Here is a 144,179-nt window from a genome sequence, read left to right on the forward strand (position 1 = left end):
GTAATGAATAGTCAGTCTATTCACTTGTGGGGGAGGTCGATGCTGGAAATGGACGAGAATCATATGGTAACTTTTGTCGTGCATTCAGATGGTATTGGAGATGGCCTAGTGATAAAATATCATGATCATTTTTTGTGTTGACAGGTGCTAGTGTATGACGATAGTTTCCTTAGTAGAGCGGGAGGCTCATGGCAAGGACTTGTCACACTGGAGTCCAAGGCAAGGATGCGGCGTTGTCTCACTCATCGGGCGTTTCAACCACAAAAATGTTTGTAGAAACAATTCAAGTACTTGGCAATTGTACTCATCTCACTTACGCCCCATAAATTCATTACAATTTTTATGTAGATCATAATATACCACAAGGAATACTCGGAGGACAATGCAAAGTTCCCGCTATTTGCAATGAAAGTTATTACAAGATTGTGCGGTGGGCACCCCCTCCCACTAAACGCAGAAAGACTAATTCTAATTGAGAAACAGTTTGCTCTATGCGTATTTGGCATTGGGTATGGGTGTCAAGCACTCAGAGCCCCCTATTTCATGTCCTGCACAGCTCAGGCTCTGGCTGCAGGGGTTGAAGACCCGGAGAGCTTAGATCCATACAACAAGCGGCTGTTTCTGAGGGAAAGAAGACGCATGATGCCCGTGGGGATGCTACCATCAACAGAGGAACGAGCTCATCTATAGAGCTTGCACATCGAAGAGGTACAAAGTGAGGAAGAAGGAGGTGCATCGAAGAGGATAAAAACGACAGCCTCAGGTCCATCTTCTCCCGCTCCTGACTCGTGACCGTCACCACCTCGCATGGCGGTCCGCCGCATTTGAAGCTCCCCAGGCCATCTGTTTCTTCTCTTTGCGGATGTGTTGTAAAGACCGTGTAATCTTTGAACTCTTAAGAAGTTCCTTCTGCCTTGCTCTATGAATTAGTCGTCTATAAGTCCATTGGTGTAACTCTAATAGGCTATTGGCCTTACCTTTTTCTCCCCCATATCTAGTGTGCTTAAAATAACCTGTTCTTGCCATGTAGTGGGTTTCTTCCATGCCTTGTGTGGACCATATAGATAGTGAGCCGTATGTCTTGGCAAAATATGGACATGGTTGAACAGTATGTGCTGCATTGAAATAAAACAAAATGGTCAATAGAGTACAATTAAAATTTTATTTTGTATACGTAGAATGCCAACCCACCATGTAATGTGTGATATGTTGCTCACCCCAGCCTGTAAGGTAAGCCTTTTTTCAATCCAGCAAGGCTGCTTGAAATGATGTGAGCTTACTTTGGTCCCAAGAATGCTGCTCAACGTAGTGGAAAATTATATCTAGTGATTTCCACACGTTCGCCTTGTGATTCTGGATTGCCCCACCACTAGCATTGTCTTTAACCACTTTATGTAACTGTTTCCTTTTGTTAAACAGGTTTCTCCTTTCTTCTCTGTCTAAATCTTTGAAGCTTAACCCAAGAAACCTTCTTTCCTTCACGCTGCTTATCGATGCTTTCCTCGGTACCTTGTACCGACTTTGAGACATCTTAGGGTCCTCTTCGATTTTGACATTGCCTCCATGCAAACCAATGTCTGAGAGCACTCCCTCTAATGCTTTGATCACTCTTTTCAATTCACTCTCCGGCTTTAATGTCCATGCAAAACATATGTACAAATGAACCACCTTTTTAATTATTCGATAGAATGCATGAAGTGTACAGACGTGAACTTTACTCAGAGGAATACCAAGCACTGGTTTAAAAGTCTTATCTTGAAGATGTCTTTGGGAGATCTATTCCATTGCACACTCTCAAGAGATTGTGCATCAGCCATGCAATATAAGCATGGATTTGCCACAATTGCTCCGTGTGTTATGTTGTACATACACTTAAGAGTCTTTAAATCACCTGCCATGTGCCATTCCACTGTGTAGTCACCAAATCCTTCCACTGAAAGAACGGCTCCGTTTCTTTGTTCACTAATGATAGAAGGAATTTGGGTTTGACTAAAAACCCAATCGAGGATTTCAAAAATTTCCTTATCAACCTGCCAGTGAAAAACAAAAACACAAAATCAACATCCAAATAATCAATATTTTTGTTATCATAGAGTGAACGAAGTATACCTGAAATGATCCTAGAGTTAGAATGTTGTTTTCGGATTGTACGTTGAAGTATCGTGGATCCTCTTTCATTATTGATGGATCCAGAGCTCTGTTCATGAGGGTAATGGTGACTCTCTCCAGCTTCTTGTTCTTCAGGACCTTGCACTTTTCGAGCTTCAAAACAAACTTGAGAATCCCACCGCACTCCTCTCGACTGATGTCAAAGAAGTGAACTGCATACCTTTGCAATGCTTCAAGATCAACGAAGAGGTTGTTGTGCTCGCTAAACTAACCTCTCTGTCACCCTTGCCTAAGAACGTTGCTTCAATATGGAATGGTGACCCAAGTTTCTCAAACACCTCATCGTTTACGTGCCGGCGAGCAGCCTTTACATGTGATGGCTTTGGCAGCAATGATCCTCTCTGTAGTTTATTTTGAGACTTTTTAGCTAATGCTTTGAAGAGTTCCCTGTATCCCATCTGCGAGAAGCCACTCTCATCAACTATTGCTTGCACTTCCATTGGTTCCAGCTGGTTCTCGTTCATGAAGGAGGTAAGGAGCCTCTCTTTCAACTTACAAAATTTTTTCTGAGTTATCATCTCTTCAACTACTTCTTTTGGAACTAGACGGCTGTAATGCACTCCGGCATTGAAGCCTACACCGTTTGAGTTTGGATGCAATAAAGACCTGCCAAAAAAGCACCATACGTTATGATCATGTATACGAAAGTGTATCCATTTCTTAGTGAAGCATATTAAAGAACAAACTTCGAGTTACCTTAAAGCTCGTATTCGTTTTTTCAGGCCACCACTACCAACCTTCATGTTCTCAATGTTGCACAGATCTCGTTTTCTTTTTCAACTACCAAGCACGGTGTCTTTCTCTCGCAAACTTGTGATCTTCTTCTCAAGGCCTTGGATTGTCTCTTTGTTTGATGAAATCTTTTGAGAGCATGCTTCATTAAGTTTCTTCAGCTGCATGTTCTCCATCGCCAGGAAGTTTCTTTGCCTTTCCGCATTCAAACCTCTCATTTCCAAATGTTCGGTGTATCCCAATAGCCCATCCTTGCCATCGCCTGTGAAATGTAAGAGGTTAGTGACATTAGCAAAGGGAGGTGGCACATTTGTCGTAGGATCCTTTGGATAAAGAAACCCATCGGTCCACAAATCCAAATGACCTTCCTTGTTTGTCCTTCTAAGTTCTTTGTCTCGTTGAGATAAGAAAGACTCCCTCCTACATTTTTGCAACGGTGCGTACTCTTGCAATACATCAACATGAAGATGATGTGTGTTCTTTCTTTGGGTAAGTGTTAAAGATGAAGGGACTAAGGATTGCAAGTTCAAATTAGTGTTTTCATAAGGAAAAGAAGCGTTCTCCATTCCTAGAGTTGATAGAGAAAAAGATGGAGACTCAAAACTCATGAAATATCTCAGGTTTTGGGAGGGAAGACCATCTTCTCAAGTCTAGACTTGATAGAGTTCGTGTGTCTTATGTTTCTGGAGGGAACACTTGTAAGTTGGCATTTCAAATCATTAGTCATACGGTTAGTTGGGTTCCTGACAAGATAACGAAGGATAAGAATGATAAAGACGGCGGCTACCTACCAAAGAATGTCATTTTGGCTTTTTGTTGCGCAAAAAAGTATCACATAAAATGCACAATTTAACATTTTCATTTTCTCTCTCTAAGCCGACGTGGCACTTCTTACAGGGCCCAAAAGTGAGTCCAACTTTCTCCTAATGGCGTCGGCAAAGGATGCCCAGCCAAGAAGATTCATGCCCCGGAATCCTATCAAGAAGACTCTCCTTCCAAAACGGATTACACATATTTTCTCGAGGAAACAACGGTCATTGAACAGCTCGCAACCCAAGGTGTCAATCTCACAAGTCAAAGAGAGACCCCATCCATGCTGCACGCTTGTATAAAAGAGCTGGAAAGAAAGTTGACATGGTACGAGTCAAGATATGGGCATGTAATTGAAGAAGAGATAGGCAATGTTGTTCCAAGTGATTCATTCGGCAATTCAAAATTTTGTGTTTCTTATCTTCTAGGGGAGCCAGCCCATGATCTAAATTAATTCTCCCAAACAGTAATGAGCTCTTTTTATATCTTAAATCTCAAGATTTGTAACTAAAACCTCATTTTGGTATGTAAATCTCTATTTGTTGAAAAAAACGAACATGTCGGATGTTGTTGCAATTGTGTAAGTCTTATTCTCTCTCTCCCTCTCTCTCTCTCTCTCTCTCTCCAACAATGAGATAGAGAGAGAGAGAGAGAGAGAGAGATTGTGAAGCTAAACTTCACACAGCTTTTGAATAACAAAATTAATTGTGAATATAGTACAAAACTTTATAGCTCATCCATCCCCTCAATCACAAGCACCAAGTCATCAATTTCTTTGACATCTGACATTCCGAATCAATGTCTTCTGGATTCCATTCCATTTCATCATCAAAGTTGAGTTTATTTGCAAGTGCTTCGTGTGTTTGAAAGCGTTTGAAGATTTCTTCAATGGCACATGTGGCTAAATTTGATGGCTTATGCATAAGTCGCATGTTACGTAATGCATACACTAAGTCCGCAGCTTGTTTATGACTTAATCAATTTTGTGTTTTAGTATGCACGAAAGCAAATAAAGACCAATTTCTTTCACAACTACCACTTGAGGAGGCAACAGACAATAATCTCACAGCCACATGTTGAAGTTCCACTTTTTCTCCACCATGGTGTGCTCATCATCTTGATAGCTCTATATGTGATGGATCCCCAAACATTCCTTCTCTACTAGTATAGGCCATTTTTTGTGTGTATGCCACTTGTCCATCCACATTGACTAATAGTTGGGCACACACTTTCTTGAAATAACTGATCACTTCATTGTTTGAAGATTGTTTGTGTATCTCAAACTTGGGATCTAAGACAAACCTTGCTCCATGTACAAGAGTATGCAGTTGCTCCCATCGTCTTTTGACAAACGACATCATCATGAATTTCTCCTTTCCTACATAAGATGTACAGTCTTTTAACTTGTGAGAGGCTTCATGTATGTACCAATATACCCATCCAAATATAGAGGCTTCTTTGTCCACTAATTGTATCAGATAAGTGAAGGGCTCTATGATAGTAATAATTTTGTCTACATTTCTTCAAAAAATAGGACAGTTTACAAGTTGTAGAATTGGGAAGTAGCAGGTTCATACTTGGGATATTTATCGAGCCCAATGTCCTATCTTCTATCTGTCAATGTTTCAACAAGGGCTGCTTTAACCTACTGTAGTGTAGAGGGAACGTAATACGCTATTGCAAAACGGGTCACACAAAAGAATTGAAAATTTTTAATTGGGGACTTTGTTCTAAACAGAGCATAAGAAAATGAATGCTCTCTTATAAAATTCACCGAGTGGTTTGCATCTAGAAGAGTTTGCTTAATAAATGAACTTTTCCAAAGTCCTTCAAGAGCAGATTCAAAGTGTGAGCAACACATGGAACCCATGTAATCTCTATATACTTTGCTTCAATTGCTTTTCCAACTGCTTTGTAGTTAGATGCATTATCTGTGACAATGGCTGTCACATTTTTAGGGCCCCTATTTCTTGTTATCAAACGCTTATATACACGAGCAAGATATCCACTTAGTTTTCTCTTTCAGGGATGTGTCGATCGCTTCAAGAAAGATGGATCCTCTTGGACAAATCAACATCACATTAATCAATGATTTCTTCTGACAACTTGTCCAACCATCTAGAGAAATTGTGCATCCATACTATGGCACATAATCAAGAGTTGTGCGCCTTAAAATATTCTCTGATGTAGCTTTCACTTTATCTAAATATTTTGTATGCATCTTATTATAATCAGGTACCACAAAACCCTTCTTTGTTGTTCTCATAAAGCATCTCTGAAGGTAGGATTTTGAATGATGTTAAAAGGAATTCCACATGCATAAATGCTTGCATCCACTTAAGATGGAGTTCATGCAGCCATTGTTTATCAAATGTCTGATGCAAAGTAGAACCACTTGGTGCAAGTTCTCCTGTAATCCATGCTTCACTTTGGCTTATGCTACCAGAGCTTGCAGTGGGATTAGAGCTACAAGTCCCAACAAAGGATGAATGACACCCTCCTTGAATATAAGTACGGGTCAAGGGAGGGTTTTGATCATTCTCAAGTGTCATCTCCACGTCCCTAGCCATAGATGGAGCCATTATTTTGGGACCACCCTTTTTTTTGCTCTCAAGATGTACTCTTCTTTGCCCTTAGTGCCCACTCATGAAATTTTTCTTCAATACCTCTAGGGAGGTTTTTGCAATCTACCATATTTCCAAGAATTTTTGACACGTTCTTTTATCCTGTGTGTATTTCCGCTAAAATCATGGCAGCAAATCTTATACCTCAACTTTGATGTAGTCTTTCCACTTACCAATTCATCTATGTAGCTCCACTCATATCCTTTCACCATCTTCTTAAGATCTGCAAACTCAAACAACACTATTTACTAAATACAAATCTAAAATCAAACTCTCATACCATTTACATTACTATATTCGCTATCGTTTTTAAAAAATCAGAGATTTTCAACCTCTTTAAATTCTAAATACCAAAAATAATTGTTTTTTCAAGTGTGAGCTTTCACTCTATACCTGAATCATGATATAAAAAATCACTTAATCTAGTTCAATAACTTCCAAGTGTAAGTAAACTCTACACAAAGCAAGAGATTATTATTTAATCTACCTAAATTGCCTCCAGCGTGAGTATTACTCTACACATGTCACACAATCATTAGATAATCTAACCTAAGTTAGTTCCAAGTGTGAACATAGTTCAACACAAAGCAAGTAACTACTAATTTTAGCTATCTAACTTAAGTTACTTCTAGGTGTGAACGTAGTTCAACACAAAACAAGTAACTGCTAACTTTAACTATCATAAATCACTTCCAAGTGTGAGTTTCCTCTACAAGGCAAGCAATCACTAACCACTCTACTTAATTTACCTCTCAATGTGAGATATACTTCACACAAAGCAGGTAAATTTTAAACTCAAAATTTCATAACCTAAAAAAATTTACATTTAACTAATTTAACTTTTTACCCTAAGCTTTGATATTTTACTTAAATAGATAATTGTTACTAAATTTATAAATAGTTTTTTTACTTTTTTTATGTTTTAAAGTTCGCCTAAAGATGAGACAAGGGGAAAGAGAGCTCAAATAGAATGAGGAAAACAGTCCGTTTTCATGTATATAAATGACTATATTTTGATCAAAATTCTAAGAAATTGTACAATACGGTGTTTTTGTTGATGTGGCACCATATAATAGGTTTCGTATAAACATCCATTTAAATCATATTATATGTACACCATATAATGTACAATGCAACTTAGGATTACATAGCCTCATGTACATGGCTCTCAAAAAATAAAGTACAATGTATCAAATTTTGGTTCAAAAACTATGTCCAAATTAGGAGGGCGCCCATAAGCTGTAGTGGCAAAACATTCCCCTCTTCCTAGACAATGCACATCCTCTTGCATGTTGCATAAGATCTATCGGTAGTTCTCAAAGTGCTACTCTTCAAGGGACTTTAGTACTTTGTTGAACTTTGTTTCTCGTGCCATGATGTCTGCCTTAAAGGAGAGATCTCTGAGAAGGTTGTTGAGTAGTGTGCTTTGATAGGCCACATGTCTTGCTTGACGTTCCCTTGTCCATGGATTGAATATGTTGGAGTCCATTTCAAAGAATCCTATCATGAAAGCCTCCTCAAAGGTTTGTATGTAGTGTGATGGAAAAAACATGATTCATGCATACATCCCTATGATTTCCTAGAAGGTGCCTCTTGGAGGTCCCAGCTAATTCCATTTATGCCCTCACAAAAAACTTCCCATGAGTGCTCCACTTTGTGGATGTCGTCAAAAGCTTGTATGCATTTGATAATCATCTTTGCTATTTTGCATGTTATTTGGCATGACATATATGGTACAACTCTCAACATTGCTATTGTTCCTTGGAGGGTGTGTAGCATGTATGCTTCTGTGGGCTTGGTGTTCTATTTGGGAATGGGAAGCATTGGGTAATTCAACACCATCTTCCTTCAATTTCTCCAACATCATAGCTACTCTAGGATAGGAATAAGACAATAAGTTGGGCCGATCCTTAGATGTTGTGGTGCATTTTTGTATATGGTTTCATCTCGAGGCCGCTTTTCAAACCATCTCTTTCTCCAAAGGGTTTGGTTCTCAAGGATGAGTAAGACTTGTTCTTTGGTTACTCTGCTCCTCCTTCATAATCTCCATGGGAATTGGGCTCTAAGAAAGGAAGCAATTTCTTCTTATGCAAGAGAGATTCATGCTTCATTAATGGTCAGGATAGCATGTCATGGACAAATTTTTGATCTATTCATCTGATTGGATCATCAATAAGGCGGCAGATTCTAAGAATTTGAGCTCATAATCCATATACTCTTTATCTATGCCGTCTGTCATCTTGTCTATCCATTGCTTGAGCTCATCTTGAGCATCTACTTCTGGTTTGTCTTCATCTAGATCTTGAATACTTCCCACAGTTGAGGTACTAGGTAGGTCTTCTAGTGACATCCGTTCAACACTCGAACACTATGTGTGTGGTTTGGACTAATGGCACATGTGAAGGTACTTGAGAGGTGTCATCCAAATACAAAACTTTTGCTTTTAGTTCCACATCATGCATCTCTTTTTGTGCAGCCAAATCTTCTTGAGCCTTTGCGAGCCGTTCTTGCAGATCTTTAACTTGTTGCTCTTTTTGAGCATTGGTAGTGAGCATTCTAGTCATTAGCAGTTGCCTTTGTAGCTTTTCTTGTTCCAACTTTGCTCTGAGTTCTTTGACTTTTTTTGAATTTGTAGTAGAAGGAAAAGAAGTTGATGCTATTGCTGGCGCGGCATCTTGGTGGTGGTCAAGGAGAGTGGAAATGATATTCTTGAAAGAATCATAAGAATCACATAGTTTTGAGTACTTTTGCTCTTTTCTAGGCTCTCTTCCATTTTGTCACATTGCACTTGGAAATAACTATTTGCGTCATTTCCCTTTCAAGGTCTTTATAGATATCCTTAGAGCATCAATGATATTTGTAGTAGCATGAGAATGAGGCTGTGATGAAGCTCGATCTTCTTCATTCGCAGTGGTAGATGGTGGAGAAGGTTCTTTGAGAGATGTGGTCTCCGTAAGTTTCTTTGAAACAATTGCAGTGGTAGCCATATCTTGAGTAGACTCCTCTTGAGGTGTACCCAAGAATCTAGGATTGAATCAAGATTTGTAGTTCTTTGCCTTTTGAATTTGGCCTCTCTTTATTCAGCTTTTCACTTTAGCGCTTGATGGATTCTTTGTCTTTGTGCATGAGTCAGCTTGAGATCATCTCTCGCGGCTTAACTTCTTTCTTCTTTAAGCTTTTGCAATCTAGCATCTAATCTCGAGTCATTTGAGTCTGAGGAGGATACAACTTGCTAAGTCATCGTAGCCTTCTTCTGCTCTTCTTCCCTCTTGGCCAATCATTTTTCTTGAAGTCATTGAGCTTCCTCCTTGGATTTTTGAACCTGTGTCACTCATGTGGTACTGTAAGGGAATTCCTTCCTTCTTGATCTTTCCCTAAAGCTCTATATTTGACTCCATGGCTTTGCTATCTATGGTAGGTTCTTTTGAACTTGAGACATGTGTCTTTCTTTTGGTAGGAGTCATTGAAGCACTCCTTACATCTTGGACACTGTGCTTTGACTTGTGTAGCAAATCCAAATGTGATTCTGACTCTAGGAGATCATCGATCATGCCAAGATCTTGGTAAGCACTATGAGTTAGCATTGGTCCCCCATTCCTGTAGCTTTTGTTCTTGTCGTTTCCCTTAAGGTTGGTCTCTACCATGCTCTCCAAGATGTAGCTGCAGATGTCGCATTTGATGACACGATGCTCTGATAAGCCAGTGGCCATGACCACCAACGCCAAATGTAAGAGTGGATTTGTATATCTAGGTGGCTTCTCTACTTTAAGATGCTATGATATTAGTCACAATGGTATATCTATCTTTGCATATATCAAGTCCTTGTTTTGAGCTTGTGGCCTTGCTGCTTGTTAAACGCCTCGTCATTGTTGATCACCTTTGTCTTCAGTGATAGATTGTTGTGATTGATAGGTAAATGAAGTGCTTGGCATATTATCTCTCTTGATATTTTCACCTGCACGGTAGCTCTATCTTTATCTATAAGGGTTACCTCACCATTGTATTGGATGGTGGACATCAACTCGTGTGCTCTTTGAAATCTTGTACCCCATGGTGGCAAGTGGAAAAATCTTTCCATTGATAGCCGTTTTTTTCCTATTTGGAATTTCCATAGTGAGCTACCTCTCCCTATCAATATCACTCAAAACCTGTGGCTATCCTCACCCTTTCATTGTACATAGGCGTGTGTGAGTTAGGGGACTTTCCCCGTATCTTTTTAAAACTCTCAACTAGCTAGTCATTGGGCTAGTTGAGACCAAAAAAAAAAACGGTCCCTTTGTGTGTAAATATTTCATGGTATATAGGGCCTAAAAATAGAGATTTTTTATAATTATTTTGGTATTTATTTAAATATTTTAACCTAGGTGTGCATTATTTACCTAAGAAGGTAGCATTTGGACCAAATGAGTCCGCAAAATTTCAAAATCATCTTCTTAGTCTTAGATGTATAGGGAGCACATGGAATGCTTTTGAACAGACCATGGCTCAAAACTAATGGAGCCATACATGATTATGCCAACCATTGACAGTGCCGAGGACCATCAAAAGAATTTAGATTAAGAATGATAACACAAGAAGCTGGAAGAAAACCTTAAGACCAAAAGAGTTGTGCAAGAAATATGAAACAAAGAAGATCGAGAGAATTCTTACTTCAATGAACATATTTCTATTAATAGAAATAGACTTGAGTGATGTGCTAATGGACACGGAACAAGATGAAAGAAAAAGAAAAAATTACCTAGAGCAGTTCACTGATCTGAATGTTAGAGAGGGATCATTCAGTTTTATGGGCAACTACCAGAGCAAAGAGAGAGAGAGAGAGAGAGAGAGAGAGAGAGAGAGAGAGAGAGAGAGAGAGAGAGAGAGAGAGAGAGAGAGAGAGAGAGAGAGAGAGAGAGAGAGAGGAAATAGGTCAGGCACAATAGAGACTTACTTAGTGTGCAATGGAAAGATAAGTTAGCCCTAGAGTGATGGGCGTATATACAATGTACGGGGGGAAAAACCTCCTAGTGAGGGAAAAAAATGCCCTGGCGGTCTAAAGTGTGTTCACACACATCACTACCATACCCTATACCCCCCCCCCGGGAGTGATGCGGTGAACGAGAGATGGCTCATAGAGTAAAGGGAAGTGTCATGCCTTGAGGACATGATCAGTCAACAAAGGGGAGTAAGCCCAAAGCTTTGCGGAAAGCTTTGAAATTCTCACAAGATAATGCCTTTGTGAAAACATCTGCAAGGTTGTCCTATGTTGGCACATAATCCAAGTTGATATCTCATATTGAGAGCCTCTCCATGACATAGTGATAATGCACTTCAATGTGCTTTGTGCGAGCATGAAAAACTGGGTTCCTTGCAACTGGCAATGAACTCTGGCTGTCAGTGTAGATAGTGTTGGCAGTGTCCTGTCCAACACCCAAATCAGCCATAAGGTGTCTGAGCCATACACACTCAATCGTAGCTATGAAGAATGCCTTGTACTCAGCCTCACAAATGGAAGTGGCATAGTAGGGTGCTTCTTGCTTGCGACCACGATGTGCATGAGTTGCCAAGCATAAAACAAAAACTACTTGTGGACACTCGTGTGTCAAAACAACCAGCCCAATATGAGTTTGAAAAGGCATGCAAATCTGGCAGCAATGATCCCCATTGGGGTAAAACAAGCCAAGATGTAAAGTGCTACTCAAGTACCACAAAATCCTCTTAACAGCCTGCCAATGCTTAGACCTTGGGCTATGTATGAATCTCCTAACCTATGAGACTGCAAATTGAATATACGGCCTCGTGTTGCATACATAAATGAGGAATCCAATAGCAATTTGGTAAAGAGTGACATATGCAGGATCACCAGCATCATGAAGACTCAATTTCAAACCTGTTTCCATGGGAGTGGCAATAGGTTTGTAATCCTCAAGTCCAAACCTAGATAGTAATGTCTCTAAATAACTTTTTTGACACAAGGCAATACCACCATCATACTGCTTAATATGTATACCCAAGTAATGATGCAAGAACCCAAATCTTTCATCTTGAAAGTAGCATTTAGATCAGCCTTAAATTCAATAATATGTCTCTCATTTGGTCTAGTGATCAACAAATCATCCATGTAGAGAACCACAATGAGAAGTACATCACCCTCATGCTTTACATACAATGTGCTTTCTGTTGGACTGTTACAAAATCCTTGTTGGACCAAATGAGTGCCGGCCTTCTCATACCAAGCACGAGGAGATTGCTTCAACACATACAAAGCTTTGTTACATTTGCAAACTTTATCCTCTTGTCCTTAAAAACCGCGATGCTGCGTTACATAAACTACCTCAAATATGTCACCATTTAAGAAAGCAGTAACAATGTCTGATTGATGTACATCCCAACCAAAATGAGCTGCCAATGCACATAGAAAACGCACAGTAGTCATACAACAAGTGGGAGCAAAAGGCTTGAATTTCAACTTGTAAATCCACTTCGTACCAATGGCCTTTTTGCCAAGAGGCAAATCACATAAAGTCCATGTGTCATTTTCTATAAGTGCGTCATATTTTGATTGCATGGTAGCCATCCAATTTTTTGAATTGTGTGCTTCATCAAAAGACAGCGGTTCCTCAACATCATGTAAGCTAGACATAGCCAAAGCATAACAATCTAATGCATAAGATGCATGGCGAGAGCCTGAACGAGTGCGACCAGACAAAGGTGCATCCAATTTACTATCACGCAATGTATGCACCAGCCATTTTGGTATACCTCTAGCCTGCTCATTTTCAACCCTTTCCTCATCAAGTACATCATGTACATATACATATGCATCAGTATTAGGCTGATATGTAACATTTTCAAAAACCCCCATAGGTTGTACATTTTCCTCATTGGAATTTATATTCAAACTTCCACCACTAAAAAGAGGCAACAAAGTGTCATAAATGTCATGTGAGCTTACATTACTGTCTCTAGTACATGACATCAAGGGATGAACAAAATCTTCCACAAACACAACATCCCGTGAAACCAGAATACGCTTTGTCTATGATGATACAACCTGTAACCTTTGCTTTTGGCACTATAACCAACAAAAATACATTTTACAGCCTTATCATCCAATTTTTTGTGGTGTTTGTGGCAGCAAGCATATTCCAAACAGCCAAAAACACGCATGTGGTCAATAGAAGGCTTTATATCATGTCATGCTTCATATGGAGTCGTAGACTGCAAAGCTTTCGTAGGACACATGTTAAGTACATAAGTGGCACACATGATGGCCTCAAGCCAAGACAAATGCGGTAAAGCTTGCCTTTTGACCATACATTGTGTCATTTCCGCAAGTGACCTGTTTTTCCTCTTAGCAACACCATTTTGTTGAGGTGTATAAGGCATTGTACATTGGTGTTTTATCCCATGACTAGCCAGAAATGCATTGAATTCATGAGACATATACTCCCTCCCTCGATCGGAACAGAGGGTGTCCGTAGTACATTTCAAGACATTTTCAACCATAGCCAGAAATTGTTTGAAGCAAAGCAATACTTAGGACTTTGCTTTAAGCGGATATACCCATGCATGCCTGGAGTAATCATCAATAAATTTCACGAAGTAAAGGTAATTGTCCAAGGACGGAGTTTGCATGGACCCACAAACATCACTATGCACAATCTGCAACCTACATGTGGGCCTTGCTGAACCATCCTTTGGAAACTTAGAACGTTGCATATTACCCAAAACTAGCATCGTTGTGTAAAGGGCTTGAGTCAAAGATTATGCATGAGGAAGATGACATGGACACTTTTGCTGGTATCAAGGATATTAATGAGCAACTCATTTTTGCAAGGGAAGTCATTTCCGATAGTTCACTTGTGCAGACTGTTCTTGATGCATTGCTAGATTCTTACCAGACTTTTGCTAGTACTTGAAGACTTATGACCCAAGAAAATCTTCATGTTGTCAATTTTGATGCATTATGCACATTGGTACTGCAAGAGTCACTTTCAAGAAAGAGCAAGACTAAACAACGTGCAATTGAACAAGATTTTGTTGTTGCTCAAAGAAAAGTGGTTCTTCAGTGAGCGGAAAATCACATGTTCCTAATGCTTCTATTGGTAGCACTTCATCTAAAATTATGATGAAAAAGGTAAGAAGAAGATGCATTGCCATTATTGCAAGGCCAATGATCACTTGATTAAGTAGTGTCCTAAATTAAAGGCAAAAGAGGCTAAGAAAGAGGTTGGTTTCACTACAAGAGCAGCTATTGTAGAATCTCCTGTGAAAGGAGATTATGATGTTGATGTAGATGTAGAGTGGGAATTTAAGGTAAAATGCAATTATGATCCTTCTATCTATGATGCATGTATGTCATTTGTTGTAGATTCACATGCACATTGCCTCACATCATGACTTGTTTACCTCTCTCAAGTCTATCCCTCATGGGCATACAGTCACTTGTGCCAACAAATACCTCTTATCCAATCAGGTGAGTTGGAAAGATTGTGATGATTGCTACAAATGGCACTTCTTGATGCACTTTATGTACTTGGGATTAAAAAGAACATTTTGCCTATATTTGAGCTTGCTAGACTTGGTCTTGTTGTAAAATTTGTGGATGACAGATGTACAGTTTGTTACCATATACATGTGGTAGTGATGTGTGTTAACACACTTACGGCCGTCAGAGAATTTTTCCCCTCATTAGGAGGGTTTTTCCCCCGTTTATTGTATAAACACCCATCACTCTAGGGCTATCTTATCTTTCCAATGCACACTAAGTAATACACTCTCTGTTGTGTGCCTTAAGCTTCCTTCATCTTCTCCAAGCTGTGTGTGTTTCTTTGAAACCCTAATTCCAACAATTGGTATCAGAGCAGGTTGCATCCTCTTGGGCTTGATCGCCAGCTCCAGCACATGCCTGCTCACTCTCTTTGATTTTTGTGAGATTTGGAGAGTGTCAGCAGCAGGTCAAAAAATATTTCAAGATAGCTTAAAGAGATTGGTCTGCTCAAAATTTTCATTTGGTCTCATTTCGGGCTCTGTTTCCAGTACAAGCTGTACTGTGCAAGCTATTCCGTCATTTTGTGCAAAATTTTTGTCAATGCCGTTTTCTACATAACAGGTCCCTCAGTCAAGTCTAGGCTTGTGGTAAAGGGTTTTCTATATTTTAAAAAAAAGGTGTTGATTTTAATGAATTATTTTCTTCTTTTGTGAAAATGAATTCCATGAGACTTGTTTTAAACCTTGTGGCTACTCAAGACTGAATCTTGAATAAATGGATGTAAATACGTCATTCCCTCATGGTGACTTGGAGGAGAAGATTTATATGCTTCAACCAAAGGGGTATGAAGAAAAGGGCAAGGAAAAAATGGTATGTAGGTTGAGAAAGACCTTGTATGGTTTAAAGAAAGCATCAAGATAGTGGTACCTAAAATTTGATCGGTGGATGCTAGATCATGGATTCAAATGATGTAACTCAGATCAACAGTGTATACACGACAAATCTAGGGTATGGAAAATATATCATCTTGATGTTGTATATTGATGACATGCTAATTGCAAGTGCTAACATCCAAGATATAGAAGAGCTAAAGGAGAGTTGGCTAAGTCTTTTTCAATGAAAGATTTAGGTACTGAAAAATGATTACTGGATACAAAAATATCAATTGAAGAATACATTAACGATATCCCATTGAGGATTACATCAAGAAGGTACTAGGAAGGTTTGCAATGCAAAATATAAAACAGGTTCTACACCTTTGGTTAGTCACTTTAAACTAAACAAGGATAGGTATCCAAAGACATAAGAGGAGATAGTTTATATTTCTAAAGTTCCATATACTATAGTAGTAGGTTCTCTAATGTACGCTATGTTCTCGACAAGGCTAAATATTGCACATGTAGTGGGAGTTGTGAGTAGGTTCACAAAGAATCCAAGAAAAGAATATTGGCGAGCTATGAAATGGATATTTAGATATCTAAAGGGAAAACCACAAATGCTTTATGTTTTTCACTGACATTTGTTTGAAAGGATATGCTAATGCGGATATGGTTAGTGGAAAAGATAGTCGTAGAAGCACTACACATGCTACGTCTTCACCTTTGGATGCACATCAGTAATTTGGGCTTCAAAGTTGTAGAAAGTGGTCTCACTATCTACCTGCATGGAAGCAAAATATGTAGCTCTTACAGAGGCTAGCAAAGAGATTTTGTGGCTTTATAGATTTTTGGAGGAGCTTGGATATAAGCAATACAATTGTGTCTTGTATAGTGACAGTAAGTGTCATTCACCTTGCAAAGAACTGAACCTTTCATTCAAGAACAAAGCATATAGAAGTGAGATATCACTTCATGCATACTCTTTTGGAAGAGGGAAACAATTGGTAATTTACTAGCGTTACACTATTTCATATGTTAGACATGCCTTAATCACTATTCCTTAGAGGCTTGCTCAGAGGTTTTCTTGGCTAGTTTATTTAGGTTAGGATTCTTTGTGAAAGGTTTTTAAATTAAGAAGATACATATGGATTGACTCTTTACCAAATGAGATTATGCATGTGCATATTATATTAAGGAGGTATTTCTAGCCCTATGGGGATTGGTTTTGTATGGATGCATATATATACCTGTATTTCTTGTAGTTTCTTGGTATTATTATCAAAATTCTAATAGTAACATGATTGTGAACCATCAATCAAGACATTTATGTGCATTCAAACCCATTAAACCATTTTTTGATGGGTTTCTAGTAACAATGGGCAACAATATCGTATGTTTTTTTGTATTCAAACTTATTAAAATGGTATATCAAAGTGATAACTATTGTGAACTAGATTGTTTCATGCATGTCCGGTCTATTAGTCACATGCTCACTGAAATTCATCGCTTTAGGCAACAAGACCATAAATGCATATTCATCAGTTTTTAAGTAGTAAAGTGTAGATTCATTGGTTTAGGTAGCATGACCATAAATGTAGACCCGTCAATTTAGAAAGTATAATCATAGATTTTTTGGCTTATGAAGAACGTCCAATGGGCATTGATTTGCCAATGTAGACAAAAGCGATTACAAAATCATATTATAGTGGTTGGCCCCACCACTACTATTAGTGTGATTTTGTCAACCTGGGTATATAATGGAATTGATTCGGAATTATATTGATATTGGATTTGGATTTTGTTCATGATAATGATGATGACATTGTTTATGGATTTGGACTTGGTATTGACAAATCTTGATTATTGAATGATGAGTGTTACCAGCTGTATCCTAATACATTTGGATATGACATACTACTTATTTTTGGTGGTAAGGGATGCTAGAATATTCAGTATGTGGATGATTGAAGGGATAAGAAAAATTAATATTTTTATGCTTGTAATCTTTTATTTTGATGTTTTTTAATGAGTAATGTTAACCACCACTATTTTTGATAAGTGATGACTTGTAGATTACTAACATAGCAATTGAGCGCAATTGCTTCCTTAATGGAGAGTTATGTAATGGTATTTAATTTATGAGCAATGGTTATTCTTATACCCAAGTGGATGGTTGTAATCATTTTAAGCATTGACGTACTATCTGTAAATAAATATGTGCAAGAGGAAAATGCCCACTATTGTGTGGGGGAAGATTGTACCCAATGCTCCATGTCTCTCTTCTTCTCTACTCTCTCCTCTACCTTTGTTGTATGTGTAGCAATTCTCTCTATGAGTTTTTCATGTTGTGTGTGTGTGTGTGTGTGTGTGTGTGTGTGTGTGTGTGTGTTACCAAATAGAAGCTCTCTAGAAAACAAATAAACAAGGGAAGATGCCAAAAACAATAAAGCATAATCAACAATTCTTGAATTATGGTTGGTTAAGTGGTACAAAAGAGGATAATTTTGCAGACGACCAAACTTGGAAGGAGAAGAGGCTAAATGGATAGAATAAGGATCCCTCTATTATGCATGCCAGCATCATAGCCAACATCAAAAGAGACAGTGGAAGACAGGTGTTAAAAAAGAGATCCACGTGTTATTGATATCAATTCTAAGCATAAAGCAAATGTAATCCTTCAAGGGTGTGTGTGTGTGTGAGTGTGCAAAGTAAAACACATGAGTAGTACCTTCCATAGCCAACTTGGCGTGAATGTAAGAAAAAGGCCCAAGCAGCTGCTCCGAGAATTGTAGATTCTGAATGTCATGCAGAACTACTCTAAGGTAGTATGCCTCATGTTGCATCAAGTCAAAGAAGAACACTTTTTTTAAGGACATGGCTCCTCATGTGCAGGGTGTAGTTGAGGTGGAGCCTGATTGCAGTAGAGAAACCATTGAGTAGTGAGGGGCATATGAGCCTGCGAAGGTGGGTACTGCTACATGCATGAGGTAGTAGGGGTTTTAAGTTAATGATGGGGCTTTACACGCGGCCAAATGTGCAAATCATCTATTTTGAGTAGAGTTTCAAACAAAGGATAGGGTGGGTTTCATGGCTTAGGTAAGCTAAGAGTGCATTTAGATGTAAGGCATGGTGTAAGCAGATTATGCATGACCATCCAAAGAGCATGATTAGACTAGAGGATGTTGGAATCTTTACAAAAACATCATGCCACAATGTGGTCACAACCATACTTAATAAAAGGCTTGTGGACATTCCAGATCTGAGTAGTATAGTTAGAGTCTCTGCCCGTGGTGCTTATAAGCCCTTTTACACCAAGGAGACAACCGATAGTAGCATTACATCTTTAAGTTTCAAAGCTTCTCATAGTGAAGGGACAAGCCAGGAAGTAAGACTCAATAATGGTTGAGCAATTTAAAGCTTCCTTGTTCCTGTCATTAAGTAAGGTGAGCAATAAACTTCAGTTAAGAGGTGCCACAAGGGCCCAAGGTTTGTGATTTGCATCATCCAAGTAGACTTCCAACAGCCTAGAGGGGATATAGGGATCAATGTAAGTCTCAAAAGGTTTCTTAGCAATTTCCAGTGAAGGACTAGTGACAGAGAAATTCTAAGTATGATAGCAACTTCATGGATCATTGCGAAGTCTCTTACCATGAAAATCCATAAACTTTCTCATGATGTGGGGGAATTATCAAGCCATTTTCTGTGTGTGTGTGTGTGTGTGTGTGTGTGTGTGTGTGTGTGTGTGTGTGTGTGTGTGTGTGTGTGTAGGTTACCAAATATAAGCTCTCTAGAAAGCAAATAAACAAGGAAAGATGCCAAAAACAGTAAAGCATAATTAACAATTCTTGAATTATGGTTGGTTAAGTGGCACAAAAGAGGAGAATTTTGCAAACGACTAAACTTGGAGGAGAAGAGGCTAAATGAATAGAATAAGGATCCCTTCTATTATACATGCCATTATCACAGCCAACATCAATAGAGAGTGTTAAACAGTGGAGGACGGGAGTCAAAAAAGAGATCCATGTGCTATTGATGTCAATTCTAAGCATAAAGCAAATGTAATACTTCACGGGTGTGTGTGTGCGCGCGCAAAGTAAAACACATGAGTAGTACCCTCCATAACCGACTTGGCGTGAATGTAAGAATAAGGTCCAAGCAGCTGCTCCGAGAATTGTAGAGTCTGAATGTCATGCACAACTAGTCTAAGGTAGTACGCCTCATGTTGAACCAAGTCAGAGAAGAACACTTCTTTTAAGGCCATGGCTCCTCATGTGCAGGGTGCAGCTGGATTGCAGTAGAGAAACCACTAAGTAGTAGAGGGCATATAAGCCTACAAGGTGGGGTACTACCACATGCATGAGGTAGTGGGGGTTTTAAGTTAATGGTGTGGCTCTACACGCGGCCAGATGTGCAACTCATCTAAGTAGTGAGTAGAATTTCAAAAAAAGGATAGGGTGGGTTTTCACGGCTTAAGTAAGCTAAGGGTGCATTTAGATGTAAGGCATGGTGGGTGTGGGTGTGGGTGTGTTCTCAAGGTATGTGCAGTTGGATTTGCTATTTTATATATTATTTCATGGATTTTGCAAGGACTTTGCATATCCTTATGTAGCAGGTTTGACCAAAACAAAACAAAAGAAAAGTGTGGCTTGTGTTTAGAGAAAGGGGGTAATTTTCCAAAATTAGGGAGTCATTTTACCCCAAAAAAAAACCTAACGCCCAATTTTCTCTCTCTTTCTCTCAACTCTTGCCAATAAAATTATATGAGAAACATGAGTGCTCACACATAGTCAAGGCCATGCCCCCCATAATTACCTCCCTAAACTTAAAATAAGAGAGAGTGGTGGTTACATGTAGAGAGGGAAATTTGGTTGTGGGGGAGTGTGTGCAAAGAAATGTAAGTGATGTGTCTCATGAGGCAAACTACCCAATGTGAGCAACATCCCTATCCTTCAACCTATGAGACAATAATTGTGTGAATACAAAAGATACTAAAACCACTTTGTATCGGCTCTAGGTTGTTTCCCCAAAAAGAGTCCTCGTTTAGTACATGACTTTTCAAATAACTACCTCGATGCCTTTGTGAAAAAAAAAATCTTTTATTGATTGCAAAAATATCTTCGTTATATGTGTACTTGGATATTCACATAGGCATACAATAAGATGTAATGAGAGGTGCATACAAAAGAAAAAGCTTTTGTAAGTATTGGAGAAAATCTCATATTTTCCTAATTAATCATGGTATTGATAATAGGCATCATTTCAACTATCAACACAAGTAGTCTTTCTATATGTGGCTAATCATTATAGTATTCACTCTTCATTTGTCTTGTCACTGTTAGGTCACTTGAGTCAAAATCTTATAAAATAGGTCGAGGGTATAATATTTTTTTTAAATTGAATAAGCATGAAAAGGGCCGGTAGGTTATGTATGTAGGTATGTGATTGTATGTATGTAGTAATCTCTATGAGTATGTAATTGTATGTCCTTAGTGTGCTTCACTATATATATAAAAAGGGAATGCCACATACGAGCGGAGAGTCACTCCTATTCACGACTTGTATAAGGTAAATATGAACCTCCATCACCATCACTGTACTCTGCATAAAAGCTATTTCAATCATTGCAAGTGAGAAGAAGGATCTGCCGCTCTCTCTCTCTCTCTCTCTCTCTCTCTCTCTCTCTCTCTCTCTCTGTGTGTGTGTGTGTGTGTGTGTGTGTGTGTGTGTGTGTGTGTTTTCATGGTGATTGCGTTCTTCATCGGCAACCTCGCAAAATAACCTTCTACGTAGCTCTCGTCCCCAACCTTGCAACTAATTTGGAAGGGCCAAACTAATTAGTTGTCCTATGTGTTTGCTCCCTTCAAAGTGACACTAAAGTTTTTCATGGAGATAAGTGACCCACTATCAATGCATAAGATTGACCTACATTTCCCAAGAGGGAGAGGCAAAAGATGTGAAGAATAAGCAACACCCAAGCTTGAACCCAGAAAAAGGAAAATCTAGTGTTTGTGCTCTAGCTTCCTAAATTTTAAAACATAATGTGTAGTCTACAATATGATTTACATAGGTCCCATGCAGTCTACACATAGCTCATGCGAGGACAGATATTGTTCACTCCATTCTAATGGGATTGCTATCGCCACTACCCCCCCTATAATGGGGACTAAGGAGTACGCAAAGTTTTTGCAATGTTCACATATCTTGGACACTTCTCACGTCATTACATGTAATTCATGTAAAGTTAATATTAAGAATCAAGATGGTGCTTACATCAAATTGATGCCACTTCAGTCAAGACACCGTGGGAGTTAGTCTCGAGGCAGAAGGCAAGAAATACAAATGCTTGCACCTTGATTTGTATACCCTTGCTAATGTATTAATCTTGCTATTGGTCTACAGTGTGCCTCTCCTGTCATTTGTTTGATCAAATAATTGAAAATATACAAGCATGCATGCAATGGTCTTTTCACACAAAACCCAAACATCGTTACTTACAATTTGAGAAGCCTTAGCTAAAGCTCCTCAAGAGGAGGCCTCTCAACCTCACATAAAGATTTGAAGGACCTGACACCTGATTCCTAACAAAAGCTATAGAAGAAAACCTGGCAGTCTGATATGAAGAAGCGCTTGAGGCACTCACCAATGCAGGGAGGGATGTGTTGGGTGCATGATCTGCTGACTGCGCCGCAACCATAGCGCCGGATGTGCGCGGAGCCTGCCCAGGCTTGTTATCATTGCTCAAATCTTGTCTATGGGTGTCATCTTTGCCAGCAAAACTTGTAGTACTTGTAAAGCCTTGTGATATGTTGAAAGTTGGGCTAAACTCAGTACTCAGCGGTGGCTTGCAAGGTGGTATGGAAGGAAGAGGGCTTGTGCCAAGCATGGCATCCAGCGCATTTCGAATGCAGGGCCGCAGCTTCGGTTCCGGATGAGAACATGCTAAGGCTATGATCATCACCATCCCCATTTGAATGGGGTCGAAATTCCCTTCCAACCTCTCATCTGCTGCCTCCATGAGTTTGCCCTGACTGTGCAAATCCCACATCCAATCCACATGACGCACCGCTTCCTCGTAATGTTGTTGCACGCGCTTGTCTAATGGCTTTCTCCCCGTTGCAAGCTCCGCCAGCACCGCTCCGAACGCAAATACGTCGGATTGCTTCGTTGTCCTACCGGTCCGAAAGATCTCCAGTGCCATGTACCCTTGGGTGCCTGCCACCAGTATTGAATCATGCCCTGACATCAATGGCTGCAGCAGCCTTGAAAGCCCGAAATCTCCAAGCTTTGCATTGAAATTCTCATCCAGGAGCACATTGCTAGACTTTATATCTCTATGCAGAACAACTTGATCAACCTCCTCATGAAGATAAAGTAAAGCAGAGCCCAAACCCAGACAGATATTGAATCGCCTTGCCCAGTTGAGAGCTTCGCATTTGCGGTCGTCGTAAAGAAGGCTGTCTAAGCTCCCATTGGGCATGTAGTCATATACAAGGAAAAGCCAGCCCTTGCCTTCTCCCCATCCTTGCAGTCGGACCAAATTGCGGTGCCGTAAATCGCTTATAATGGTGAGCTCTGCTTTAAAGCCTCTGAAGGCTTCTTTCATTTCAATGGAAATGCGCTTTACAGCCACTATCTGATGCCTGCTCGAAGCATTATTCTCCACTCTTTCATCAGATTTGCACGAGCAGATGCATCCAAACGTGCTTGATCCGTCAAGCTCGTCAATTTGCAAGGTCCCTTTAAACACACATCCATATCCCCCTGATCCAAGGAGCTGTGAGTTGTGAAAGTTCTGTGTGGCTAGCTTGAGCTCCTTGTAGGAGAACTTGCGGAGCCCAAGATGGTGCGACGACAGTTCCATTTCGTCATCTGGATGCGCTAATCTTCTCTGTGAGCCTCTTTTAGAGGGTCCCATAGGTGCAAGCCAACTTCTTATGACTGACCGGCTGATAATACGACGACGGCTCTTGCGCCTCCTCCATAGCCGCCATGAGAGGAGCGCACCAACAATGACCAGACTGATTAAAATTAAGGTCATTATCAATGCAGTGACTGCGATGCCTTGAGTACTGCGGGCTGAGGGACGGATCGCGGAAGGGCCAGGACTAGGTGCTGCAGAAATGGAGCTAATGAATGCATCCAAGCCCGACGCATCAGCGGCATGGTCAAACGGGCGAATGGAAGCAATCATAGCAAGCTTGCTGATTGGGTTGATTGGCAGATTAATTGAAGGAACAGCAGCAGATTGTTCCATATGATGGGTGCCCATTAATGGTGATGGGATAAGCCTGCTGATTTTGCATTTTGCTGAGGATTGATGGCAAGAACAGAAACAAGAGGAATGTGAGAGTGGCTCCTGCTGCTGAATTGAATGAAGCTGTTGGAACTAAAACAAAGGTAAGGACTCTGGTATAGTAATAAGGATGGGATGAAGAAATCCATGGCCTTCATCAAAGCACTAATTGCTCTTACATGGCATTGAAAGATCGCATTGTTACAATTTTGTCATTGCCTGGCAAACATGCAGAAAAATCCTGGCATTGAAAGATGGCATTGTTACAATTTTGTCATTGCCTGGCAAACATGCAGAAAAATCCTTCGCCGTTCACTTTTGAAATGGCTTCCTGATGTTCCAGTTGCGTTGACAACTTGATGGAAATCATGCCCAAAATGTTGCCTCACTCCTTGGGTGTCCTTGCCTGCCCATAACGTTGACAGCATCTTTTGGTATAATGTGTGACATTTTGTGTCTCACTTTAATGGTCCGTGGGACTATTGACAATTTGACACTAGGGAAGGCAATAATGTTGAGGGTGTCAAGGGTTCCCACCCCTCTCCCACCGGATTTTAATAAGAGTGGGAATGGTGGGATAACGGCACTTAACCCGGGCACAAAGAACAGGCACCGCGCCTGATTTGTGACATGGAGGTGGGCCCTTGTTCAAAATGTAGCGTTTTTGTCCAAGTTTACTTTTTCCCTGATCCAATTTGGTATATCATGTCAATGCTTTTTCCTTGGGGACAGACAAGAAAACCCACACGAGGTTCATAACATAGCCAGTAGCCTTTAGTATCCAAGGGTTGTGGGCAAGAGGGAGAAATAAAATATCCAGCCAATGAACAACTCCAAAATTTGAGACCATTGTCAACAAGTGCTAGCTCAATTGATAGATCAAGAGCCTCTTGTGTCCAAGGTCTTGTGTTTAAACCCCCTTGCCAACTCCTGTAACATGTAGCCCTTAGGGGTTACATGTGTCCAAGGTCTTGTGTTTAAACCCCCTTGACAACTCCTGTAACATGTAGCCCTTAGGGGTTGTTCCCCAAGTCTATATGATGGGTTGGCCTACCTTATCCGGTTGGGATGCGGACGTTCAACCTCATAGAGTCACGTGTGTGAGTTGTCATTTCAAGTTGTAGGTATCTCTCTATAAAAAATTAATTAAACATTTAAGACCATAACCTCCCCATCAGGGCACAATTTGTAAAAAATTTATACATTACACAAAATCTGTTGAGACAATTAACGTATGATCACATTGCCGGAAAGTTGGGACACTTTTCGCACAGCTTTGAGTAATTATGCACCTCTAGATGGTTTGAACATAGCAGGTGTAGAAGGAAGTCTGCTTACTGAAGAAACCAATAGAAAGACAATGGACAAAGGAAAAGGAACAGCCTTAGTTGTCAGGGTAAGGACCAAATAAAAGTACAAAGGTGGAAAGAGGAATCAGTCTCGTAGCAAGTCCCGCAGTGCTAAAGGCAAGAGTGACATAGAATGCTACCATTGTGGCAAGAAGGGTCACATGAAAAGAAACTGTAGAGAATGGAAAGCAGAAAAAGACAAAGAGAAAGCTGAAGACCATGATGAGAAGAACAAGTCCTCAGTGAAGATTCAAAAAATAAATGTGACAAACACTGTTGCAGAGGATGACAGTTTAGTGTCAGGAGACATCTACTTCTTGAAGAATACAATGGACTCAGCTCTTCTTATAGCATCTGATGAAAATGCATTGAGTGACTGGATTATAGACTCAGGGGCATCACTTCATGTGTCTCCAAACAAAGAGTGGTTTACCTCTTATGTGACCACTAAAGATCATGTTCGGCTAGGCAATGGGCAGACATGTGAGATCGTAGGTGTTGGAGATGTTCAATTGAAGTTTCAGAATGGCTCTTCTTTCACGCTGAAGAATGTGAGACATGTTCCCGCAATTACAAAGAGCTTGATCAACACAAGTTTACTTGATGATGCTAGTTACGTCACCACTTTTGGACAGAACATGTGGAAGATATCCAAGGGTTCTATGACAGTAGCACATGGAGTAAAGTCTGGAGGACTTTACATGATTTATGTATCAAATGTCTCTAAAAATGTAATCAATGTAACCGAGCAGCCGAACGTTTCTTTGTGGCATAGCCGGTTAGGACATATGTCCAAGAAGAGAATGGAAATCTTGTCTCGTTCTGGTTATTTGCCTGGCTTTTCATTTAATGATTTTGAATTCTGTGAACATTGTCTGTATGGTAAGCAAACACAGCAGCCACATAAGCATAGAAGCAGTAGAAGAGATACACAGTTGGCACTTGTTCATAGTGATTTGTGTGGACCTATTCCTAACCTATCTCTAGGGGGAGCTTCTTACTTTATGACATTTATAGATGATTACTCAAGGAAAGTATGGGTTTACTTTCTCAAGCACAAGGATGAAGTGTTTAGTGTTTTCAAAACGTTTGTGACACTTGTGGAGAATCAGAGTGGCAAGAAGCTTAAATGCTTACGCACTGACAATGGTGGAGAGTATGTTTCAAAGGCCTTTCAGGACTTTTGTGAGTCAAAAGGTATAAAACGTGAACTTACTGCTTCTTACAATCCTCCTCAAAATGGTGTTGCTGAGAGGATGAATAGGACCATACAAGAGAAGGTCAGAAGTATGTTGTCTAATGCACAGCTGTCAAATGGGTTTTGGGCTGAAGCTGTATCAACAGCTGTTCATCTTGTAAATAGATCTCCTAGCAAGGTTTTGCAGAAGGATTCAGTGCCAGAGATGGTATGGTCAGGCAAAATGCCCTCATACAAGCATCTCAGAGTCTTTGGCTGTGAGGCATATACTCACGTTCCAAAGGAATTTAGGAACAAACTTGAGCCAAAGAGTAGAAAGTGCATCTTTCTAGGCTATGGTAATTCTGGTGAGATGGGGTACAGACTTTGGGATCCCGAATCCAGAAAGGTTGTCCGCAGCAATGATGTTCACTTTAATGAATCCAAATATCATTCTAAACCAGAGAGGGTTGAGGAGATTAGAAGAGTTGTCTTCCAAGAAGATGGACCTGCACGTGCAAGACAAAATGCCAAGGCTCAAGAGAAGCAAGGACAGGATAGATTGGAACCACAGGTTGTGGCTGAGCCTGAGCCACCTATTGTGCGTAGATCTGGACGTGTCACGCGACCTCCTGATAGGTTTGTTCCATATATGAACTCTGTCATGTTGATTGATTGCAATGAGCCTTCATGTTACAAGGAAGCAGTGCAAATGAAGGACTCCTGGAATTGGCAATTGGCCATGCAGTCAGAGATGACAGCTCTGCATAAAAACAAGACATGGAAGCTAGTTAAATTACCACAGGGCAAAAAGGCTCTACCTTGTAAATGGGTTTACAGGTATAAGATCACCGCTCATGATAGTCAGCCAAAGTACAAGGCATTGACTTTGATGAAGTCTTCTCCCCGGTGGTCAAGATGACCACATTGAGATGCTTTCTTGCATTGGTTGCCATATTAGATTTGGTGTTGCACCAAATGGATGTCAAGACAGCGTTCTTGCATGGTGATTTAGATGTGGAAATTTACATGCAGCAGCCAGAAGGGTTTGTTGAGAAAGGCAAGGAAGATTGGGTATGCCAGTTGTTAAAGAGTCTTTATGGCTTAAAACAATCACCGAGGGCATGGTACCATAAATTCCACAAGTTTATGCTTTCTCAAGGCTACAAACGTAGTGAGTTCGATCACTGTCTATATACAAAGAAGGCTAAGGATGGTAGTTGGCTGATCCTTATTTTGTATGTGGATGACATGTTGATTGTTGGCAAGCACTTGGAAGAAATTTTAGCTTTGAAGTCAAAGATGGCAAAATCGTTTGACATGAAAGACATGGGTGAGGCAAGTCATATACTTGGTATGCCAATTGAGAGAGACAGATCAAAGAAGTTGATTTGGTTATCTCAAACAGAGTATATTGACAAGGTTTTGCAACGTTTCAATATGGAGAAGGGAAAGGCACTGAGTGTTCCATTGCCACCATATGTGAAACTTAGCAAACAAGATTGTCATGTGTATGAGGAAGAACAGGCTGAAATGGATAAGATTCCATATGCGTCTGTAGTGGGTAGTTTGATGTATGCAATGATTGCTACTCGCCCAGACATTGCATTTGCAGTGGGAGTAGTAAGTCGATACATGTCAAACCCAGGCAAGAAACATTGGGAGGCAGTGAAAGGAATATTGAGATACCTGAAAACTACAAAGAGTATGCATATATGCTATGGGAGTCAGGAGCTAAGTGTAAAGGGTTTTACAGACTCAGATTATGCAGGTGACTTAGACAACCGAAGGTCTACGTCAGGGTATGTCTTTACATTGGCTGGTGGAGCAGTATCATGGCGTTCTAGATTACAAGATTGTGTTACTCAGTCTACTACAGAGGCTAAATATATTGCAACATCAGAGGCATGCAAAGAATCAATTTGGCTTAATCGACTAGTAACAGATTTGGGAATCAAAGAAGAGATGCCTGTGTTATATTGTGATAGTCAAAGTGCTATACAATTGGCTCGCAATCCAATTTATCACTCAAAGACAAAGCATGTGGATGTGAAGTATCATTTCATCAGGGAAATGCTCGAGGATAAGCAACTTCAGCTTGTCAAAGTTCACACCACAAAAAATCCTGCTCATCTACTTACAAAAGGACTTCCCTCAGAGAGCTTTGCGCATTTTCGCAAGCAGTTTGGTGTAGGGTAGTACATCACTTCTCTACATCTCTTGTATATTAGCTTGTATAGTAGCTTCTCTCACACTTAAAGTACCACATTGGACTTTAAGTGGGAGGTTGTTGGGGTATTAAGCCAGATGTGGTCGCCAAGGTAAGTGGGCGGGCCGCCAGGTATGTACACATATTCTTTTGTAAAAACCTAATAAGAACTCACTATGCTCTACACATTACAGTAGAGCGAGTTCACCATATCGTCGTGCTCACTATGCTCTACACATTACAGTAGAGCGAGTTCACCATATCGTCGTGCTCTTCTTCTCGCACTCTCTCTCACGTCGCACTTCCGCTCGTACTCCTTCAGCTATCATGTATCACGAATCAACAAATTCCTCTTTCTTGACAAAATCCTCATTTAACATGTGACCATGTATTTATTGCCCCTCTTTCCTAACAAGCAAAAGATTCTTTCTAGAATGGATTTTTAACATGGCTTTTGGTAATATGTTTTCTTAAATTAATTTTAGTATTAAAATCCCTCTTTCCTAACTCACTAACATGAATTGGTCTTCAATGCTCCATTTGAGCTTTTTCAAGTGGTAACATGACCCAATGATTGATGGCAACCAGCAGTCCCTCAAGCTTTTAGCCTCGGTGGTGGTGGTGGTGGTCGTGGTGGTAGGGGGGGCATCAAAGTTGAAGTGGCATGCCTATAGGGTGGATGATTACAAAGAAGAGTTGTTCAAATAATAGGCATTGAAATGGAACTAAGGAAGTAATGTTGTAGGCAAGGCACCATTGCTTAGCATAAAAGATAACTTGCAAATCTCTTGCCTACATCTCTTATGTGCATTTGCCTCTTGATTCTAAACATGTGTCAATCAACGTTCAGATGTTCTTGTTGTAGTATTTGAAGTTTGTCTGTAGGATGTGGTTTGACTAACACCTATTAATTTGTTTGTTTGAAATTTTAAATGTCGTTGCAATGCAATGCAATAAAAACTGCCTAATGTTACTTTGCATGGGATTGAATCAAAAAATTACACATTGTGAACTATGTTAGTGCAATTCCTCTCTTGGTTTTCATGTACGTGCTCAAAAGGTACATTTGTTTAAATGTTGAAAAACATGAAGCAACCAATCAATGTTTTCATTGATTTGCCAATGCAAGATCATGTCCAAAGTGTCAAGCCATTGCATACTTGTTATCCACATGTGATAGAGAAGCTACAATACCTTTATCCAAAATATGAGAGTGTGGCATCTCTAAAGTGAAATATCCTGGTAGTGTTCCTTATAATTGGATGTAGCAATAGTATTGGGTACTATTTTTGTGTCAAATTGATGATTCGTGCTTTTCAAAACCCTTGTACGATATCTTAAAAGTCAAGGTAGATATTTGTTCAACCAATCTTTAAGCCGATTAGTAGTTGTGCACAACACAAATAAACATTGCTCACCCAAAAATCATATATATGCAAACAAACACAAGAGGGTTTCATTACACTTTCCTTGACCATACCCATTCTATGAGCACCCAACACCAAATTAGCCAATTTAGAGCGATTTAATAAAAACTTAATTGGCTAATATAGATGTCTTCATTGTACCTTATAAAAAGATATATGATGGCTTTAAAAAATGGGAGAAGGTATAGACCAATTGAAAGAGAAAACAATTGCACAACATTCAACGCAATCCGATGGAACTAATTTGCTTTGAGGAATTAACATTGTTTTGTGGTATGCATTGAGATTTGACAACATTTTAAGTCATCAAATGCAAGCAAAAGATGTCTCTTAACACACTAAATAAACTCCAGATGCATAAGAAACAAGCTTTCATTACATGCATGATCTTCTTTGCAGATGCAACGAGGGTTTCAAGGATCAAAAAATTGGCACGAAAAATAAAGTGCTCATGACGACAATAAATCACGACGAAAAACTATAGGATCGTACAAATTGATATTTTACCCCAACAATCAACCCATGGCACTCGCTATAAGCACTTCTCTGCTGTATTGGAATGCATAGCATGGGATTAGCAGTGTGATGTTTAGCACATAATATCTGATAATTGTCCTGCACCAAGAATGCCGTTAAATTCAAGCATGGTTGATTTTTTATGTGCACCGTTACCCTTCAAATATTCACCTGTGAAAAAGGGGAAAAATACGCAAGATGCCCGGCAAAAAGAAACCATGAATTCAAGCACCATATGCTTTTTCTCAAAAAGTGACTCAAATGTTAGATTTGTGGAGTAACATTTTACAGTTAGAGTCAGCTAATTATTCCTTTATGTTTCCTCGAGGCTTATTACTTCATTGCCACCAAAATACATGGTTCACATTACCTTTCTTTGCTCTTGCTCAAGCACCCCATTCCAAATCAACGTGACTAAGGAAAAATGTAGAAAGGAAAGCTGCTTAATTATTTCCAGTTTAGAAAAAAATGGAATTTGAACCACTTTTGTAGAGATGATGTCAAGGTTAGGAAAATGGAAAATTGTCTGACTTTCAGGCTGTTGCTACATGCCTACTTCAAATAGCTAAGACTAGTACAATGATTTCCATGATGGAGTCCTTTGGTGCTTGCATCCAGTGCATCTTCTCGATTGGCCCCAGGTATGCAATAATGCATGCTTTGCATTACACTTGCACCTTACCTATTTGACATTTCTTGTGAGTGCCAGGTTCTCTATAATAAAATCAGAGATTGAAGAGAATTGGCTCCAGGTATGCAACAATGCAGGCTCTGCATCACACTTGTACCTCACCTCTTTGGCACTTCTCGAGGGAATTGCAAGGCTCTCTAGAATTGAATAGAATTGAAGCCCATAAATTACAAAAGCAGAGAAACTACAATACATATTCTTAGAATGGTTGGAATGGCACATGGAGTTCTTTTGGATGGTTTTTCTTCCTGATGGAAGCCATAGCAGCAGCACAACAACCCCCATGCTATTCATGGCAAGAAGAAGTCCACACTACCTTGCAGCAGAGAGCTGAATAGCTTCCTGATTAACAGTGGAATCCTCCACCCACTCTGCTAGTCTATGGGGCATGGCTTCATACTCTCGGCGCCGAATGACTTCCACCTGTTGCCATTCCTCCCATCTTTCTGCTAACCCTTCTCCACTCAACATCCTCACCACCTCCTCCATGGACGGCCTATCTTCGGGACTTCCCTGTGCGCAAAGCAGCGCCACCTGGATCATTTGCTCCACCTCTTGTGGGTTATAATCTGTCAGCTCAGGATCTACAATCATGTCCAACCTCTTCTCATGCTGTAGCTTTTTCACCTGCACCACCAACAAGTACCTTTTATCCACAATACAAATCTCCACATATTGATTACATGCAGTGACATACATGCATATGCCAAATTCATTCAGCAAATCAAACCACAAAGATTTGAGTGTTAAAGCCAAATTACATGATCCAAGAGCAAAACATCATCTTCTTCCTGAAGTCGTGACAAATCAATTGCCCTCTGCCCTGTTACAAACTCTAGAAGCATAATCCCATAGCCAAATACGTCTGTTTTCTCAGATGATTTTCCAGTCGAGAGATACTCGGGAGCTATGTGCCCCATCGTGCCACGCACCATCGTTGTCACATGCGTATTCCTCGTATCCACCAATTTGGCAAGGCCAAAGTCTCCCACTACTGCTTCATAATCAGAATTCAGCAAGACATTAGCAGCCTTTACATCCCTATGAATAATTTTTCGGCTGCACTGGTGGTGAAGATACTCCAGCCCACGAGCCGCTCCCAAAGCTATTCTTTTGCGTGTGTTCCACTCAAGTGCTGGTTCTCCATTCCTTCTGTCTGGATAGTAATAAGAAAAATGAGCATCAAGCAGGAAACCATGACCTGCTGAGTGTTAAATTGTCAAAATATAAACACCTCTTAGGCGATATGCAACACTTTTGTTTTGCATGAATGGATACACAAGAATCCTCTCAGATGGAGTAATACAAAACCCCAGCAAAAGCAGGAGATTGCGATGTACAGCAACACTTATCATCTCGACTTCTTGCAGGAAGCTTGCTTCTCCTATATCTGGACTGATGCTCAATAACCTCTTCACTGCTATCTCTGAGTTGTCATTGAGAACTCCTTTGTACACTTTGGCAAATGCTCCTTGACCTATAACATTTGACTCACTAAAATCATCTGTTGCTCTTTGTAGCTCTCTCCAGGAAAACCGCTTTAGCTGACCAAATGCTATCTTTAAATCATCCTCAGCTGCAAAATCAAGTATCATAGAGTTGGTCATAATGTACAACAAAAATTATCTTACCAGCAAAATTATAACGTATAAGTAATGCTCCAAGAATTCTTCTTTGAAAGAAAAGGCTGCCACTAAACTGCATACAAGTAAGAATGGTAGAAGGCAAGTGCAAGAATTGCTACAGAGGAGTGTAATAAATGTGCACCGAACTGATTATCATACTTAAAGCATGGATCTGTTCTTGTGTGATGAAAGCAACCAAGAATTACTTTAGTTCCACCATGAATCATTTTTATGACATTTCATTGACCACTTCAATCCCATCATGACATTCAACTTCGTCGCCTCCCCGCGCAATTCAATGGACTTGCTTTTGGAGCCATGAATCACAAAATTCACAAAACCACATTCCAAACAGGAGAAAAAACAAGTGATGAAATTACGAGGCCTGCCTATAAATGCCCAGCTACAAAAAAGTGATTATATATATAGATGACTATGAGTGTCATTTCCATGATTGAGTGTACCAATTTGAGTATGTATGTAAGATTTTGATAAAATATGAGGGGAAACTACACAGATACACCACACATAAGGATTGTTGGCGAAGCTGGAAGCTGGAAAGGTAGAGAGCTTGCCAGAGTCGAAAATCCGGATAGGTTTTTGTTTGACGAATCAAGCTGATTTATGATCTCCCTCTCTCGTATTGAGACAGGCGCTATAACAGATAGGGGACTCTCGGTTCACGTGCAACGTCTCTCTCTCTTCTCCGCATGATGGGTAGTGAGGCTACTCATACAAAGGCATGGAGGGTGGGGAAGAAGACAAGGCAATGGGGAGACTTCAAAAGGGAGAGCTTTAATCATCCGTTTCCCATCCATGGAGGCAAAGAAGGACTTCTTGAAGAAGCGTCCTACACTAAAGAAAACGGGCATATTCCTTGGAGATGACCTCACTCTCACATAGCTTGCGCATATGAGAGAGGTAATGCCAAAGATTCAAGCGGCAAGGGAGAAGGGAAAGACAGCCTTCTACAGAGATGGCCGGGTGGTGATTGTAGAGCGGCGCTCCACATGACGGTGCGAGACCCATGGGACCACACTCAAAGTTGCCACTTGGAATTGTAATGGATCTATGCGACTTGATGTGGGCACCTTTCAGGATAGTTTCACGGGAAGAGACATCCTCTTCTACTCTGAGACACATCAAGCCCCTGGGCAGTCTATGCCTCACATTAGTGGATATAGATGGGAGACTGCCTGTAGACAGGAGCCACGATCAGAGCACAGAGGGCGGGGATCAGGAGGAGTGGCAGTGTTATTCAAGGAGGAGTTGCAGCCATTGATATATATAGCCCGCAGAGATGAGCAAGCTAGGTACATGTGGGTGAGATTGAGAGCAGAGACAGACAGATATCTTTACATTGCTATTTGCTACTTCCCCCCGAGCACGTCAGTGTATGCACCACCCAGGACAGTCCCCCTTTTCTATTTTGGATGATGACATATGGGAGTTCTCTAGAGATGGTGATATCATCATTCTAGGGGATTTCAATGCTAGGACTGCCCATCATCAGACAGTATTTTATGATACTTCAGAGGAGATGCTGAGAGAGCTAGATGCTGCAAAGACAGGCCTATCCAGACTATCACAAGATGGAGAACACACTGAGTATGGACGACACTTGATAGACAAGGGGACTGCACATAGATTGGCCATCTTGAATGGCCTACAGAGATTTCCCGCTTCGGGGGGTTTTACATGCTTTCCACACAGACATGGAGCCAGCACAGTGGATCATGTCATGGCACAGCCGAGCCTCATCTCTAGTATCCAGGATCTCACGGTCGGACCCAGACCTGTTGGTGGGGCAGTGGATCATGCTCTTGTGTCGTTGACCATATCTTTTCAGTTTAGTGTAGCACACGGGCTACAGACAGCAGCCCCTACTCGCTACACCTTCACACGGGAGACGGAGTCTGTATACATAGATGGGATCTACAGACGCCTATGCACAGAGGAGCCAGGGCGACCTCTCGAGGAGCTTACTACTATATACTATATAGACACAGACACTACATGATGCAGCAGTAGAGGCATACCCACATACCCAGCCTGAGCAGAGACGCCGCTCGGGGAGCATGCCCCAGAACAGTTGGTATGATGAGGAATGCCAGGACACTAGAGCTAGACTTCAGAGGGAGGTGCTTTTGGGGGACATCACTCACACACAGTCACAGATTGACTTTCGACGCCTATTGCAACGGAAGAAGAGGGCATTTTTGGCTCGCCTAGAGCAGGATCTATATCAGATATTCTTGAGTCAGGACTCACGTGAGGCATGGCGGCTCTTTCAAGAGCACCCCCCCGCCATCACTTCTACAGAGGACTGGGGCCAGTACGCATCATCTCTGTCACAGTTCCTGAGCAGCCCCCCCTTCCCGACCCTCCCGATCCATGCCCACACACATGTGCTTTTTTCACCGCGGAGATGGTGAGGAAGGCCACTCACAAGATGAGGACTGGGAGAGCATACGATCGTGATGGCTTAGTGGCTGAGCATTTCACGCATGCCAGAAATCTACTAGCAGAGCTTCTAGCAGTTATGTTTAACCATGCCATGTGTGAGGGCTTGCCTGATACTTGGAGCCTATCTACTATTGTACGTATCTTCAAGTCGGGAGACCCTATGAAGCCTGGGAATTATCGCACTATCATGATTGGACACACATTGGCACGGTTGTACGCATCTATTCTTGAGCAGCAGCTGAGTAGATGGGCAGAGAAGGAGGGGATACGCGCAACCGAGCAGGCAGGGTTCAGGAGGGGTTTTCCTACTCTTGACCATATCTTGACACTCAGAGCCATCATTGAGGAGGGTAGATCGCGTGGGAGACAGATCTATTGTAGCTTTGTGGATTTCCGCAAAGCATTTGACACAGTGCCCAGAGCTAGATTGATGCGCAAATTACAGCAGATGGGAGTACCCACAGAGCTCATTGGGGGGGGTCATGGCATTATACAGGTCAGTAGTGGGGCACGTACGCACCTCAGAGGGTCTATCCACACCGATTCACTCCACTATTTGGGTGAAGCAGGGCTGCCCGCTCTCTCCTACTCTATTTGGTACGTATGTGGATGAGGTTTCTGACTACATTGAGAGAGATGGTGATAGAGGTGCACAGCTGGCATGGACATGGATTCCACTATTGTTATATGCTGATGTAGATTGACCAGAGCCCATGCAGCATTGGGTAGATTGGAAAGGATGTGTTCACATGTTCAGTTTCAGGAGCCTCGGACGAAGCTCTGGCTCTTTGACACTCCGGTGGCTTCTGCATTGCTTTATGGAGCTGAGATTTGGGGACCTTCATTGGATCATCACGGGAGGACAAGCTGCAGTGATGGATGGGGGGACATGGAGAAGCCTCTGGTCTCTATGATCTCGCAGCTCATTAGAGCCAAGGCTTCAGTACCACGTGCTATTGTCCGAGCAGAGCTAGCTGCCCCCCCACTAGTGGTTGAGGCGCTCACCAGATCTGTCTCCTTCATACACCACATGTGGGAACTTCCAAGAGACAGATATGCCCGCCTTGCACTCGAGTCCTCTCGACACTTAGCCATGCAGGGAGATATAGCATGCTGGGGCAAGGTTGTAAGGTACGTAGTATTCGGTACGTGTTCGGTATGTACTGTACGTTGTACCGTATGGATTGGACCATAAGGTACGTAAAATTCGTGGTATATTTTTTAAAAGCTAAAAATACAGAGAATTTCAAATTTATATACAACCTATCTAGTTTAAAAACACTGCACAATACTTCAACATAGTCACAACTTTCCAAAAACACTTAAAATCACCCCACAAGTTAAGTAACCGCTAGAATCGAGTCTAGACCACATGGCATAGTGTAAGTCAAAAGTACATAACTGAATGCTGAATCCTGATACAAAAATAACATAGTCACTCAATGAAGAGTCTGGGTGGCTCAAGCAACAAAATAAAAAGCATAAATGAGTCATGACAAATGTCCAAGTCCCAAGACCCAAAGCACTGGGCAATCACTACTACTCAAAATCATCATTAGAGGCTGATGAAGACTCAGAGAGCATGTCTCCATCTGTCAAGACATTGCCCTCATCATCATAATCGGGCTCTCTCTCCTCTGGCACAGATGCTAGGGGTGCATCACGCTCATCTGGATCATCAGCCTCTTAACTCTAGGTGTGGATGAGTCGAACAGCCTGATTGGCTCGTTTACAAGCAGGCCGAACGGGTAACTTTCCTCTGCGAATGCTCTCTCTGTGTGCAACCTCTGGATCTGCAGCAGCAATGCGAAGAGGAATACTGTAAGCTCGAGAGCGAGATCTAGTGACCCGACGATCCACGCTCTCTAGCTCCCTGTGCAACTCTCGAAGGATCTCCTCCTGCTCATCTCTAATCCGTGCATCGACCTCCTCCGCAGTAGGATCTGCCACCATCTTCAACTCTGTGGGATCCACCTACAATGACAAGACAAAACATAGTCCATGATTCAACACTGTCTTTTGATCATTGACTTGTTTTCATAAATGTGCATGTAAATCTCACCTGCTTCGGTGTCCCCAAGGCATGAAAGCTGCGCACAAACCGCATGTTAGCACGGCAATAAACCAATCTCTCTAACTGCTTGGTGCTAAGACGATTGCGGATCTTCGTGTAAATAAGAGAGTATGCACTCCAGTTGCGCTCGCATGCCCCAGCTGAGCAATCCTACAGCAATTCAAATAGCGAACACTCATGGGTCACAAGTGTCACGTGTGACAATATAGATTCATCATGCCATAAATATAAATTATAATTTAGACTTCAGTATTCACCTGAGAAAGGATGCGCAATGCAAGGTGGCACAACTTGGGAAGGCCCTGGCGTCCATAGTTCTGCCACCATGTTAAAGGAAGCTTGGTAGCTTCCTTTCTCAATGCTACGGACCGCACAAAGGTGGGTCCTAAACTGTTCATGTAGCTACTCATCTCTGAATCCAGAATCAATTGCTCATCCTCATCGTATATAATGTTCAGATATTCAGAGCGTAGTGTGAGCAATGAAGCCTCCTCAAACAATTCTTGGCTCTTGTAGAGAGGATGGAGAACTGCAGCCATCCCATGGATGGGACGACGCATGAACTGCCATCGAGTCTCTACAATAGCCAAAATATCATCACGACTGCAAACAAAATAGTCACAGTAAGTATGTGTTTTGAAAAATTATAAATAGACATGTCACATGAGGACATTAGAGCACTTTGTAGTTTGTACTTACCGATCCTGTGTCAATGAGGTACATCCAGAAATGTGTGTCTTCATCTGCATAAACAGATGATACACCAACCCAAGTGTAGAGCCCTCCGTGTCTGTGACCCGTAGTAGTACATACAATGGCTGTAGAGCCACTGCCAAGGACTGCACCTGTGTCCAGAAGGTCTCATCAAGAACCTTTCTTTGAATGTACTTGGTCGCCTCTGACTGAGCGTGGTGCATCAATCTCCACTTTGGATCCACAACTGTCTGCAACAGTGGATCTCTCAATCTGAACAGCCTCTGAAGCACCAGATGCATGTATGCAAATCTGGTCTTCGAGGGACGCACCATGTCTACTATGCTGTGGCTCCTGAAGATTGCCAAGGCCTGGTGTTTTTTGCGGAAAAAAGTGGTAAGCTTAGACGCATCAGACACTGTAGGCAGCACCCAGGGAAGTTTGCCTATGTCCTCCATGAGAAGGTCTAGGCAATGTGCAGCGCATGGTGTCCACACAATGTGCTTGAACTCAGCCTACACCATATCCCCCATGGCCTTGCAATTGGAGGCATTATCAGTGACCACCTACAATGAGTCATGACAAGATATTAAATGAAGTGTGGACATTATTACGTTGGACAATGTATGCAAAATTCAAATGTGCATGCCACATGGTCAGGAATCAGCATCTACCTGCACGACGTTCTTCTCCCCAACCTCCTTGATGGCCTGGCGAATATGTTTGAAGATGAACGCCACAGAAATGCGTTCTTCAGCTTTCCCTGCATCCACGGCTTGTAAGAAGTATGTGCCCAAGCAGGAGGAAACAAGGATATTGATAATGTGGCGCCTCCGCGTGTCACTCCACCCATCAGAAAGAATAGTGCATCCAAATTGTTGCCACCCAACCTTCACTGGAGTCAATGCTCGGTCTATGATCTCTTTTTGGTCGTCAAGCATGGTAGTGCGCATCTTTTGGTAGTCAAGACCATTCCAGGAATCTGTAGCACCAACCTGTGAAATAGCTCTCACCATCCTCTTCCATTGATCAGTCTTCAACACATTGAATGCAATGTTGCACTCTATGAGAGTCCGCGCAATCTCCATCTCTGCAACTTTCTGTCGCTCTTTTACCCATGAATCACTGTGTACACGTGATGGCAATGTGGTTTGCCTTGGGCCACGTACACCCTCAACCCCACCTGCACTTGCTGTTGAAGCACTAGCACCCTCATCCTCAGCCTGTGAAACACGAGCTCTCTTTCTACTAGTGCTGCAAATGATGGCGCTGCAGACGCAGAGCCGCCAATATCTCCAAGTAATGCATCTTGCAAGGCATCCTCTGGTGCTATTGGTGCTGCACGTGCTCCCCCTGACTGTGACGATGCAGTAGATCCTGGAGGAAAATGCTCCAAAATCAAGGCATCCCTCAATGCTTGCGGGATAGTCTCGCAACCCCCACAATGTCCAGTGGTGCCAATACCAATGAGGTGCTTCAAAACCCTGGTAATTGTACTGGTCATTTGCTCTCCGCAGTACTTGCACACCCAAGTGCGAGTCCCTGAACCTGCTTGGCCTCCTGTGTTGACAACTCTCAGGACATTGGTGTGCTCGGCCCAAAGAGGATTAGGTCGACGAGGCATGATAACTCTGCAACACAATTAACGCAAACTTCAAAGTTGAATACAAAACTTACAATCTTTCGCGAGGTCAAGACTCTAGAGTGCCTCCTTCAGGCTTGCTGACTCCAAACACAAAGGGAGGGAGGGAGGGAGAACCTTATCGGCGGCGTTCCACACTTCCTTTGTCTCTGTGCAGACACTGTGCAGACTCTTGAGACTGAGTTCTAACTTCTGCTACTCTGTAATGTGGTAATAAGATAGGTTGGCTTATAAAAAGGCTCGCCCAAAGAGTCCGACCAGGCGGATAAGCAACCGATGGCCGAATTTTTTTTTTAAAGCCATGCACGTACGGAATCGTACGGTAGGTACAGATTCCGTACGGAAGTACCGTACGGTATGGAAGGCAGCCGGACGTACGTACGGAAACAACTATGGTATGGGGAAATGACATCATGGTTTCAGGCGCATGGGTTCAGCATAGACAGATTGCCTCCCTTCGAGTACTCACTAGATGCACCCTCTCTGACTCTTACACAATCCTAGATCACCAGGCTCATCCGCCAGGACTTGACTCAGCTAGACACCAAGAGGACATGGATACAGCCAGCACAGAAGCTGGGCACGAAGATGGCTTTCTACAGAGAGCACCTCCTCCAGCTTACGGTTGATGGTTTTGTGACGAGGCCCAGATACATGGACACCCACTTGTCTCATGGGATACGATGTGCTGTTGGCCAGATACGCACATCTTCACACCAGCTGCTGCGGATCGAGACTCGGAGATACAGCGAAGTACCAACAGAGGCCAGGACATGCCCCCTGTGTGACATCGAGCCTGAGATAGAGTTGCACTACACATGCCACTCCCCGTCTACTACGAGATACGAGGCCGCTTCCATTGCTTGTTGAGAGAGGGCTTTGGACCATTCTCCAATCATGCGGTACGAGGATCAGAGATACTTGGGTTTGTTTTTGCTCGAGACACAAAGAGAGCCTGATGAGAGGAGAGGCTAGCCAGTCTTAGAGACGCATCACAGACTTCTTTAGAGCTGCCACTGGACACCCGAAGGAGTTACTACCACAGCCGAGCTAGTCGCCTCACACCAGAGGCACACTGATCGACCGAGGGACTGAGTTGGAGAGATCCAAACGCCCACGATTGCGGAGGACTACACAGCATCAACGGAGGCTGCATCAGAGGATTCGGATCACTTTGGCCCGACATGCACGACGCCGGGTCAGACCACTGACCATGGAGGAGATTGATGAGATCCGCCAGCAACCGATGCTGGATCTCTTGTGATCTAGCTATCCCAGCTAGCTGCTTAGTTCACACCTAGCAGTTTAGGATTCCATAGTATTTTATTTCGTCATTCTGCCATTTCATTTTTGTCATCTTGTTACTATCTTGTTACTATGACTTTGTATCAGATCCACCACATTGTAACTTTCTGGTCTCATAGGTCACTTTGGCCTTTTGAAGACGTTAATATAACATTTCATTTCGCGCTCTCTCTCTCTCTCTGAGCTTCTTGCAGGGATGTTCATCCTGCCTGCTACTTGGAGCTTATTTACTATTGTACCCATTTTCAAGTCAAGAGAACCTATAGGCTATGGAGCTCAAAAACTATCGCATTATCATGATTGGACACACATTGTCATGGTTGTACGCATCCATTCTCGAGCAGCAACTGAGTAGATGGGCAGAGAGGGAGGGCATACGCGCAACCGAGCAAGTAGGGTTCAAGATAGGTTTCTCTACTCTTGACCACATTCTGACACTCATAGCCATTATTGAGGAGGGCATATCACACAGGAGACGGCTCTATTGTAGCTTTGTGGATTTCCGCAAAGCATTTGACACAGTGCCCAGAGCTAGATTGATGTGCAGAATGCACGAGATGGGAATACCCACAGAGCTGATTTGGGGAATCATGGCATTATATAGGTCATTAGTGGGGCATGTACACACTCGAGAGGGGCTATCTACAATGTACATTCGTTCACTCGACTATTGGGGTGAAGCAGGGCTGCCCACTCTCTCCTACTCTATTTGGTACGTATGTAGATGGAGTTTCTGACTATATTGAGAGAGATGGTGATAGAGGGGCACAACTGGCAGGGACATGGATTCCACTAATGTTATATGCTGATGATATTGTCTTTATCTCCGACTCTCCGGAGGGGATGCAACATCACTTGAATGCATTGCATAGGTTTGCCCACAACAATGGTTTGTCTGTCAACCTTGGTAAAACCAAGGTTATGGTGTTTAACACCACCCCACAGTAGATTAGGAGAGCAGCAGCCGCATTCACATGTGGCCACGAGACTGTGGAGTATACAAATGCTTACACCTACCTTGGGGTGGTCTTTACTGGACCAACATTTTCATTGAGGAGAGCAGCAGAGACCAGATTGACCAGAGCCTATGTGAAGGGGATCGGGGAGCACCACAGACGGAGAGTGAGCGAGAGAAGGAGACACACGACACACAGATATGGGTGGGGAGACTCAAAGAGTGAGCAGCCCCCTATACACTTATGCTATGTATAAGGTATACAAGTCAGTGGGCGCCCAGACTCTGGGCGGCCGGGCAAGGCACATGCGCCTATACCCCAACAACCTCCCACTTAAAGGCGACTGTGCCTTTAAGCAAGGGAACCTAGTCTAAAGACTACAAAAGGTGAGAGAATTGAAGGGGATCGGGGAGCACCACAGACGGAGAGTGAGAGAGAGAAGGAGACACGACACACAGATATGGGTGGGGAGACTCAAAGAGTGAGCAGCCCCCTATACACTTATGCTATGTATAAGGTATACAAGTCAGTGGGCGCCCAGACTCTGGGCGGCCGGGCAAGGCACAGGCGCCTATACCCCAACAACCTCCCACTTAAAGGCAACTGTGCCTTTAAGCAAGGGAACCTAGTCTAAAGACTACAAAAGGTGAGAGAAAACCGCTCTCAACCGATGCCCACTGGCTGGCTGTGATCGTGTGCATCCGGATGTCCTGCTCCCGTGTAAGTCCATACACCACCAAACGTACCACACACGTACTGCAAGTATGTATGCAATACCTGCATATCTCCCTCGTGCACTATGCCATCATCAGTCAACAAACGACTGACAACCCCAACTGCAAATGCTCCCACTGCAGCTGCGATATCCGATCTCAAGATCAACATCTCATACATGAGACCACCGAATGCCGATGCAATGCTAGCGGGCCTTGCTAGCTCTACGGAGCATGCATCAACATATATATCCCTGGCAATAGGCATCTCTGACTGACAAGGCGTGTCAGCCACATGCATCTCCTGACTGTCCACAAAAGACGCATCAACCTGTCGTGCAACCTCAGAGCAAACCAGCTGCTCTAGGTGTCTGCTGGAAGACATATCCTGCACAACTATATTCCCATGCTCACTGTCGAGCATAGAAAGGAGTGATTGCATAATCGCTGACGTCTCAGCCTCCTCTGCAATCATTCACTGCAAACATGACCACTCAATCTGCTGTGACTCACTAGAGCTCTCATGCTCTAACTCCGTATGCATAGACTCTTGCACAACGTCCTCCTGTCGTGACTCACTAGAGCAAGATCGCTCTACCTCTCTATCCTGCATAGAAGTATCTCGCACAACTGACTCTCTGCTTTGCTCAGTCACTAGCAAAGCATGCATGTCTGACTCTGTCACCTCTCTGTGTGATTGCTCAAGTCGTGCCCCAACTGTGTGCACAACGAGCTCACTACTCTGCACTCCATGCAAAGTACACTGCAACCCACAAGCAAAAGAGACTCGCCTGCTCTCTCGCTGTCTACCTGGCTGCGTGATCACAGAGACAACACCGTCTCTCCCGTGATCCACATGCAATGGGTAACCTGTACCACTCCTGGCACCTCTCGCAATCACTAGCGAACCCAAATGCATCACAAAATCTCGCTCTCGTAGCGAAATCTGACATCCACTATCCCGTAACTGTCTGACTGAGATCAAATCCCGTCTCAGATCTGGCACATAACGCACATGACGCAGGGTAAATCTTATACCACTGGGCAAGGACAAACATACGTCTCCTGTACCCTCAATGTCATACAAAAAACCATCCGCCATGTGCACACAATCAAGTCTCCCACTAGAAAACGTGCTAAACCACTCACAATGCGACGTGACATGGAAAGTAGCATCTGAATCTAGTAACCAATGTGAAGACAATGTGCAATCCGTAGACATAAGATCATCTGAAGACAAGCTAGATGTAAATGTGACATCGCCATCACAAGCATACTCAGTAACCACCGTACTGATCTCACTAGCATTTGTCATGCCCAAATCTGCATCACACATCTGTCGCCTCCGTTGTCTCAAACGCCTGAAACATCGACGCCTAATGTGCCCTCTATGTCCACAATGCCAACATGTCAAGTCTCTATGCCGTCGAGACTTGCGTGTGGGACCAATCTCTCCCATGGACATAGAAGTGGGACTAGACTCCCCTGTAGACATGGATGTCGCATACATAGCATGTAAACTCTGCCATAAAGCATGAGTTGTAGTCTCCCTCGAGACCTGCCAGTAAACAGACTCAACGAGATGCAAACAAATCGTAGACATGGCTAACTCATCAAGATCCTGCCAATCATCATCACGCATAGAATTGGGCTTCGCCGATAAACCATGCAAGGGTTTATCCAGCCCCAAATCCGCCAATGCAACAAGCATATGTTCCTTCCAAGCAACAAAATCTACACCATCAAACTGTGTCAGACCATAACGCTGGAAGTCAAATGAAAAATCAGCCATAATACTCGCAAAACAGCAACCAACAATGAGTAGCAAATGTCAACCAAATCAGCCCTAAACTGGCTCGAATCGCATCAACAAAAGTCTGCAAATATGGCTCAAAACCTGATGCAAAGCTGCATCAATAACCGTGCAAAACCTTGCACAAAATCACAAGTCAATATGACTCAATCGCGCATAAATATATGACAAAATTTTGGCAGAGTCTCCTTTGTAACTGGAGCAAAATCTCAACAGTAAACCTCAAAGAGACAATAATATATGCCACAATGGCCAATCCGGGAATAAACTCGACCGGAATCACCTCACAAAGTCATACATATGAGCATACCCGCTCTTGCCGGAGTACCACTCAACGGCACCTCAAATGACATACATGTGAGTGATGATTGCTGCCAAAATACCTTTCAATCGATGACCAAATGTCTGCCAGATAACTATAGCAACATTTCGCAAAACCTTGCAAGATCTGTCGCTATGCGCAATGCGAAATACGGCACACAAGGGCATACACAAGTGACTCCAAACTCCAACCAAATGATGACTGAAAATCATCTGTCAATGTGGGAGTAAACTCAACCACTAAACTGTCAAAGAGTAACCTACGGATACGTAGAAGCTATGGCGAGAACCTGGATAAAATCCAACAGAGTTTCTTCTATAAATTGAGCCAAATCTCAAATAATCTCGACCACAAACAAATACACAAATCCATATATGGCATACATAAACCGCCAAGACCATGGCAACATAGCTCACTCTCGCATGAGTGGCTCTCTGGACAAATGCATATCCAAAAACCTGTGTACACCTATGAATTTGTTGGTTGCTGCAGAAAATACTCTCTGTGTGTGAGATATACCAAAAACAGTGTTTTTGGGACCCGAAAGTGCACAAATAAACCTGCTGCTGTACCTGCTGTAATTCAAAGCATAATTTCATCAAATAGACATCACCATCGCGTCCAAGCTCTGCCACAACAGCATCCAAGCACTCGAATGTCAAGCTCTCCTCCGCCGACCACTTCTCTAACGAGCTCCACTGAGCTCAAAAGCTCCTCTCACCAAGGAAGCCGCAACCGCCTCCTCGACCAAGCTTGACCACACCAAGCTCCTAAGCTCCAAAGACAATGCTCCTCAAGCTAAAATCGCTCTCCGTGAAACTCCGCGATCGAACTCCACCGTCGAGAGCGAGCGAGCTATCGCCTCGAAGCTCTCAAAGCCGTCGTGCTCTCCGCGGTCACCATAGCTCTGATACCAATTGGAGGGGATCGGAGAGCACCACAGACGGAGAGTGAACGAGAGAAGGAGACACACAACACACAGATATGGGTGGGGAGACTCAAAGAGTGAGCAGCCCCCTATACACTTATGCTATGTATAAGGTATACAAGTCAGTGGACGCCCAGACTCTGGGCGGCCGGGCAAGGCACAAGCGCCTATACCCCAACACTATGCAGCATTGGGGGGATTGGAGAGAATGTGTTCACAGATTCAGTTTCACGAGCCTCGAACGAAGCTCTGGCTTTATGACACTCTCGTGGCTTCCGCATTGCTCTATGGAGTTCAAATATGGGGGCCCTCTTTGGACCATCATGCGAGGTCGGACCGCACTAATGGATGGAGAGGCATGGAGAAGCCTCTGCTCTCTATGATCTCACGGCTTATTAAAGCCAAGGCTTCAGTACCACCACTTTTTATGGTTCTGCTGCGAGTGGCAAAACTTTTGTTCCCAGTGCTTTTGCTGGCAGCACTTCATCTGGCAATTCTGGTGATAAGGGCAAAAAGAAGATGCGTTGCCATTATTGTTAAGCTAATGATCACTTGATCAAGCAGTGTCCTAAGTTGAAGACCAAAGAGGCTAAGAAGAAAGAGGGTTGTTCCAATGCAAATGCTGGTTCCACTACAAATGCAGCCATTGTTAAGTCTTCTGTGAAATGAGACTGTGGTGCTGATGTTGATGCAGAATGGGCTTTTAGTGCAGAGTGAACTTACAATCCAATTGTCCATGATGCATGCATCTCAATTGCTGCAAATTCACATGTGTGGTATTTCGACAGTGGTGCTACAAAGCACATTACCTCACATCGTGAATTGTTTACCTCTCTCGAGTCTGTCCCTCATGGGAATTCAATCACTTGTGCCAATAATGCCTCTTATCCGGTTCAGGGAGTTGAAAAGATTGTGCTTACTACTGCAAATGGCAGTTCTTTCACACTTATTGATGTACTTCATGTACCTGGGATCGAGAAGAATCTTTTGTCTGTATCTGCAATTGCTAGACTTGGACTTGTAGTCAAATTTGTGGATGACAGATGTACAGTTCATGATCTCAGTTTTGGTGATGAAATTGTTGTATCTAGCCTTTTGTGTCGTGGGCTGTATAAACTCACTTTGTATAACAAGTGTGGACAAAATTTTGCAAATGCAGTTGCAGATTCAAGGGCTGTTTCGGATGCAAAATTGTGGCATGCATGTTTTCGACATCTGAATTTTGCCAGTTTGCTGCGTTTGCAAAAATCTGATATGGTTGCCTCTTTACCGCCTCTTGAAGCACCTGTCAAACATGTATGTGAAAGCTGTATTTTGGGTAAGATGCAGCGTTCGAAGTTTCCAAAGGATGGTTCAGTTAGGGCCACATGCAGGTTGCAGCTTGTGCGTAGTGATATTTGTGGACCCATGCAAACTCCATCCTTGGGCAATTGCCTTTACTTCGTGACTTTCATTGATGATTACTCCAGGCAAGCATGGGTATTTCCGCTTAAAGCGAAGTCCGAAGTTTTAATGTGCTTCAAACAATTTCTGGCTATGGTTGAAAATGTCTCAAAATATACTATGGGCACCCTCCATTCCGATCAAGGGGGGGAGTATATGTCTCATGAATTTAATGCATTTTTGGCTAGTCGTGGGATAAAACACCAATAAACAGTGGCTTATACACCTCAGCAAAATAGTGTTGCTGAGAGGAAAAATAGGTCACTTACGGAAATGGCACGATGTATGGTCAAAAGTCAAGCTTTGCCGCATTCTTTTTGGCTTGAGGCCATCATGTGTGCCACTTATGTACTTAACAGGTGTCCTACAAAAGCTTTGCAATCTATTACTCCATATGAAGCATGGCATCATAGAAAGCCTTCTATTGAGCACATGCGTGTTTTTGGTTGTTTGGCATATGCTTTGGTGCCACAAACACAGCGTAGAAAATTGGATGATAAGGCTGTCAAATGTATTTTTGTTGGTTATAGTGCTGAAAGCAAAGGTTACAGGTTGTATCATCCGCAAACAAAGCGTATTTGGTTTCACGGAATGTAGTGTTTGTGGAAGATTCTGTTCAACCCTTGCTGTCATGTACTAGAGACAGTAATGTAAGCTCACAGGACCTTTATGACACTTTGTTGCCTCTTTTTAGTGGTGGAAGTTCGAATGTAAATTCAAATGAGGTAAATGTACAGCCTATGGGGGTTTCCGAAAATGTTACAGATCAGCCTATTACTGATGCAGATGTACATGATGTACTTGATGAACAAAGGGCTGTAAATGAGTAGGCTAGAGGTATATCAAAATGACTGGTGCATACATTGTGTGACAGTAAATTGGATGCACCTTTGTCTAGTCGTACTCGTTCAGGCTTTCGCCATGCATCTTATGCATCAGATTGTTATGCTTTGGCTGTGTCTAGCTTACATGATATTGAGGAACCTCTGTCTTTTAATGGCGCACAGAATTCAGAAAATTGGATGGCTGCCATGCAATCAGAATATGATACAATTATAGAAAATGACACATGGACTTTATGTGATTTGCCTCCTGGCAAAAAGGCCATTGGTACAAAATGGGTTTACAAGTTGAAACGCAAGCTGGATGGTGAGGTTGATCGCCATAAGGCTTGAGTTGTTGCAAAGGTTTATGCACAGCAAAAAGGCATAGATTATGAAGAGACTTTTGCTCCCACTTGTCGTATGACTATTGTGCGTTTTCTATGTGCATTGGCAACTCATTTTGGTTGGAATGTACATCAATCAGACATTGTTACCGCTTTCTTGAATGGTGACATACTTGAGGAAGTTTATGTAACGCAGCCTCGCGGTTTTGTCAAGAAAGGACAAGAGGACAAAGTGTGCAGATGTAAGAAGGCTTTGTATGGGTTGAAGCAATCTCCTCGTGCTTGGTATAAGAAAGCTGACACTCACTTGGTCAAACGAGGCTTTCGTAACAGTCCAACAGAAAACACATTGTATGTAAAGCGTGAGGATGATGTACTTCTCATTGTGGTTCTTTATGTAGATGATTTGTTGATCACTGGACCAAATGAGAGACATATTGTTGAATTTAAGGCTGATTTGAATGCTACTTTCAAGATGAAAGATTTGGGACTATTGCATCATTACTTGGGCATACAGTTTAAGCAATGTGATGGTGGTATTGCCTTGTGTCAGAAAAGTTCCATAGAGACATTGCTATGTAAGTTTTGACTTGAGGATTGCAAACCTATTGCCACTCCCATGGAAACAGGTTTAAAATTGAGTCTTCATGATGCTCGTGGTCTTGCAGATATTAATCTTTACCGAACTGCTGTTGGATGCCTCATTTATGTTTGCTACACAAGGCCGGATATTCAGTTTGCAGTCTCACAGGTCAGCAGATTTATGCATAGTCCAGGGTCTAAGCATTGCCAGGCTGTCAAGAGGATTTTCCGCTACCTTAGTGGCACAGGTACTGGGTTAGCTAGTGGCTAATCCCCCACAGGTACAGGTGAATTTGGAGAGGTTTCACATGAGAAATCTCGTCCGATTCAAAGGGCAAGTAGCCCTACAGGTGCGGGAGCTCGAGGTCTTGCTACAGATGCGACCGGCACGCGAAACGGAGCCCAAAACAGGGAATTACAGCCCGCTGTGTATTTTTGCAGGTTTAGGGTTTCGGCCCTAAAAGGACCCTAATACCCCCAGGAGGTTCGGGGACGCAAGGGGACCGTTGTAGAGGTGACCTTGCGTATTTTCGGGGCAGAAAACAGAGAATTCAGCATGCTGCAGATTCTCGCCAGGTTTTGCAAAGTGTCCGTATGTGTCGGGAAAGTCATCTATTGCGTGGGGATACTAACTGTGAAGCGTCCTAGTACACTTATGCTGCCGAAATCGAGCCGGAACAGGTGTTTCTCGGCCTAGATTATGCAGGGTAGCTCGTAGGAGATCACAGGTTTTATTCCCTCTGTTAAAGAATAAAGAAATACCGAAAGGGGCGCCAATTTTGGGGCCTACAAGTTGTCGGCGTCTGCTCGGGGCATCCGAGCCGTGTGTGTATTCAAGTGTTAACTCCCGTCGCAGGTTCTCTTTGCAAAGTGCTCTGTGTGTGTGTCTAAAGTAAAGAATTTCAGGTGAAAGCCAACGCCTACCGCCCCACGGGCCGGTTTGTGTGTGTGTGTGTGTGTGTGTGTGTGTGTGTGGTGGCAACACGCATTGTCTCGCATTTGGCAAAGTATTCTACCTTTGAAGGAACGTGTTTTCTTGTGGCGGTGCTTGGTGGGAGCTCTACCTGTTGGCAATGTGTTGCATGCTCGGCATATTGCGCCTTCCCGCTGCCCCAGATGCCTTGAAGCTGAGGAGACCGTGCCACACTTGCTGTGGTGTTGTCGTCACTCCAGAGCCTTCATGCAGCAAGTGTCGACTGCTCTTCAACTACGTTTTCCTTCCGGCTCCTTTCACAGACGATTTTGGCTTTTTGGGGTGCTTCGGTCACCACAATCTCAGTTTGCGGTCTTCTTCACCTGGGTCAGATTTTGGACTATGTGGGCCATTTGGCATCATAGGAACTCCTTAATGTTCCAGGGCACTTTTGTTGACCCCTTTCCCTATTTCAAATTATCTCTTGGTCAAGCGTTGCCTATGAAGCTGAAGACATCACTCTTGATGCCTACAAGACATCACTCTTGATGCCTACAAGATTTACTGTGACTGTTTCTAGCCTTCGGAGCCTCATAGTGCTCCGTCTTTTGTATCCCTTTCTTTTCGTGGGTTTTCCTCGCTTTGAGGTTTCACACTTGTAAATTAATCAAAGCAGATTTATAAAAAAAAGTGTGTGTGTGTGTGTGTGTGTGTGTGTGTGTGTGTGTGTGTGTGTGTGTGTGTGTGTGTGTGTGTGTGTGTGTGTGTGTGTGTGTGTCTCTCTCTCTCTCTCTCGGGCAAATGACACTGGCAGAGTGCTGGATGTGCACAGCTCATGAAAATGAAGGAGATAGTGGGAAACCGGGATCCACCGAGACTACGTAATAGTCAGGTTTTGATCAAGTGAGCGACTAACTGCACTATTTGGGCTCGATGTTCTACAACTTCACATTGAGAGGAGTAAGAGGCACAGCAGGAATGGCGAGATAAGGAGGTGTTCCAATGGATGGGGTTTGGCCCTTGGTAGCGCCAGGTGCAGATTGACTAGTACGAGTTCCCCGCCATGAAGATGCACAACTCCTCTGCAAAGATGAGACAAGATTATGCCATGTAGACGTGGGGATGGCGTCATCCAATTGCACCAAGTGGTTGCAGATGTCGGACAGAATGGACACAAACACGCTCCTGCTCTTGGATCATCTCCCAAATCTCGCACAGTGCAGCTTCCATGGCATGCTTTCGGCCATATTCTAGTATTATCTAATATTATATAAATGAATGCAATCTCCCTTCCATGATTCACCGCCGATATGAATATATATTTTTGGGCTTTGTAATGAGTATCTTTTATCGCTTTCAACCAATCACAAATTGTGCATTTATCAAAAAATAGTCTCTCCCTTTTCATTAGCAAAAAGGGGAGGCATCACTAAGGCCTCACCCCTTTGGGGCAGGCCAAAAACTAACTGCAGTTCCCCTGTGACTACACTACAAAACGGACACCATAAATGCAAAAAGACACTGACAGAATGATCAGAAAAACCTACACACCCGAGGGCTACATGAAAGAAAGTCCTTTGAGCCCAGACAAATCTGTTGTTCAAGCCAATCTCTGGCCATCTGGAGAATGTTCATGGTATTTTTCTCTTTCTAAAAGTGATCAAGCGCATATTTGACCCCCCAAGATTACCAGTACGATTGCAGAAAACATTGAGGTAGTGTTTGGTTGAGAGTTTACTGCTGCTCATTTTATGGCTAGTTTTGATTTCAAATTGGCAATCCATTATCTGGTGTTTTGGTCCTTCCTGTTGCTACTAAATTTGGCTATTTCTGAGCCCTATTTCTTGTGTAGAAATACTTAGAAAATTGGCCACTTTGATCACTAATTTTGGGGGCCTGTCTTTATGTTATGTATGCTCAAGTAATAGTGTTTTTTCTTTAGGTGTCATTGTTTTCTTGGCACTCTTGATTTAGTACTAGTACAACTTATTGCAGCCAACTTAAAGGGCTTTACTACCAGATGGTTAAGAAAAGAAACGCAATGAGCTATTTTTCAAAGCTGGGAAGCACAAACAATGCTTCCAGGTTTGGAGTCCACACATTGCACGACCTTAATAACAATTTATGAGATTGAAATTTTTTTTTTCAAGGCCCGTGGAGAGAGGGGAAAAAGGAGGGGGCAAAACTGAAGGTATACCTGGAACATCAACAAAGACTTCCTGTCTGTTTTGTTTCTCGTGTCGGCACCTACGCTCACAGTATATGATGAATACAGAAATACAGAAAATGAAGGCAGCTGACCCAAGGACACCACCCACGATTGCTCCTGTACTCGAGGACTTTTCTGATATTGCAGGAGAAATGTCTTAATAAAAGAACAAGAAATCTTATGTAGCAAAAGTGCAAAGAATTCAATAGCTACTACAGCTACAATCTTGTACTCAGCCTGCTTGAGGATGTAGTGTTAGGAGATTCGCATGGTTCTGGAAAATTGGAGTCACAGTCTAGATGATTGCCAGAAAAGCTGTCATGCAAACTCAAGCAGTTATTCAGAATCCTTAGTCTGCCAAGAAACCAGCATTGCTGGTATGCAGTCTCTCTCAAAGCTTTGCCGAAGCAAAGTTTTTCTCACTTGTAATGTTGAAGCTTGAAAAAGGTGCTTGGGATCTGCCCGCTCAAGTTGTTCCCAGAAAGATCCCTGTGAAAGGAGTAATCTTAATATAATACTCTATGTACATAATCATTCACAGAATATAAACAAATAGACAAGGCACCCAAGAGAAAAAATATATAAGCAAGTTTAGAAACTTCGAGTATAATCCTCACACATTTTTATGATGTAAACTGAGGACCAATAATGCACTTGCATAATGAGGCTCTGTAGATGCACTTTCCAAATGTCAGAGCATTGTGGTAGAATTCAACCACCTCTCCTAAGCTAAATGACCACGATGCAAAATGGTCAATATCAAACGGACATATGCATAAAGAAACACGCACACACACACATTAAAAGTGAATTTCCATGAATTACAGTAACGTCTAAAGCTCCAAGTGCATGAACAAAACTGTCACTGCAAAGCAGGAGAAAGTCGCTGCCGAGACCGGGGCCCCAACTGGCACGGATGGTGAGGGCGGTGCAGCGTGCTGCTCCCTTAGAAGGATCTGCCTCCCAATGCAAGTGCAATCAAAGGACGTGGGGTCCCAATCCTTGCAAACAATAAGCCTGCCATGACAAGGCCCCAACAAGCAGCCACACTGAGAATGCAACCTGACACATGGGCAAGAAGAGAGGGAGAAGAAAGGGGAGCTGGAACGCAAGGAATCGTCTGCTGGCGGTCAAACTCATCCACATTGAACTCTGCACTCCGGCAAACCAGTACCAGCAAACGGGTCCCTGAGAGAATGGGTGAGCGACGCAAAAGAGACTCGGAGTAGCACTCATCTGAAAGCAAGACCGAGAAGATGCAAAGGCACATCCTAAAGAGCTCCAAAATACTGCCCTCAGCCTCGAAGTGCAGACTGAAGCCAATCATCGGCAGTGGAACGCGAGGGAGAGTGCCCCACCATGCGGCCAACAAGAGTCCGTCCAAGGTAATGTCAAGTAGCAGTCTCAATACTAGCAATGTCCTCCACCGTAAGATCATAGGTCAAAGTGAAGGGTTTGAAGCAGCTGTAGCGGTGCCCGTAACTAGTGTAATGGCCACTGTCACAAACAGATGACGTGGCACGACTACCCGGGGAGACAGTATGGACAGAGTACTGGTAGAGGCTTGCATGGCATGCTGACGTGGCAGAATCCCGAAAACTGCACTGACATGCTGACGTGGCAGACAGTACGGCCTTCCGCAATTTGCGTTGATAGATGGTGACGTGGCAGCCTGTACAGATTTTCGCGAATTGCGCTGCCTGCTTTTCTACCATATTTTCACTCTTCAAAGCATCTGGACCCAGAGTCTGAGAGCAGAGGACCCCTCGGGTGTTGTACTTTGCTCAAGCATTAATATAATAAAGAAATACCGAAAGGGGTGCCAGGTTTTGGGGCCAATACCTCTGGGCACGGAACTACGCTGGGCCGTGTCGACTCAAGTTTTAAAGTTGTGAAGTAATTTAAGTGGTTTTCTCGTGTGTCGTGTCGGATGCTTGACTTGGGGTGCCCAAGTCTGCGACACACCCCAAAGAAAGATCCAACCCAAAGAAAGATCCAAAGGAAGGGAGCTCCCAAAGAGCACTCTCTCTCTCTCTCTCTCTCTCTCTCTCATATCCATCACCCATTGTATCTTTCTCTTGTAGGGCACCCATTGTATCAATGATCACACATACCCCACACACTTTCAGCTAGTAGCACTTCCAGATTCATTTTAGTATCTCTTTTTTTTTTTTGTACTCGGACACGGTACCAAATTCACAAGTTTGTAATGGATTGGTCTCATAGGTCATTTTGGCCATTCGAAGACGTGAATATATCATTTCATATCTCTCTCTCTCTCTCTCTCTCTCTCTCTCTCTCTCTCTCTCTCTCTCTCTCTCTCTCTCTCTCTCGCAATAAAAGTGGGGCTTTGACCCTTTGCATTGCATAAAAACGACTATCACTCCATATACAAGAAATATGGGAAAACCCCTAAGAGATATACAATGAGATCCTAGGAAAAATCCCATAACAAACCACAGGATACATCTGGGGATAAAGATACTCTAATCAAGTCTACACAAATCTGCCCAAAGCTTTGTACACCTCGGGCGATGTAGCAAAAACCACGAAGTCCAGTGATGGGTATTTGACTGATATAAAGCATTGGTTGTAAAAACCTCCTACAGCAGCTCACAAAAGCCAAGGGTGTGTGAAATCGCTTGGCCATGACTCCAAAATCATCCACATCCACTCTTACCATTTCTTGATGATGTACCCCAAAAAAGGATGCGGATCTACAACACAACCAAATTGTAAGAGAGGCAAGAGGGACCCGCTCACTGTCCACCTCAAAAGGTACCAAGATGGACATCTCTCTGACCAAACCAACTTCCCTAAGGCCTCTCTAAACTAATTCTCAAATAAATCTGCAAATTGTCTCAACCATTGTCTGCTCCTGTAAGATATGACCCAATTGCATAGTGCTCAGGCGCTTTCGAATCTTCGTGTGTACAAGAGAGTAGGCGCTCCAATTGCGCTCACAAGCACCAACTGAGCAATCCTATGGACATTTATACGATATTTAGGAATCAATGAAAATCATCCAAGCGTAGTACGTACTATGTACTATGTAGGCGCAAGCGAGAGAACAGTAAATACCCGTGAGAGAATGCGTAGTGCAAGATTGCCAGCTCTTCCATACTTTTGCCACCAAGTGAGGGGAAGCTTGGTAGCTTCCTGACTCAAGGACACACTCCTCAAGAAAGACGGTCCCAGATTGTTCGTGTAGGCGCTCATCTCATTGTCAATCTGCAGCTACTCATTCTCAGTAAACATGATGTCAAGGTACTCCGATCCCAAGGTGAGCAAACTGCTCTCTGCAATAAGCTTTGGACTCTTGTAGAGAGGATGGAGTATAGCAGCCATCCCATGAATGGGACGACGAATAACGTCCATTGGCTCTCTACAATAGCCAAAATGTCCTCCCACCTACAGTTCACAAGACTCCGAAGTCAAGACTCAAAACCAAATAAAACATCCAAGTGGCAAGAATCAAGGGCTCCGTTGACTTACCGCTCCGATGTCAAAGAGGTACCGGCTGCTATATGATGCCGTATCTGTGTGAACAGATGATATACAAGACCAAGAGTGAACCCCTCCATGTCTGTCACACGCAAGAGTATGTAGACAGGCTGGAGAGCCAATGCCAAGGAGTGCACCTCTGCCCAAAAGCTGTCATCGAGCACTTTCCTCTGTATGTACTTTGTAGGCTCAGTCAAAGCATGGTGCATCAACTGCCACTTAGGATCCACAATTGTCTGCAACAATGGATCCCTCAACCTGTAAAGCCTCTTAAGTACTAGGTACATGTATGCAAACCTAGTCTTTGACGGACGCACCATGTCTAGTGTACTGTGACTCCTGAATATGGCAAGTGCTTGATGTTTCTTGCGGAAAAAAGTAGTCATCTTCGTTGCATCAGCAACAACAGGCTGTACCCAAGACAACTTGCCAATATCCTCCATGACCAAGTTGAGGCAATGTGAAGCACATGGAGCCCAAACTATGTGAGGGAACTCCGCCTCAACCATCTCCCCCATGGCCTTGCAGTTGGACGCATTGTCCGTGACAACCTGCAAAATCATACGACCATTACCTTATAAGTTACAACTTACAGCTATCAAATGATCATTAATATCATCAAGTCTTAGAAGTGAAAGGGATTTTAAGGGAGCCAAGGAATGTGGAATACCTGCACCACATTCTCCTTGTCGACCTCCTTGATGGCTTGCTTGATATGCCCAAAAATAAACTCCGCTGAAATTCGCTCACCAACCTCGCCCGCGTCCATGGCTCGTAGGAAGTATTTACCAAGACAAGAGGACACAACGATGTTGATAATGTAGCATCTACGAATGCCACTCCACCCGTCAAAGATGAAAGTACAACCAAACTGCTGCCACCCAACTTTCACCGGGACCAATGCTCTGTCAATGATCTCTCACTGTTCATCTAACATAGACGTGCGCATCTTCTGGTAGTCCAAGCCACTCCAGGAATCCGTGGCACCACCTTGTGCAATAGCTCGGACCATTCTCTTCCATTGCTCTGTCCGCGAGACATTAAATGCAATGTTGCACTCTATGGAAGTTCCACGCCCGCTCGTTGCTGCTCCTGCGCGTTCCCCTCCCCCCCCGCCTGCTCCTGCTCCCCTGCGCCATAGCCCCCCCTTCGCCCTCGCCCTCCCGCTGCCCCCTGCCTACGCGCTGTCTGTCCGCGCGCGCTACGGAGCTTACACCCAGCCTGCGCGCAGCCCAGCCAGAGTGCAGCCCCGCCCGCTGCCCCCCCTCTTGTTCGCTGCCCTCGCCGCTCCAGCCCCTTATCTTCACGTCCCCCCCCCCCCCCCCCCCTCCGAAGGCCTCATTTGAATTGCCTGGAAGTGGATTCTCAATTGGTTTCTCCTTGCCGAGCTCTCAAGCGTTAGCCTTCTCGACCGCCCTTCTCCTTCAGAGCAGCAGACACTAATGGAGGCTCATGCTCCACCCCAAAGGGACTCCTCCGAAGCCCCCTCGCCCGACACCGCTGAGCCCACCATTCGACTTGCTCTTTCACCGACAGAGCAACCGAGCCTAGCCGCAGAGGTAGAGCGTCTGCAGGCGACCTCGGTCATTTGCAAGATTCTCGGCACCCGACCCAGCAGAGGAGAGTTGCGTGACCTTCTCTAGGCCCGCCTTCTCGCAGAGGTGGGCAAGATCGTGGATGTCCAGATTCTCGGACGGGGGTAATACCAGATCGAGTTCGAGACCTCCGAGATGGCTTCCAAGGTCATTGCTATGAGTCCACTGGCCATCCGAGCATCACGCGCCCACTTTCGACAGTGGCGACATGGTTTTGACCCGACTTCGGATGTGCTAGTAGAGGAGGCAGACATTCCCATCTTAGTCTGCTTTCCGGGTTTACGGAGGGAGTACCTACCACTTCTCTCCAAGATTGGCTCCACCATCGCGATTGTCCTGGAGACACCTCGTACGGTAGAATCAGTAGCTGCCAAGGCGGCTGGCATCCCCTCAGTTCGAGTTTTGGTCAGAGATACCCACACGCTCCCGAAGATCATCCTTCTACCTCGGGTGAGTGGGGTTTGGTTTAGACAGAGTGTGGAGTACTCGGGTCTTCCGAACCAGTGTTTCATTTGTAGACAGATGGGCCACCTAGCGAAGGCCTGTCCACGGAGGAGGCCACGACCTGCACCTCAACCTCAGCCGTAGCCTGCCAAGGCTGGGCCGCAGCCACAGCCACAGCAAGCGGCATAGCGCACAGATTCAGAGTCACCCTCCGAGCCTGGGGCTCCAACGGAGGAGGGGTGGCAGCAGGCCCGTGGCCGTAGACGCCAGGGGCCACAGCGACAGCCTGACACTCAGAGTGGCCCTCAGGTGCCTACTCAGCAACATTGGGTTTCCACGGGGAACCGCTTTGGTCCTCTTGAGCAGGAGGAGCCCCCTACGCCAGCCTCCACCTCCGCTTCACCCTCGCCAGCCACCCCCCCCTGCAGAGTTCCCCTCCTCCTCCTCATCCCCCCCCCCCCCCCCCGCCCTCTGCTCCCGTCCACTCCCCACCTCGCCCCTCTACCTCTTTCGCCCCACCCCGCTTTTCCTCCCTCCTTGGATTCAGCAGTTGGTTTCTCCTTCCGCCTCTGTGGTAGGACCGAGACAAAGTGGTCCCTCGACTCAGTGGTGGGATGGTTGCATACACAGGTTCTCGAGTTCTCTCACCACATGGGAGAACTTGGAGTTACAGTTTTACTGCAGACGTTGTGGCCACTGGCCAAGTTTGCGGTGACACCCCCAGACTCAGCAGGATGTAGGCACATTGTGGTGTACTTTTTTGCTGATACGCAGTGTTTGCCTTGCTATGTATACATTCATGAGGACTCCTGGACAGAGGAGGTTGCTTTACGCACGGCTCGCTCTGCTTGGGCTTGGACTAGGCACTCACTACAGTCTCGCCTATCTAGAGGACGCTCGGATGCGGATTACTCCCCATCCAAGCCAGCCTCGAAGATAGCCCGTCTTGCTGCTGCGGCAGCATCTGTTCTCTCTCGCTCCCCATGAGGATCGTCTCGTGGAACGTGCAGGGACTAGGTGGGCCCCAGTTTCAGCGACAACGGGGCCGATTGCGTCAGGAGCTTCAGCGTTGCCTTGTGGGAGGAGAAATTGATCTCCTTATGCTACAGGAGCACCATCTGTCTGAGAGCCGCATTCGGCGATGTGGTCAGATTTTGAGTGGACCTGGAGGCATCCAGGGTGGGGTATGTATGACTATTGCGGACTCATTGTAGCAGGCCATTGTGGGCAGAGGGATTATTGTGCCAGGCAGGGCTCAGTGGATTACTATGCAGGTTCAAGGTGGCCTTGTGGGCTTCCTAAATATCTATGCGCCCAATGTGGCGAGTGCTCGTGCAGAGTTTTGGTCACAGATTGTTGAGTCTTTGCACAGGCTGACCATTGGTGTGTAGGGGGGGACTTCAACATGTTGGAAGACCCTTCTGACAGGATTGGAGGCAGCCATCCTACTGTGCATGGAGTCGAGTTAGCAGCTTGGGAGAGGTTGTGTATGACTTTGAGGGTCTCAGATACATGGCAGCACTCTGGCTTTGTGAGCCTCCAGAGAGTCTTGCCTTTTCTAGGTCGGACCGCAGACTGGGTGGAGTGAATCTATCGCGGATAGATCGCTTCTACACTAGTGACCACTTCAGTGACTTGGGGGGATCAGTGGGCATCCTGGCAGGGACATCCTTCTCGAACCATGCACTAGTGATCCTCACAGTGGCAGACAGGAAGAGGAGTGGGAGCACGATGCTTCGCATCCCAGAGCGGGTCTTGTTGGACTCAGCACTCAGAGAGAGGGTAGAGGCTCTTTGGACAGAGGGCATGGACAGCCAGGCTCTACCTGCAGACAGAGTGGCCTTAGGCCTAGCTCAGCTTAGCCACTTTTTTCTCCAAGAGTCTCTAGCTCGACGGGCTGCAGCGAGAGAGGAGGAGCAGCGTCTCAGACGAGGCATTGCTTCACTACAGAGGATGCAGGAGCAGCATACAGACAGTCCATGGTTGGAGGAGCAGTTACAGCAGGCTCGACAGGAGCTTGCTTGCACAGAGGAGAGGCGTCATGAGTTTGCCTTTCACCGACAGGCATCTCAGTGGACTTAGGTGGGTGACAGAGTGACAGGTGCTTTTTTTGAGACAATGGGACCTCGGCACTCGCATGCCAAGGTCAATAAGTTGAGGAGACCCGATGGGTCAATTGTTTGTGAGCCAGAGGATATGCGTGCAGTTGCTACTGACTTTTACCGTGAGTTACTGTCGATTGAGCCCCAGTCAGAGCAGCAGGATGCATGCAGAGAGCAGGTTTGGGCACAGATGCCTTGTCTTGGGACTGAGGAGATGCGCCAGAGACTAGAGATGTCTCTTCAGCTTGAGGAGCTGCACACGGCTCTTAGGGCCCTACCTCATGGTAGCTGTCCAAGTGAGGATGGGCTGACTCCTAGTTTCTTCTTGGAGTATTGGGACCTACTTGGCCCAGATCTTTGTAGTGCCTTTCAGTACATTCTGCACACAGGAGTGATGCCGGATAGCATGAGTGAGGGCTTGATTTACCTCATTCCAAAGGAGGGTGGCTCCTTGGATGAGATTCGACAGTGGCGCCCCATCACCATCCTCAACTCAGCCTACAAAATTCTTGCCAAGGCTCTGAGTTTGAGGATTCAGCCACTTTTGGAGAGCCTTATACATGGGACTCAGACAGGTTTTGTCAAGGAGCGCAGTATCCTTGACAACATCTTCACTTTCTGGGAGGCTTCTGCCCTGGCACGGCTCCATGGGGAGGACCTTGTGATTCTTCTTCTCGATTTTGAGAAGGCATACGACAGAGTTGATTGGGACTTTCTAGAGGGCACTCTACGCAGGATGGGTTTCTCAGATGCTTGGATCAGAGGGGTGTCAGCTTTGTACAGACAGGCTCATAGTCAGGTGCTTTTGGCAGGAGGTAGAGGTGAGCGCTTCATGCTCACACGATCTGTCAGACAGGGTTGTCCTCTTGCCCCCTTTCTCTTTCTGTTCTATGCGGAGGCGATGAGCAGATTTTTGGTGTCACAGCAGGTTCGTCTCAGGGGCTTAGCACTCCCTATACGGGGAGATGAGCTTCTGGACGCTGAGTTTGCCGACGACTCAGCCTTGTACTTAGAGGGCCAGGAGGCCAATCTACACAGATGTGAGCAGGCTTTGGAGACCTTCTGCTGTGCATCGGGCGCACTTACCAACTGGAGAAAGACAGTGGCTTTCTCGGTTGGCAGTGCTCCTGTGCCAGATTGGATGCCAGGAGAGGGTTTCAGGTGGATTCCTCCAAGGACTACAGTTCGGTACTTAGGTTGTCAGGTTGGTTTGGACTTGTCCCCCGAGCAACAGATTGCTCCTCTTCTCTTGTCCATCGGGAGAAAGCTGTTACATTGGAGCTCAGCACGACTTTCGCTGGCTAGTAGAGTAGTAGTTGCCAACCAGGTGTTGTTGGCGACTATGTGGTACATCACTTCTTGCTGGATCTTCTCGAGTTCTTGTATCAACCAGGTAGAGAGGCTGATCAGGAACTTTCTTTGGTCAGGTCCTGACACTCAGATTGTCCGAGCCAAGGTGGCTTGGTCAGTCATCACACTTTCTTGTTCTCAGGGAGGGCTTGGGATCATTGATCCAGCACAGCAGAGCAGAGCCCTTCTTGGGAAGTTTGTCGTCTGAAGACTTCTTCCAGGCGAGGAGCCCTGCAAGGAGTTCTTGCTGCAGAGGCTTCGTGCCAGGGTGCCTCAGTCAGGAGGCCCTTGGCAACCTTCGACCAAATGGATCTTTACAAAGTTGTGCCGAGTTGGTTTGAGCAGGAGACTGGAGGACCGATTCGCTATGAGTCTGCTTCGATCTTGGGAGCTCTGACGGCGTGGCCTAGAGCAGAGACAGCCGACGTGCACGGAGGAGCGCCTACGGCAGCCCCTCGTCTGGAACCCCATGGTTAGCACTCAGAGAGCTCAGAGGCCACTTGGTTGGGAATCGGCCTCATGTTTCTTGGGGTCCCATGGCAACAGGTCCAGCGCATTCTCTAGGTGACTGGCTTGAGTTCACAGGTTTGTCTGAGGAGGTGCAGCGTGTCCAGCTACAGGGCATGAGAGGGGTGCAGAGCATGTGTCAGGACATCTCAGAGTCAGTTCCAGCTGAGTGGCTCACGCCTCTCGAGCCAGTAGCACCCCGGTGGATGGGAGCCTTCACACGACTGGAGGTTCTCATTTCAGTCAGGGCTTGCTCAGAGACTTTCCCAGCCCTGTTCTTCGAGCTTCAAGGTGGGGGACGATTACAGCGAGTTGCAGTAGAGGCCCCACAGGTAGCAGAGTGCTGTTTCCAGAAGATCCGAGTTGTGGGCATCTGTGGGAGGACTCGCGTCATAGACCCTGACCCAGCAACTCTTGAGACTGGATACTGGAGGCTATGGGCTTGGGAGTGTTGTCCACTGACACGAGTACAGTGGGGTTGAAACCATAGTTACCCGGAACGCGGAACGGGAACGGCGACGGGATCCCCGCGGAACGGGGGAACGGCTACGGGTCCAGAACGGGAACGGCGCGGAACGGGAGGTATAAAAAACACCCAAATAGTGCATTTTTTAGCTCCTTGTGTTTAAATACAAGGAGTATTAGAGTGCTTTGACTCTAATACTCACAAAAAACTTGTTTTGAAGACCATTCAACCTTGCTATGACTAGATGATGAGAGAGAGAGAGAGAGAGAGAGATTTGAGAGAGTGGGAGGGAGAGGAAGAGAGCTTGAAGGCTTGGAGCCTTGAGCCTTGAGAGAGTGAGCCTTGAGAGGGAGACATCTTGAGAGTGTGAGAGGGAGAGAGCTTGAGCCTTGAGGATTAGCTTGTGGAGAGAAAGGGGGAGGAGGCTGCATTTTATGAGTCCTTGAGGCCTTGCACACTCCAAAAAGAAGCCCAAACATTCACTTTAATTTTTTCAATTTTTGCCAGATTTGTTTGTAACTTTGGCCATTCCAGGGGCGTTCCGGAACGTTCCGGAATGGTTCCGGAACGGCCGTTCCGGTTTGCACTGGCCGTTCCAGGTTTGCACTGGCCGTTCCAGGGACGTTCCGAGACGTTTCGGAACGTTTGGGAAAGGAACTGCCCCCCGGAACGCCGGAACGGGGGCTAGGGGGCGTTCCCCGGTAACTCTGGTTGAAACCGGCCCGTGCTGGGGCGGTAGGCGTTGGCTTTCACCCGAAATTCTTTACTTTATACACACACACAGAGCACTTTGCAAAGGAGACCTGTAACGGGAGTTAACACTTAAACACACACACGGCTCGGAAGCTAGAATGCTCCGAGCAGACGCCGACAACCTCTAGGCCCCAAAATTGGCGCCCCTTTCGGTATTTCTTTATTCTTTAGGAGGGTAAATTACAAGGTAAGGTCCTGGGAATCCTTCACGTGTATCCACCTAGATACCATTTGATTTGGCCAAATTTCGGCAGCATAACAGCCCCAAAACTTGCGCGAAACCAATTCCCCTGCTGGAACTCGCTTGCACTGTCGTATACCCTCTGATTCCTGTCCAAAAACAGTAAATTCAGCACGATGTATTTACTGGTTTTTGCCCTGTTTTCAGCCCCAAACAGTCCCCTAACTGTCCTTTGCCAGTGGGGCACGATTCCCAATGATCTTGGCGTCCGTATGGCTGAAAAACAGTAAATATACAGCGCATACACAGCGCTGATTTTGCACCTGTATGGTGAGGTTATGACCCTCACCAGTGCCTGCTTTGGAGCAGCAGCTAGCTACCCCTGTTCCTGCTCAAGGAGGCTCTTGCCTCAGCACAAAAGCATGAACCCACACAACTGTACATCAGTCAAATGAGTAGCCGTCTTGTGGGGCATCACATAACTGCACGTAGGGGGGAGAGAGAGCAGTGTGTAGTGTGCAGGGCATCACTCCTAGCACCACACTGTACATGAGAGGGAAAGGAAGCACTCCATAGCTCTTAACCTGTGACAAAAGCTGAAATGAGGCCTCTCCCAGCATAAAATTCAGCGCCACTTCTTCTGCGAGAGGAAAGTGCATGAAAATTCGACACTTGGCGCATTTACAAGCATTTGCCCGTTTCGGGTTCGCCGCTTAAAAATATCCTGACCGGTTGCCCAGTTCACTTCACGGCAGAGTTATAAAATGTTCCCCTAGTCATACCAGAGGTAATGACGCGAACACATTTCACGGCCCAAAATAGCAGTTCCCTAAATTTTAGGAGATGCTTCCATTGGGCTCCCACTGGTCTTCTGACCATCTATCCTCATTGGGACTGGTCCAAAAGTGCAATGTGGCCCAACTGTCGGATACTTTTTGTTGGTAGTCCCACCTTGACTTTACGCCTTAATTGAGTTCACTTCCTAGTATCCACCAACTTGCTAAGTGCGACGGGGGGACCTATATGATCTTGCTTTGAGCCTAGACATCCTCTTACCATACGACTTCCAATGCCGACCACTTCCCATCTGCGGGTGAATCTACCGTTCACATTGGCCATACAATGTCCGACCGTTTGCTACTTCAAAAAGAGGGTCTCAAAAATAAAACAAAAATCATTGGAAAGAAACCAACAACTACGGTTAGCAGTTGCCACGTCCTCGTGACAGGGGTCCTGGTGAGTGGCTATGGAGGGACCCTTTCTCTTCTCCTGACCCCGCCAAGGAGTCCCCTTCTTTCAGTACACTGTTCGGCTTGGACATCATTTACTTGCAGCACAGAGAGAGGCCCGCCCCGCTGCAGCACGTCATTGGCAGGAGGAGGGCCTCACAGTCGAGTTCTTGGCAGCCTTTTGGAAGAGGCTGTGGGACTCCAGACAGCCGAGACGCGTCACCTTGTTCCAGGGGCTAGTTGCACACAGAGCCACAGCAGTAGGGAGCTGGCTTGTGCATAGTGGTCTCTCGGCCGCATGTGCAGCCTGTGACCAGTTGGTGGAGAGTCAGCGTCACTGTCTTTGGGACTGTCCCTCGGCCCAGCAAGTGTGGCTACGAGCTCTTCAGCTGATGCCTGCCCTCTCCACGGCTCGACAGTACACTTGGGGGGCAGCGGCTTGGTCCACCCTCACGAGCCCGGCACTTCAGTTTGAGCTATCTTCCACCAGCAGGATGATAGTGATGCAGGGGGGGCGACCTACACTTCAGCCTGCTACAGAGCTTACTCCACAGGAGTGGTGTGGAGTAAGAGAGAGAGGAGTGTTGGGAGCTCATCAGTGGCCTAGCTCTCTGGTTCATCTGGCGGGCCCGCTGTTTCCGCATCTTTGAGGCTCGCCCTGTGCCACCAGTGAGAGACTGTTCGTGACTTTTGGCTAGAGCTGATCCATACTCTCAGAGGACAGCTTGAGGGACTACAGGGCAGCTCCGACCGCATGCGGGAGCGCCGCGAGGCTTTCCTTCGACTCTGGCGCCCTGGGCCTTTCTACACCATAGTCCAAGGGGTGCTCAGATGGCACTACTGTCCACCTGTGTGGCTCTTCCCTCCTCCCATCTCTTGATTTAGCCTCATTGTATATATGCTGTTTTTTCATTGGGAAAGTCTCCCCATCATGCTTGTTGTAGCCCTCTCTTCCAGAGGTGGATGTAGCCCTATGGGCAGTTTTCAGTAACTAATAGAAGGATCCTTTTCTCGGGAAAAAAAAAATGTTGCACTCTATGAGAGTGTGAGCAATCTCTGCCTCTACAATCTTTTGCCGCTCTTTTACCCAGGACTGTGCATGGACACGTGAAGGCAAAGTAGACTGTACATAGGCGGGCTTCCCCTGATCTGTATCCTCATCTACATCTTGAGAGTAACGAGCCCTTTTCCTACTAGTATTCTTTTCCTCCTGTGTATGTGTATCTGTCAAATTTGCAAACACTGCATCCTGCAAGGCATCCTGCGTTGCATCATTACCTTTCTTACCCTTGGACGAGGGAAGACCCCCTGCTAGAAGTGCTCTAGCTCTAAAGCATCCTTAATCTCTGATGGAATAAGCTTACATCCTCCGCAATGCCCAATAGTACCAACGTCAGTAAGGTGCCTCAACACACACGTCACGGTACTTGTCTTCTGCTTTCCACGATACTTGCAAGTCCAAGTGCGTGTTCCTGATCCTTCTTGCTCTCTTGTATTCACAACTGCAATGACATTCGTGTGTGCGTTCCAAATTGGGTTGGGTTTGCGAGGCATGGTGCATCTACACATTGGCAAGCAACGACAGAAAAACGCTCATGTTTTCGCGACTGAACACCTCTGAGAGAGAGAGAGGGTTGAGATGCGGTCAATTACCACGTTAGTAGTCCCTGCGTAGGCCTTTGCAGATGAGAACTATAGTGATTGTTCACTGTTGTAGAGAATACCAGCAAAAACTAGGCGCTCGAATAGCTTTAAGAAATGCGAAGCCAAATCTGCCGACCCGCTAGGGTTTTTGTCCAACCAAAAAAAAAAGGTTGTACAATACGTATTTGTACCGTATGTACATACGAATACTGCCTTGACATGGATACAACCTACACATGAGTTGGGTACCAAGATGGCTTTCTATAGAGAGCATCTTCTTCAGCTTATTGAGGATGGATTTGTTATCAGACACGGATACATGGATACTCATCTATCTCATGGGACACGGTGTGCTATTGATGAGTTATGCACATCCTCACACTTGCTAGGGATCAAGATAGGTAGATTTAGAGGAGTGTCAGCCAAGTCCAAGACTTGTCAGTTGTGTCAGACGGAGCCTGAGACAGAGTTACACTACATATCTCACTGCCCAGTATACTATAAGATATGAGGCTGCTTCCACTGTCAATTCAGACAAGGTTTTGGACCCACTTTCTAGGGTCATGAGATACCGGGATCAGAGATGCCTTGGACTATACTTATTGGAATTAGGAAGACATAGAGGGGACCTCTTAAGGAGGGGCCCAGAGAGGAAGATACATCTACAGCGGCAGAATACAGATTTCTTTCGGTCACAGACAGAGGAGTCAGCCCCGCAGGCCCCACAATATAGCGGCACCAGAGACACATTGTTTGATTGGGCAATAAGAGTTGGAGCACTCCCCTTGCCCTCGGATGAGGGGGCCGTCTCGACATCGACGGAGACTACGACAAACGATCCACACCATACTAGCACGGCACAGGAGTCGCCAGAGTGCTCACTATGGAGAACATTGATGTTACTCTCAGAAACAGATGTTCTTTTTAGCTTTTATTCTACTTCATTTTATTTTGTACCCAAACATTGTATTAGATCCACCAAGGTTGTATAAGTTTGGTCTCATACGTCATTTTGGCCCTTTGAAGACGATTAGTATAACATTTCATTTCATTTCAGCTCTCGTGCCTATCTTCAAGACAAGAGATCACATGCTTCCCAAGCAGCTGAGACGAGATTGACCCGAGCTTACGCAGCATTAGGGAGACTAGAGAGGATGTGTTTGCAGGTTCAATTCCTGGAACCTCGAACAAACCTCTAGCTCTTTGGCACTCTAGTCACATATGCCATGCTATACGGAGTGGAGATATGGGACCCTCAGTGGACCATCACAACAAAGGTGGTAGCGTTGATGGCTGGAGATGTATGGAGAGGCCTTTGGATTCTATGATCTCTCGGATGATTAGGGCCAAGGCCTACGTACCACATGAGATTGTTAGGGTGGATCTTGCTGCCTCTCCATTGGTAGTGGATGTGCTCACTCGAGCAGTCTCCTTTATGCATAGCACCTGGACTCTCCCTAGAGATAGATACACTCGATTAGCCCTCGAGTCTTCACTACACGTGGCATCACACGGAGATAGATCATGTTGGTATGCACAGATGGCATCTTGGTTTCAGCTGCATGGTTTTAGTATGGACAGATTACCCCCATTTCAGTACTCTTTGGATGCACCTCCATCTCCCTCACTCGGGCAGAGATTACTAGGCTTATCATGCAAGACTTGACTCGGTTGGATACCAGGAGGACATGGATACAACCTACACATGAGTTGGGTACAAAGATGGATTTCTATAGAGAGCATCTTCTTCAGCTTATTGAGGATGGATTTGTTATCAAACAAGGATACATGGATACTCATCTATCTCATGGTATCCGGTGTGCTATTGGTGAGTCACGCACATCCTCATACCAGCTAGAGATCGCGACAGGTAGATTTAGAGGAGTACCGGCCTAGTCCAAGACATGTCAGTTGTGTCGAGCAGAGCCTGACATAAAGTTACACTACATATGTCACTGCCCAGTATACTATGAGATATGAGGCCACTTCCGCTGTCTATTCAGAGAGGGTTTTGGACCCACTTTCTAGGGTCATGAGATATCGGGATCAGAGATGCCTTGGACTATACTTATTGGAATTAGGCAGACATGTAGAGGACCTTTTGAGGAGGGGCCCAAAGAGGAAGATACAGCTACAGCGGCAGATTACAGATTTCCTTCGGTCACAGACAGAGGAGTCAACCCCGCAAGCCCCACAATATAGCGGCACCAGAGGCACATTGTTTGATTGGGCGATAAGAGTTGGGGCGGTCCCGTCGCCCTCGGATGAGGGGCCGTCTCAACACCGACGGAGACTACGACAAAGGATCCACACCGTATTAGCACGACACAGGAGTCCCCAGAATGCTCACTATGGAGGACATTGATGTTACTCTCAGAAACTGATGTTCTTTTTAGCTTTTAGTCTACTTAATTTATTTTGTACCTAGACATTGTATTCGATCCACAAAGATTGTATAAGTTTGGTCTCATAGGTCATTTTGGCCTTTTGAAATGGATTAATATGGCATTTCATTTCATTTCAGCTCTCTCTCTCTCTCTCTCTCTCTCTCTCTCTCTCTCTCTCTCTCTCTCTCTCTCTCTCTCTCTCTCTCTCTCTCTCTCTCTCTCTCTCTTATGTCCCGCTCACAGGAGAGGGCATCTAGCCCAGATGCCGTCGGGATGGGCGTCCAGTGTCTGAGCGGACGTAGTGTGAAAACGGCCAATGTGGCCAGCCATTATTATAAAAGGGAGGCCAAGGCCTCATTTGCAGTTATCGACCCCCACTGGCAGAGTGCCAGTGGTTAGCCCGCGAGACTAGGAGTGCGCGAGGTCATCTCGAGGAGGTGAGGCCGGGTGGTATGAGACGCTCGGTCTTATAGGTGCACGTCTACGTCCTCGGACGCTGGCCCAGCACGGGGGAGCTGCCGGATGGTGGCTATGGTCGGGTGGTTCATTCAACGCGTATCTGTAGGCGGTCTATGTAGCCAGGAGATCCTATCTCCTCTTCTCTCTCTCTCTCTCTCTCTCTCTCTCTCTCTCTCTCTCTCTCTCTCTCTCTCTCTCTCTCCTACCCCACGCGCTGTTCCCCCCCGCCGCCCCTCCCCGGTCCCCGCTCTCTCTCTCTCTCTCTCTCTCTCTCTCTCTCTCTCTCTCTCTCTCTCTCTCTCTCTCTCTCTCTCTCTCTCTCTCTCTCTGCGTGTCCGCGCGCTGTCCACCCCCAGCTGTAGCAGTTCGCGGCACAGCCGCTGCTGCAGCCCCACCTGCCCCTGCCGCCGCTGCCATTCGCTGCCGACTCCCCCTGCTGCGTCGCTCCCGCCATTGCCCCCGCCTGCTGTTGCCGCCTGCTGCTGAACTGCCCCCCCCCCCCCCCAGCCTCCCCCTCACGCAGCCCCTCCTCTCTCCCGATCACACAGCCATCTCTCTCTCTCTCTCTCTCTCTCTCTCTCTCTCTCTCTCTCTCTCTCTCTCTCTCTCTCTCTCTCTCTCTCTCTCTCTCTCTCACACACACACACACACACACACACACGGATACATACCCACACACACACTACACACATACACGCATACATACACGTACTCCCCTTCTCCCCTCTTCTTCACAATATGAAGAGAGGGTAGCTCCGAATACAACTATGTCTTCCCCCATCATCAAGACGCCGAAATCGACAATGAAGACAACCTTCATGCTCACGAACAAGAGGCTTGCACAATTGGAGAAGGACATGAAAGAATGGTGGATGGAGAGAGAGATATGGAGGGAGGAGAAAGCCACCTTCATCAAGCTATGGAACGAAGAAAAAGAGGACATGAGAGCGGAAATCCAAAACCTCAAAGAGGAGAAGGAGAGAAGGGCACGGGAGAACGAGAAGGAGAGGGAGAGATGGAGGAAAGAGCAAGAAGAGATGAAGGCACAAATCGACCTCCTTCATGCTTCCATCACATCCCTCACCCCCGAGGAAGGAGAGATTAAAGAGGAGGCTAAGGAAGCCCTCAAGGAGGAGATCACCAAAGCCCTCACCGCAAGCATTGAGGACAAATTAGAAGCCACCAAAGAAGGATGGGTCGAAGTGGTCAAAAAGAATATCAAGAAGGTAGCAAGAGAGGAAGCCCAAAAAGATGAGGTACTCATCGTACACACAACCATCGAGGAGGAGAAAATGCGACAAGCTCGCCGTCTCAATGTGCGAGTGACCGGCATCAAAGAAGAAGAAGGGTCCACACCCGAGAGCGATGGGAAAGCCTTATGCAAGAAAGTGGGATACAAGGAAGAAGAGATCCCTTTCTCCAAAGTTTGGAGAGCCGGTAAAGATCCAAAGAAGAGAGCTCTCATCCTCCAATTCGCCTCCGAGGAGTCTCGAACTTCTTTCCTCCGAAAGAGGGTCATCTTGAGAGGGCTAGAAGGCCCCCCGATTTATCTTGATGATGACCTCACAAAGATGCAACAAGATCACCGCCGCACGTGCATGCCTAGAGTCCACCAGGCCCGCAAAGAAGGGAAGAAGGCAGTATATCGAGATGGTAGGGTTATCATTGATGGCAAGACCATCGCATAGGGACTCGCGGCCTGTGGGACACACGAGGAGATTCATGTCACGGTTTGGAATTGCAATGGAGACCTATGGACACACCCAGAGAGACTTGAGGAGGTGATGAGAGGTCGAGACATCATTCTACTTACAGAGACACACGAGAGCCCAGAGAGAGGGTTACCACGGATACATGGTTTCCAATGGGAGTCTCTACATCGGGGATGTATGCGCCAGCACACCACTCGCGGTTCAGGAGGAGTGGCTATACTCTTTAGACAAGGGCTTCACAGCAGACTACAGATTGTTGCCCGGGACCCACAGGCCCGATACATGTGGATTCGCCTCGAGCTCTCACGAGACAGGATCGTCTACATTGCCCTTTGCTACTTTGCTCCCACAGGCTCCAGATTCGCCCCTATTGAGCAGGAGTCACCGTACGCATGCCTCACGGAGGAGATTATGGAGTACTCCACACTGGGTGAAGTCTTCCTTATGGGAGACTTCAATGCTCGTACGCGCAGTGAGCAGTGTGAAACATATGACCACGAGGACCCAGAGGCACTACACACTCTAGATGAGGAGGCTACTATGAGAGATACAGCAGACAGAGCTCCAGTCACAGCCTACGGACGACACCTACTTCGACTTGGCTCCCAACACCGTCTCGTTATTTATAACGGGATGGCCCAGTGGCCCACCTCAGGGGGCCTGACTTGTATGCCACATGGAGTTACAGAGGGAGGGGGGAGTACAGTCGACTATATTCTGGGACCCAGGGAGGCTACACACCTTATCACATCCTTCACCATTCCACCCATACCCATCGGAGCCGACCACACATACCTCTCTTTCTCCATCACCGGAGATACCATCCCACATAGCTCCACAGCACACACTCCACACACCACCATCCATTTCACACATGAGCTAGCCTCTCTTTACTCAGCCGAGGTCGAGCATGGCCTATGCCTCCTCCACCCATCCACACCACTCTCAGTTCTCACATCACATATCTCTTCCGTTCTCCACACTTCAGCTATTAGCTCTTTTCCACACACCACTCACACACGACGCACTCCCCCCCCCGGGACTATGCCTCAGAACCGCTGGTATGATGATGAGTGCAGAGAGTTATACCGACGCCTCCGTGCACGGCGAGCCTTAGGAGAGATCACAGAGAGAGAGGCCAAACGAGATATGAAGACGCTGACACGCCAAAAGCGGCGAGCATTCGAAGAGGCACAGGAGCTTGAGCTATACCGCCTATTCATGAGCATAGATAGCGCGACGGCATGGCGCACCCTGCGCGAGCCACGTCCGACCACAGCTATTGAGGATCCACAGATATGGCATGATTATGCAGAGCGCCTCTATGAGGTGCCAGGGCAGCCTCCTATCCCACAGCCACATGAGCCACGCCCCACGTGCTCCTCCTTTACAGCAGAGATGGTAGAGAGGGCCATACGCCGCATGCAGCACAGACGATCAGCTGACCACACTGGATTACAGAGTGAGCACATCATTTATGCGGCCTCCACTATAGCCTCCACTATGGCGACACCCTGGACCCAGGGAACTACAGGACTATCATGATTGGCCACACGATGGCCAAGCTATATGGAGCAGTACTTGAGGCACAGCTTAGCTGCTACGCAGAGACCGAGGGTTTACGAGCTCCAGGCCAGGCAGGTTTCAGACGAGCTTTCTCCACCACTGACCACATCTTCGTTCTGCGCTGCCTCATTGATGGGGCAAAGGCGCGGAAGAAGAGGCTTTACTGCTGCTTTGTGGATTTCCGCAAGGCCTTTGACACAGTCCCACGCGAGAGACTCTTCCAGCGCCTTCACAGCATTGGGGTACCGACAGAGATGATTTGGGCCATATATACTCTCTACGAGAGGGTGACGGGTCGAGTTCGTTGCCCAGGCGGCTTTTCAGAGACCATTGCTAGCACCATTGGTGTTAAGCAAGGATGCCCACTCTCCCCGACACTCTTTGGGCTCTACATCGACGAGATCTCCGACTACATACTACGAGCAGGGGGAGAGGGGAGCGACTTGGCAGGTACTCCGGTCCACATCATGTTATATGCTGATGATATTGTGTTGATTTCAGAGTCACCCGAGGGCTTGCAACGCCATCTTGAGGCCTTGGACGATTTCAGCACACACAAGGGGTTGACTGTGAACCTTGGCAAAACCAAGGTCATGATCTTTCACACATCCAGTGCAGTGAGGAGCGCTGCCACCTTCACAGCAGCAGGAGGACAGGTTGATGTAGTCACCTCCTATGTCTATCTTGGCATCACATTCACCAGCCTACCAGGACCCTTCACTATGAGGCAGGCTGCTGCTGACAGGCTCACCCGAGGATATGCAGCTCTGACCATGCTAGAGCGGAGATGCCACCAGGCACACTTTCAGGAGCCCCGCACGAAGGGCTGGCTTTTTGACACCTTAGTCACCCCGGCCCTGATGTACTCGGCGGCAGTATGGGCACCAGGATTGACAGATGACCAGTGGACACAGCTTGAGAGACCACAGGTATGTATGATCTCACGCTTGCTCCGCAGCAAGAAGACAGTGCCACATGACATTATTAGAGCCGAGCTCGCCACACCACCTATGGTTGTAGAGGCATTATTCCAGACAGTCTGCTTCATCCAGAGGATGAGAGAGCTACCTCCTGACAGACTCACTCGTAGAGCATTTGAGGCAGCTATACAGCTATCAGAGAGTGGGCATGCGAGAGCTTGGTACTCACAGGTCAGAGCATGGTTTGAGGGACACGGTCTTGACATGGAGAGCCTACCACCATTCCAGTACGACCCCCACTCACCATCTGTTCACCTCTCTCGTAGTGAGAGAAACTTGGTATTGAGACAGGATCTGTGGCAGCTATACACTAGGAGAGTCTGGGAGTCACCTGGCTTGGGGACGAGGATGTCAGATTACAGAGACCAGTTTCTCACCATATTGTCTGGGGGGTTCATACAGAGACCACGCTATATGGACACATATATGCCACATAGCTCACGGGTGGCGATTGGTCAGCTGAGAGTGGCTTCACACAGGTTAGAGATTGAGATCGGGAGACATACTGGTGTTCCCAGGGAGGAGCGAGTCTGCAGAGCCTGCACAGAGGAGGTGGAGAGTGAGGAGCACTTTGTATGTAGATGCAGAGCATACACTGAGATCAGAGGCAGGTATGAGGCCTTATTCAGAGGACAGCCCACTCTCCGAGAGATCATGGACTCTCGAGATCAGAGACAGCTCGGACATTTCTTACTAGAGATACAGAGCCATCGGGACACACTACTACAGCCACGCACAGCTACACAGACAGAGGGGAGACAGTCGCAGCTCACAGACTTCTTTCAGAGGATTGCCACCCCTACCTCACCAGATACTCAAAGAGGAGTGACACTCCCACAGGCGGAGGTGAACCGAGCTAGACGACGACCACGAGTCACAGGCTACAGGGGCGTGAGCTCCCACCACCGACAGATCGAGGAGATCCGAGCCCGGGAGCGCCGTGCCACTGAGGAGCGAGTAGCTCAGATGAGGGCCGACCCGACAGCTTTCATCCGGGTAGCCTTGGCACCAGCCCCGCCCATGTACCACATCTTACATCCCCCCATTTGTACAGGATGGAGCTAGAGAGCTTGATGCATTCTCATGATTGTACTACCTTGAGCATATAGACATGCATATACCCCTAGAGATAGAGCCCCATCCCTCCTCAGATACTCCATTACCTACATTCAGTTCAGTTTTGTATCAGTTTTGTTTCATTTGTCTTTCCGATAGACGGATGACATACACGCCATGTACATTTGATTTGTCTCATAGGCCGATTTCGGCCTGACATAGACGTTAAAAATCTTTCTTTCTTTCTTTCTTTCTTTCTTTCTCTCTCTCTCTCTCTCAACAATAGGATAATTGTCTGGTTGAGCGACGTTTGCCGTGACATTAAAACGCCAATCCTTTGTCCAAAGGCCTTAGGTAAAACAAGACACTTACAAAAGGTTGGGAGTAAGGTCCGCTGTCCAAAGTTGCCCTTGAATACTCAATGCAAGTGATGTAGGAGGTTTGCAAAGTGTAGCTGGCACACATGAGCAAGTAAAGCTACTCCAACAAACTATCAACTGTTGCACATTGAATTGCTATATAAGTGTCTGACGTGCATATCTAACCCTATGTCCATGTGGACAAGCTGTATTTTCTATTTCTAGGGTTTTTACGACAATCTAGGAAGCGTTCTGGCACCCTTGTGAGCCTGTACGCAGGACGTGCATCTCCAAGCAATTTTAGAGTAGCTGCATACCCTCTAATTCCACATGAGCACAACTATTGTCTGCTAGGTGTAGGCACTGAGGAGTGTTCCCTTCTCTATCTCTTCGTCCAGCTACTCGGGTACCTCAACTCGATCCTGGTCTATAACATCTCCTCAGGAACTCTGTCTGGGGGCTGCTTTGCCTCAACCAACCTCTGTCTCATTACACGTCTGTAAAATGTGCCTAAAATTGTCTACCTTCCTATCTCTATCTTTGGCTTTGTGTTTGACCAACAGTGTGCTACTGTTGAGCACTCTGCTACTCTTAACTCTGACCCCTTTGATCCTTATTATGTTGTCGTGTAGGGCCCTGCTGCTTTGCAGAACTCTGTTGGGTCTACTACGACTTAGAACTCTACTGGGTCTCATCCTCTACAAGGTAACACCACTTTCCACTCAAAAGTGATGGTATTTGACAAGACTATGGAAGGGGTGGTAGCACCTTTATAGATGGCACAGATGTCTGGATTTGTACTAACGCATGAATGGTGTGCCAAAGATAGAGCCCATCTGCCTCAACATGTCAGGCAACCAAAATTGTGCATGCAGCTCTTGAAAATCAATTTTTACAGGATACTTCGGAACTTGACATTTGTCCTTGCAGTTGCAGGTTGATGAGGTGGCAATATAGGATGGGCTGGTGCAGGTAAGGTGGCTGGAAGAAGCCCTCGTGCGCAGGCCAAAGTAGATGAAGGCGAAAATGCAGGTCGCAAGAGAAGCCGATGTGGGTTGGAGCAGTTGTCGCTGCAGGCAGTGTGCAAACAAAAGAGGCGAACAAGGCCTGCAACAGCAGACACCAGGCAGATATTAGGGTTCGATGCGGCAGTGGTTTGCACAGCGACGACGGAAGTAGCAAGCAATAGCTGGCAACAAGGACAGATTACGGGCTAGGGTTTCGGGCAATGGGCAACGGGCAACGTCGGGAAGCGAGGGCAAGTTACGCTAGGCTGAAGTTCCGTGCAATGGCCAGGTCTGAGATTTAGGGTTTCAGACAGAGTTAGTCGACAAATCTCTCTCTCCATTGCAACGGGCAACGTCGGGAAGCGAGGGCAAGTTACGCTAGGCTGAAGTTGCGTGCAATGGCCGGGTCTGAGATTTAGGGTTTCGGATAGAGTTAGGCTAGGATTCTCCAAATCTCTCTCTCTCTCTCTCTCTCTCTCTCTCTCTCTCTCTCTCTCTCTCTCTCTCTCTCTCTCTCTCACACACACACACATATGCGCAGGATACTGGTATGTCTGTTAACCTTAAGAAGACCAAGGTCATGGTATTTAATACTGGAGCGCAGTGTGTCAGCCAATCAGCACCCACTTTTACTTATGGACAGGAGCAAGTGGAATATACAGACATGTACACTTACCTTGGGTTGGTTTTAAGTGGCCCAATTTTCTCCATGAAGAGAGTGGCAGAGACTAGATTGACTAGAGCACACGCAGCTTTGGGAGGTTTGGAAAGGATATGCTCACAGGTTCAATTTTAGGAGCCTCGCACCAAGCTATGGATTTTTTATGACTCAACTATGTTATATGGAGTGCACATATAGGGACCGTCAGTAGATCATCATAGTCGTCAACATGGACGTATAGATGGGTGGCGAGGCATGGAGAGGCCACTTTTCTCCATGATCTCCAAGATGATCAAGGCTAAGGCCTCGGTTCCCCATGCGATCATCCGAGCAAAGTTAGCTACCCCTCCTTTGGTGGTTGAGGCTCTTACGAGATCAGTGGCATTCATACACAGCTTATGGGAGCTCCCACGAGATCGTTATGGGAGCTCCCACAAGATCGTTATGCCCGGCTGGCCTTGGAGTCCTCTCAACACTTGAGAGTACAGACATGTACACTTACCTTGGGTTGGTTTTAAGTGGCCCGATTTTCTCCATGAAGAGAGCAGCAGAGACTAGATTGACTAGAGCACACGCAGCTTTGGGAGGCTTGGAAAGGACATGCTCACAGGTTCAATTTTAGGAGCCTCGCACCAAGCTATGGATTTTTGATGACTCAACTATGTTATATGGAGTGCACATATAGGGACCATCAGTAGATCATCATAGTCGTCAACATGGACGTATAGATGGGTGGCGAGGCATGGAGAGTCCACTTTTCTCCATGATCTCCAAGATGATCAAGGCTAAGGCCTCGGTTCCCCATGCGATCATCCGAGCAAAGTTAGCTACCCCTCCTTTGGTGGTTGAGGTTCTTACGAGATCAGTGGCATTCATACACAGCTTATGGGAGCTCCAACGAGATCGTTATGCTCGGCTGGCCTTGGAGTCCTCGCAACACTTGATAGCACACGGAGATATATCATGTTGAAATGCACAGATGGCAGCATGGTTTGAGCTACATGGTTTCTCTATGGACAAGCTCCCCTCTTTTTAGTATTCTCTAGATGCACCCTCTCTCTGACACGGAGGGAGGTCATTAGAGTCTAGACATATATGACAGGATCTGTTTCAGTTGGATGCGTAGAGGACATGGATACGGCCTATACAAGAGCTGGGCACAAAGCTGATTACATATAGAAAGCATTTTCTTCAGCTCACATGGACACTTGTCCCACGGATTACGATGTGCTATTGGGCAGATTCGGACATCATCACATCAATTGGAGATTGAGACTAGCCGATATCGAGGCATTTCACCTAAGGCCAGGTTGTGCCACTTGTGTCAATGAGAGCTAGAGACAGAGCTTCACTATATATGCCACTGTAGAGCATACTATGAGATGCGTGGCCGCTTTCACTACATCTTCAAAAAGGGCTTTGGGCCTCACTATCTTCTTTCCTTCTACAGGAATAGCAATGGATCGGGCAAGGGATTAAGTTCTCAAGGACAGGCTATCTAGGTTATGGGATACCAGGAAGAGAGATGTCTTGGCCTCTATCTATTGGAGGTTCAACAATATCGAGCAGGGTTACTGATAGAGAGAGGCTCACACATTGGAGACGCACCCAGAGACAAATCACAATGTTCTTCCATCCAGAGATTGAGCAGAGACGAGATTAGCTAGAGAGGTGGGATTCAAGGCACATCACTAGCAGAGGACTGAAGATATCCGGCCCAGGATGAGGGGATGCTCCCATCGACGGGGAAGGTTGCAGCAGAGGATCAGAATATATCGGCTAGACATGGGAGACACCCTGTGCAGACTCTCACCATGAAGGGCATCAAGACGACCGATGCGAGCCATCTTTGGATTTTGATACACATATCCACCATTTTGTATCTGTCACTTTTTGTATATGTACCTCTCACGCTCTTGATACCCACCTTTTACAACTATAGTGGTGTTTTTGTTTAGTTAGTTTCTTTCTTTCTTTTTATCCACACCTTGTATCAGATTCACCTTGATGTAACTCTCTGGTCTCATAGGTCAATATGGCCCTTAGAAGACGTTAATATTACATTTCATTTCATCCTCTCTCTCTCTCTCTCTCTCTCTCTCTCTCTCTCTCTCTCTCTCTCTCTCTCTCTCTCTCTCTCTCTCTCTCTCTCTCTCTCTCTCTCTCTTCCTTCCTTCCTTTGTAATCTTTTTTGAACTGTGTCATGAGCACAGCAAGAGGAACATCATCTATATCAGAACTACATGAAGGTAGGTCTCTCCTGAAACTTGAAGGTGTAAATCGTCACAAGCACTCCAAGGCCAGGTGGTATGAGAATGGACAGCCAGGGGCACACAAAATGAATGACTTTGTTTATATGTGAGGATGAGTTAACATTATGCTTGAGTAACAATCAATTTGATCGATCCGGAAGCATAAGCAATGCACACTCCAAAAATAATACACTGGATCTCATAATGGACACACTCAAAAATAATACACTGGATCTCATAATGGAAACACTCAAAAATAAATTGATCCATGATCGACCCGGAAGCATAAGCAACGCACACTCCAAAAAAAAACACTGAACATAATGGACACACTCAAAACTGCTTACAGGTAAGATGAGAAAAGTAAAGCTTAGAAGATTTACAAAGTCTTCAATTGGCCAAGATTTCCCAAGCTACTTGGAATGACACCATCGAAGCGATTGTTCTGTGCTAATAAGGTGTTAAGCTGAGACAAACTTCCCAGCTCACGAGGTAAATGCCCAGAGATCATATTATCACGGATAATCCTGCACACGGATTCCATTGTCAGATCAAGACTCAAAAAGGAATCCTTCAAAGTCTTAACTGTGCAAACTGCTCAAAAAAAAGCCAAGACGAACGCATGATTATGAATCGACTTAGATGGAAATGAAGGGATTCTGTGTACACTGGTTCGGTCAATAAACTAGAAACAAAAAGGCATCACTTTTGACTTTTTGCATGAATTCGAAAGGAAATTTACACTGCTAACTGTAAGCTCAAGAGGTAGCAAATGACCCAAACTGCCGCTTTGAATGAATATTTGGCCTAAGAAGCGGGGTTTCAGTAGCAACTAAGAGGTGCTAAATGTTATCAACCCCTCTTCAGTATAAAAACGTACGTTTATTTTGTGTGTACATGAAGTCCAGAGGTTTTCATGAACATCCTACTAGACCCACAACTGCGATGAATTGATTTCTCAAATTTACAAAGTGGAAAAGTTTTCTCCAGAAAAACCAGCTTACAAGACTTGAAGTTGTTGCAGTGAACCGATGGCCTTAGACAAAGTTCCTGAAAGACCTTCCATTGGCAGGACACTGCCAAAACAAGTGATGCATTTAGAACTTCTCAAGACAAGTGCAGCTTCAAAAAAATACCTAGATTCAAATCTAGGAGAAGCCCAAATCCTTGAAGGAATTCATGGTACTCATGAACAGGACAATACACCCATCAGCGACATGATATCATGCCGGTGATGAACTTAAGTATGACATGCCCAGTGACATCATCAGTGCCAAATAGAGAAAAGGCAACTAGGTAACAATATAGACGCCCCCACACACACCTCCTCACACATTTGAGAATTCATTCATGCAGAGGTCTGTGTAATGAGATTCAATCGGAGATGCAAGCAGCTCTTTAAAGCTTTGCCCCATCACCGCAAAAGCATGAGGCTTGGCATTCTTAACTTACACTCTGGTAACCTGACTGTTGTCACATGTAATCCCAATCCAGTCGCTGCATGGGTCAACAACATCTTTATTCCAAGATCTTAGAGCTTCTCTTGAGTCAATCAGAGACTCTTTCACTTGAATCAATATATTTCCTGCAAGAACAAGAAGCATAACATTACAGGCATGGGTCGACAACATCTTTATTCCAAGATCTTAGAGCTCCTCTTGAGTCAATCAGAGAATCTTTCACTTGAATCAATAAATTTCCTGAAAAAACATCATAGAAAACATCATACAAAACATCACAGGCATGACACATTGTCTAAAGACTGTTTCTGGAAATGTTGTTTCTCTTAGTTATAAGGTTTCGTTACAAAAAGATAATGAGTGAAAACAACAAATTTCCTGAATCATAGAAAACATCAGACATGACAAATTGTCTGAAGATTGTTTCTGGAAATGATGCTACTCTTAGTTATGAAGGTTCGTTACAGAAAGACAATGAGTGATTCTTAAGACAAAAGGTCTACTGGTTAAAGACTTCCTGAACTACTGAACAGTAGAAACAGCCCTTGTAATGTTGACAAATGTGCATCAGTTAAGAATCCTTTCCCAGCTCAAATAAATTATGGCAACAGTCGATTACTCTTGTATAACGTGTTTGTGAGATCTGCAAGCTATGAGCTGGCTATGGCGTGTAGTTATCTACAAACTATGAGCTGGCTATGGAGAGAGAGAGAGAGAGAGAGAGAGAGAGAGAGAGGCTCAGCGAAGCACACACACCTCTACGGCTCCACCTCTCCCTTCTCATGACATGTGAGGGCCGCCACCAGCCTGCATGGGTATTCAATTGACACGTGGCCTTCTTGGCTTTTATCCATGCTCTAAGAGGCGGTTACCAACGTACATGACCCCTAGCCGTAGTGTGCGCATGCCCTAACTATAGGATACTTCACATTCCTTCCCCCTTAAGAAACGTTTTCGTCCTCGAAAATTTCATTGAAAAGAACGGTCCTAAAGTTAGGAAACCTTCTCTGAATAATGCTTACTCGCTCCCATGTTGAACTCTCTGTTAGGGAATAAAGGCCTAAGTGCCTTGTATTTACTAACTTATAAGTTAAAAGACTTATAAGTGAGGGGGCCCAAGTGTGAATGGCCCCCTAGTCACTTACTCATATACTCAAATGTGAAGCCCAAAAGAGTGATAGCGTGGCTTTTCCCAATTTCCAACGAGCTCTCTCTCTCTCTCTCACGCCTTTCCCTGCGTGTGCATCTTCAGCGCCTCTCTCCCCTTCTCCTTCACTCTCATTGCATAGGACAGCAAGTGGGCTCTCTCTCCTGCTCCCCCACACATGGTATCAGAGCTTTAGGGTTTCCAAGAGAGCCATCTTCGCAACACAGATTAGAATTTTGTTTTTGCTTGCTGCGGGAAGGATATTCAACCGTTTTCGATCAACTCTGTCGCGAAGGGATCCTCTCACCGTGTAGAATCGACCTCCGGTGACAGTTTCCCCAAAATTAGGGTTTCAAAAACTGGCGAACAGCAGCCTATTTCTGCTGAAATTGACCAATAACGGGGTCAATTTGATGCAATTTCATTAGGGCAAGTCTCACAGGTCAATCTTACAGGTGTTTCCACCAACGAGGTTCTGAAAATTCAGCAAAACAGGTGTTTACAGGTCTGATTTTTGCCCGAAAACAGGGAATTTCAGCAAGCAAATGATGTATACACTTTGTGGAAACCTTTGGTAAGGGTTTGGCAGTGAATGTACGCCGTTTTGGGGTGATTTCGCGTGAAATTTGCTCGCTGTTTTTCTGTAACAGCAAGCTGTTTTTTGCCCGATTGCGCACATTTGGGCGTATTTAGGTCGGCAAAACAGGGTTTCAGTGTTTGCAATCACTCAGAATGGCTTCTAGCAGTGAAAGTGGCAATTTGTTGCACATTCGCAAGCTTGAAGGTGCCCATAACTTTGCTATATGGAAGAAGCAATGTTATAATGTGATGTTGCAGAAGAAACAGGCGAAACCTATTAAGTTATAGGGTGTGAAACCGGTTGATATGGAGATTGAAGAATGGGAAGAAGTGGACGAGTTGGCTCGCTCCACGATCATGCTTTCGGTGTCTGACAATTTACTCTTCAATGTAGAGAATGAGCAGACAGCATGGGACATGTGGAAGCGTTTAGACGAGTTGTATGCACAGCAGAGTGCTGCCAGTAAAGTGTATTGGCTTAAGAAGCTTATGGATCTCCACATGAAGGAGGGCACGCACATGTCAGTGCACCTCAATGAATTCAATTCTATTTTCAGCCAACTGACAGAGCTGAAATTCACGATTGATGAGGAGTTCAAAGCTACTTTTCTGCTATGCACATTGCCCGAGAGTTGGGATGTATTCCGGACAGCTCTTAGTAACTCAAGTGCGTCACTTAAGTATGCAGATGTAGAGGGTTCTCTCTTGATGGAAGAGATGAACAGGAAGAACACCACAGGTGGGTCTTCTAATGCATTGCACTTGAGAGGCAGGTCTCAACAGAGGGAGAAATATGACAATAAGGACAGGGCACGCAGCAAATCTCGTAGGAAAGATGTTGTGTGTCATCATTGTGGAAAGAAAGGGCATTATAAACGGGAATGCTATGAGTGGAAGAAAGAGAAGAACAAGGGTGCTGAAACTGATGCAAAGGACAAGGGAAATGCCAAGAAGAGCACTGTGTTGATTGAGGAAATCAATGTTGCTAGTAGTTGTGACAGTGACAGCAGCACTGATGTACTCAATGCCTCTTCTGTGGATGCATATACCCTTGCTATGGGTTCTGATGTGGACATGCATACTTGGATTCTTGATTCAGGTGCCTCCTTTCATGTAACACCTCATAGGGATTGGTTTACACAGTACTCAGGTGAGGTGCAGGGCACTGTTTATTTGGGAGACAACTATGCATGTGACATTGCAGGTATTGGCAGTGTCCAGTTTTCCTTTGCTGATGGTATGACTTTTGTTTTGCACAAAGTGCGTCATGTGCCACAACTCAAGAAGAGTTTGATTAGTACAGGGCAGCTAGATGATGCAGGCTATCACACCACTTTTGGTGATAGCAAGTGGAAAATTTGTAAAGGGGCCCGGATTGTAGCCAAAGGTTGTAAATCGGACACTTTGTATCCTTTGCATGTATCTAGTGTGCGTGACCATGTTGTCGCCGTAACCGAGCAGCCAAGTGTTTCTTTGTGGCATGGCCGGTTGGGACACATGAGTAAAAGAGGAATGGAAACTCTGTCTCGTTGTGGTTATTTGCCGTGTTTGAGGTATACTGATTTTTCTCATTGTGAGCATTGTATTTATGGTAAGCACAGTCAAACACCGCACAAAAGGTCTATTTCTTTGAAGTCTGACAAGTTAGACTTAGTGCATTCCGATGTATGTGAAATGCCACAGTTGTCCTTAGGGGGAAAGAAATATTTTGTCTCGTTTATCGATGATGCTACACGTAAGGTGTGGGTGTATCCAATACGTGCTAAGAGCGATGTTTTGGATATTTTCAAGAAGTTTCTTGCGTTTGTTGAGAATCAAACTGACAAGAAGCTTAGGTCTTTGCGCTCAGACAATGGGGGGGAGTATGTATCAAAAGCATTTATTGACTTTTGTACTACTAAAGGTATTAAAAGAGAGCTCACGGCTCCTTTTAATCCCCCTCAGAATGGAGTTGCAGAGAGGTTGAACCGGACTATCCAAGAGAAAGTTCGGAGTATGCTGTCACATGCTGCATTACCTCATGGTTTTTGGGCAGAAGCTGTGCAAACAGCTATTCACTTGATTAATCGCTCACCTAGCAAGGCTTTGGGTGGAAAGGTGCCTGAGGAGGTGTGGTCTGGCAAGCCACCCTCATATGCACATTTAAGAGTGTTTGGTTGTGAGGCCTATGTTCACATCCGGAGTGAACTGCGCACCAAACTAGAACCAAAGTCTCATAAATGCATTTTCCTTGGATATGGTGAGGATGGTGAAATGGGGTATAGATTATGGGATCCCGCATTACGGAAAATCATACGCAGCAATGATGTCATCTTCAATGAGAATTGCATGCACAAACAGCCCACAAAGGTCGAGGAAGTGCGCCGGGTTGTTTTTCGTGAAGATGTTACATATGGACAGCCAAGAAGGCCCAATGTTCAGCAGCCTTTACATGCTGAAAATGGTGCTGAAAATCAGCCATTAGCTGCTGAAAATCAGCCCCAACAAGTTGCCATTGATGCACCACAGGTAGGGGAACAGGTTGATGCTCCTAGACCGCCCGTTGTTGCGATGCAACCGGCTGAACAGCATGCTGTTTTTGATGATTTACAGGCTGAAAATCCACCTGTTATAGATCATTGGGTGCGTAGATCTACTCGGGTGACAAGGCCCCCCGATAGATATGAACCGTCTTTGGACTATGTCATGCTTACTGATTGTGGTGAGCCGTCTTGCTATAAAGAGGCTATGCAACGTGAAGACAGTAAGAAATGGTTCAAAGCAATGGTTTCGGAAATGCAGTCTTTGGAGAAAAACCATACATGGGACTTGGTTGATTTGCCTAAAGGGCATAAGGCTCTGCCATGTAAATGGGTTTACAAGACCAAGGTCACATCTGATGCTTCTTCTAAATACAAAGCACGTTTGGTTGCTAAAGGGTACAAGCAAAAGCATGGTGTGGATTTTGATGAGATTTTTTCTCCTGTTGTAAAGCTTGCCACATTACGTCTTGTTTTAGGCCTGGTTGCTTCTGAAGATATGGAGTTAAAGCAAATGGATGTCAAAACAGCGTTTTTGCATGGCGATTTGCTTGAGATGATCTATATGATGCAGCCAGAAGGTTTTGTGTCAAAGGGGCAAGAGAAGAAAGTATGTAGACTCTTGAAGAGCTTGTATGGTTTGAAACAGTCTCCCCGTGCATGGTATCACAAGTTTGATACATTCATGAGGTCTCAAGGATACAAAAGAAGTAATTCTGATCACTGTTTGTATATCAAAACGGCAAGTGATGGATCTCTTCTATTGCTGATTTTGTATGTTGATGACATGCTTATTGCGGGTAAAAATGTCACGGAGTTGGATGCATTACAGCAAAGCTTAAAGAATCGCTTTGACATGAAGGATCTTGGTGATGCTAATCATATTTTGGGCATGCGTATCTCTCGAGATAGAACCAACAGATGTCTGTATCTATCTCAACGAGATTATGTCAATAAGGTGCTACATCGTTTTCATATGGATGGGGGAAAGGCACTTGGTACTCCGCTGCCTCCATATGTAAAACTGACTGCACATGACTGCCCAAACACAGATGATATGCGGGCTGAAATGGCCAAGATTCCTTATGCATCAGCCGTTGGCAGTTTGATGTATGCTATGGTTGCTACACGTCCGGACATTGCATTTGCGGTGGGAGTGGTAAGCAGGTACATGAGCAATCCTGGCAAAAAGCATTGGGAAGCAGTGAAATGTATCTTGAGATACTTGAAAGGCACTAAAGACTTGTGCATTTGTTTTGGGAAGAGTGAGACATCTGTGCATGGCTTTACAGATGCAGATTTTGCTGGACATCCAGATTGCAGGAAGTCTACCTCTGGATATGTGTTTACATTCACAGGAGGTGCAGTTTCTTGGATTTCTAGACTGCAAAAATGTGTTGCTTTGTCTACCACTGAGGCTGAGTATGTGGCTGCCACTGAGGCATGCAAAGAAGCTTTGTGGCTCATGCGTTTGGTAGAAGAGCTTGGCATTAAGTCACCGGTTCCTGTGCTACACTGTGATAGTCAGAGTGCTATTATGCTTGCAAGGAATCCTGTTTTTCATGCCAAGACAAAGCACATAGAGGTGAAGTATCATTTTATCAGGAGTGTGCTTGATGACAAGAGCATTACACTTGTCAAGGTGCACACAGATGACAATCCTGCAGATCTTTTGACCAAGAGTCTTCCAGCAGAGCGGTTTGCATATTGCCGTCAGATGATGAGTGTTGGATGAGTAAGTGCATGATCAGCTGATGTATCATAGTTAGTTGATTCTTTGATCTCCCAAGGTACATTGCCTTTAGGTGGGAGGTTGTTAGGGAATAAAGGCCTAAGTGCCTTGTATTTACTAACTTATAAGTTAAAAGACTTATAAGTGAGGGGGCCCAAGTGTGAATGGCCCCCTAGTCACTTACTCATATACTCAAATGTGAAGCCCAAAAGAGTGATAGCGTGGCTTTTCCCAATTTCCAACGAGCTCTCTCTCTCTCTCACGCCTTTCCCTGCGTGTGCATCTTCAGCGCCTCTCTCCCCTTCTCCTTCACTCTCATTGCATAGGACAGCAAGTGGGCTCTCTCTCCTGCTCCCCCACACTCTCCTCGGCACTATCTTTCCACTTAAGTAAACACTCTTTATAAATTGTATTTCTAGTTCATTTTTCTCTCAAGTGTCTAGTAATTTCTCTTGCTCATGTGGAAGAGATTGAGTGTCTATAAGTTCCACTATCCGATCATCTTGAATAAGATTATCAGATTGACCCTACTTCTTTTTAAGTCTACTAACCTGGAATACTGGATGTATGCCACTTGTCTCTAGTAATTGGAGTTTGTAAGCCATATCTCCAACTTTCTTTAGTATTGTGTAGGTCTACAATACCTTGGTAATTATTTTGGACATGGTTCCGTCTTCATGGTTTTAGACTTTTCAGGCACTTTCAAATAAACTTGCTCCCCTTCCTCAAAGGTAAGAGGCCTTCTGTGCAACTCAGTAAGCCCTTTTAATAGTGTCTTTAGCAAGTTTAAGCATTTCATTCATATCTTCTAAAAAGTCTTTAGCTGCCTAAACCTTTTCCTTTTGCAATCTTACTGTATGAGGAGATCTAGGCTCAAACCCATACATTAACATAAATGGACTATATCCAGTTGAAGAGTGCTTGGCACCATTGAATACAAACTCTACTATAGGTAAGTACTCTTCCCAATTAGTTTGTCGTTTACTAACATATGCTCGTAGCATATCTTCTAGGATTTGATTAACCCTTTCAGTTTGACCAACCTATTGAGGATGCTCAGTTGTGCTCATGCTTAGTTTAGTTTCCAACCCCTTAAACACACCTCCCCAAAAATGGCTATTAAACTTCCTATCTCTATCTGACATGATATCTGCGACATGATATCTGCTGGTAATCCATATAATCAATAGAGATTCTCTACAAATGTCACGTGCGCACTACACTTGCGCCACGTGGACAAGCTATTGTTACAGTCTAGAGTTAGTCTTAGTTAGCTTAAGATCTAGCCTGGCATTTTGTGAGCCTCTAGAAGGACATGCATGATGAGGCACGTCATAGTTGCATACCCTCACTTGCACAGTTATGTCACTTAAGCATATAGGCATATGAACAGTCACTTAAGTCATTTATTAATAAGTGACTGACATGACAATTATTAAAAGTAGATAGGGCAAATGGCTAAAAGACCTATAAAAGAAGCCCTTTGGACGCTAGAGGAGGCATAAGAGGCATAAGACAAAGTAGTATCCACAGTACCCTCTTCTCAGCAGTACCCAGCAGCCATCAGCGTTTTCAGCAAGCCTTGTCGTTTTCCCTCAGCCTCTCCCACCAGCGTTTTTTGCCCTAAGCACCTTGAATTCAACGATCAACCCTTGCGGATCAACAGGGTTTTCAAATCAGCGAGCAGGACCAACGTTTTAGTTTTCAGTCCATCATCGTCCCCGACAATAGCAGATCAGCTCACAACCTCCTCCTCCTCCTCGCAGTACCAAGTATCTCCAACTGTACCCATTAGCACCTCAGCAACATCGCAATACAAGTACCCCTCGTCGTCGTCGACGTCGATGCCGTACCCGAGCATCTAGCACCCTTCTGTCTTGGCTTGGCTCATGCCTAGCTCAGTGTAGGGATCATCAGGACCTCCGTGTCCTTAGCACCCAAGTACCTTCGGTACCCAGCAATACCAAGCACCAAGTACCCACCAGTACCCGCGGTATCAAGCACCTATGCAGTATCTTTCAGTATCTCGTCCGTACCCAATATCATTAGCAAAGTACCCATTAGCATCTCAACATCTATGATCTCAGCATTAGCATCATTGTAACAGCATTGTGCAAGTAATAAAGAAAGTACTTGCTCTGACAACAAAGCAAGGGGGCTCTTGAGGGTGGTTGGGACCCGACATGCCGTGTCGTCTCTTTTCTCTCTCTCTTTGCGTCTCCCTCCTTCATTGTGTCCAGTTCAGTTTCTCTTACAAGTGAAGTAAAGTAACCTTGTGTTTGTGGGGAGTACTAGATCCGAGCTAAATCCTTAAACTCTTCTGCTACACCTGACAACAAATAATCTAGCCAATTCAAGAGTTTTAACATCAAATTTAGTTGGAATAAACCTAGCCAATTTAGTTGGAATAAATCCTTAAACTCTTCCGCTACACCTGACAACAAATAATCTAGCCAATTCAAGAGTTTTAACATCAAATTTAGTTGGAATAAACCTAGCCATTCTGGTTATCTATCCACTATTACTGTCACAGCACGGGCACCACGTGCCAACGGAAAAGATCACACTGAACAACTTTAAGCACTTCAAATAACAACTGAACTAAAAGAGATGCACGACACACGAGACGGGGAGTGGCAGAGTTCCACCCCAAGAGAGCATTGGCCCCAAACCCTGGCGCTCCTTTCGGTATTTCTTTATATTGCTTCAACTCGGTACAAGCCGTTACTCCACGCTCTCCACCTTCACCCAAAAGAGTACCAAAGAATGAGCCCATGGCACAAATTTAAAGGCCAAGGCCTATGAAAATCAGTTATATCAAAATCTTCAAACTCAAAAGCAACTGGTCCAAAAGTTGTCAGCGCGTTTTGAGGGTTGTCCGTACAACTGCCTCATCATCATGCTCCACGCAATTCTTCTGTGTGTGTGTGTGTGTGTGTGTGTGTGCGTGTGTGTGTGTGTGTGTGTGTGTGTGTTTAGGCCATGTGTGTGTGTGTGAGGAGAGAGAGTTGCCCAACGCGCGACTGTTGCGTGACATTCTGCCCAGCGTTGCAGACGAGGGCCACCTTTTGCCCGGCACGCGTGTCAATGGGGGCGAGCCATGGCGATATCAGCTAATAGGTTTCATTACGGCCTTGCACGATCTGTTGTTTTGTGTCATCCGTGTCAACGGTGTGTGTGTGTGGGGGGGGGGGGGAGGGGGGGGTGACGGTTGGTTTCGGGTGTAGTGAATCCTTGTGCCACTTGTTTGTCACGCGACTCTACCCTGCGCAACTCCTACACAGCAGGTCCTTCTCAGCACGCCGGTGGTTGAAGATGGTTTTCACCTGCATGCGGCTCTTCTGTCAGATACTGGTGTGAGCCAGTAGGAGGTTCTTTTTGTCGGTGTGCACAACAAAGTCTTTCCCAACATATAAAGTGGGTGCTTGTCCAGTGTGTGCTCTAGAAAGTGCAGTTTTGATTGAATATGGCAGAGAGAAGCTGTATATAAGCGTAGGAAACATGTGGATCTTTCCTCGATGGATGCTGCAAACTTTATCAAAGAGTGTTTGTCAAAGGATTTGATGATGCTCGGAATGCTTGGGAAGATCAGCAGCCAGTTACTGAAGTGGTTATTCCGATTTAGCAGCTTATGGATCCGATTGCACAGCATGCGTTGAATGCGGTCATTTTGTTCTTCCCTAGCAAGATGCCCTCGGCACAAGATGTAGGACAATGGGTTGATTTCTTGTTGAAAAGACAAGCTGTCCGAGGAGTGTATTTTGGTGCCCGTGGTTTTTATGAGGTGTTACTGGCAGACATGGAAGCGAGTTGTTGGAAATGTCACCCTTGTTTTTCAATATGCAAATGACACACGTGTTGCCATGGGCGCTTACTAAAGACTATCAAAGCTTGATACGACATAGGTGCCCAGTTGGGTGGAAATAGTTCGGTTTCCACGAACTTGGAAGCATTTCGTTCAGTTGGGCAAAGTGATGTCCCCCTAAATTTGGATACTAATTCGAATAGATTTTGTGTGTTGTGGGATATGGATAAGCCGACGCCGTCAGGAATAACAATCGACTCTGGTGATCCAATGGTGGGCAAATGGCCGTTTAAACTCAAATGGGAAAAATTTGCAGATGCATGTTTTAGTTGTGGAAAATTTGGCCATATGCAGTCTAAATACCAAGAATCTTTCCTGAAACTGCCACCCTTTGTTGTTCCTGCATCTGGAACCCATGTTGCCTCTCCCTCCTCTTCATTTGTGAGACCAAAGATGGGGGATGCTAATGAAAGCATGAAGGCCAAACAAGGAAAAGATCAAAATAAAAGCATGCCTAATGTGCATCCTGCTACAAAGGAAGACACCAAAGGTAAAGCCAAAATGACACATTCTATTGATGGTTGGCAAACTCCAAAGAAGCCAGTTAAGTTTCGCTTGTTTCAAGAAATTATGTGTCTGCTCTGGATGCAAGAAGTGGTGGACCTTCTACACCTATATCTCATGATCACAAGTCGCTTGTTGAAGTGTGGGACAGAGTGGTACACTCATATAAAGATGCTATACTTGGATCGACATCTGGGTCACTGCCTCTGCATCAGAATGCCCACCAAGGAACGCATATGGAGTCCGCTTTCTTGATTGTTAGTATCGAAGCAGACGTGCCCATGGGCAATACCACTTGATGATAGTGTCTCATGCTTATCTTGTAAATACTATACGGATGCATTCTCCTCTTAGATGCTTTACGTATAATGTGCACGGATTGTTTAACCACGACAAGTGGAAGTTAATTTGGCATTATGTACATACAAATAAAGCAGATATAGTGGTGTTACAGGAGCATAATCAGCATGATTTTGTAGGTCAATCTTCGTATTATGTGGGATTCTGGATTGCTTATGCTACTATAGGTTCTTTCTCGGGTGTTTTGATGATGGTGCGTCATGAACTGCAGCCGGTTTTAGCCCATAATGATCCGGCGGGGCGTTGCACGGTAGTTCAATGTCTTGTCCAAGGGAATATTTTGGAATTTGCTAGTATTTATGCTTATACTGCCTCGGCACAAACAAGTCATCTTTGGCAAGAGTTGGTCAAACATCCTGGCGTTCGCATGCTTTTTGGTGCGGAGATTTTAATAATGCACCTGCAAACACAGATAACACAACTGGTCATTCACATATGTTGAGCTCTGAATGCTCTTCTTGCGACACCATGGTCAGTAATACGGGTGTCTTCGATCTATGGGCCAGCATACACTCTTCAGAGCAGGGTTATACATTTACTCATAATGCTCACTCTGGATATAGAGCACGAATGGATCGCTGGTATGTATTGGGCACTCCGCAATATGATATGAGGATTGATCGTTCTTTTACCTTATCTGATGGCTCTGGGTCTATTTTGAGGCATCAGATGTAGATTTCCCGCTCCTTTGTAAGCGATTGTTGCATATTAATAATGCATATCTTTCACATAGAGCATTTCAAACTTTGATTGAAGCGGTAATTCCTCCACTTATCTCTCATATGTTTATTGATGTGGATGTGGCTTGGTATCGTTTTGTCATGCGCATCCAGGCAGTCATAAAGGATTATGGTTCGTGGTACATGTACCAGGTGAGAAATAAAGTGCAGGAAGATAAGGCAACTCGTCAAGCCTTGGGAAGTCTTGTAGATACTAGAAGGCTTATGTCATGTGACACATCCCAACCCTATGTGTCCGTGGACAAGCTATACCACAGCAGGGTTCAGTCAATCCAGTCAGTTTAGATTAGCAGTGATCTGGCACTTTTGTGAGTCTATTCGTAGACCGTGCATGCCCAGTCACTTAGCTTAGATGCATATCCTCCGGTTGCACATAGCATGATCATCAGTATTCCCTTCAGAATCCATCAGATTCAATTAAGGAAATTTTCCAGTGCATTTAGCCTATTTTCCTATTTTTGGTTATTTTCACTTATTATTTTTAAGTGACTTTCCAACAAAAGTAGGTAGGGCAATTTTGCTAAGTTAATATATAAGCAAACCCAAGTTAGCACTTTATGGCAGAAGAGGCAGCAGGAGCTTCCTGCTAGACAGGAAACTTCTCAGCAGTACCCCCCCTCAGCAGTAGACCCTCGCCATCCACTCCTTCCCTTTGGCGTTTCCTCCCAGCAAGCCATCGCCTACAAGTCCTCTTGCCTGGAGTTTTCCAACCTCAGCAGATCCATCCCAGCCAGCGTTTTTCAGCCTTGACAAAAACGCCAGCATTACTTGCAGATTCAACGTTTTTTCAGCCTTGTCAAAAACGCCAGCTCAGCAGTAGCAAAAACACAGAATTCAGCAATTGGATTCTAGCAATTTTCCGCCTTAGAACAGTAGCAAATCGGCCCCCAAGTTGGTTGCAGATGTTTCCCCATTTTCAACCATAAAAACGCAGCCAAAACAGTCATTTTCAGCCACCAAAACGGTCCCGAAATTCAGCGATTAGAAGATCTCAGATTTCAGCCATCAAGTCGTCGTCGTCATCACCGTCGTCGTCATCGGCATAGTCCCATTGCATCAGTCCATTGCATTCGCATTGTACACCTTTGTGCAATCAAAGTAGACCACTCTCGCCGACGAGAGTGGGGCCTTCGGAGGAGGGTTTTACAACCTCTCGCATGTCGTATCTCTTCTCTCTCCTTCTCTCAGTCTCATTCACTTGCACGCACAATATCCACTCACTTTGTTCGTGACCACAGCACTCTACAAGACCGAAAGCTCTCTCTTTCCCTAAAGAACAAGAAGGAACCTTGAGCAATAAAGATCACTAATCTTGAGAAAATACAACATTCATTCCGCTGCACCTAACAGCTTACTGATTCAGAACGAGAGGAATTATGCACAGCTAAAACCTCATTGATGCATAATGATAAGAGAACTTGAAAAATGGAAAATTAGATCTAGGCAATACGCTTTTATGGATAAAGGTTGTTCATCGAAACAATTCTTTAAGCATTTGCATCATTCGAGGACATCTGCCTCTATCAAAAAGGTTAAAGACAAGGCTCGGCAATGGACGACTAAGAAAGATCAATTGGCAGAATCAATGGTGGATCATTTTCGACGAGTTTTTGCCAAGCCTGAGGCTCCCTCGAGTGAGGTTTTGCAAGCCAAACAGTTATTGTTGTCTTATGTACATCCTATATTGACAATGAATGATGTAGCTACCCTTGAGACCAATTTTACTGAGGATGAGTTACACGGCAATTTGTTGCATCTTGGTCGTTGGAAATCGCCTGGATGGGACGGGCTTACGGTTGAATTTTTCCTTCGCTTTTGGGAATCCCTTAAGCAGCCTCTCCTTTTCATGATAAATCGTGCATGGACCACGCAATCTTTGCCGCAATCGTGGAAAGAAGGACTAGTGAAATTGTTGCCTAAGCAAGCATTGTTTAAATACTTCTCACATTGGCGTCCAATAACGCTTATGCCAGTCGTTTACAGATTGTTGTCCAAAATGATAGCTACTCGTGTTGCTGACCATTTGTTTTCCGGCATACATCCGGCTCAGTATGGATTTATTTCTCGCAAGCAAATTATGGATAATATTGCTAACGCTTTTATTGGAATTGAGTATGCAAAATACTGCACAAGATGTGCTTATCATGCAGATTGATATAGAGAAAGCATTTGACATTGTTCATTGGGACTTCATTGCTCAGATCATGACGATTTGAGCTTTGGACCCAGGATACGTCGGGTAGTCTATTTTCTTTATGAAAACAATCAATCTACCGGAATTCTTGACAGTGAGCTGACTCGGTTATGGGATCTTGGTCGATCGGTCAGGCAAGGATGCCCTTTGAGTGCCATGTTGTATGCTATTGCTACACATTCTCTGATGTTGTATATGGACTCCTTAACAGCATCTGGTCGGCTACATGGATTGCAACTGTCAACTCCTTATCATTTTGTGGCACAAGCATATGCGTATGACTCCATGTTCTGGCCTAGAAATCAACCTGAGGATGTTCGTTGTGTTATGGAAGCACTACATATTTATGGGTTGGCTACAGGTCTGCAAGTGAATTTTCGAAAATATAAATTGTTGGCGTTGCATCAAATGGATTTGCATGCTATGTTATGGCTAGGTGAGATAGTGAAGCCTGATCAAATTGTGAGGCATCTTGGTTATCCGTTGGCTTGGTCAGTTAACAATGCGAAGTTGTTGCAATGGGTTGAGAATAAACTGAGGTCTAAATTGCATTATTGGAAATTGTCTACCTGGCCGCTCCAGGTAAGACTCAGAATAGTGCAATCTATTTTGGTGGCATACATGCAATTTTTCCTGCCATTGTTGCATTGGCCACCCTGTCGTCTTCGCGATTTCATGTCTCGGATTTTGGAGCACTTCTAGTCCACTTCCTCTCACAAAAAAGGCTTGCGATTGCTTGCAATGGATAAGCTTTGTACTCCAAAACGTTGTGGTGGTCTCAATATCCTTCATTTGTGTTCTCATGTTACAACAAGGAAGACTACTTTGTTGTTGGTGTTGGTTGAGCAAAAACAGCCCTGGACGCAGATGCTTGCGTTTTTGTGCTCTCATCCCGTTTCCATGCCAGCCATCGGCCATTGGCAGCCGTCGTATTGGGATGTGGTTTTTGGTAAAGTTGAAGCTACAATTCCGGGATGTCCCTTTGCTTCCAGTCTAGTGGTAGATTGGAAGTTGGTCACGAGGGAATTGTTGTGGAATGGTAGAGATGACGCCTGTGGAAATTCACTTCGATTGGAGAGTTTGCATTGGAGTAGAGTTTTGCTCAGACTCTTGTTCAACGCTCTCCTAGACGGGCTTACTCTCTCTCACACAAAGGTATTGACAGGATAACAGATATGCTAGACGCTGAAGGACGGGTGCCCTCGTTTAGACATGATGCTCTTACCTTTGGACTTGGGTTACTACACTACAGGCGAATGTGGGACACCATTAACAAAAGGTTGGTCGATTCTATATCTCCCATCCCCCCGCTAGTTGAAGACAATCGAATTTGCGATTGGCTTTACGCTGGTTCTTTAATTGGTTCAATATCGGCAAAGAAAGTGTACTATCATTTGCATTCATCTTCCTGGATCCAAGAACACTGTAACAAGGTAAGGATTATGAATAAGAGTGTTACTTGGTGGTGCAGTAAAGTTATGAAAGTGTGGCACGCTAAGCTACCTCTCAAGGAGCGATTCTTTATGTGGAGATGTATAGTTGGGGTTCTCCCCACTGGCAAATTATTGCGCTCTAAGAGATTGGCCTCTTCGCGATGCGTTCACTGTGGTGCAGGCATTGAGAATATTCCACATCTACTGTGGTCTTCTTCTCATACGCGACAGTTTGTCAATAGCATCTCTTCAACTCTTCGTTCGCGCTTCCCTGTCTTACAATTTGGTAAATTTTTCTAGATCTTTAGTGTGCTTCCACCTTTGCTTCGATCGTATGCATACTTTCTCTGTTGGGTTAGATTCTAGGTACTATGGACAGTGTGGAGAGCACGGAATTCCCTCATGTTTCAGCAGATTCAAGTGGAATATGTTCCTTTCTTCAAGATATCTCTTAGACAGTCTCTTCAAATTGCCTATGACTTGGACGAACTCCCTGATAGCCATTACCAGCTCTACTTTGATTGTTTCTGAGTTACAGTTTGTACTACTTTCTATGGGTTATCCTCGCTTTGAGGTCCCCCATGTGTAGTTCAATCTGAAAAAAGTGTGTGTTTAGGTCACTTGGGCCCCATCGAACAGGGTCCCATAAGTTGGTGGAACTTCTTCTGCTTCTTCTTCTTCTGCTGCTACTGCTCCTTAGGGTTTAGGCCCCTCAGTCAGGACCACAAGGGTCTAGGCCATGAGTATGTGCAAGCATTCTCAAACATCATTTCTCACTACTTCACCAGGGAGTAAATCACCAAGCATTGAAACCAGTATTCAAATCTGAGTCATACATTTCAAATCGGCACCAAGACACGTTTAAAATAGATGTCATCCATTTCAAAGTTCAAACAAATTCCAAACAAGATCAACAAACAAGTACTCAAACAAATTCTCATACAAAGTCCAAACTTAAAAGGCAATCTTCGACATCAGTCGAGCTAAAAAGACGATTGGCTTTCCTCCTGGAGCCTGCACCAAAATCAAGGTGTTGATGGTCCATAAGCTCTTGAATAGTAGAAACAGGTCTCAACAAATAGTGTTCTTGTGGCGGTGATGGTAGTCCCAAGATATAGCAATCACACTGGACCTCCAAGGTTCAAGAAGAGACACCTGTTGAGACTCGAGAGATGTCTAGAAATTCCAAGTTGTAATCTATTGGGCTTTCCGTGGCAAGCATTTCAGGATACCCCACTTTGCATGTAACTTCGAGCAAAAATTTTCTTGAAAGCTTGCCAAGTCCTTGGAGTGTGCGGCTTGGTAGCTACAGACATCCACCATTGCATGGCACTGCCTTTGAAAAAAACAGGGGCTTAAAAAATCCTTGATCCTTCTCTTGCTTGACATGTCAGCAGTTTGTGACAATTACCCAGACAGAGTCGTGTCCCCTCTATGTTCTAGGTAAACCATTTATGAAATCCATGGAGATACTCTGATACTCTCCCATTTCCCTAAAGGAATGTCTAATGGATGGAGCAACCCTCCCATCTTAAGCCTTTCAGCCTTATTGATTTGGCATTTATTACATTTAATCACATATTCTAGGGCGTCCTTATACATTTCAGACTAATAAAATTGCCTTTTAACAAGACTACAAGTCTTGTTTACACCTGGGTGTCCCACACTTGGACTATCATAACACTCATAGAGTATCTGGCACCTAATTTCCTCATCTTTTGGGACCCATACCCTACCTTTGTAGAGTAAATAGCCATCATCTATTGTAAAATTCTTCCACTTGATTCCTTCTAAAGCACCCATCGATGCTTCATTCTCATTGGAAACCCCTTGTTCTGGATCTTCTTTTTGAATGGTTTCCCACATTTTGCAATATGCAGGATCAACCTAACATTTCCCTCTTAGTGATTCAAGTAGATCACTGTTGAATCGAGTAAACCTCAATTCGAGTAATTCTGTTGCGCATGGTCTACTTTCAAATGCTATTGGTCAACCCTCTTGAGTTAGAACCGCACCTACAACAAAATTACTAGCATATGTCTCAACCATAAAGGGTTTATTGGGATCCACTATATATAAAATTGGAGTTGTAGCTATTGCTACCTTTGGTTTTTGCATATTTTTCTTTTGGTTTTTCCCTCATTCAGAGGTGTTTTCCCTTCCCTTTGAGTTGGTCAGTCATGGGGATTGCTATCTTGGCATAATCCTTAATGAATCTACGATAAAATTCAAACATTCCTAAGAAGATTTGCAGCTCTTGTAGGTTCTTAGGTTCAAGCCATTGTAGAATAGCTCAACTTTCTCTAGATCCATCATGTCCATCCTTAGAAATGATATAACTAAGATATTTCACTTCTTCAGCAAAGAATTCACATTTGAATTCCTTTGCATGAAGGGAATTTTCTCGAAGTAATTAGAACACCTTTCTAAGGTGTTCTAAATGCTCCTCTGGAGTACGACTATAGATAAGGATATCATCAAGAAAAACTCCTACAAATCTGTCTTGATAGGGTCGTAGAACACTACATAAAAGTAGTTGGTGCATTGGTACGCCCAAAAGGTATTACCAGAAACTCATGATGTCCATATCTAGTCCTAAAGGCCATTTTTGCAACATCTTCGGTCCTTATTCTAACTTGATGATGGCTAGATCGTAAGTCAATCTTGGTAAAATACTTGGCTCCCTCTAACTGATCAAAACGATCTTCCATTCTAGCCATAGGAAACCTGTTCTTAAATGTGAGATTATTCAGTGCTCTATAGTCGACACAATTTTCTTCACCAATGCCCATGAAGAATTACTAGGTTCAATAAAACCTTTATCTATATAGGCTTGCAATTGCTTTTCTACTTCTAAGTGATGTGCTTGGCCTAATTTATCAGGTGGTTTACAAACAAGCTTTGCATCTTTAACCAAATCTACTTCACCTCTTTCAAGAGGTAAACCTTTTGGTAAACCAACAGGAAAAACGTCTTTAAACTCTTCTAGCAAGACTTTTAAATCACTTTCATAACCACTACGAGAAGACAAAAACGAGTAAGAAACCTGATCTTTCATTTCCACATCAGAGTTCTTATTTACAATAGATCGACACCAAAGCATATATACATCACAAGACCTTTTATTTGCAAGCTTTTGTAACTCAAGCGAACATATCAAAAGACTATTTTGTACATCATGCTAACCTTGTATAAAAAAACATTTTACCTTCTTTTTAAAATCTAGTGAGTTTTGTTGGTAACTCCGTTTCAAAGAAGGTCCAAGTCCCCACAACCATCCCTTCCCAAAACCAAGTCCGCACAATCCAAGTTCATAATTTGGAAGCCAGGTATCTTTTTGTACCCTTGTATCTCAACTTCCAAATTGGATATCTTCTTGTCTTCACCATATATCATGAAGACGATATATTGGTGAACCATACATCATGGAGATGACATATTGGTGAGCACTTGCTTGTTGAAAAAGCTTTAGTTTCTTGACAAGAGCATAGTTTACAAAGTTATGTGAGGCAGAGTCCCATTTTCCATTTACAAACCCATGCATTTTTACCAGCTCACATGGACCAAAACTCAATATCCACATGCTGGTTGACAAACAACAATGATGCTCTTTGTCCTCATGCAACACTTTTATGAATTTATACTTTTCATTACCATTTATCAAAAGTGTTTGGACGACATGGATTTGCCTATCTTTATGACTCTTGTCAGGACCCTTGTCCTTTTCATCATCTTTTTAACTTTTGTTCTTTGGACAACTCCATTGAGAATGGTCGGGTGACAAACAAGTGAAGCACAAAATTTCTTTTTTAGCCTTTGCAAAGTCCTCTTGGTTCAGCTTAGGTCCTGGTGTAACCCTCTTTTTAAATAGTGGTTTACTCTCCTTATTAAATGGTAATTTCCTTTTTCCTCTCAAAAAGAGTCGTGATATCCCCGTCTTCATGAGCTTGGGCTCAGTCTGAGTAGGATTAGAAGCTGTCAGGCAAGTATTATCTTCATAAATTTGTGCAAATTTAATTGCTTCTTCCAAAGTTTTATATGCACTTCTTTTGACCTCTCGCTTGAAATTTCTATCTAATCCTTGTATAAACCCTCTTTGTTTTGTGAAAGATCTAGAATTATTTCTCTGTACTCTCCAATGTAAGTAAGCAAAAGCCTACCCCATTGCATAGCCTTGTCCCAATCCTCCCAATTTCTTTTTGGTTCATTTTCAAGGAGGAGTTCTTTCACAAAAATGCTCTCAAATTGAGCTCAACCCCTCGAACCTTTCTTGATGCTTTGAGACTCATCCACAATTTGTAGGCTTTTGGTCCCAATGATAGACTAGCCTCAAGGGGTTGGTACTCAGGTGGAGTGTTCTTTAACCTATGTAGGTCTTGCCATTTCTGCACGAAAGTATAAATAGCATCTTTGTTTCTATCCTTTTCTTCACCATTAAATTGAGGAGGTTTCATATCTTTGAGGACAGAGTTCTCTAGGTCTCTGGGTATCAAGAGAAGGTATAGCAACCTCTTTATATATAGCTCCCCCGCGTCTAGACATGGAAGGGACATTTGGATCAAATGGCACAAAAGACTGTGTCATCGCCTGTTTACCCTTCTGCATATACTCAGTCAATTTTGGTCGTTTGGTCTTTGAGACCGTCTAGCGCAGCAAGAAAAGTTTGTAAATGTAGTTCTATGTTTTCTACTCTATGCATTATCAACTCATGTTGCTCACGGGATGGCACATCCCACTCTTCCCCAATGTCCTCAATCCCATAGATACTTTGGTCTTGATTGGTGTCGGTCTTAGGTGGTTTTTTATTTTAGTATTTTCCCATTTATCTAAGTTTTGAAAGCAAAACTCACTTTAAAACTTTGGAAAAGATAGGAAAAAGTTAGCTAAAATCAAAGCTATGCACGGATGTAGAATACTTCCCGAATATTTCTTGACGATTGAGGCTGTCCGTTCTTGGTTGATCACCCCAAACCTCCTTTGTTCTGCTTTTGACTATTTAAATAGTGCAATTGCCGATGTCCTTTACTATGACTGCTCTTCAGAACTCGATTCCTTCGTCTTTCTTAACACTTGGCGTTATGGTTGCTCCGTCCACTCAGGAACCCACTCATACTTGCTAGGAAGAAACCCCTCCCTCTTTTTTCTTGTTTATAGTATTGCCACAAGCCATTGTATGCAGCTTGAGACTCATGCAAGGCTTCTTTGGTAGACACTAGGTCACGAGTTTGACGAAATAATGATGGACGTGCGCTATGATAAGCTCCAATAGGGCTCAACTAATTGCTTGAAGGAAGCAGGTTGACAAATCGGCTGGAACAGCACCGTATGGCGCGAGAGTAGAAGTGAGGAGGCGACCTACACCTCTGATACCAGTATAACGTATTTGTAAGATTTACGAGCTATGAGCTGGCTATGGCGTGTAGCTATTTGTGAACTACAAGCTGGCTATGATGAGAGAGAGAGAGAGAGAGAGAGAGAGACCGGCCCGTAGGGCGGTGGATGTTAGCTTTCACCCGATTCTTCAACACTTAACTTTACTACACAAAGCAATGGCCTAAAAGGAACCTGTAACTGAGACTAAATTACACTTCAAGACAAATAGCACGGCCGGGAAGCTAGAATGCTTCCAAGCAGACAGCGACACCTGTAGGCCCCAAAGGTTGGCGCCCCTTTCGGTATTTCTTTATTCTTTAACAGAGGGAATAAAACATGTGGTTCTCTAAAAGCTGCCCCGCGCAATCTGGGCTGAATTCCATCTGTTCTGGCCCGATTTCGGTTGTATAACTGTACTAGGACCCTTCACAGTCAGTATCCCCATGCATTAGATGACTTTCCCGACGCATACGGACACTTTGCAAAACCTGTCGAGAATCTGCAGCACGCTGAGTTCTCTGTTTTCTGCCCCGAAAATGCGCCAGATCACCTCTACAGCGGTCCCCTCGCGTCCCCAAACCTCCTCGGGGTATTAAGGACCGTTTAGGGCCGAAACCCTAAACCTGCAAAAATACACAGCAGGCTGTAATTCCCTGTTTCGGGCCCCGTTTCGCGTGCCGGTCGCATCCGTAGCAAGTCCTCGAGCTCCCGCACCTGTAGGGCTACTTGCCCTTTGAATCGGACGAGATTTCACACGTGAAACCTCTCCGAATTCACCTGTACCTGCGGGGGATTAGCCGCTAGCTAATCCAGTACCTGTGCAAGAGGCTCTTGCCTCAGTAAATCGCGCATGAACCCACATAACTGTACATTGGTCAAATGAAAAGCCCACTAGAGGGGCATAACATATTGCTCGTAGGGGAAAGAGAGAGCAGTGCGTAGCGTGCAGGGCATCACTCCTGGCATCGCACTGTACATAAGAGGGAAAGGAAGCACTCCATAGCTCTTGCAACCTGTTGCAATCCGCCTACTGCTGAAAAATGCGCCCCCTTCCTCTTGTGGACTCCCCTCAAAGTGGCAGAAGTGCTCACACTCTTCGGCTACAAATCACGAAGGAAAAGCTGGAATGTAAGGTGCAGCGGAAGTAAATGCTCATAGTGCTCAGGATGAGTGCTCCAAACTGTGCTCAAGGGTTCGTTTTTACTTACAGAAGGGAGAGCCTTCCGTTCTTCTTAGAGAGAGTGCAAGTGCAATGATCACAATCAAAATGAATGCTAATGTAAATAAAAGTGCTGAGAATGAGAGAGAGAGAGAGAGAGAGAGAGAGAAGAATACAACACCACATGGTTCTCAAACCCCCCCTCCAAGGACCCCCCTCTCTATGGCGAGAGAGGTCTATGCTATAGATTGCACAAATCTGGTACAATGGTCTAGATGCTGTGAACTTGATGATGACAATGTCGACGACGACGATGAGACTATGACGATGACGATGATGGTGTCGTCTTCAAGTCCGGGATCTGCCACGATGGCGACGAAGGTGTCGTCGTCAAGATAGGGACTGCAATGACGATGACGATGTCGACGACGACGATGGTGTTGATGACAACGGCGTCAAGGCTGAAAGCTGAAAATGCTAGATGCTCTACTGGGGATCTGTTGTTGTGGCAGTACTGCGACCTGAATCTGCAACTGTTTCACCGGGCTAGGGCTGAAATGCAAAAACGTTGGCTGATCAGGCTGAAACCTGAAAACGCTAGGTTGATCTGCTGAAATCTGAAAACGTTAGGCTGATCTACTGAAATCTTAAAACGCTATGCTGATCTAGGTCTTGATGGGGAAACTGGCGAGGATCTGTTAACCGGGTGGGAGCGGGTTCTCGCAAGGCTAAGGGCTGAAAACTGACAACGCTGGCAGAAGTGGCTGAACTACAAATGCTAGGCTGATCTTGTGGAAAAATGCTGGGCAAGCTATCCGGTTGCACTATGCACTTGTGTAGTGTGCACTGAGCCTGTCTTTTGTCTTTTGCTTCTACTGAGCACCCACTGGGTTTCTTTTATAATTTCTAAGCAATTTGCCCTACCTACTTTTCCAACAACAGTCGCTTATTTATTAAATAAGTGAAAAATGTGTACTTTGGCAAAAAGGGTTCAATGCTCTAAAAAATGCTCATGCTCGGTACTGTATCATGATGCTAATGATCCTCTGTTGTTCAATCAAAGGGTATGCAGCTACTCTTAAGTGCTTGGACATGCACGGCCTACGCACAGGCTCACAAAGGTGCCAGAACACTTCCTAAACCCTAGAAGTAGGAATAGCTTCTCCACGTATACATAGGGTTAGATGTGCACGTGACATCCCCCCCTTTTTAAAGTGAGATACTTGTATCAAGTTGTATGGCGTCCAGAGTGCGCCAACAACTCTTCGTAGGCCCACTCTGCTGCGTGGGTCGTGCGATACTTGAACTTCATGAAGGTTTGCAAAGCTTGCTTCTTTGGGCTGCACCGAAAGCAACAAAATGATCTGCTGCAGCTCCAATGCTCCAACTTTGTCTATGGTCGTGGGTCCACCTTCTTCAAGAATCTCCGAGGAGGAAAATTCCTGAAACCACTTCCAACACAAAACCATAAACATACCCATTCCATGTAGAGTGACTGGAAAAATACTATTCTCCCTAAATGATTGTGCATGCAATGCAAATGAACAAAGAAACGGAGTGTCAAACCGATCACCAAACACACGCAAAAAGTGGAATCGAAACTTGACTTCTCGACCTAAACCTACCATTGTGGCAAATCACAACGGAAATGCCAATGCTTCATGGACAATCGTGCTCGTGCTCTTTTTGAGACTGTGTCATGCCAAGGAAGAAACATGTAAAAGCGATTGACAAAACGGACAATCGCGAAACAACGTGAATTCCTAGAAAACAAATGTTCTTTCTTTTCAAGAGTGATCCGCATATGTCACGTGACACATCCAACCCTATGTGTCCGTGGACAAGCTACAGCACGACAAGGGTTCAGTCAGTCCAATCATTCTAGATTAGAAGTGATCTGACACTTTTGTGAGTCTATTCGTAGACCGTGCATACCCAGTCACTTAGTGTAGATGCATATCCTCTGGTTGCACACAGCATGATCATCAGTATTCCCATCAGAATCCATTAGAATCAGTTAGGGCAATTTTCCAGTGCATTTAGCCTATTTTCCCTATTTTTGGCATTTTTCACTTATAAATTTAAGTGACTTTCCAACAAAAGTAGGTAGGGCAATTTTGCTAAGGTAATATATAAGCAAACCCAAGTTAGCACTCAATGGCAGAAGAGGCAGCAGGAGCTCCATGCTCAACAGGCAGCTTCTCAACAGACACCCCCAGGAGACCTAGCGTTTTGCAGATCCAACATCACCTAGGATTTTTCCCCATCAGATCAGCCTCGGCTACCGCAGACAACAAGAGCCCCAACGTTTTTGCAAGAGATCAACAGATCAGCCTAGCATTTTGCATTTAGCAGAACCACGGCAGCAGCAGGACCAAAATTCAGCCCTAGCGTTTTTTGATACACAAGATTTGCATGATGATTTGAATGACAATGATTTGCATGATGATTTCAATGATAATGATGAGCATAATGATTTGGATGACAATGACAAGCATGATGATTTGCATGATCAAGATGTGATTTCTCACAAGCATGATGAGTTGCATGAAGATGATGTGATTGTTCACAAGGATGATGTGTTAGTGGATGCTTTTTCTAGCAAACCTAACCTCGTTGTAGATTCGATCAATCACGACGAACAGATCTTGGCTTTCGAGTCGAGGTCCAAAGAACCCCCACAGGACGATTCAATCATTCAAGAATAACCTATCTTGGCTCTCAAGCCTTGGTCCAAAGAACCCTCACAGGAAGTATTATGTGTTCGCATGATTGATACGCACGCATTGTTCGAATGTTTCATTCGTGATCGTTTCCTATATTTTAGTCAGCATCTTTATGTGATCCCTTTTCCTAGGCATGACATATTGTACGTTGAGCATGTTTCACTCATGAATGAGCATGAATGTATGCGGATTTTTCATGAAAAGCTGAAAAGTATATATGTAAGGAAGTCACATTCAATGTCTCTTCCTTAGCATGACACATTCGTAGAAAGAGCACATGAAAGTATGAGCACCAAGCATGGGCATTCCGTTGCGAATTGCCTCAGTTGATTGCTCTAGATCATAAGAGAAAGATTCGATCTCATTATTTGCGTGTATGTGGTGAACGGTTTAGCACTCCGTCTCTTTGTTCATCTACATTGCATGCATAGTCTTTGAGGAAGACAAGATTTTTTCCACTCACTTTACATGGAATGGGTATGTTCATGGTTTTGTGTTGGAAATGGTTTCAGGAATTTTCAGCCATGGAGATTCTTGAAGAAGAAAGAAGCATGACTCTAGACGAAGTTGAAGCATCGAAGGAGCCACAAAAGACTTTGTGTCGCTTTCGGCGTGGCCCAAAGAAGCAGGCGTTGCGGACCTTTATGAAGTTCAAGTACCGCACGACCCACGCATCAGAGTGGGCCGGCGAAGAGTCTCTTCGAGGATTCCGGATGCTATTGGCGATTTCCCTAGACGCCATACAGTTCGGTACCAGTACCTCACTTTGAAAAGGAGGGGATGTCACATGACACATCCAACCCTATGTGTCCGTGGACAGCTACAACACGACAACGGTTCAGTCAGTCCAGTCAGTCTAGATTAGAAGTGATCTGGCACTTTTGTGAGTCTATTCGTAGACCGTGCATGCCCAGTCACTTGGTGTAGATGCATATCCTCTGGTTGCACACAGCATGATCATCAGTATTCCCATCAGAATCCATTAGAATCAATTAGGGGAATTTTCCAGTGCATTTAGCCTATTTTTCCTATTTTTGGCATTTTTCACTTATTAATTTAAGTGACTTTCCAACAAAAGTAGGTAGGGCAATTTTGCTAAGTTAATATATAAGCAAACCCAAGTTAGCACTCAATGGCACAAGAGACAGCAGGAGCTCCACGCTCAACAGGCAACTTCTCAGCAGACACCCCCAGCAGACCTAGCGTTTTGCAGATCCAGTATCACCTAGCGTTTTCCCCATCAGATCAGCCTCGGCTACCGCAGACAGCAAGAGCCCCAACGTTTTTGCAAGAGATCAACAAATCAGCCTAACGTTTTGCATTTTGCAGAACCACGGCAGCAGCAAGACCAAAATTCAGCCCTAGCGTTTTTGGTTGCAAATCGGCCCCGGCGTTTTGCACCTTTACCGCGACGGAAAGTCAAGTAACATTAGCGTTTTCAGTTTTCTGCAGTTAGTACCCGCAGATCAAGTCCCGAACCTCGCAGATCTCACCTTCCCGCAGCAGTTCCTCGCCGCAAGGTTTACAGTTTCAGCCTGGAAAACGCAGATTTCAACATCTACGTTTTCAGCGCGTCGTCATAGACATCGTCACCGACATAGAGTCAGAGTTCAGCAAATAGAAGATTAGCAGATTTCAGTCCATAGCGTTTTTGGACAGCAGTAGAAAGATTGCAGATTTCAGCCCTAGGTCGACTTCGTCATCACCGTCGTCATCGTCAACATAGCCTAGACTTGCATCAGTCTCATGCATACCATTTGTACCAGATTGTGCAATCATAAGTAGACCACTCCGCCGACGAGAGTGGGGCCTTCGGAGGAGGGTTTTACAACATCTCTGGTGTTGTACCTCTCTTCTCTCTCTATCTCTCAATCTCATACACTTGCACGCCCAGTGTCCATTTACTTTGTTTGTGATCAAAGCATTATCTCATTAAGAACGGAAGGCTCTCCCTTCCATACGAACTCTTGAGCAACAATCATTCCGCTGCACCTAGCAGCATACATTTGTGCTCATTTGTGAGTGAAAACGATTGACAAGACGGGCACTACGCGCCATAGAAAAGAACAGACTGAACAGACTTTTAGCACTTCAATAACAACTAAACTGAGAGAGAGAGACGACACGCGACACAGTTATTGGCCCTAAACCTTGGCGCCCCTTTTGGTATTTCTTTATATGGCATCAACACGGTACAAGCCGGTACTCCAAACTCTGCACCTTCTCCACGAACCATGCCAAAGAATGAGCCCATGGCCTCTTATTTATAAAGCCCTAGGTCCCAAAAGCAGTTTAAATGAAAAGCCTTCAAACTCAAAAGCTTCTGGTCCAAAAGCAATGCCGAAAAGCTGCCAGCGTAAATGACGGAATTTGATCAACTGCTACGTCATCAAAAGTCATTTCTTTGACACGGGCTCTCATTTTAAATGGGAGTGAATGTCACGATTGTGACTATGTTATGGTATTACATCTACTCCTAATTGCAGATACGCAAAGTGCCATGCCAGGAGAACCCCCACGCTTGGATAGTCATGACCGTTCACTCAAGAGACATGCCTCTTCACCAAAAGCCACACTCCTTCGACGACTGGTCACACCCCTTCGCTCTACGGTTGAAACTCTTTGTCCAATGGTTACAGCTCTTCGCCAAAAGGATGTGTCTTTACGTCTAAAGTCGCGTCTCTTCACCATGAGACGTGTCTTTTCATTTATGTCTCTTCGTCTCCTATATAAGGAGCCTATTGTACTCAGTTTTAAATTCACTCAATCAATCAAACACACATTCAATCTCTTGAGTCTCAGTTTGATCTTAAGTATGAAGTCTTATGTCTTAATTATAGGATTAGCACCACTAATCCTCACAAGAGGAGCGATCATTGCTTTACGGAGGAGACAAAATACAATCCGACTACTGACGAAGGCACTCTCAAAATCCTCTAAACGACTGTTAGATCGATTGGATGCTCAGACTCCACAACTCTATCAAGGATTGGCTCCAAACGACTATCAATTGCAAAAAAAACAGGTATAGGAGAAAATCTTATTGATACGTAGACACATTGTAGTGATAGTTCTCTAGTTGACATATTTTTCCACTTCCTTATTGGGACGCTCTCCTCTCGATATGGGTGAGCAACTGATCTTCCTAGCTGGGAAGAAGACTATGATATTGTTGGCTTTGAAAATAAACACAAGTTTTCCCAGATTCCAGGAAAATTTTATTTTCAAGGTTGCCAGAAAATTTCAGAATTTCCAAAGTGCTTCCAACCTTCGGGACACCTTTTGCTAGATCCTCAATGTGTCAAGACTCCCTTCTATATGAGTTGTCATGGTCCCTTCCATTGATTCTTCAGAGTATCCCTGACGAGGGTGCGGTAATTATTCGTGTTCATTAGATTTTGGTCATAGGTAAGCCAAGCCAGTGCTTGAGATGCAATATGAATCTTGTGAGAGATTGTCAGAAGGTATTACAGAGACAGTTTGGCGCAGCAGAGACAAGGAAGCAGAGGCAGAGATAGAGACATGCAGCTAGACAATCTATCCATGTTCATCACAAGAGAGAGAGGCCAGTTCCACATGGTGGGGAGAGGTGTGGGGATCTTCCTTGAAAAGGCAGTGGATACATAAACATCCTTGTAAAATGTAAGCCTCTGTCAAAACTTAATGACACAGAATAGTAGCAATCTTGATACTAACATATCTATCATTATAACACTGCCCTTATGAAACCTTAGAATGCCTGTGGCAGAGGTGATGCTGGGGTAGCTGCTTGTACACCCAGGAAGCCAAACCATTGTGATTTCACTATCCACTACAAATCAAAATATGGATTGCATTTATCATTGCTACAGGGCCTAAAATGTCCAAAATTCAGTATCCTCAAGTCTTGACATGGGACTTGCGGCATTGCTACTGCCAGAGAGCACTTTCACGATGCTCTGCTGCTAAAAGAGGGTGTGCACATGTTTGTTGTGCTTACCACAGTAACTGCATCACCCAAAAAAGAGGGGAAAAAAACATTGGAGATCTGCTTGGGAGAATAAAGCTAACCTTCCTCATTGGACGAAGTGGTTGATAGCAGCAAGAAATGCAGCAGCAAGATGGCAAGTAGCTGTAGGTAGCAAGCATCAGAGAGAACCATCCTCCTACACCACACATCAACAGAAAAATTTATTCCTGCCGGATAGAAGACCACATACCTCTTACAATTACCTGACAGACGCCATTTGCGTTCTCAAGCGAAGAGCTAAACCCCTCGGTTACACGAAGTGGCTCTGCTTCGCCGAAGGAGAAAGCGAAGACGAACAAGGCTGATGCCAATGGAGCTCATCATCCTGAGTGAGCTCGGAAAACAAATTAGGCTGAAACTCTTCTCGCGAGGTCACTCGGGAAGATTACTTGTACTTTTGGGCCCTGGGCCTTAGGCTCTCTTGGGATAGTTTTCCACGACGTTAAAAATTCTCTTCGTCTTCTCCTCACACAATGGTCGGAATGGCTTATGACTTGGACAAATGAACACCTGCGCTACTGACAAAGCCAGTCACACACAGCCAGAGGACAAGTCGCCTTGCAGCTGAATGGCAGCCAGGTCATGGCCGCACACTCCAAATTCGTGTGTGAACCCCCCTAGCCCATTCTGCTCTCGAGGAAGCAAAGAGATCGGAACGTGCGCTCTTGTTTTCAAAAGGTTTGCACCCATAGAGCTCCAAGTCATTCACGGCAACTTGCCATGTGTGACAGGGGCCTTTGCCTCTAAGGGCTCGAGGGAATCAAGCTCCAAAAAAACTATGGTCAAACATAATAGTGATGGCAATTATAGGGGTTACATGGGACTGGCTAGAGCGATGTAGCCCCTGAAAATTCAAATTTGGTAACAACTATAGCATATACTTCGTTCCAAGACATGTGCACGAAAAAGTGGCATGCAACTAGTTGTTCATCAATCGCCTATTCTTGGATAATAAGCAAATTTAAACTCTACCGCCACTTGTCGGTTGCCATCAAAATCCAATGCATCACTTATAGGGAAAACACAACTTGTCTTGTAACCCCTCCAAGCCCTTAGCGAGACACTGCTAGCAATAGTTCAGTAATGGGTAGTGCTAAGATTTGGAGGGCTCCCTATACTTTCAAAAGACAAGCACTACGAGTAATTTTGCTAATTACCATAAATCATAAAACTGTCAAGTCAATTTTCATAATTTAGCAACATGTTTTTTCACTAATCCCTTTGTGTAGGTCGAAACATTCTCCACTAAAGTTTTGGAATACCGAAAGACTATAAAAAAACTCCTAATTACAAGATACTTTCCCACTTCCAATGTTATAGCATACGAGTACTTTCTAAAATAGAAGGGCATCTTAAGGTACTCCCCTTCCATTGGCTATTTTATTTATAATTCCTAGAGAAGGACAATAATTAAGGAAGCCCTTCTAATGACGCTCATAGTTTGACCTTCATACGACATAAAAATTGCCTTGAGGGGAGAAGGGCATCAATCTTGAGTTAGAATACGGAGCGAGCTTGGGGAAGCGAGCTTTTCTTTTGTTCAGGGACCGTTGTTCAGGGACCGCCCACGCTAATCTTGTCCACCAGAGTCACTGCCCATGACTTTTCTCCACCCTCTCCTCCTCTCTTGCCCTCTTCTCCTCCACCATCTCCACCTACCCCTTATTCTCCTCCCTATTCTTTCTCTCTCTCTCTCTCTCTCTCTCTCTCTCTCTCTCTCTCTCTCTCTCTCTTTGTTTTTCTCTTTGTCGCGCTCTCTTTGTATAACCCCAACCTCTCCCGAAAGTTCAAACAATTATTTGAGTGAGAGATTTAGAGAGAGAGAGATAGAAAGATAAACAAAGTAAGCACTCTATCAACAAAGTGAATAATGAAGAATTTTGTAATGGTTCGTGAAAGCTTTCATTTTTTATGGAAAAAAAAATTCTCGCATACAAAGTTAACATGTACAAATGTCAAAGGCAATAAATGGCAAGTTATATAGGGTTGGCACAATATCTATGCAGCATTAAAAACATTTCTTTCAATGGCCACATACCAACATAAATAAAAATTGTATGTAGTCATCGAACAATAATTTACTATTGTATGCGTAAAATAAGCCATTTAGTGTCAAGAAATGGGATCAATATTGTGCAAATGCATGACATAGTTTTGTTGTAGAACTACAAGCAACCAATCAAAACCAGATGTTGTCATTAATTTTTTACTCTCAGTGTAAGGCTTTTGTTGAACAAACTTCAATGCTAGATCCAAAAATGCATGTACCTCTTTTAGATATGGGAGTAAGTTGTTAAGGAGGACATTGTCGCTATTCGGTCCTTCATATATGCCTACAATGAGAAACGTGTAGGAGATTTTAGACAACTTTTTTTAGAGCTATTATATACAAAAATTATCTCAAGAGGATTTGTGACGTATGGTGCAACCATGGGAGAATTTAAAATAGCACTAGCAAACTCACTACTGCACCAAAAAAACAATCATTGTCCCTTGGTCCTTTATCCTTCCCTTTCCAACTCTCTCACTCCCCCTCACTCTCTCTCCCTTTCCATCTGTCTCTCCCCCTTCCATCAATCCCAATCCTAATCTCCCGACCTCTAACACCCCTATCCTTTATTATACCACTATCTCTTCTACCTCTCTCCTCCAGATACGCTCTATCCTCTACCTCTCTCCTCCCTCACCCTCTATCTCTCTCCTCTCTCTATCAATTACCTCTCTTGTCCCTCACCCTCTATCTCTCCTCTCTCTACCAATTACCTCTCTTGTCCCTCTCATTCTTTATCCCTCTACCCTCTACTTCTCGCCTCTCTATATGTTTTTTCTATCCACTCTTCTCTATACCCTCTACATATCCCCTCTCTCTAGCTTCCACTTCTCTTACCCCTCTCACCCTTATCCCTCTACCTCTCTCATTCATCTCACCTTTCCTTAACCTCATCCCTCTACATTTACATGCAAGTGTTTGGAATGGACATACATTATGTGCATCCACCAATTTAATTTGAGTGACCACGAGCTTAACATTTTGTTGCAAGAAAAAAGACTGATGCAATATTTTGTCTGAGTTATCAGAAAATCTCTACCAAGGTTAAGAAAGTGATTTCAACATTTTAGTTACCATGCATAATGCGTTTATTAAGGGCTTGTGTTTTGTTAGAAAATTTTATACATTTGACTCAAACTTTTATATGTAAATTTTTCTCACATAAAGACATATGTCGATGGTACCACCGGGAATAGTTGTGTAAATGCACTAAACCGATACACAGTCCTTGCTATATATGACTATTGTGATGCTTCTGAAGAAGATATAATGCACAAAAATGAGAGACAGAGTATACACGAGAGAGAGAGAGAGAGAGAGAGAGAGAGAGAGAGAGAGAGAGAGAGAGAATGACGTTACCTAAGAAAATTAAGGAGAGAGTTGGAGATGGATAGATAAACTTAAGATAAATACATACAAAGATGGAGAGAGAGAGAGAGAGAGAGAGAGAGAGGGGGGGGGGGGGGGGGGGGGGGGGCATAAACAAAGGGGGTGAGAAAGGAGGAAATAAGAAAGGAGAGGGAGGGAACAAAAATAGAGAGAGAGAGAGAGAGAGAGAGAGAGAGAGAGAGAGAGAGAGAGAGGCATAGTGAGAAAGGAGAGGGAAGGAAAGGAAGTCAAAAGAGATTGTGTGCGTGTGTGTGAGAGAGAGAGAGAGGGCAATTCGAGGTTAAGAGAGGAGGGGGTTGGAAGTTGGTGTTGCGTGGTGGAGGACCTATAGGGTTGCGGTGGCTTAAAGGAAGGGCCGCTTACCGTCGGTGGTAGAGGTGACAATGGGCGACATCTAATGGTCGTGAGTGGCAGGGTGTTTGGGGGGGGGGGTCTAAAGTTCGCCTCACCAAGATCAGTTCAAATCTATCCCCCAACAAAATGGTATCAGGAATTAAGATTGATATTTTTCAAACAATTTACTACCACCACAATGCTCTCATAGCTCTTTGCTTTGAGGTCCATCAAATTCTCTCAATAATCTTGAAAATTTTCAAATTCTTTACACTCTCACAGGTAAGAAATTAGGAACATGGCAACATGGGATTTAAGGTTAAAATATGGTTGGTGACTAAGCTGACAAGCATACAGTATCGTCCCCGTGTCGTTGTTGTTGATGCTAAATGAATAGACCCAGTAATACCTATGGAGGAAAAGATTGAGGGGCATGCTGCAATAGTAGAAAAAAAAAACATTAGAGATTTTTGGTGGGGACTTTGTTAGCAGTTGGCCCAGACAGGCACCCTCCTAGTCAGCCACCTCTTCTTTTGTAATTCCATTATTATTTTTCCGATAAGGCTTTGTAATTATGAGGAACTCTGACTTTAGCCAAAAGATCTCTGAGCCAATTTTTATAAATTTTGAGTTGTAAAGTCCAATTCCGAGTCTGAGCCTTGTAAGTTGGCAACTGGGCAAAAGAAGCCCTACGTATAAACCCCAATTTTGTAAGTTTGAACACAATCTTCATTATCAAAGGTTTGGGAGTTTAAAACGTACAACTGAGAGCGGCTACTCTCATGCGACTTATAATCCATTTTTCTTGAGCTTTGGTAATCCAAATTCCTTTTCGACAATAGCATTGTATTCCTTGTCTATTGCTCTTTAATTTAAGTGTAACCATTGTCAATTTTTTTGTGGTTCACGATGACCTATCTACGAGTTAAATTTGTTGTTTTGAGTGCTTTAATGGTTGTTTTTTGATGTTTTGACCATAGGAGAGTGTTCTTAGTTCATAGGGCAACCTTTTTGGACTGTTCTATTGTAGTTTTCAAGACCTTGATCATGTTGGATCGTGATTTTGGTACTTTGTCGGATTGAAACTAGACTTGGTCGGATAGTGTCCCTAGGTGTCTTAGACCTCCTCATAGATTTTTGTTGCATTTGGACTTCGTTTGATTGCTAAAATGGTGTGACAATCGAGAGTAGAGAGACAGGACATAGGCAAATTGCCTGAGTAGAGAGTGATATACTTGCTAGTGCTAGAGATGGCTTCGTTTTGTAGGTTCACTTCTTGAGGTTCACACCCTCAAAGAGTCTCCTTGCCCCATCCAGTCGCTTCCCTACGTATTGACAGTATGTTAGTGCTAGATAGTTGTGTTGGAGACACCCAGTCACGACGACCGGCTAACATTGGAGTTGTTGTCGGGGATAGTGATCCTTAGGTGGTGAGTGACTTAGCCGTAGCTTTTAATTTTGAGACCTTATATTTTGATTTCCATTCCGTTTGCATCTTAGCAATCAAGCAGCTAGACGCGGGGTTTAGTACTTGGTAGAGGCTAGAAGTTAGAGACTTGCGAGATCTACTCTTGAGAGGCATAGGGAGTTGTGAGTGAGATGCTAAAAGCATTTCAGTCTCCATTTTTCTCAATGCTTTGAAAGTACTATTCCATCATCCATTTTACTTTCCTTTTGTACCATTTGTTTGTTTTTGTTCCTAGGATTCATTTCAACACTTGGGAGTAGGTTGGGTAACATCTAAAACCGTCAAATTGGGCTAAGAAGTTTAAGAAAAAACTACAAAAACCATATTTTGGTAAGAGAGACCATAAACTCTGAAAATTTAGAAATTTGATGGTCAAAACTCAAAAGTTGATCTAAACCCAAAAATAAGTGCAACAAGGGGCTAACCAAACCAAAAAATTTCAATCTGGAAAGTTTCAATCAATTTGGTGCAGGAATGTGGATCATGATCCATGTCCCCCCATGACTGTTTGAGAAAAAACTGATACCATTGGGTCCAGGGTGATTCCTAATTACTAAATACACACTTTTGGCGAGAAATTGACACTAAAAATTCACTCAAATCGAGAAATTGGGAAAAAGGCACCAAAAACTGGAAAATGACCAAAATTTTGGCTTTTTTAACTTTTTGAGATCCAAATCCAAAAAAGGGTGAAAAACTGACATCTATAGAGTGCAAACATTTAGTTGACCAACTTTCATGTTCAGAGGTGGTTAAACATGGATCGCGATCCATGTACATTTTGATCAGCTCAGGCTCAAGTTTTAGCAGCAAATAGCTGGGAACATTTGGAACAACTTTTGCAAAGGCCACCATAGCAAAAATTAACAAAAGTTGACCAAATCATCAAAAAACTAGTTGCTAGTCAAAAACCGCAGGACAGACACAAAATTTGCTATTGATTAACAAAAGTTTTTCCAAATCCGCAAATACGTAGTGGAGTAGAATACTTAGATTGCAAGTAATCACCAAGTCAAATTTGGGGTCCAGATTTGATGGATCATGGATCGTGATTCATGAACCTTTATCAACAAAGAGCAAAGGCAATCCAAGTCCAAAAATTGCCAAAGACCAAGTTAGTCGTATTTCAACCGAAGAGAGTATCAATAAGGGACCGTTGCCCACTTTAGAGCCAATCTTAGAGGAGAGTCTTTTTGATACTTCTTCAGAGAGATACTATACCTATATGGTTGGCGGATTCAAGAGTGTGAGCTTTAAGGAAGAAACAACCATGGGAGCGGGCCCATCCCAACCAGCAACAACCATGAAAGTTTTGCACTTAAAATTTCAATTTGAAATGAACACGGTGCTAAAATCTACAAAGATGGTATAGCTCATTATTGTGTCAAACTAGAAGAGAGACCTACAGAGTTCAAGGACATAGTTCTTGTGGACTATAGCCGCGATCATTGATACTTCAATGATGAGGGCACCATGTACTTCGTTGTGCAAAATCCCTATTTTGAGGACAAGTGAAGGTTGACAAGCACGAAGGAGAAGGTTGATGTTGAGCTTGAAGAGAAGCCGCCAAAGCTGGAAATTCCTAATGCAAAGCTTAGGCGAGTGAATATGGCAACTCGAGTCACACTGACAGTGCACATGTGGGTTTGTACAAGTACAATAACGGAGAGGGAACGCTCTACTACAAATGTGATGAGCCCTACATTGGGAAATTAACAAAGCAGAAATGATTATATGTTTTCACGTATAAGGAATGGTAGATATACCCAGGTGATAATGCTTGAAAAATATGGACGACGGTACTCTATCATAAATCGCAAGGAACTGGAGAGATATACGTATGTTGGGGACCTCTTCATTACTACTATGACACTCCTAGCATACATAGATGAACTGTCTTTGAAACGAGGCTAGAAACCACAAGAGAAAGTCCGATGAGAACTAGAGTGGAAGATTCATTTAGTCGACCACATTTTTTTGAACCTAGACCGATGGGATCCTTGAGTTCCCATGACCACGCATCAGGGCGATCCATACATGATTTACACTACAAGGCTTCTGAATACTTGGATTAAAGCGAGAGACGCAAGACCAGATGAGAGAGTAACTGATTGAACTCCCTCTAGAGCACCTATGAGTGGGTATGATACGGGAGATGTATTAGGAGACCCTAGAATGATGAGAATGGTAGTCAAAACACAAAGAATGCGACCATCTCAAGTGGCGAAGTGTGTTTCTAAAAAGTACAACGGATCGAGAGATCCATATACGCATGTTTCCCTTTTTAAGCAAGTCTTAAGAGCGAAACAAGTCGCAGGTTTCTATACGCAGTACAAAGGATTTGGTTTGACCTTGGAAGGAATGGCGTTGACTTGGTTCCAACCACTGAACAACAAAGATTTTCTAAACATTGATCAAATCTTGCGAGAGTTTGCTAACGAATTATTCAAAAGAGGAATCAAGCACAATACAGTTTTCCAAATCTATGCTTTTAAGCAAAAGAGAACGAAAAGGTGAAGGAAGCTTCGCTTCGCTTCAAACGGTATATTGAGAGATGTCTTGCACGAGAGTTATTCCAAGATGATCGACTGTCAGGTCTCTTTATAGAGAGCTTGATAAATGACACTCTCAAGAAGGATTTGCACTTAAAAGCATGCAGCACATTCGAACAAGTCACTAGAGAGGTTGACAACAACTGCAAGATGTATAGAGAGGTAACCGAAGATGAAGTAGACACAACCACCAACAACACCTCTTCTATCATTAGTGAGTCATCTACAAAACATAGTGCTCATACTTCAATCACACAAAATGTTGATCAAGTAGTTAAGGAATTGACCTGAAGGATGAATCAAGCTTACCAATAGAATCCCAATCTGCGACAATAATAGTAGCCACAAGTATCGAGTGCTCCAAGAGTATCGAAGTGGTGTGCAATTGAGTAGAAATACACCAACCACAACACAAATGAGTGTTTTTACAATCGGAATAATATGAGAAAGAGGCCATACGGGCCTTTAATGATGGAACAATTTTCACCACCTCTGAGGTACCAGATTGGATCCAACAACGTAGCACAAGGAGGAGATTGAGATGACAGAAGCTAGCAAAAGGATTGATTGTAAATGAATAGTGGACAAGGTTTACGTTCAAGATCTTAGTGACAATGGTGAGGGAGAGTTCCATAATTTGTGGAGTGACGACTTAGGGAACGATGCTGGAGATGAACTCTCAAGCGGCTCAAAAAACGAAAACACATAAAGACGAGATGAGTCAATCTTTTACGAGTTTCCTAATCAAAAATTGAGGAGACAAAAGCGATATCAACTAAGACAAACCCAAAAAAAAAAAAAATCAAGTCAAGAAACCAATGTCTTGATTAATGACAAAAATGCAGTATCTCATGCTTGTGAGTAGATGATTGTGTGCGAGACAAAATCACCAAAAACATTTGAAATTAATGACTTTTTGATAAAAGAAGCAAAGAAAAAGGAAACCCAAGGACACGGCCGAAACATATAAAAAAATGTCCAAAACTAAACAAAAAATAAAAAATGTCCAAAAATGAAATACCAAAAGTTGAATCCGACATTGAAAGAAGTTTGGACAACTGAGATGGAAAGTGAGGAGTCGTCCAACACGGGGAAATTTGATGCACCCTTTTACTATAAAAAGTACATCATCCAAGACATGCAAATTATGATTCAAAAACAAATGAGGAAACTCAAGGAACCACGTCTGTCATATGGTGGTCTTGAGAACGCAAAGAAAATTGACCTAGTTGAACCAGGGGAAGAACCGATACCGACATACATAGCCACGGATCTCACGAAAGAAGAACAACAACTTTTGATAGCTACTCACAATGATACCCCTTGAGAGTGATGCTAAGCCGCGCAGACAACGTCAATGAAATATTTGTGAAGAAGATCAAAGAAGAGATAGATAAGCTTAAAGAGGCAAAGTTTATCTATGATATTGAGCACACAGAGTGGGTGTTGCCAATCGTGATAGTTCCCAAAAAGAATGACAAATTATGAATGTGTGTGAATATCAAGCAGGTAAACATTGTCACGATAAAAGACAACTATTCCTTACCCATTTCAGATCATGTGATTGAGAGAGTTGTGGACAAGGAATCTTATAGCTTTCTTGATGGATTTTTGGGCTACAATTAGCTCACGATAAAGTTGGAGGATCATCACAAAATGGACTTTGCAACAAAATGGGATATATTTTCTTATAAGGTGATTCCATTTGGCTTAACCAATGCACTTGTCACATTTCAGAGGTTGATGAGTCACACATTCAAGGAATATCTCAGACAATTCTTATAAATTTATATGGGTGACTTGTGTGTGCATTCTCTAGTGAGAAACAAACATGTTGAGCACTTGAAAGAGATCTTTAAGAAGTGTAGAACTTATCACATTTTCCTAAACCCTAAAAAATGTATCCAGTGTAAGACAAGGCAAGATTTTAGGACACATTGTGTCTAAAAATGGCATTTCCACATATCTTGAGAAGATACAAGTTATTGTTTCTCTTCTAAGACCCACCAAAGTTATAAAGGTACAAGCCTTTATGGGCCATTGTGGCTACTACCAAAGGTTTATCTACATGTATGCAATCATTGCAAAACCCCTATATGCTATCATCAAAAAATTCAAATGGACTGAAAAATGCAACAAACCATTTCAACAATTGAAGCAGAGATTGATTTTTCGTCCAATTTTGAAAGCTTCTAGTTGGAACAAGATCTTCCATAACTACGTAGATGCGTTGGCCTATGCAATCGGATGTATGTTAGCACAACCTGGAGAGAACAATATGGATCTGTTACTCCAATAGACAACTGAATAACATGGAGCAAAATTACACGACCACAAAAAGAGAGGGATTGGGAATGATCTGTGCCGTCAAAAAGTTTGGGCATTATCTTCTCGCAAACAAATTTGTATTCTTTGTGGATCATCATGCACTATTGTACTTAGTGAACAAACCATGCAACATTAGTCGTAAAGTTTGATGATTCATCATATTGCTAGAGTTTGATTTCATAGTAGTAGTCAAGAAAGGGACTACTCATCAGAGGGCGGACCATTTATCTCGATTGATCCATGGGGAAGCACCTCTTGGAGTTGGCAATGACCTGCCAGGTTCATATCTCTTCAACATACAAATGGTAGGTGGAGCGAACAGTGATTCCTCCATTGCTCACAATTGGGTCTCTACAGATTGAAAGGCAACCATTAGTCATTGAGAAAGCATGCTCGCTTACGCTTATAGCAGAATGACTATATAAGCTTGGAAAGGACTAAATACTTAGGCTATGTATAGAGTCATCCGAGGAAGAACTGTTAAAGAATATGATGTTAAAGAATATGTCCATTGTGCTATGGGCGGCCGGACACAGACTATACTATGTTGTAAATATACTTTGGATAATAGTTCAAAGAGTAGAAGAGAAGTGCAGCTCGTTGAATGGCTGTTGCAGGGTAACGATTGTGTGTGTGTGTGTGTCGATGTGTGTTGGTGTGTGTGCGTAGTCTTGTTTTCTACCTTCTCCATCACCTGCGCACTCTACAAAGTGGTATCAGAGCTCAATTTAAGGAGCTACAGTCAATACACAGGTTCCCGCTGCTCTGAAAAACAGCAAAAAGGAGAGGTTTTTTGGTCATAACTCCCTCACCCGAACTCGGAATACAGTGATCCATGAGTTTATCTTTATGTTTTTGGGCGTTCCGGACGCATTGGCATACTCAAATTTTCCACAATCTGCAATTTTCTGCAGCAAACAACCAGCTCACATAAGCATAGGAGATGTCCAGTTTTGCACTCGGCAGTAGATTTACAGGTTGCAGGTGAAGAATTCAGCATTTACACAGGTTTTGGAGAGCGACATAGAGCTTTTGCATCATGATATTGTGTTATCGAAGATTATGTTTGGTTGTTGTGGGTCCGTTATGGACATCCGCCTATGTAAGAAAGGTTGTGGGAAGAAGTTGAGGCGGTTATATTGTCAGATTGAGTACTTTGTGGTTATGTATGGATATGCGGTTAATGTATTTTGAAAAACTGCAGCCTTTGTGAGGGTCGAGTGAGATTTTTTGAAGCCTTGCCTTGGGAGCTTTGGTACCTTGGCAAGGTGGATTAGGTACTGGAGCGAACCTGTGACTGGCCCCACGAAAGACCTCATATGTCATTTACGACTATGGGAAGAAGGTGGATGTATGGATATGTGGTACAGGACCTTGGCAGTGAGAGATTTTCTGTCAGTGTTTATGAGCACTTTGGTTGAGATTGTCACTTGAGATATTGTCCAAATACAAACAAAACTCTGCCGAAATTTTTTCAAAATCCTTTGAAAGAAATTGAGAGAGTGAAGATGGCAGAAAGTTCAACTCAAGTCACACAGATTGTTGGAGAGAAACTGACCAGAGAGAACTACAGCATATGGTCTTATAGGATGGAGAACTTTATCATGGGCAAAGGTTTATGGGATTACATTACAGGTAAACAAGAGTGTCCCGAGGTTGGTTTGGAACCAAATAGAGAGAATGTTGAAGCACATAAAACATGGCAAGCAGGAGTAGAAGCTTACAAGAAGTGGATCGATAATTCAAGGAAAGTGATGCATTGGATTTCACTATGCATTAGTGACTTCTTTATACCACATGTGAAGAAGGCTCAATCTCCAAAGGAAGCATGGGAGATACTAGCAAGAATGAACAGCTCCAATACAGAACCACGAAAAGTTCACTTGAAGCAAAGGTTACATTGTGTATGGCGAGGAAATAGATCCACATTAGATTATGTGACAGAGATAAAGCAAATACAGGAAGATCTTCCGAGCATTAATGTTGAAGTTCCAGATGATGACTTAGTTTAAGTGACATTGAATGGTTTGGGACCGGAATACAAGTCATTGGATACATCTATATTTGTTCGAGGACACATTGTTACCATATACATGTGGTAGTAATGTGTGTGAACACACTAGGACCGCCAGGGCATTTTTTCCCTCTTTAGGAGGTTTTTTCCCCCGTGCATTGTATATACGCCCATCACTCTACGGCTAACTATCTTTCCATTGCACACTAAGTAACACACTCTCTATTGTGTGCCTTGAGCTTCCTTCGCCTTCTCCAAGCTGTGTGTGTTTCTCTGCAACCCTAATTCCAACAATTGGTATCAGAGCAGGTCACGTCCTCCCGGGCTTAGTCGCCAGCTGCTCCAGCACACGCCTGCTCACTTTCTCCGATTTCAGTGAGCTTTGGCGAGCGTTCGCAGGTCGACAAATATTTTGGGCGAGCTCAAAGAGATCGGTCTGCTCAGAATTTTGATTTAGGCTCATTTGGGCCTCCGTTTCCACTACGGGCAGTACTGCACAGGCTATTTCGTCATTTTGTGCAGATTTTCTGTCAGTGCCGTTTTCTGCATAACAGGTGCCTTATAGTCTTCTACGGTTTGTGCTATATAGCACAAGTTGTTCCCGCTCCATTTCTCCTATTTTCGGGCAGTTTTCACATCAGGTGCAGCATTTACCATGGCTGACAACAACAACACAGATGTGTTCAAGATGTTTGCTGCTGAGGACAGGTTGGATGGGGACAATTATCCTATGTGGGCTTATATGATGCAACATGTTCTTGTGTCAAAAGGTGTCTGGAACATTGTGCAGGGCATTGATGTACGTCCTGGTTCTGAAGATGTAGGCGATGTTGAGGATGTTGCAGGTCTTGCTGCAAGGATTGCAGCTGTTAGAGTTGTTTTGCCTACGACAGAACAAGCTCGTTGGGATGTTAAGGATGCGCAGGCTCATGCATTGATTGCGTTGTCTGTGAAGCGCACCATTATTCCTCACATCCGTTCAGCAAAAGCTGCAAAACAGGCTTGGGATATTCTAGCAGGTCTTTATGCAAGCCGCAATGAGGCTAAAATTGCTTTGCTGCGTAAAGAGCTAGAGTCGAAGATTATGCATGAGGAAGATGATATGGACACTTTCCTTGCTAGTGTCAAGGATATCAATGAGCAACTCATTTCTGCAGGTGAAGTCATTTCGGACAGTTCCCTTGTGCAGACTGTTCTTGATGCCTTACCAGATTCCTACCAGACTTTTGCTAGTACTTGGAGACTCATGACCCAAGGAAATCCTGAAGTTGTCAAGTTTGATGCATTATGCACATTGCTGTTGCAAGAGTCACTTTCTAGAAAAAACAGGACTAGGCAGCGTGCAGTTGAACAGGCTTTTATTGCTTCTCAAAGAAAGGGTGGTAACAGTAATGCAGCCACTTCTTATGGTTCTGCTGCGAGTGGCAAAAATTCTGTTCCTAATGCCTCTGCTGGCAGCACTTCGTCTGGCAATTCTGGTGATAAGGGCAAAAAGAAGATGCGTTGCCATTATTGTAAAGCCAATGATCACTTGATCAAGTCGTGTCCTAAGTTGAAGGCCAAAGAGGCTAAGAAGAAAGAGGGTGGTTCCACTGCAAATGATGGTTCCACTACAAATGCAGCCATTGTTGAGTCTTCTGTGAAACGAGATTGTGATGCTGATGTTGATGCAGAATGGGCTTTTAACGCAGAGTGCACTTACAATCCTGCTGTCCATGATGCATGCTTGTCAGTTGCTGCGGATTCACATGTGTGGTATTTCGACAGTGGTGCTACAAAGCACATTACCTCACATCGTGAATTGTTTATCTCTCTCGAGTCTATCCCTCATGGGAATTCAGTCACTTGTGCCAACAACGCCTCTTATCCAGTTCAGGGAGTTGGAAAGATTGTGCTCACTGCTGCTAATGGCAGTTCCTTCACACTTGTTGATGCACTTTATGTACATGGGATCAAGAAGAATCTCTTGTCTGTATCCGCACTTGCTAGACTTGGACTTGTAGTCAAATTTGTGGATGACAGATGTACAGTTCATGATCTCAGTTTTGGTGATGAAATTGTTGCATCTGGGCTTTTGTGCCGTGGGCTGTATAAGCTCACTTTGTATGACAAGTGTGGACAAAATTTTGCAAATGCTGTTGTAGATTCAAGGGCTATTTCAGATGCAATACTTTGGCATGCACGTTTTGGTCATCTGAATTTTGCCAGTTTGCTGCGTTTGGAGTTTGCAGAAATCTGATATGGTTGCTTCTTTGCCGCCTCTTGAAGCACCTATCAAACATGTTTGTGAAGGCTGTATTCTGGGTAAAATGCAGCGTTCTAAGTTTCCAAAGGATGGATTAGGGCCACATGCAGGTTGCAGCTTGTGCATAGTGATGTTTGTGGGCCCATGCAAACTCCGTCCTTGGGCAATTACCTGTACTTCGTGACTTTCATTGATGATTACTCCAGGCATGCATGGGTATTTCCACTTAAAGCGAAGTCCGAAGTTTTTATGTGCTTCAAACAATTTTTGGCTATGGCTGAAAATGTCTCAAAATGTACTATGGGCACCCTCTGTTCCGATCGAGGGGGGAAGTATATGTCTCATGAATTTAATGCATTTCTGGCTAGTCGTGGGATAAAACACCAATGTACAGTGCCTTATACACCTCAGCAAAATGGTGTTGCTGAGAGGAAAAACAGGTCACTAACGAAAATGGCACGATGTATGGTCAAAAGTCAAGCTTTGCCGCATTCTTTTTGGCTTGAGGCCATCATGTGTGCCACTTATGTACTTAACAGGTGTCCTACGAAAGCTTTGCAGTCTATTCCTCCATATGAAGCATGGCATGATAGAAAGCCTTCTATTGAGCACATGCGTGTTTTTGGCTGTTTGGCATATGCTTTGGTGCCACAAGTGCAGCGCAGAAAATTGGATGATAAGGCTGTCAAATGTATTTTTGTTGGTTATAGTGCTGAAAGCAAAGGTTACAGGTTGTATCACCCGCAAACAAAACGTATTCTGGTTTCACGGGATGTAGTGTTTGTGGAAGATTCTGTTCAGCCCTTGCTGTCATGTACTAGAGACAGTAATGTAAGCTCACAGGACATTTATGACACTTTGTTGCCTCTTTTCAGTGGTGGAAATACGAATGTAAGTTCCAATGAGGCAAATGTACAGCCTATGGGGGTTTCTGAAAATGTTTTAGAACAGCCTATTACTGATGCAGATTTACATGATGTACTTGATGAGGAAAGGGCTGAAAATGAGCAGGCTAGAGGTATGCCAAAATGGCTGGTGCACACTTTGCGTGACAGTAAATTGGATGCACCTTTATCTAGTCGTACTCGTTCAGGCTCTCGCCATGCATCTTATGCATCAGATTGTTATGCTTTGGCTGTGTCTAGTTTACATGATGTTGAGGAGCCTCTGTCTTTTGATGAAGCACAGAATTCAGAAAATTGGATTGCTGCCATGAAATTAGAATATGATGCACTTATAGAGAATGACACATGGACTTTATGTGATTTGCCTCCTGGCAAAAAGGCCATTGGTACGAAGTGGGTTTACAAGTTGAAACGCAAGCCGGATGGTGAGATCGATCGCCATAAGGCTCGACTTGTTGCAAAGGGTTATGCACAACAAAAAGGCATAGATTATGAAGAGACTTTTGCTCCCACTTGTCGTATGACTACTGTGCGTTTTCTATGTGCATTGGCAGCTCATTTTGGTTGGGATGTACATCAATCAGACATTGTTACTGCTTTCTTGAATGGTGACATATTTGAGGAAGTTTATGTAACGCAACCTCGCGGTTTTGTCATAAAAGGACAAGAGGACAAAGTGTGCAAATGTAAGAAGGCTTTGTATGGGTTGAAGCAGTCTCCTTGTGCTTGGTATGAGAAAGCTGACACTCATTTGGTTAAACGAGGCTTTCGTAATAGTCCAACAGAAAGCACATTGTATGTAAAGCGTGAGGATGATGTATTTCTCATTGTGGTTCTTTATGTTGATGATTTGCTGATCACTGGACCAAATGAGAGACATATTGCTGAATTTAAGGCTGATTTGAATGCTACTTTCAAGATGAAAGATTTGGGGTTGTTGCATCATTACTTGGGTATACAGTTTAAGCAGTGTGATGGTGGTATTGCCTTGTGTCAGAAAAGTTACATAGAGACATTGCTATGTAAGTTTGGACTTGAGGATTGCAAACCTATTGCCACTCCCATGGAAACAGGTTTGAAGTTGAGTCTACATGATGCTGGCGATCCTGCTGATGTCACTCTTTACCAAGCTGCTGTTGGCTGCCTCATTTATGTATGCAACACGAGGCCAGATATTCAGTTTGCAGTTTTGCAGGTCAGCAGATTTATGCATAGCCCAGGGTCTAAGCATTGGCACGCTGTCAAGAGGATTTTCCGCTACCTTAGTGGCACTTTACATCTTGGCTTGTTTTATCCCAAGGGGGGATCATTGCCGCCAGACTTACATGCTTTTTCGGACTCAGATTGGGCTGGTTGTTTTGACACGCGAGTGTCCACAAGTGGTTTTTGTTTCATGCTTGGCAGTTCATGTATATCATGGTTGAGAAAGAAGCAACCTACTGTGGCCACTTCGAGTTGTGAGGCTGAGTACAGGGCAGTCTTCATAGCTACGGTTGAGTGTGTATGGCTCAGACGCCTTATGGCTGACTTGGGTGTTGGACAGGACACTGCCAACACTATCTACACTGACAGTCAGAGCGCATTGGCAGTTGCGAGGAACCCAGTTTTTCATGCTCGCACAAAGCACATTGAGGTGCATTACCACTATGTCAGGGAGAGGCTCTCAGCAGGAGAGATCAGCTTGGCTTATGTGCCAACACAGGACAACCTTGCAGATCTTTTCACAAAGGCATTGTCTCGTGAGAAGCTTGAAGCTTTCCGCAAAGCTTTGGGCTTACTCCCCTTTGTGGATTGATCCTGTCCTCAGGGCATGGCACTTCCCTTTACTCATGTGCCAGCTCTCGTTCACCACATCACTCCAGGGGGGATTTGTTACCATATACATGTGGTAGTGATGTGTGTGAACACACTAGGACCGCCGGGGCATTTTTTCCCTCTTTAGGAGGTTTTTTCCCCCGTGCATTGTATATACGCCCATCACTCTAGGGCTAACTATCTTTCCATTGCACACTAAGTAACACACTCTCTATTGTGTGCCTTGAGCTTCCTTCGTCTTCTCCAAGCTGTGTGTGTTTCTCTGCAACCCTAATTCCAACACACATGCCTGATTTTGAAGAGTTAGTAAACCTTTGTTTGCAAGAAGAGGTGAAGTTAGGCAAGTGAGGTCCTTCTACATCAAATAACAATTCCAGAGATCAGGTTTTTTACTCTAGAGGTCATGGAAACAATAGAGGTGGAAGAGGAAACTATGGTCGTGGAAACAATGCTGGAAGAGGTTAATGGCAAAACCAACAAAGTCAAAGTTACAATGCTTATAGCCAAAGAGGCAAGGGGAGAGCCCGAACTCGTGGACGTGGAGGTGGACGATTTGTACATCCTCAAAGAGATGGATATTGTAACAGATGTGGCATTTATGGTCACTTTGAAAGAGAATGTTACACAAGGCTAAATCAAAATCGTGATCGTGGTGGAAGAGGCCGAGGTTATGGCAAACATGGAAACTTTGCTGGATACAATCCTCATGATCAAAATATATATGACAATAGATCGAGTGGACATTTATTTCCTATGGAGCATGTTGTTGGAAGCATGGTTGAGCCACATCATACAAATGATTGGTATTTACATAGTGGTGCCACAAATCATATGACATATCATGGTGAATGGTTTGACAAAAAAGAGAAGTTAGAAGAGGATGAGTTTGTCGCTACAGGTGATGATACTATGCATCAGATTACACATGTTGGTTCAGTTCCATTGCTAGAAAAAGACGGGACATACAACACATTGGGAGATGTTCTATATGTGCCTTCAATCACAAAGAATTTAGCATCAATTGGACAGATGACAGATCAAGGGTTGCAAGTCCGTTTTAATCGTTATGGTTGCTTCATAGAGGAGTTTCACAAAGGCAGACCAGGCAAGATATTGGCATGTGGAAGAAAGAAAGGTCGCTTGTTCTCATTGGAAGCTGGAGATCCATGTTTACACAGTGGTATGTATGCAAACAAATCAGCCACTCAAAATAATTGGGCAGAGTTATGGCATAAGAGGATTGGTCATGTCAATTTTAGAAGATTAAAGCATATGCAATCAAATCAAATTGTACGTGGATTACCAAAGTTTGGCAGATTGAATTTTGATCATGTTTGTGAAGCTTGTCAATTTGGAAAGCAATCTCGTTTACCATTTCCAAAGAGGGGGAGAATTAGCCAAAGTCCTTCGGAAATTGTTCATTCAGATATTTGGGGACCTTGTGATCATGCTACACCAAATGGTTGTCGATATTTTATCACATTCACGGATGATTACAGCAGAATGACATGGGTTTACTTTCTAAAGGCAAAGTCAGAAGCATTTGAGGTATTCTTGGAGTTCAAAGTTATGGTTGAGAAAGAGAATGGTTGTCAAATTAAATGCCTACGTACAGATGGAGGGGGAGACTACATGTCACACAGTTTCGATGATTACTTACGTGAACAAGGCATAAGAAGACAAATTACTTGCAGATACACACCACAACAAAATGGAGTTGCTGAGAGAAAGAATAGAGTCATAGCAGAGATTGCAAGAGCCATGATGAATGAGATGAATATGCCATTAACATATTGGGCTGAAGCAGTTCATACAGCAGTACACATTATGAATCGAACACCAACTGCTGCCATTCATGAAATTTCACCTTATGAGAGACTTTATGGGATCAAGCCAACAATTTCGTACATGAAAGTTTTTGGATGTGTTTGCTATGTTCATGTGCCAAAATGAAGCAAGAAAGAAGATGGAGCCAAAGGCAGTGAAGTGTATATTCTTGGGCTACCCAGTTGAAAAGAAAAGTTACAAGTGCTATGATCCTACAACAAGACAAGTTTATGTCAGTAGAGATGTCAGATTTTGTGAGCATGAACCATGGTATAAACCAAAGCCAGTGATGATAGAAGATGAGTATGAAGAGCAAGAGAATGTGCGTCATGTTGTTGATAAGCCAGGACCATCAACAAGAACTATTTCAGGACCACATATGGCAGAGGAGAGTACAGGAAGTGTCAACCCATGGAGCGGTCGTTTGCGAGATAAGAAGCAAGACAAGAAAGGCAAGAAGAAAGTGGTTGAAGAGAGTTCTGGAGATGAAAGCCTCGATAAAGAGCATGGTTTACCACATTTGAGGACACCTGGCAGTAAGCATATTGAGAAATATGTACCCCCATATGCAAGAGTTGAAGAGAAGAGTGCACCACAGTTGAGAAGATCTGAGAGGGTGCGTTATCCAGTTGATAGATTGACATACAATGGTTACATGCGTATACATTATGCATACATGGTTTCACGTGTGCAACATAAAGAGCCTACATGTTTTCAAGAGGCAATTGGAAAATCAGAATGGGAGTCAGCTATGGATGATGAGATGGATGCTCTTGTGAAGAATGACACTTGGGATTTAGTTCGCTTGCCAAGTGGAAAGAAAGCAATTGGTTCAAAATGGGTATACAAAGTCAAGTGCAAGTCAGATGGTAGTGTGGAAAGATACAAAGCAAGGCTTGTTGCTAAAGGTTGTGCACAAACAAAAGGTCTTGATTATGATGAGACATTTAGTCCAGTTGCAAAGATGACAACAGTCAGATTGGTGATAGCAATGGCAAGTATGTTTGGTTGGAAGTTACGAAAAATGGATGTGGATAATGCATTCTTGAATGGTGACTTGGAAGAAGAAGTTTATATGATACAGCCAGAGGGATATCAACATCCAGAGTTTCCATATTATGTATGTAAGTTGAAGAAAGCATTGTAGGGTTTGAAGCAAGCATCTAGAGCTTGGTGTGAAAAGATAACCAGATTCTTGAAGAAGATTGGATTTAAACAGTCTATTGCTGATCACTCATTGTTTTTGAAGCATGTTGATGGAGAGATCGTCGTTATTGTTATCTATGTTGATGACTTGATTCTCACTGGAAGTCATGATGAGCAAATTTTGCATGTCAAGAAGAGTTTGTTGAGAGAATTCAACATGAAGGACCTTGGTGAGTTGAGATATTTCTTGGGAATTGAAATTGTCAATACATTATCAGGAATTTGGAATGATGCAAAGACAATACGCATTGGATATGCTTGAGAAGTATGGAATGACAGCGTGCAAAGTATTGGATATGCTTGAGAAGTATGGAATGACAGCGTGCAAACCGGTTGATACACCTCTTGATGAAAATGTGAAGTTGTTTGATGATGGACATTACATTGAGGATGTCACTATGTACCGCAAGATGGTTGGAAGCCTTCTTTACTTGACAATAACAAGGCAATATTTGAGTTATGCAGTGGGTGTTGTTGTGAGTCAATTCATGCAAAAGCCATGTAAAAGTCATCTTGATGCAGTGAGAAGGATTATGAGATATGTGAAAGCCACTGTCAGTTATGGAATGTTTTATGAAAAGAATGGGAAGCTTTGTCTTTATGGTTACACAGATGCAGATTGGGCAGGAGATTTTATGGATAGAAGATATACTAGTGGTTATGCATTTTCCATTGGCAATTGTATGATAAGTTGGAGTAGCAAGAAGCAATCAACTGTAGCATTATCAAGTACAGAAGCTGAATATCGTGGAGCAGCTTTGGCAGCATGTGAAGAGTCATGGTTGAGAGTACTTATGGTAGACTTTGGTTTTGACTATCTTGACAGTGTCATTATATATTGTGACAATATTAGCAGCATCATGTTGGCAAAGAATCCAGTTTACCATGCTCGCACTAAACACATTGAAATACATTATCACTTCATTAGAGAAAAAGTTTTGGCAAGTGAGATTGATTTGGTGTATGTGAAGACAAATGATCAAGTTGCGGATATATTCACAAAAGCTCTTGGAAAGGAGAAGTTTTGCTACTTTCGTGAAGCATTGGGAATCCATCATATACAAGCTCACTCTGAGCTTGAGGGGGAGTGTTAAAGAATATGATGTTAAAGAATATGTCCATTGTGCTATGGGCAGCCGGACACAGACTATACTATGTTGTAAATATACTTTGGATAATAGTTCAAAGAGAAGAAGAGAAGTGCAGCTCGTTGAATGGCTACTGCAGGGTAACGATTGTGTGTGTGTGTGTCGTTGTGTGTTGGTGTGTGTGCGTAGTCTTGTTTTCTACCTTCTCCATCACCTGCGCACTCTACAAGAACTATACTTGAGACGAGCTCACGTACAAACGTTGGGGATTTACAATGCAAAAACGCAGACATTTACAAAGATTAATGCGACTTGGGGTGGATTGGCCTCATATGCAACGAAGTGTCCATGACTATGTTAGTTCATGTGATACTTGTGCAATTCAGAAGCCAATTGAACATGCTACACTATTCAGAATAGCAGAAGCATCCAAGTGGGAAAAATACATTGTGGAATGCCTCAAAAAAGGAGTCCTACCAGCATACATGAGCAGGTCCAGACTGAGTTTAATAGAGAAAGAAGTGAGAAACTACGTAATCATTGAAAACCACCTTTATCAGAGAGAGATTGATGACAACTTGAGAATTTGTACCACAGAAAGCGAGTACTTATCGATACTTGAGCAAGCACACATTGCACCAACAGGAGGTCACGTTTTGGCAAACAAAACCACAAAACTTCTTGCAAGAATCTAGTGGCCAACTCTGTACATGGATGTATAGCAATACATAAAATGATGTAACAATTGTCAACATACAAAAGTACCTATGCGATATGATGAAATGCCATTAAGATCAATGATGGATGCAAGGGCTTTTACCAAATGGGAGATAGACTTTATTGGACCTATCTCGCCACCAACCTATCGAACACATGCTCGATACATCATATTGGCAACTTGTATATTGGCACTACAAGTTGCATAGGAAGTAGGATGGACTGGACATGAGTTGTCTAGAAGACTTGAACAACTAACTAGGCTAAACGAATTGCGAGAAAAGGCTATTGCAACAATCTGCACACAAAAATGGCAAATGAAAGAATTTCATGACCAACACATGATAAATAAGGAGTTTCAAAGGGGAGACTATGTGAGTCTATACCTTGAAGCAATACTCCAAGAAATTGAAAAAGCGAGGTAATGGCCCATTTGTGATCAATGACATATCACCTAGTGGTGTTGTACAACTTGCAACATTAGAGGAAGAGGAGATACCTAACTGGATCAATGGTTGTAGATTGAAAAAATACTATCTACATCTCACTACTGACATGTTGGAAAATATACATGAAGTAAAAGAAAGGAAGAAAAAAACTCAAGCCATTCGAGACCAAGCAAAGGAGGAAGCAAGGTTGCAGATTCTAAAGCGCAGAGAATGGTAGAATCTATCTCCAATTTGGTAAATAGAAACACCATCTCCTCCTTGCAGTCCAAATTTGGCAGAGTTGGCTAGAAAGTATGGGTGTATGCATCAATGTCTAGCTTATCAACGGAACAATAGAAAGAGCCCTTATGGATACTGGAGCATGTTTTAATGCCATGCGGTATTCTACATACCTCAAAATATCGAGGTCCATAATAGAACCAACAAAGATTGAGCTCAGAGCAGCTAACAGAGGAACAATGGTCACTTTGGAACAAGCCAATGTCTCAATCAACATCGATGGTAACCACTGTCCTCATCAATTCCACATCATGGTAGATACGGACCTAAATGAAGAAATCATCTTACGAGTTTTATGGATGCGCACTTACAAAGCAGTTCCTGATTGGTAGGATGACACTCTAAACCTCAAGAACACATCATTTTCACACCCTTGGTATAAAAAAATCACATTTGGAAGACCAACATCAAGCCACAACAATATCAAAACATCCAAGGGAGACATGTCAAACAAGTTTGGGTAAAGAAATCCATATTGAAAACCAAGCTAAAGCAAATATGGATGCCCAAAGCATTACTTTCAAATAAGACTTCCAAATCAACTATGCCAAGCTTCCAAGGAGCCCAAGAATGGTGGACGGGATCCAAATAACAACCAAAGGCTTTATCAAGTTCACCCAAGTACAAATGGATTCCCAAATTCACATCGGAGAAGCCATCAACTGCACAACAAACAATATGGAAATGGTGACCCAACCAATCAAACCGCCAACCATTTCCTAAGTATCCAAAACCAATCTTCAAGTAGGTACCCAAAGTCAAGCCAAGCCAAATTATCAACCAACCAATAGTACTCACTCGACAAACCATCACAGAATGGGCGATTTGTCTTCAAATACCTTTGTTCGAAAAACACATTTTAGATGAAACCTCGACATCGAAAACCATTGAACAATCCGTTCAGTACTTGCATCTTGCACCACATAGTGTTATCCATTACATCTCTTTCGTAAGCATTATAGGGCCACATTACACGGCCTTGCATAGTCACGTTGTTCGAGTCCATGCACATTGCATAAACCTTTGTCTGAGATGACTCAGAATGGGAAGGGGAGAGTAACAGTAGTTGGAGCAACATATTGCAAGATCTTAAGCTACAAGATGATGAAAGATCATGTGTATAGTATAGAAAGTGTGTTTTTGTCGCTTAAATCTTTAATTTTTGTCGACTTTTAGCAGAATTTGACTCTTATCAGGCATAATAATGAGCCATACTGACAAATTTTGACGGGTGAGATGCCTAGAGGGAGAGAATACATATGAGTGTGAGGAATAATTTTGGCCAAGTAATAATAATTTTTTGTAATCTTTTCTTTTTTAACCTAATCGGGATAAAAAATTAATAAATAGAGCCAGGAAGATTGCATTCAAGTTTTGAAAGTAAAACGTCAAATCTACAAAGCAAGAGCTTTGAGCATGTTAAGTATGAAAGGATTTGACACGTGTCAAAATTCGGGCCAACTTACGACGAGCCAAAATCGAAAATTTAGAGCAATTTACGACCAAGTGTCCAAATGATGAGCCGTCTGAGCCGCAGGTGGTATGACATGAGAAATACGAGCAAGTAAGATATGTATGCACATTGCATTTGGGGTAAGCCGTGCACATATAGTCAAAATGGGCACAATAGACCTCATTTGTAGTCAATCATTTTGAGAGAGAGAGAGAGAGAGAGAGAGAGAGAGAGAGAGAGAGAGAGAGAGAGAGAGAGAGAGAGAGAGAGAGAGAGCCTTTTGTGACCTAAAGCACTCCGCTTTGATCTTGCATGCTATAGCCACACTGAACACCCACACTTCACCAGATTGGATATATATGATCCGTTTCAACTCTAGAACACTTGTGGATTGTCAAAAACACAAACATTGCACGAAAAAACAAAATCAATCAAATCAGGGAAGGAATTTGTGGAAACTATCAGAGGGCTTTTGGGTGAGAAAATAAAGTCCAAACTCAAAAATAAGTTCATGGGAGTGATTCATCCACTAAGCAAAATTTGGCTATGCATTCGCAGTTGCCAGATGGGGTGGAACATGGATCGCGATCCATGTCCCTCCACCTCCGAATTCAAAGATGAGTAATGCAAAATGTTCCCCTTCAAATCGCCAGTACACTGTTGTGATCACATATTTGAAACGTTGCTGAAAATGGATTGCGATCCATGTCTCCCAACATGCCAAAACAGAGAAATTTTTGTCCAATTACATTCTCCTTGTCTTGGGAAATGTGCCTTGCAAGTTTGGAGTAAAATGAACCTTGGGATTACCAAAAACTAAGGGAAATTGGAAAATCAGTCTCCAAATGGTCATTTTGACCCATGATGATAGAAAATGATCTAATCTCTAGAAAAATTTGTCCAATAGCTTAGGGAAACATGCCCAGAAGCACATGCCCAAAAGCTTGGGGATGGGAATGGAGGGAGCTTTTGAGGAAGCTTTTTCCAATTTTTTGTTCAAAAGAGCAAAAATAAAAAAAGCTCCCTCCTGGAGTGAGCTTTTAGAAGGGAGCTTTTTTCCTTCTCTCTCTCTCTCTCTCTCGCCCATCTCTCTATCTATCTCTTTTCTCTCTCTTCCATCTCTCTCTCTCTCATATATATATATATATATATATATATATATATATATATATATATCTGTGTGTGCGTGTGCATTGTTGTGCAGATATATTGCTGCAAATATCAACCATATTGAGTGTGATCTATATGTATCGACGCGTATATCGATGCTATCAATTACAAAAAATTTAAGGTGGTAGGACCAAGATCCAATTAACCATTTTAAATAGATTTGAACTTTCAAAAAGAATTAACAAATTGATCAACACCAACTTAACCGAAAAACATTGAGATGACAAAAAAGTTGAAGAGAAATTGTATTTCATTGATATAAATGCATTATACACAAGGGATTGCCATATACACACACACACACACCTACATTATATACACATATTTTATATATATATATATATATATATATATATATATATATATATATATATATATATATGGTGCTTGAGGTGCTTGGCGACTAAGGTGCTAAGGTGCTCCATGACTAAGGTGCTTAAGGGGTTCAAGGTGTTTCCAAAAGTCAACATGATTTCTACTCAAGGGGGGGCGAGCTCTCATTGTAGGAGCTAGAGAGAGAACACACACACCCTCACACAAGTCAAGCCTTGCCTAATGAAGCAACATGGACACATGTCAAGTTCCTCTCCATGTTGCCCTCATAAGGTGCCTAAAGCCTATTGGTTGGCCTCTCAAGGGGTCCAATGATAATTTAGCTAACTTAATTAATTGTGTATGAAATCAAGTCCTATCTCTCAACGGGAAAAGGGGACACTTTTCCCAAGGCTAGCATGGTTGCTTGATATGCGCTCTGCATGTGATTGGCTAGGATTGAAGGGGTCCAATGAGCTTCCACCATAAGCTACAAGAGGGGGTCAACCCAAGCAAGGAGGGGGCTAGCTTGGGGGTTATACTCCCCCCCCCCCCTCCCCACACACACACACACACAGTGTTACTTTATGAAGATTCCTGGCTTACTTCACCTCCACACCATGGGACTAGGCCCATCTCTAATACTTACAAGTAGGTATTTTCCTGAGTAGTTTACTACCCTCCTACCAAAACTTGCCGTGAAGGCACATGTGCTTTTTCTCTCTGCAACTATAGGCGGCCTCACTGTCGTGTAATGGAGTCGGTACACTCATGGCGATTCTGCTCATTACTACGATCTGGCGAGCTGCCTCCCTCCTCTATTTAAAGAGGTGAGGGTGCTTCTCTGGCCCTCACTTAGCTTTGTTTGGTTGTTGCTTTGCTTCGGAAGTTTTGCGTTATGTTTTGACATTGAAGCATGGAGCTCTCTACTACTGACACACAGGTTGGCCTCCTTGCCCTTGTGCATTTCCTTGCAGGTTTTTTAAAAAAAAAAGGGGGGGACCACTGTTTGCTTTGACATTACTCTTGTAAAGGATGTTTTGCTCTAAAAATTTGTTGTGGTACTCCATGGTGGGAAGCATACATGGCTAAATCGGTTGAGAACTTACCAATGACCTGTTAAAAACATGGATTTTGCAAAACATATATAAAGTGGTCTGAATTTTTTACTTTGCTCTGGCTCTTAGAGATGTTTTTGAGCTCAAGTTGGACCATCTGGTTGTTCTTACTACCTAATGGGCTTGGTTTAGCTATACATTGCATTACCTAAAAAAATACTTAGATTGTTGGCTAACTATGTTGTTCTCTATCCAGTTGTGCTGTAGTTTGTTTTTGTAAAAAATATTGTGCCAATTGTACCATGGCCGCACTAAGGACTATAATGTATTCAGTTAGGATATATTTACTTGGGCTAAAGGTGCTCCTCTCATACACTTTGAGTACTAACGTAAGTATAGACATGGTAAATAGCATAACATATGAGGTATAAAGAGAAATGATGGTCATTCTACCACATTAGACTTCTTACTTGTTTTTTACTAAAGTTTGAGAACTTGAAAATAGTTTTTTAAAAAAACTTCTCACTTTTAGTACACTTGGTTAGGTTTTAGGAACTAAATGACTTCAAAACATGATGGTGGATTCAGACACTTGGATTAGAAGGGGTTATGGCCTTCTAATCAAAATGATAGTCCTAAAAAACTCTGTTTTTTTAATAAGAAAATGGGGGATAATTATTAACATTTTTTTCTAAAAATCTATAGATGTAGCTTGGTAAAGTTTTAAAGAAAAGCTTGTAAGATGGACATGGATAACAACTGGTATGGTCCATTGATACATGTAAAACACATCCAAGGCTAACTGAATTGTTGTCTTGTTTAGATGGATGCAAGTAAGGACTCTATCTTATATTGGAGGGTTTCTTTTTTAACTTTGGCAAGCTGACTTACACTGGATTGCACACTCACTTATGATTCGAGAAGTTCTTCTACTATCTGTATACTAGAATGGGACCTCATTCTTACAAACATTGTACATAAATGATCCTAATACCGAGTTGTTTCTGTACTTATCTTTTTTTTTTTCCAAAGCCAGCTATCTTTTGAATGTAAAAGTTGAATTATGTCTTATTATCTAAGGTTAAACAGCTACACACACATCCTATACATAAGGTTTTTCTTTCTAGAGAAACTGGGATGTTGGCTTTGGAAATTAATTCTGAAATTGAGCTATAGGATGGACCCACAATCTATAATCCTTGACTGGTTGACTGGTGTTAGGTCCTTTATAGACTCTATTTTTGGTCTCTGCTCACGGCTACTATAGTCTTTGACTTTGCCGGTTTAAGGTTTGCAGGCCCAAACTACAATTACTGTTTTTATTTATGTTTAAATTGTTTCTTTTTCAGGACCACATACCATTAGAAAGACAGCCCGCATGAGTACTAAACACAACCCTGAGAATCATGCAAAGATTCTCGAACAAATTAAGTTATACCTTAAACCATAAACCAAAGAATGCTTTGGCAATTAGAACTAGACCTTCCTTACTAGGAAAGCCAAAGATTGTATTACTTACTACGGTAAGAAGAAATAAACGTCACCACACTTTTTTATTGCAGACTCTTGCTCTCTCACAAGGATTGGAATTGACCTCTGAGCCCCTCTCAATGGCCACATCTCTTGTACTCATATGTATTAGCAGCTTGGATGCTTCTCAACTAATATATGACTCGGCTCTTACCTCTGAAAAAAAATTGTTTGTTTTACATATGCTGTCTTTTAATGATTAGGTTAAAATTTTGGCGACTCTGGATAAGGACTCCAAGGAAAGGGTGAATTTGATTATCCAATACATAGCCCAACTTCCCTTACTTTCTTCACAGTACCAACAAGAGCTTGCCTTATTCTCTTCCTCAGGTGCTGATTTGTCTAACTTTCTAAGGAAGCTGTGTGATCTCAATCCCTCTTTTGTCTGTACACCGGCTACTCTGACTATCCCTCAAACTGGTGGTATCTTTTGTAGGGATAGTGCAGCTCTTGAAGCAGTTCAAGAATTTCAGAGTAATCTTTGTTCCCTCAATGACTCTAACCTCTTGGAGAATATACCTAAGATTTCTAAAGTTTTTCCTATTTTACTTGTTAGACAAATTGAAATTGAATCCCTTGGGGTTGACCATCAGCTTTGGGTCCTTTCCAACAAGGCGTTCTTAGCACCCATTTTGAATGAAACTTGGGTATGCATTGCTAACCTCCCTGCCTCTATTGTGGAGGACTGCAGACTCAAGATACTAAAAGGAGGACAATTTCTAGACAAAGGGGAGCTCATCAAAGCACCCTTCAACCTCAATCGCATTGACCACACCAAATATCCTTCCAATACCGGCCTCTACATCCGTACTAAAGGAAACATGGAATTTGCTAAAAGTAACCCAGATTTCTACAATGAATCCATCTAGAATGTCTTTCGACCTTATGTAAAATGTGTCCGCAGATTTCTTGATGCTAAAGCCTCTTGTGAATCCTAGTATCATGGGGTTCGATCATACCATTTGGTTATTCTCAACCATCTTGACCTACTCTTCCCAGAAAAACCAGTGGATTTTCACCTCTCTCTCATTTGCTCTTGGTTGGGTGGCCAAGCTAAGTAAATTGTAATTGCACAGATTGCCTTTAACATCTTATGTGGACTAATGCTAGATATCTTGAAGGAATTAAAATCTGATGAACCTGGGATTTACTTGACTACTTATGCTAACTACAAAGGCGTTAAGATCATCACTAGTTTACTTAAACCATGTATTGATGAGGATGACTCCCCTGCTCTGAAAAGACCCAACTCTTTGACTACCCCCAACTCCTTCACTTCCTTTTTAACTCCTAGCTCTTCCTCTAACTGGGGAGAAGCTCGTAGCTACACTAGGGGTAGAGGCAAGATTTCCCCCATCAAGAATTTCCTTGAATTGTAATTCTTGGTGATAAATCAGGTTACTACAAGCCCTTGTGGTAGAAGAACTCTCAACAAAGTGGATCCGTACAAAGGATACATCTACATACACTGTCTCTTTCACAGTGTACTTTTCGATTAGATTTAACCAAAAAACCTTTTTTGTGAGTGCTTTAACCTTCTTTTTGGCAATCACAAATTACTCGATAATATACTCATAGGATGGAAGTATCCACAACCCGTGAAAAAATTGGTTTACAGTAATGACTTTCTTTGGTGAGATTCTGTTCCCGAATGTACATGCTATCAATTTACCACCTTTTGCAGGAACTTTGAGGCATATGGAAAACATGTTTGTACATGTGATCTTAGCATTATTGAAAATATTAAAGTACGTAAAATCTTGGCCAATGGGCTCAATCATATACCTAACTTTCCCAAAAACCCTTACCTTGCTCTATCAGCAATACTAAGCTGCCTCACTGACCTTGTTAGTGCTCTCCAACAGGAGATGACAATCCTACCAGACTTAAGTAAATTGTGAAGGAATGCTTCTTTGAAAAATATCACAAATTCCTAGAAAATGGTTATCCTCGGATGAATCCTAGCTTACATCACAGCTGGCTTTTGATTTTCAAAATATCTTTGATAAATGGTTTGTAGTCAGGCTTGACAAAAGCTCTAACTGCCCCACTCTTATTTGCAAAAATCTTGCTTGGAAGGCTACCCGCGATCGAGTATTTGGAAAGGTATTAACTCTTCACTACAAACAGTTATCGATAACATCTCAAAATGCTTAGGGAATCTAGGCTATTTTACTAGTATTGTTTCCCACTAAGTTACCAGTATTGTTTCCCACCTATAAGATTCATAAGCATAAGTTCAGATGGATATTTGATGTTACCAGTGGTATCTTTACTCATATCACCAAGGATATCACACTTTGCCTTGACCTTATACTAGCCGAGTTTGAGCTTATTTGTGCCTCTAAACAGAAAATCTGCCATGACTTCCTTCAAATACAGTACAACCCCTTTTCGCTTACAAAAAACTCTACAGAAGTCTCACTTAACCTTCCACAGCAAATCTTCTACATTTTTATTGCAGATATTACACAATGCTAAGAAAACATTCCCTTGATGGGGATCTTGGCCTTAAGACCGTTCTTGCCAAGGTGATTAAAATGGCTTTCTCCGATTCTAGAAGAAGAAACTTTTTTACATCTCTCTATCCAAAAAACCTAGGTGGATTAAAAAGACTCACTCCATACACTCCTTACACTTCAATGAAGAAAATCTTTGCTTCCACATCTCATGGCTGCTTAATAATTGTACTATAGTTTCTGGCGGTCTATGCTTCTACCAATGCCTAGGCATCCCTATGGGGTTCTCCTGTTCTCCACTTATGTGTAATATCTACCTTGCTTTCTTCGAATACGAATGGTTTCTTAGAGCCATGGGATCTTGCAAAAATAATCTTTCACAATTCGGGCATACCTACTACAGGTATATGGATGACTTATTAAGTCTCAACAATAAAGCCTTCCCCAAAGAAATTTGTCTTATTTATCCTCACTGCCTTAAAATTGAACCTACATCTTTACATGGGATCATTACACCCAATAGGGCGTTTTGCACATCAGTCCAATTCCTTAACCTTTCCATCCCTCTTCATATTCCTTTTGTCGGTGGATATGTCCTAAGGTTTGTTTGGAAAAGGGATCTCTTGAAACTGCCACCTATGGAGTTCATAAAAAGGAATAGCAATAGACCTGGCAAGGCTGCTATTAGCTCGTGTATCAGCCTACTACATTTAATTTGCTTTTCCTCCTCTGATTATTTCCTTGCCTGGGAGGATGTTAATTTACTAATAAAAAAGTATTTTCTTAATGGGTTTATTAGAAACCAGGCCTGTGACATTATTACACAATCTCTCACTCACCATGATTGGCCTAGGTTACACTTTAACTAAGATAATCTCATTTCTTTAATAAGGTAGTAGGCCCATACACAGTGGGCCTACTACCGACTAATTGTGTATGACGCCTGGGTTAGGGCGGGTACACACACACACTGTGTTACTTTATGAAGATTCTTGGCTTACTTCAGCTCCACACCATGGGACTAGGCCCGTCTCTAATACTTATAAGTAGGTATTTTCCTGAGTAGTTTACTACCCTACTACCAAAACTTGCCATGAAGGCGCATGTGCTTTTTCTCTCTGCAACCATAGGCGACCTCATTGTTGCGTAATGGACTCGGTACACTCATGGCAATTTTGCTCATTACTACAATCTGGCTGGACTCCTCCCTCCTCTATTTAAAGAGGTGAGGGCGCTTCTCTGGCCCTCACTTAGCTTTGTTTGGTTGTTGCTTTGCCTGGGAAGTTTTGCGTTGTGTTTTGACATTGAAGCATGGAGCTCACTACTACTGACACACAGGTCGCCCTCCTTGCCCTTGTGTATTTCCTTGCAAGTTTTTGTTTTTTTGTTTTTAAAAGAGGGGGACCAGTGTTTGCTTTGACATTACTAGTGTAAAGGGTGTTTTGCTCTAAAAACTTGTTGTGGTACTCCATGGTGGGAAACATACATGGCTAAACATGCTATGTCATTGACTGTGGTAAGTCGCGGGCATTGTAAAAGGTGTTATTCGTTGCTTATGACATAAGGTCTTTTTTACTGGTTTTTTTGGGGAAGCTCTTGTCCGCCGCTCTGCTGAGACCTGACTTATATTTGTTATGGGTTACTAGGCATACCGAGGTGGCCTGATGGGATTCAACATACTACTTAATTTAGCTAATACTGATTGCTGTTTTTTCAGGGGGGAAAAACAGTCCTTCTCAGATTAGCCAGGTATGAATTACCAAATGCTGGGACGCTTGATTAAATTCTGTCATTTTTAGTAGGTGATTACTCTATGTTAGCAATGGGTTGTCCTCCTAGGTTTGTTGTTGTGCTACCTTGCGTAACAAAAAGTTATCGGTGGTAATTGGTTGAGGACTTACCAATGACCTATTAAAAACATGGCTTTTGCAAAACATATATAAAGTGGTCGGAGTTTTTTACTTTACTCTGGCTCTTAGAGATGTTTTTGAGCTCAAGTTGCACCATCTGGTCGTTCTTACTACCTAATGGGCTTGGTTTAGCTATACATTGAATTACCTAAAAAAATACTTAGGTTGTTGGCTAACTATGTTGTTCTCTATCCAGCTGCGCTATAGTTTGTTTTTGTAAAAAATATTAGGCCAATTGTACCATGGCCGCACTAAGGACTATACTGTATTCAATTAGGATATATTTACTTGGGCTAAAGGTGCTCCTCTCATAAACTTTCAGTACTAAGGTAAGTATAGACATGGTAAATAGCATAACATATGAGGTATAAAGAGAAATGTTGGTTAATTTGTAATGGTTTCGTTGGAGATCATTCTATCAAATTAGACTTCTGACCTGTTGTTTTTTACTAAAGTTTGAGAACTTGAAAATATTTTTAAAAAAAACTTCTCACTTTTAGTACACTTGGTTAGGTTTTAGGAACTAAATGACTTCAAAAAATGATGGTGGATTCAGACACTTGGATTAGAAGGGGTTATGGCCTTCTAATCAGAATGATAGTCCTAAAAAACTTTGTTTTTTTATAAGAAAATGGGGGATAATTATTAACATTTTTTCTAAAAATCTATAGACGTAGCTTGCTAAAGTGTTAAAGAAAAGCTTGTAAGATGGACATGGATAACAACTGGTATGGTCCATTGATACCTATAAAACACATCCAAGGCTAACTGAATTGTTGTCTTGTTTAGATGGATGCAGGTAAGGATTCTATCTTATCTTGGAGGGTTTTTTTTAAAAACTTTGGCAAGGTGACTTACACTGGATTGCACTCTCACTTATGATTTGGGAAGTTCTTCTACTATCTATATACTAGAATGGGACCTCATTCTTACAAACAATGTACATAAATGATTCTAATACTGAGTTGTTTCTGTGCTTATCTTTTCTTTTTTCCAAAGCCAGCTGTCTTTTGAATGTAGAAAGTTCAATTATGTCTTATTATCTAAGGTTAAACAGCTACTCTCTCTCTCTCTCTCTCTCTCTCTCTCTCTCTCTCTCTCTCTCTCTCTCATTGTGTGAGGTGCAAAGTGCAAGATCTCCATCCCCTTCTCCAAGCTTGTTGAGAAGTTGGCAGCCTACACCAACACTCTTGGCTATGGAATGAAAATCCAACCAAGAGCCATGCTTCAATGCTTAAGCTTGCCATCTTCTCCATCTTCATTATTATGCTATTGTGTATGCTCAGCAAGAAGAGTGATGATAAGTGAGGAACTATTTATTTTTCCTATGAATGTTTCTTCTTTCTCTTCCCTACCCTCATTCCCCGTTAACTCTCTCCACCTTCAAATGTGTTTGAGGCCTTGGGATTGAGGCTGGGGATAGTTAATGCTTTTACCAAGGATTATGTTATGCTTGTGATGCATGAAGTTTCCCATCTTGATTGCATCACGTAGGTCACAAGGAACACAAAGATTGTATTATACAAAGTCTCTCTTTATGGGGGAATCTATAATACAAAAGTCTATTGGAGGGGGGACCGGCTCCACATAAATCCGGTCCTCAATTGTTGTCGTGTTCTCTAATTCTCTATATTGCAAAAGTATTGTTCATGCCAAGTTAATTAAATATATGGTTATGTTGCTACTGCTAATTAAGTTCACCCTCTATGTTCTCAAAGTAGTCTCATGAAAATGCTCACTCTAATTCTCTTAATTTCACTATTCTCAAAGTTCATAGGCCATTTCCATTACAATAATACCTCTATTTTATTATTGTGCAGACATCTACTTTCTCTAGTGTGCATCACCATCTATTTTTTTAGCTTTAATTACAGGTGTCTTGGTCTTGTTATTGGAACTTCTGAGATAACATGAGACACAAGGTCTCGTCTTCTTCTAATAGAAAATCTAAGTACTGTGTTGACCACTGAATGATTGTGTATACCTTGATGAATGAACAAATAAGAATTTTTTTTGTCTATCAACACATAATAAACATAGCAAGGAAAATCTTGTAACAGTAATGGGGCTTTTCTATAATGGTTAAAAGTGAGAGAACCATTTGTATTAATAATAGATAGATAGCTTGCAATAATTTTCTTGTCTCCATGCTATTTTGTTCAGCCTACCACTATGGGCTTTAATGGAACACACTTGTTTGTACCGGCTTTACCAAGCAATTCCCATCGTACTTTATTTCTATCCTCATCATGGTTAATCTATAAACAAGAATGGTGGGCAACTCATGCACACAATTACCATTATAGTGTTGAGGAATATCTTCAACCTATTGAACAATTGTGTAGGTAGAAATAATTTTGTGTGGTCTATGATATGCTTAGCTGAAACAATACACTGCAAAGTGATGTCTATAGAAACTTCATTGGGCAAAGCACACACAAAACCTTCCATGTTGTCATTTGTGCCGCGATTGCTATGGTCCCCAAGAAAGTCATGGTCAATGTTTATTTCTTTGTTGTAATTGTCTCGATGTCTATTTCTTTGCTATAATTGTCACAATTTTCCTCATATTTAGAATAAATGCAAAATGGTTTTTCCTCAAGCTCATCCTAACTGCTATCTTAAAAATCAACAACACAAGCTTTGTTACTTCTGGGAAACATGTTTGGAGTCGATCCTGCATTTTGAATGAGAAAGAATTTCTTTGCAAATGTTGAATCTAACACGATGAGAATTTCACTGCCTATTGTGACACCATCCCTCACTCAAGTTTGAATCTCTCCCTCTAGAGTAGACACAACTGCAAACACCTCAGAGTTACTTGACCTTCCACGACCTTTTGGATCGATTATAGCATATTTTAGAGGACACTAAATAACAATTAGATACAAAACATCTGAGCCCAAGAACAAACACACCTTGTTAGAAAAATTCCATAAGGAGGAACTTGATTATTAAACTTGTACATTCAAGTGCATTTATCGCTATACTTATAGAGGAGCTGGTTACTTAATACCAGACAGTAAAAGATTGTCTTCAAACTCCTTAAACATGGTTTAAACATGGCAGCTATGCTCTATATCAGATGAGATCTAGCCTTGGATTGTCATGTGATATTTGCATGCGTTGAAAAGCTCCCACCGCACTGAATTACTTTAAAAATAATGAAAGACTGTTGTTTTAGACACAAATAATGTTGCCTACTTGGTTGATTTCCATTTTGTCAATAACATGAAAATTTATAATAATTATTTGTCAACTTATATTGAAGCTTAAAAACGTGTGCAATAGTTTTGTACTATATGTTTGGCGTTTGGGAATAGATTTTTACATGGTGTCTCTAATATAAAGGCTTCTCGTGTTGTTTTGATAGAATATCAGAACCTTGTTGTTTTATTGCAATCA

The 144,179-nt window shown here is 43.4% G+C and overlaps 4 protein-coding genes across 8 annotated transcripts; all 4 read right to left on the bottom strand.

The window, feature by feature from the left end:
- Positions 1 to 21,038: 21,038 nt before the first annotated feature.
- Positions 21,039 to 25,832, bottom strand: LOC147430263 (L-type lectin-domain containing receptor kinase VIII.1-like). The gene has a single exon (XM_086494752.1). The coding sequence runs from the start codon at positions 23,956 to 23,958 to the stop codon at positions 22,198 to 22,200; it is 1,761 nt and encodes a 586-aa protein (XP_086350878.1). The 5' UTR covers positions 23,959 to 25,832; the 3' UTR covers positions 21,039 to 22,197.
- Positions 25,833 to 31,087: 5,255 nt separating this feature from the next.
- Positions 31,088 to 108,636, bottom strand: LOC147430264 (LRR receptor kinase SERK2-like). 4 transcript variants are annotated; one of them, XM_086494753.1, is made up of 11 exons: positions 108,421 to 108,636; positions 108,259 to 108,353; positions 79,870 to 80,002; positions 79,422 to 79,493; positions 78,801 to 78,944; positions 52,627 to 52,692; positions 52,436 to 52,518; positions 52,192 to 52,338; positions 32,586 to 32,927; positions 32,113 to 32,507; positions 31,088 to 31,978 (listed from the first exon to the last, which is right to left on the bottom strand). In XM_086494753.1, exons 1-11 carry the CDS (start codon positions 108,432 to 108,434, stop codon positions 31,664 to 31,666), a joined length of 1,806 nt encoding a protein of 601 aa, XP_086350879.1. In that variant the 5' UTR covers positions 108,435 to 108,636; the 3' UTR covers positions 31,088 to 31,663. The 4 variants fall into 4 exon arrangements, with proteins under 4 accessions (XP_086350879.1, XP_086350882.1, XP_086350881.1 ...); XM_086494756.1 differs by having other exon boundaries at positions 108,259 to 108,319; positions 108,408 to 108,636; XM_086494755.1 differs by having other exon boundaries at positions 79,870 to 80,117; positions 108,259 to 108,319; positions 108,408 to 108,636.
- LOC147430265 (uncharacterized) lies at positions 36,230 to 38,709 on the bottom strand. Its single transcript, XM_086494757.1, has 4 exons — positions 38,216 to 38,709; positions 37,774 to 38,119; positions 37,505 to 37,666; positions 36,230 to 37,416 (listed from the first exon to the last, which is right to left on the bottom strand). The coding sequence occupies exons 1-4, from the start codon at positions 38,665 to 38,667 to the stop codon at positions 37,135 to 37,137; spliced, it is 1,242 nt and encodes a 413-aa protein (XP_086350883.1). The 5' UTR covers positions 38,668 to 38,709; the 3' UTR covers positions 36,230 to 37,134.
- Positions 54,477 to 56,835, bottom strand: LOC147430266 (uncharacterized). Of its 2 annotated transcripts, XM_086494759.1 has the most exons (4): positions 56,378 to 56,835; positions 56,025 to 56,258; positions 55,699 to 55,943; positions 54,477 to 55,614 (listed from the first exon to the last, which is right to left on the bottom strand). In XM_086494759.1, exons 1-4 carry the CDS (start codon positions 56,474 to 56,476, stop codon positions 55,419 to 55,421), a joined length of 774 nt encoding a protein of 257 aa, XP_086350885.1. In that variant the 5' UTR covers positions 56,477 to 56,835; the 3' UTR covers positions 54,477 to 55,418. The 2 variants fall into 2 exon arrangements, with proteins under 2 accessions (XP_086350885.1, XP_086350884.1); XM_086494758.1 differs by having other exon boundaries at positions 55,699 to 56,258.
- Positions 108,637 to 144,179: the final 35,543 nt, after the last annotated feature.

Source organism: Adiantum capillus-veneris, chromosome 22 (genome assembly GCF_014529385.1).
Source record: "Adiantum capillus-veneris isolate H3 chromosome 22, ASM1452938v2, whole genome shotgun sequence".
In the NCBI taxonomy this organism is placed as follows: Eukaryota; Viridiplantae; Streptophyta; class Polypodiopsida; order Polypodiales; family Pteridaceae; genus Adiantum; species Adiantum capillus-veneris.

Excerpts from the sequence above, each read along its gene's own strand:
- LOC147430263 (XM_086494752.1), bottom strand. The coding sequence starts at position 23,958 with ATGGGCACCCATCATATGGAACAATCTGCTGCTGTTCCTTCAATTAAT.
- LOC147430265 (XM_086494757.1), bottom strand. The coding sequence starts at position 38,667 with ATGGAGGACATAGGCAAACTTCCCTGGGTGCTGCCTACAGTGTCTGAT. Across the intron at positions 37,667-37,773 it reads CATTGCGCATCCTTTCTCAG|GATTGCTCAGCTGGGGCATG; the intron begins GTGAATACTGAA and ends GAATTGCTGTAG. Across the intron at positions 37,417-37,504 it reads CCTTGGGGACACCGAAGCAG|GTGGATCCCACAGAGTTGAA; the intron begins GTGAGATTTACA and ends TTGTCATTGTAG.
- LOC147430266 (XM_086494758.1), bottom strand. The coding sequence starts at position 56,476 with ATGGACGCGGGCGAGGTTGGTGAGCGAATTTCAGCGGAGTTTATTTTT. Across the intron at positions 56,259-56,377 it reads ACAAGGAGAATGTGGTGCAG|GTTGTCACGGACAATGCGTC; the intron begins GTATTCCACATT and ends ATGATTTTGCAG. Across the intron at positions 55,615-55,698 it reads ACCTCTTTGACATCGGAGCG|GTGGGAGGACATTTTGGCTA; the intron begins GTAAGTCAACGG and ends TGTGAACTGTAG.
- LOC147430264 (XM_086494753.1), bottom strand. Across the intron at positions 78,945-79,421 it reads CTGCAACAACTTCAAGTCTT|GATTATCCGTGATAATATGA; the intron begins GTAAGCTGGTTT and ends ATCCGTGTGCAG. Across the intron at positions 32,508-32,585 it reads TGTTGCATATCGCCTAAGAG|ACAGAAGGAATGGAGAACCA; the intron begins GTGTTTATATTT and ends ATTACTATCCAG.